At 38.2% G+C, this 144179-nt stretch overlaps 5 protein-coding genes across 8 annotated transcripts; 1 reads left to right on the forward strand and 4 right to left on the reverse strand.

Annotated features, from left to right (window-relative positions):
• Nucleotides 1-13592: 13592 nt before the first annotated feature.
• LOC139732181 (NAD-dependent protein deacylase-like) lies at nucleotides 13593-14387 on the reverse strand. The gene has a single exon (XM_071643054.1). The coding sequence runs from the start codon at nucleotides 14385-14387 to the stop codon at nucleotides 13593-13595; it is 795 nt and encodes a 264-aa protein (XP_071499155.1).
• An 8774-nt stretch (nucleotides 14388-23161) lies between these two features.
• Nucleotides 23162-40843, reverse strand: LOC139732172 (uncharacterized). 2 transcript variants are annotated; one of them, XM_071643042.1, is made up of 4 exons: nucleotides 40767-40843; nucleotides 27242-27550; nucleotides 26451-26869; nucleotides 23162-24678 (listed from the first exon to the last, which is right to left on the reverse strand). In XM_071643042.1, exons 1-4 carry the CDS (start codon nucleotides 40774-40776, stop codon nucleotides 24223-24225), a joined length of 1194 nt encoding a protein of 397 aa, XP_071499143.1. In that variant the 5' UTR covers nucleotides 40777-40843; the 3' UTR covers nucleotides 23162-24222. The 2 variants fall into 2 exon arrangements, with proteins under 2 accessions (XP_071499143.1, XP_071499144.1); XM_071643043.1 differs by lacking the exon at nucleotides 40767-40843 and adding an exon at nucleotides 28366-28483.
• Nucleotides 40844-53150: 12307 nt separating this feature from the next.
• LOC139732173 (serine/arginine-rich splicing factor 7-like) lies at nucleotides 53151-62567 on the reverse strand. 3 transcript variants are annotated; one of them, XM_071643044.1, is made up of 6 exons: nucleotides 62526-62567; nucleotides 60549-60634; nucleotides 59437-59682; nucleotides 57675-57887; nucleotides 54575-54676; nucleotides 53151-53485 (listed from the first exon to the last, which is right to left on the reverse strand). In XM_071643044.1, exons 3-6 carry the CDS (start codon nucleotides 59655-59657, stop codon nucleotides 53470-53472), a joined length of 552 nt encoding a protein of 183 aa, XP_071499145.1. In that variant the 5' UTR covers nucleotides 59658-59682; nucleotides 60549-60634; nucleotides 62526-62567; the 3' UTR covers nucleotides 53151-53469. The 3 variants fall into 3 exon arrangements, with proteins under 3 accessions (XP_071499145.1, XP_071499146.1, XP_071499147.1); XM_071643045.1 differs by having other exon boundaries at nucleotides 62531-62552; XM_071643046.1 differs by lacking the exons at nucleotides 53151-53485; nucleotides 54575-54676 and adding an exon at nucleotides 55695-56379.
• Nucleotides 62568-77107: 14540 nt separating this feature from the next.
• Nucleotides 77108-85686, forward strand: LOC139732174 (peroxisomal membrane protein 11C-like). The gene is made up of 4 exons (XM_071643047.1): nucleotides 77108-77353; nucleotides 79459-79637; nucleotides 80273-80335; nucleotides 82321-85686. Exons 1-4 carry the CDS (start codon nucleotides 77108-77110, stop codon nucleotides 82538-82540), a joined length of 708 nt encoding a protein of 235 aa, XP_071499148.1. The 3' UTR covers nucleotides 82541-85686.
• A 9943-nt stretch (nucleotides 85687-95629) lies between these two features.
• On the reverse strand, nucleotides 95630-119914 carry LOC139732187 (uncharacterized). The gene is made up of 6 exons (XM_071643061.1): nucleotides 119786-119914; nucleotides 119172-119242; nucleotides 116645-118012; nucleotides 115718-115871; nucleotides 98783-98862; nucleotides 95630-98018 (listed from the first exon to the last, which is right to left on the reverse strand). Exons 1-6 carry the CDS (start codon nucleotides 119857-119859, stop codon nucleotides 97063-97065), a joined length of 2703 nt encoding a protein of 900 aa, XP_071499162.1. The 5' UTR covers nucleotides 119860-119914; the 3' UTR covers nucleotides 95630-97062.
• Nucleotides 119915-144179: the final 24265 nt, after the last annotated feature.

Here is a 144179-nt window from a genome sequence, read left to right on the forward strand (position 1 = left end):
CTTAAAATATGTCGTAGCAAGTCAAGGGAATGTGCACTCTTTAAAAAAAAAAAGAAATTTTGTTGAATTCTCTTTATAATTTCCTTATATCATTCAATGCATGTGACATCATACACTGTAGTAGTCTTCTCATCAAGCAGTGACTGCATAGAAACTTTACAAATTCATAACTTTTAAACAATTTGTCCGATTTTCCTCAAACTTTCACTGATGTGTTCTACTGATATTGCAGCAGTCTCTCAATCTATATACATGAAGGTAACCTGTCCTTTAATGGCTGCTGGACGCTCCTCACATGTATGCTTCACCAAATGAAGGAATGGCCCTGGTTGCCATCCCTTGGAACATCTCCTTTCACTATCACCAAACACTAGATATCATTTTCACACTTCCCATGTGGCGGAAGCTAAAAACAGCCAACTTCTTCAAACTCAATTTACTCCACCAAATGCTGTCAAACACGGGAAAGAAACAAATCACACCATGTCGTTTTTTCCTTTCTTTCTTTAAATTATTTCATTTTAATACATCTCTCTGTTTCGGCGTACAATGCACTTTTTTTTTCAGAGTTTCAAGCAACCGAAGACAAACACACAAGTATCAAATGAACTTGAGGTATCTCTCAAAATTGAATGTGGAATAGGTAATTGCTCCCAGTGTTTACCAGAGAGGATGTTTCATGCACACATAATCAAGTTTCACACTTGCCAGTGCCCATAAGAAAATTGCTTCATGTGACAGCATTCTGTTCACATATACATGTATACATTACATTACATTACATATGTGAACATTGGTAAACCATATTATCTTCGAAATATTGTGGGAATGAACAGCACACTGAAAATTCGTTTGGACATGACTGCACACAGGAGATAAAAACAGATATAAGAGGTATACTGTAATTCTTTTGCTCTGGAACACATTGCATAAAATACATGGCTAGTAAAAAGACAGAACTAAGACAATTACCCTGTATCACCTTGCATGGCTCTTACAGCTTTGTGCGTTTTGACTGTGGGATATACACTGTAGTAACCATGTCAGCAACACCTTGAAAGATTCACTACAGACTTAAGATTTGCAACAAACATCTGCAACACAAAGAAACTAAACATTTGAACAATCACTTGCTATTTACATAAATGTGCTATTCTGTCAATGCAATGGAGTAAAGGTTTCCCAATTTGTGCAAGAGTGCAGTATGCACCATCCAAATCATTCACAATGCTGATGTCTTATTGAGAGAATCAGCCTGAAAATTCCATCAGTTCTGCTTGCTGGAGTCACTCAAGTCCATTCCTGTGTGAGGGGCATAGATCTGAAAGAGAGTACAGTCAAACAGCAAAGTTCAAATCACTGTGATATGTGCCATGGTTGATTGATATACAGGCTTCATATCATTTCTTCTGAGCCAGCAAATGGAGATCACGAGATCAAAGATTATAAGGCATAAGATAAGAGTAGACTTTGCCATTCACGATTACAGTGTACATGATCATACATATTGTTTTAACTTGACTTGTGTTTAATATACAATTGTAAGTGTACATGTACTGTATATATATTTGTACATGTAGAACAAAAGAACTGTCAAGCAATGATTATCTTGTCATGGACATAGCTCACGAAAGTAAGTTTGACAGCATATTATAAGGGATGCCAACCTCGTAAACAGCATTGAAGTATCCTGAGGGCTGAAAAGGTGTATTTTTTGTGGAATAACAGTATTTTTACTTTTCCTACAAAGGATACACATAGTGATACACTTTGGAAAAACATTTTTTTTTCCCCATGAAAACCCGCAGTTTTTTAAACAAAAGCCAGTACAAAATACATGTACATTGTACTGCCAAAAGTAACAGCTGGCATCTCTGTATATTGAGAGTGTATGTACACGTTGTATGTATGAAAAAGGTATGTGACGCAAGAATGATTTAAAGCAGTCTAATCATGTGCTTTACACATATGAACTTTCAAAATACCACACTTCTTTCTAACTTTTGAAGAGATGCCAACCTTTTGAAAAGCATGGCGGAATTCTGAGGCCCAAAGATATATTTTCAATGCAAAAACAACTTTTGCTACCTGGAGGTTCCCGCAGACGGCCCGCACCTGACAATACCTAGCACATAGTCACCCGTAGCTGCCTGGAGGTACGCACGCAAGTCCAATATACCCACAGCCAAGTTTTGAACATGCTCAAAACTTGTTCCCGGTGAGTCGCGGGGATTGCCAGCAGAGGTCCACACAGAATATGGTAGGAGGCCCGTAGCTGCCGCAAGTAACAGGCAGTTAACCCGCATAAAGTATTAGGTTGCCCGTGGATCTGTGCCTATGTGCTAGACATGCATTTAATCTGCAGGCATTCTACAAGCATAATACGAGTTTATTGACAAGGAACAGTGTTGATACTGCCAACAGCCGTGTGACTGGTCAGTTCTGCGGGTGTGGAGTATAAACAGCTCCAATGTAAGCAAATTGCATGCATGCATGCTGAGGGTCAGTTACTGCCTTCTGCTGGTTAGTCGAGAGTTGGCTACGGCAAAGATAATGACATTCTGTGGGACCTCTGCCAAATGAATAGTCCTTCAGAGGGATTCCTCCAAGGAGTTGCCAGCCCCTGAGATCCACCCACGCGCCTGACACGCAGGTCACAAAGAATGCACACATTTAAAACACAGTGGAAACTCGATATAACGAGATGGTCGGGACCGAGTCATTTTCCTCGTTATAGCCGATATCTCGTTATATCAGTAGGCATAAAAGAAGGCATAACATAAAGACATTAATTTGCACATGTGGGACTACCCATCATATTTCAATCAATACTGATAACTTGGTAGTGTGTGTGAGGGAATTACTCACCTTTATGGGTAAGAAGATGTTTTTCGCCAAGGAAATCCAATATCAAGAATGTGTTTCTTATTATTAATTGTAGATGTTGGAATTTGTAAATTTATATAGCTTGCGATTGTATCAAGATCGTCTGTGCATTGGTATGTGGTTATCGTATGGGTGTGTGTTGTATGGAAAGTTTGAATATGGTCTGCACAATGCTGTATGTATGTGACACATTCTCTTTGTACTTTATAACTGCGTGTGTGTGTGTGTGTGTGTGTGTGTGTGTGTAGATGGGGAATTCCCTACGTAGAAAGCCAATCACAGCATCAGATTTCCTCACACCTGCTAAACGTCATGATGATGTCATGTATACATATGGCCGTCCCACCCCATTTTCTGCATGTATCAGTGTGCGCGCGCACATACACTTACACGTACAACATGCAGTGCGAGCTGGAGTGCACTGAAGAAAATGATTATGTGTGTACAAGACAGTTTTTGGCGCATCAAGCTTTACAATCTCTGAAGATGATAGCACAGGCGAAGTAAAGCTTTACCGAAGGCATTTTGCTTTACCTCGCTATAACAGGTTTGATTGGCTGTGTTTTACTTTGTTTGGAAGTCACAAAATTTATCTCGTTATAGCAGTTATTTCGTTATAGCCGATCTCGCTATAAGAGTAGCATTTTACATAGACTTGTGTGGAAGTAAATTTGGGACCGGGAAAATGTCCTCGTTATAACCGATATCTCGTTATAGCAGTGTTCGTTATACCGAGTTTCCCCTGTATAAGTAGCACACTTCCAGCGGGTAAGACAGCAGGTAAAACTTGCCCGAATCCTCGTCCACCCATAGAAATTGTCCTCCATGCTGGAAAATCCCCTCGCGCAACAGCTTGCTTGCAAAGGAATGACAGGGCCTAAACTTGGCTTCAGGAAAATTGGACTCGCATGCGCACCTCCAGGCAACTACAGGCAAGATACCTGCTAGATACTGTCATGTGTGGGACATCTGTATGTGGGGACCTCCGGGTAGCCAAAATTATTCCCTGCAAGTACCATGTAAAGGTTGCTTGGAAAGGTGTGACAGGACCTTTACTTTCACAGGGAGGTACCTACAAACTTAAGTGTACATGATACAAAGATTTCACTGTAAAGACAAAGAATCTAAGAATGGGATTGAAAGTCGGGTTGTACTTGTTTGCAGGCATACAGTACACTTGTACTATGAAATTGTTCTCTCCAAACTTTAAATTTCAATACACTGTACATATCTATAGTATGGACATAAGAGACTGTTTGCATTGAAAGGCATGCCAGAAAACTTAATGTCTACGATATTTCTCCTTTCGCCTTTGTACCTAATGAACCAAAGTTCAGTGACCTTTGACTTCACAGGATTTTGCCCGAAAATCTACTTGAGGCATCTCCATCTCATGTAGCATAATCTGGCCAGATACCACAAACAACTACTTGGCATTCTTTCTTACATTGTCCGTCATGATAGTGACATATATGCCATGTACAAACAGACGGACAACCTGACACACAAATGGCTCTGGCAGCCTTCTGTTCACAGGCTTGACAAATAAAAGTCTCTAAGACCCTACCTCAAGTATTTGGAAGATCTACTTCTTCAGGAGCTGATGTCTGACAAGGATGAAAGGGGCTGCAAATCCAGATCCAAAGAACGCAGTCATGATGCCTAGAAGAAGCCACTTGTTTTTAGTAGGGAATGGCATGTTCTGCAAAAGTAAACATGTGGCAAAACGTGGTCAAAAAGCTTGCAAATACATCTACAATGAAAAATATGGAAGTACATGTATCTGTCGATAGAAAAACATAAGAGACTAGAGTTCTTGGGTGTCGATGACAAGATGTGTTAGTAATCATGGACATGCACATGGTATGATTATACTGTTCAACAGGTTTAAGGCCAGGCCAGGGGTCTAGTGGTAGTAATTTATAGAACTCTATATTGCATGGCATTGCTGCATTGCCCATTGCTGTCTGTTACAAATACACTCATGAACAGGCGCGCCGGAAGCAGTTTTGGATTGGGGGGGCAAATATTGGAGGGGGCTCACGATAGACCATACATATGTTACACAATACACACACACACACACACACACATATATATATATATATATATATATATATGTATATATATATAGTGTAATGATGCTGATATTCCTACCGCACGCCTCTGTCATCTTAAGTGAAATTATAGTTGAGACAACGTAGATAACAGAAGATGTCGCATGAAACTGGCAGAGTTGTGAAGCTTTCGACCGTGGTCTTCTTCAGCTTTAATATCTGTTTGTGAAACGATATTAAAGCTGAGGAAGACCACGGTCGAAAGCTTCACAACTCTGCCGGTTTCATGCGACATCTTCTGTTATCTACGTTGTCTCAACTATATATATATATATATATATATATATATATATATATATATATATATAAAATTATGTGTGTACAATGGCGTACCGTAAGTCGAGACATTGGGGGGGGGGGGGGCACCTTGTGGAAAAGTAATTTTGAGGGTGTGTATGCCTTTGCGTGTGTGCGTGCGCTGTCAGTCTGCAAACTTAATGGGACTACAATACATTACGGAATGTGATACATTCGACAACGCAGTCATTGAGCAACATTGTAAGTCTTCCTTACATGGATTATGGAATGACAGTGTGAAACGACAAGCACTGTCAGCAACATCAGGAGAATTGCATAACAATAAAATGCGAGTGAGCGGAGCGAGCGAGCTTGAAAATTTTGACATTTTACAGTCCAAAAACTGCCGTTTGTGGCTATATCTTTCGTTTTGGAAATTAAGGGGGGCGCACCGGGCGCATCTGCTGGCAGTTACTGGTAGCAACATTAGTAGAATGGCATAATGATTCAATGCGAGCGAACGTAGTGAGTGAGCTTGAAAATTTTGACATTCTACAGTCCCAAAACTGCCTTTTGCATGTTTTTGGCTTACCGGGCTACTGCTGGCAATTACTGGCAGCAACGTTAGGAGAATGGCATAACGATTAAATGCGAGCAAGCAAAGCGAGCGAGCTTGAAAATTTTGACATTTTACAGTCCCTTAACTGCCGTTTGTAGCTACATATTGTTTTTTTGCTTTGGAAATGAAGGGGGGAGGGCGGCCCAGATGCAACTGCTGGCAATTACTGGCAGTAACATTCTCTTTTACAATGGCATAACGATTAAATGCGAGCGAGCTTGAAAATTTTGACATTTTACAGTATAAAAACTGCCGTTTGTAGCTACACATATATTTTTTTTTCGCTTTGGAAATTAAAGGGGGGGGGGGAGACGCACCGGGCGCAACTGCTGGCAATTACTGGCAGCAACATCAGGAGAATGGCATAGCGATTGAATGCGAGCGAGCTTGAAAATTTTGACATTTTACAGTCCAAAAACTGCCGTTTGTAGCTATATTTTTTCGCTTTGGAAATTAAGAAGGGGGGGGGGGGTGGTGCATGCGGGGGTTAAAACTATTTTCCGGGAGCGCTACCTACGTCAGGTGTCACGTTAGTATACTAGCTGTGGAAGAGGGACGTATGGAAGATTTTTTTTTTCTCAAGGGGGGGGGGGGGGGGGCACACGTATAACAATTACAAAACAAAGAAGAATTTTTTAAAAGTTGCTTCAAAAGGAGGGTTGGCATGGGCCAGTTGTGCCCGCCTCTAAATCCGCCAGTGCTTAAAGCGAACATTTTTATATTTACACGATTTTCCATAGCCAAAGGCCTCTAAAAACTGCAACGGTTACCGTTGAATGCGGTTGAGATAATCTGCTCACACGCAACGAAAAATGAATGTCTAAACATTTATGAGAGTTAGAATTACTAGTCTTAGCTAATTAATTTCCCTATTTGTATTTCATTTATATAATATGTTTATTTTATTTCATTTATTTTTATCTATTTTTTATTCATTTATTTATTTTTTATTTTTATTTTTTTTGGGGGGGGCTTTTTTTTGGGGGGGGGGGGGGCAAAAATGCATTTTGCCCCCCCCCCCCCCACTTTTTGGATTGGGGGGGCGGCCGCCCCCCACTTCCGGCGCTGGCGCCTATGCTTATGAAGTCTCCAACCAATTGAATTCGCAGCTGGCAATATGCCCATTTAGTCAATATCTGATATATGATAAAAATTCACCGCTCCACTGCCACTGTCCAATCTCGACGTCTCTGTGCTGTGAGTGTGAGTGTGACTCCACTTCAACAAGCTTCCTGCCTCTAGTCTGGCTCTGCTGCTGGCCTGCTGCTGGCCTGCTGCTGGCTCTGCTCTGCTGCTTGACCGAAAGATCGGTCTGTACTTTAAAATTTGGAAAGAGTTCCTTTCTCTCCCCCCCCCCCCCCCCCCCCCCATGGCCCCACTATTAAATTACTGTTTTTTTAGTAATAATGAACTAAATAAAGGTTATGCCATGTATGGGAAGACTTCCTTTTGAGACATAACCCTAGCATAACCTTTATTTAGTTTATTATTAGTATCAAAAAATAGTAATTCATCTATTTTGTGCAAATGTATTAGTATAAAAAAAAAATAGTAATTCATTTATTTTAAGCGCAAATTAGTGGGGGGACATAGGGAACTCTTTCCTAAAATTTATCTGGTTGTCGGGGATATCACGTTCCGCGGAGACTGTGTCTGGCTTCACAGATCCCCTCCTGTCTCCGGAGGAGAGCGATAACGTCAAAAATAAAAGACTCCTCCGGACAAACGGATCTTTCTCTGTCTACTATGCGGCATGCATGCATGCTGCAGTGCAGTGCAGTGTGGGGACTATACACAGCCCAGTCGCTGTACATGTATGTAACGTGTTTGGTTACGCTGCGCTGCGTACGTACAGTAGGCCTTCCACCGTTACGTAAAATTTAGTAACTATCGTTAGAAATAAGCTCTAGAAACGCTTACCACGATGACGTTATACTCACAGTGCCTGGTCCTTCTCCATAATGAGCACCTTGCCGAACAATTGATGTCCCGAAAGACCTCCTTGAAACAACTGCAAGTCTTGAAAGGACCATCTTGTAAGATTTGATTTCAGTCGATGGACAGGGAGTGATTCAGTTTCTTTGGTACTACAGTATGCTATGCTACCGGTACCGATAATGATACGATACCGTGCGTGACGTCTACGTGTGCGTGGCGTACACAGTCTCGCCGTGTATGTTATGAGTCGTGTAGGGTATGTAGCATAACATATCGCATGCAAGGGATGCGTGCGTGAGTGAAATGTGCGTCAGTGTGTGCACGTCGGTCGGGAAAGAAAGTATGGTGTCTTTGTTGTCATAAAAATTTAGCACGATGCAGACTGGTAACAACCATAGAGCTGTAACCGACCTCTGAGATCTAGAACCTAATACCCCAAACGGAAAAGCACTGTATCTCAAGGCTGTATCTATAGTTGGAGTATGATGATAAATCTCAAGGTATACTTAATCATGCTTTGGAAAAGTAAGCTAGATTGTTGCATGGGAAGCATCAAGTCGAATCATAATCATGTCTGCCTTATGCGAGAAAATGGGCATCATGCAGTGATAAACGCTGACGACTTCATTGCACCTGCATGTCGTATAATATTTTTATAGGCACATCAGTGTAGGAACATAAACTCATTTCCATATAACTGATATAACTTCTTAGAATCACTATATATAAACTTCGAAGACAATCGAAAAGGATACTATGTCTTTAATATTATATAAAATATGTAGGTATCATCATCACTCGAACAAGGAAATGCTGGTTTTCCGTTTTTCATTTCAATTCAATTCCATATATACAAGTGATTTTATTTCTGCATAAATTAAGTCATACAAAACATACATATACATAACCAAACGCTTACATGAGTAGGGCCTTTTCTACATAATATTTTACTGAACTTTGAATCACATAAGATTCAATAAAACATGGATGCAATTATATGATATAAACCTTGTTTTGAGATAAATAAACAAGTAAGCTATACAATTTTATTTTGTAATGGAAAAGAGAGATCTTTCATTCGGAGTATACAATAGGCCCTATGTATACCACAAGGTTGCATGGGAACCAGTTATATAGTGCTTTGTATAAACAAAATAATAAGGCCCCTATTCCGGTGGACCCTTGGGTCGGGCCTTTGAAAGACCACTTTCATGCATTTTTGGCCAGCTCCTGCACTGATGGCCCGAGCCAAATCATATTTAGCCCGCGCCATACAAGCAGTAAAACATAATCGACAAGATCCCTCAGTAGTCCCCAAGATCAGATCCAAATGCAGTGTCTATGTGGAATGGCTCTAAAAACCCTTGAAAGATCATCAAAATACCAAAAAGTAGTTTTACAGCCAATTTCTCAGAGATCTCTGAGACTTTGAAGATTATCGAACGTTCTGAGGGAATATAATAAGAATGTATGATTTAATTAACAGATCAACCATAAGGTCTCTTGAATACTAGCCTGTTGCAATGATTTCTCAGGATTTCTAAAAAAAAAAAAGTTTCAGTGATCTTCTCCAAAAATGTAGCAATTCTTGAGAGACTGTTGAAGAATGATGGAAAGACTGCATAATAGTAAGACCTTTAGACATGTTAGAGCGCTCGTTGATAGATTGTTGAAACACTGCTGAAAGACCACTTAAAGACCATTTTTATGAAAGACGGCTGAAAGACTATTTTGAACCAATCCATTTTTTTTAAAGACCACGGAGACCATGAAATTCATTGAAAGATCACAGAGGAATCATGAAAGACCCTATAGGGAAATGACCTCGCGTATTGTATAGATCACTGAAAGTTCACTGTGAGAGATTTGTATTTTTTTTTCGATCTTTCAGTTGTCCAGTTGTCTTTTAGAGGTCTTCCCCTGTGTGGAATGATTGTGAAAAAGAATTATTTTGACTGGTGGTATCGATAGGCAACTCTTTGTTATATAGATTTTAGAGTTTGATGATATCCAAGGAGATATACCTCCTTCACTGCAAAAAGTCCGGTGTTAAATAGTGAACACCGAGCTGGTGTTAAATTTTCGGTGCTCATTTATGGTGTTGAATTAACACCTCCGGGTGTCATTTCCGAATTTTAAACTGTTTTTTGAAGAGTTCTTAGTAACTGCACTTCTTGTTGATTTTTGATTTAAACAAGACGATCAAGAATTTTACATTAAAATACTAGATTTTTGAAAAAATGTGAAAATAAATTTACACCAAAGTAACACAGCTGGTGTGGTCTCTTATTGAAGCTGGACGGGTGTTAAACCATTGATATTAACACCAACAAATATCAAATCAACACCATGTGGTGTCATTTTTTAATTAACACCAGTACAGTGTCAAAATAACACCAGGTACAGTGTCTAATTAACACCACGAAGTGTCAGGTGGACACTTTTCAACACCATCACAGTGCATTTTTAACACCTGTGGGTGTGGTCCTCTATTGAAGTTTGATCGGTGTTAGATTTAACACCCGTGGTGTTAAACCTAACACCGATGTTTTTACAGTGTTGATTTTACATTGTGTGTGTGTGTGTGTGTGTGTGTGTGTGTGTGTGTGTGTGTGTGTTTTCAGTCGTCTGGACTCACTATATTATGTCCAGATTAATTCAGTTCATTTCAATCAAAGGTTATTTTCAATTTAGGTAGATTACAATATCATGCATTCTCATCGTGACAAACAGAGTCATTCAATTTCAATTTCAATTTCAATTCTATTTTCGTATTTTCTCAATGAAAAATTATGTATGATATACTACTACTACTACTGATAATAACAATAATAATGATAATGACACCTTAGTGTAAGTTAAAGGAGAACAATGTTTTGCACTGTCCGAAAAAAAAAATGGACGGACCCTCTGAAACGGCAATGTTTACTGTTGATGTGAGCCCCTCTAGGTTGAAGAAGAAAGTCATTATAAATAGAAGTGGGGAAGCCCACCTTGGGAGACAAGACTGACATCACAACAGGATGATATCATAAGACAGGACTAACATGATAATGTGCATGGCTCAGATCAAGGGACCAAAAATGTTACATTTGACCTAAAAATGTGAAACTAACATACAGACTTCAGTAACATTATTTTTGTACTCTCCAAACACTGCAAAATATTTACTGTAAGTGCTAGAAACATTGTGTACAGCTGGCAATCAGCAAGCCATGTTTGGTGGTCAGAAAATGTAACGTACATAACTCGGTGTCCACTTTATGTTTTTATCTTGTTTTTAAATTCACTATTGCAAATACTACCGTACTTCAATGTGTAGTGAAACTTGCCCCCAAAAGAAACAAAACCAGTTAAAAAAAAATAAGATTTTTCGAACAAACATTGGAGGTATTTCCTGAAATATATATGGACACCGAATTATGTACATAACACTTTACATTCTACCATACAATCTTTCTTCTCATTTCTTAATTTGATACAAAAATTATAATATCATGCTGCTCAGTGAAGCAGTATATGCTCGCACAGAGGTTGATTATTTTCTATGAAAACTTCTGAACCAGCTATCAATAATAAAAAACGTTGTCCATTAAAAATGTTACATACATAACTCAGTGTCCTATGTTATGGTCTAATCTCCTAATGTACTTCGTTTCTGCCAAATACACCCAATCATAATTATCATGAGTGTTATCTATTATTTATGACATGGACACTTTTAAACAAATTGTAGATGCTTGTATAAGAGTCCAAATTTTACCATGTTACATGTACATAACTAGGACACCGGTGTCCATGTTATGTACGTTACATCATATTGGGTCAATTAGCTAAGATTGGAGTCTGCTTCTCACCAATTTACTCATATGTAAGTTTCATGATATAAAAACTTGTTTAGATGCAGAAAGTAGTTCATAATGTGTAATTTTCATAGTTAATTGCAAGGTGTGTTCCGTACATAACTGTCACGTACATAACTCAGTGTCCACTTTCAAGACCAACTTTGAAGGACACAATAGGTTTAGAATTTATAACTAATGTTTTAAGTGGTTTGCACTTGGCATTAGCTGCCTGGTATTTGCCTTTTGTAAGAAAATATGATTGTGTTGACATTGTCATGCACATAACCCTGGACACCAAAAAATTTAGTATGTCAATCTACTGTAAGAATATTGAAAAGTACACTTAATAATGCAGTGAATTCAGGTTGAAGTAAAGATACTACATGAATGTACATAAACATATGAATGGGAATATCATAAAGAATATGTGTACTGTTTTCCACAAGTTTTTTTCACTCAACAACTTCAAAGAATTGAAAAAATTCAGATGTGATGTAAAAAATCACCAGCATGAGAATTCCGTAATTTGATACCTAATTTTTATTGAAAGTTTGAAATCAGTTCATATTTCAAAATGTAAAAGTAAAAATTAAGGTGTCCAAAAGATATGTTCTGCATGTAACACAAAAAAAATCATGAAAAATGGGCATTTTTTAACTATAAAAATGCTGTAAAATACCTATATTCGAAGCAATGAACCTGAAACCTTGTCTGGAGCTACTATAATATATGCCTTCAAAAGTGAAAATGGTACTTCATGTCTCCTGGTCACATTGCATTAGTTTAATTTAGAATTTTCAGAAGCACACTTTTGCACATTGTGTAGTGTACCCTTGATCTGAGCCATGCACTCATACCTAATGCGAAAAAAGAAGATCTAATAGCTCATTTAACCATACATTTACCATGGCTCGACACTAACTTTTTTGTTTGGTGGCCCGATGGGGCCACCAAAATCGTAAATTTCAAATTTTTGGTGGCCCGAGAGAAAAATTTGGTGTCCCCCCCCCCAAAAAAAAAAAAAAAAAAAAAAACGATAAAAACCGGTAAAGGTCCTTTTTTTTATGAGTCAAATATTTAAGTTTATGATAGTAAGAATTAGAAGTTGGACATACTCATAAATAAACTTCAACAAACTTGCAACACTCACTCTCAGGCACTCATTCAGTCCTTTTCATCCATCCTTTAAACAAATTTAACTGCTAATTTCCGGCGCAAAAAGTTACGAATTTATTGACATACTTTTCAAAAAATTTTGGTGGCCCGAGTCGGGCCACCAAATTTGCCCTTTTTTGAAATCTGGTGGCCCGACTTTCATTTTTGGTGGCCCCGGGCCACCGGGCCACCGTTAGTGTCGAGCCCTGTATTTACTATTAGTAGGCCTATGCATATATTCTATCAATATGAATGGAGAAGACAAAATATAACCAAACCAGTGTGCAAAAATTATAGTAATGATGAAAGTTGTGAGTTGACGATATCATCACCATAAATATTAGCAAATTTGCACATGTGGATGAGACCGATTTCACTGCTTGATGAAAACATGTGAAACTTTGAAATCAAATAACTTTCTGATCCTTAGGTCTTATTTATACCATTCTGTTCTTCTTATTTTAGTGTATTCGTGTAAGCCAACTTTATCTTAATGAATTATGCTCATCGCAGATGTCATCATTTTTTATCTTTATGTTATAATTATGGTTTCCTTTATGGTTTCATTTAAAAAAAAGAACCACAAACTGCACTCCATCTTGCTGGAAGCGTATAACGTCTACTGTATGATAATTAATGAAATCATATTTTGAAGAAGAATTCATCTTGGAACCATATAAACAATTTTAATAATAATAATAATGATAATAACAATAATAAAAATAATGATAATAATAATAATAATGATAATAACAATATCAAAGAAGAGGTAGCTCATGTATATTGCGAGTGATTTCAAGAAGAAACGATAACGTCCATCCCGCACAGAGCGTCGAGGGCTGTCATGCCGAGTGCGATGTCGTCGGGATGTCGCGGCTCTGGCATCCTGAGATGGTTAGTAAGGGGGTTCACACGGACAAACACTGTCTCATGGTGAGCTCTCCTTAGACTGGACACAAGCCACTCCGATTTGTCCCGCACTTTTTGCATCTGAACACCGCATCCAATCTCTACAACCACGATGGAGCGGGACTGATCCAGATTTGTCAGGCAGTGATCCATCTCCCTCTCCCGCTGTTGGCTCAGCCTGTTGAGCCATCTCGTGTCCCTTGCCAGCTGCGTGCAGGGGCGAGCCACACCACCACAGCTCGGACATCGCGGCAATTCTCCGACAGCATGGAGGGTCCTTTCGTCGAACTCTACTTCGATGTCGCTACCGTCCCAAACTTCATCGCAGCATGGAACGGCACACTGGAGCTCGTAGAGGGAACGATGACACTCCACCACGCTTCCGGGAGAAAACCCTGCTCTCAAGAAGTGCCTGTCGATATTACTGGTGTAGACGAAAGAAAGGGACTTGGTCTTACACCAGTTCAGGAGATAAGTGTATCCGACATGGGGTGAGCAGCGACGATAATCTCGCATTCGCTTTCCAAAAATTCCCCAGGCAAATTGCGGGTTCTTGAGGAAAAGCTCGGAGTTCGATAATTCTCTGACTCCAAGACCAAGAAAGCTAACCTCAGGAAGAGCCTTCTTGATATCGACGAAGTCGGGTATGCCGCCGTCGACACTCATCCCCGCTCCCGCCATGATCACGAGGACATCACAAGCTCTAATCGAGCTCGCTGCTCTCTCGATTAAAGGATGTAAAGAATCGTTTGCTGGATTTTGATGAGCACCCACTGAGGAAGCCATGGTTACACTGTAAATCTTGCAAGTTTCCATGAAAGAAAAAGGTCATGATAGAACGTTCAGAGAGTATCAGTAATTCATTAACATCATGCATGTAATTCCTCGACTGTAACAATGGTGTTTGCAGATTGATGATTTAAGAGCTTATCACCTCACGGTATGACGAAGAAGAATTTGGTCAGTTATGTATGCTCATAATAAAATAGGTTTTCTAGAAGCAATGCTTCTATAGTGGAAGCTTTCTGTTCAATGTCGCTTTACACTTTGAACTTTGGACCTCGCACTTGTCCACACAAGTGTTGGGCATTATTTTGGAGGGTCCGCAATCACAACCATTGATCTAGTTGAAGATGTACGACCAGGGAGGTGGCCACCTCCCTGGTACGACAATGGCCAAGTCCTACTGTAGCGTCAGTTTGTGAAAGCGAACTGCAGAAATGACAAATTTACTTATTTTGCGCATAGTATGAAGATCTATGAATTGGCAACACTCGTTTATGGCCTAGACTGATAAAATGAATCTTTGATGTCACATATAATATTGTAGAACAGAATCATGTGGACTTACAAATCATATTGATTTTCTGAGGTACCAGGTGAGGAGAATGAGGAACATAATAACACAATTTTATTTTATTGAGTCTTCCATTACAAAACTCCCATATAGAAGTGTATACTAAAGGTATTTCTTTCGGTCATGCCCCTGAATATTCTAGAGAAGCAATAGGAAATAGTTCGTTTATGGAAGCAAATTTCATATTCTTGTTTCATGTCGTCAGAACCGGTATCACCAGTAGAGCTCTTTAATCATACCAAGGAGGTTTGAGAAATGGAGTAACAGCAGTCTCATTCCCTTTGATCCCATGTTTCATGCCGCCGCTCAGAAATATTTGAAGTATGTGCTAAACTGGAGCTGCCTCACAGATAGGAAGACAATTGATTCATGTGGCATTGCATCATGACTCGTCACTCTCAAAGGAAGATATGTCTTTATGATGATAATTGCTTTTCGCCGTCCCTTCTTAGAAAACAAGCGGCACATTAATAATACAGGCGAATAGAAATTGTACAAAAATTGATGAAATGAAAATCAAAATTATTCGTTTTTACATGACCTTACACTAAAACATATAAATGAATAAAGAACTATACTCGAAAATTATACCATATCAATTTCATTTGTCGGAAGCGATCGGAAAGATGATAAAATTGGATTTGTAGAGAGAGTACAGTTTCTAATATTTTCACGACATACAGCTCAGGTTATACATTTTTGCACATAATCTTGGACGGGATCTACTTTTGTTTCATATGCTTTATCATTAAGAGAACATTCATGCTATTTGACAAATAAACGAGCAGAATATAGACGATAATGATGTTAGAGTTTAAAATGAATCTTCAAATTGCTCAAAAAGACGGCGGTATGGAACCCTGATCATCAAAGGTACAAGTGCACCTGTGGAATTCTTTTGTGCATCAATAGAAATATGGCAGCTGTTTGAATAATTACAGCCAGTTGGAGCTCCATCTCTTAAACCTCCTTGATCATACGAAGTTCCTTCTCGGTGTTACACGCAGCCAATAATACTGACAACGCCATCTCTTGACAGGTGATGACATGCGGTGAGGGGAGCCGTACAGAGCGTATCAAAAAAAAAAAAAAAGGTAATCCAACTTTTGATGGCTATCATTTCTTAATTGTCAGCTATGAAGAGCACGATGTTTGCTGTAAGGAAAGGGGAACCCTTTCTCTTTCCATTGATACCTAATTATGTTGACAATTGTCATGCATGACTGAGCACATGGACTTTAAAGACAACAATGACAAATTGCACTTTTTCCAAGTGTGCGTGTTAATGTGAAGGAACAATGCATGTCTCACTGCATGAATGAGATCTGCCAATGAAAGTTGCCAAGTAGGCCAGCTTGTACGATTTGTGTTTAAGGTTTGTGTTTAGGTCTTCTCCTAACATTTTATTGTCCATAACCTTTAACATGGCCTTTCGTCCGATAACTTGGTCGCTCCCACAGAGGCCAACCCACACAATCCATTTTTTTCTCTGTTCAAATTCAACCCAGTGGCAAACCATGTCTTGAATATGAAGAGAGTATATGGATAATGGTTTCGCCATAATGGGAAGGAAAAAATATCGACAACGTGGCCATGTTCGTGGTTATGAACCATAAAACACAAATCTGCAGTCGTGCAGGCTGGCCTGATGACTTGACCACTTTCATTGACAGATTGTCATTCTTGTCTGTAAAGTCCATGTGCTCAGTCATGCATGACAATTGTCAACATAATTAGGTAACAATGGAAAGAGGAAGAGTTCCTCTTTCCCGGTAAATAACACTGTGCTCTTCATAACTGACGATTAAGAAATGGCAGCCCTCCAAAGTTGGATTACTCTTTAATAATAATAATAATAATAATAATAATAATAATAATAATAATAATAATAATAATAATAATAATAATAATAATAATAATAATAATATCATAATAATAATAATAATAATAATAATAATAATAATAATGATAATAATAATAATAATAATAATGATAATGATAATAATAATAATCATAAAAATAATAATAATAATAATAATAATAATGATAATAATAATAATGATAATAATAATAATACTCTAATAATGCGCCAATTCCGGAGTGAGAAAAGGTTCCCTCGATAAAAAAAAAAAAAAAAAAAAAAACCTCGATCACGCCGTAAAGTCACTTAGCCGCAGTGCCTGGAATTTCGCGAAGTTGCGGCCTGCCGCCAGTTGCAGTTGCAACAATACTACTACTACTGCTACTACTAATAATAATAATGATATAATAATGGTAATAATAATAATAATAATAATAATAATAATGATGATAATGATGATGATACAGACAATAATACAGGGTCCTTATAATGCGCCAATTCCGGAGTGAGAAAAAGTTCCCTCGATCAAAAAAAAAAAAAAAAAAACAACCCCCAAACCACACAAAAAAAAAACCACACCCTCGATCACGTCGTAAAGTTACTTAGCCGGAGTACCTGGAATTTCGCGAAGTTGCAACCTGCGAGTTGCAGTTGCAGCAATACTACTACTACTACTACCACTACTACTACTACTACTACTAATAATAATAATGATAATAATAATAATAATAATGATAATAATAATAATAATAATAATAATGATAATAATAATGATAATAATAATAATAATAATAATGATAATGATAATGATAATAATAATAATAATAATAATAATAACAATAATAATAATAATAATAATAATAATAATAATAATGATAATGATAATGATAATGATAATAATAATAATAATGATAATAATAATAATAATAATAATAATAATAATAATAACAACAACAATAATACAGGGTTCTTATAATGCGCCAATTCCGGAGTGAGAAAAAGTGAATTATAATATGAAATCTACATGTATAACCGCTATATTCTTTAGATAAATCATGTTCAGTAAATAAAAAATGCAGAATTCAATTTGTTTGAATAAAATAACCTCGTCCTCTTCCTTTGAATTTCAATTCTTGAAAATAAGGCAGGCTCCTTCGTGGCGGAGGGGACTACTATAGCTCCTGCCGAACCCTCCCCTACACTCCTTCGCTTGCTTGATTTTCCCAGAGGGAGATTATTCTTGCCCCCCCCCCCCCCCCCCCCTCGAAAACGTTGGACTGCCTATACTTTATACGACCACGCTCCTCCTATGTAACCCTTGCCCGTTCGGTCGCTTCACTCCCTCAGAAAGGTTCACTGTTTGTCTGTTTCCAATTTTGACCCCTCTTCCCCGCCCTCTATGGGCTTTCACACACTCACACAAATACACACACAGACAGACACACACACACACACACACATGTAAACTACAGGCATAAGATATGACACAAAACGCTTGCGATAGTTTCAGTGATAGAGTTTGCATAAAAAATACAATAACCATGTTTGTGCTTGTTCGTTCGTTTATGTTTGTTTGTTTGCTTGTTTGCTTTCTTGCTTGTTTGTACGCTTTTTAATGCGGATGCGCAAAAGAGTCCTGCTGTTCGCTGCATGTAAATAACAGAATGAATTTCAATGGCTCTGGGATTTTTATACATGGAGCTATACATACAGCGATATTGCAGCCTATGTCGTCATCCTTTTTCGAGGCTGTGAGAGAGGGGAAGTGGCAGCTAGAAGAGAAAGGGGCCATGATAGGTTGTTTGTCAAATTGATACCCTCGATCACTATAAAGTTATTTAGCCGCAGTACCTGGAATTTCATGAAGTTGCAGCCTGTTGCATCATCTCAGAAGTAAAGGGATGGCTTCGAAATGCATTGTGTGTGTGTGTGTGTGTGTGTGTGTGTGTGTGTGTGTGTGTGTGTGTGTGTGTGTGTGTGTGTGTGTGTGTGTGTGTGTTATATGTGGGTACTTTAAACTTCAAACTTTCTTTTGATTTTTTTTTTCTTGACGCGATTGGAGTACAAGCAAGTCATAAATGACATTACCTGCATGTAAGTTGTAACATACATTAAAGAAGGCCTAGATGACACTGGCATACAGCACTGATACAGGGGAGATAGTATACTAGTACACTGTACATGGGTCAGTGGTGTAGATCCATGCATGGAAATACATAATACATGTAATGTATAATGTAGCTGTAACAAAATGAACGATACAGTTTGTATAAAAGTGCTGTATTAATGTAGTCGGCAAATACGTGTGAGTGTGGCTCAACAGTATGTACTGTTGTTAAAGTGGTGTTCGTTTATCGGAATTGTTACAAAACAAACATACTAACGCATTTAAATGAGGTGGAAAACATACAACTAGTATGTCATACATTTTATATTCGTGGAGTCACAGTGTGGTCGCATGGAAATGGAAATGGTACATCAGTTATAGTATACCAAAAATGTCATGTCGATCCAACTAACGTGTATCAACGAACTATCATATCAAGGTCTGTCAGCCATCTATACCCTTATCTACTGGGCAGGCCATCTATACCCTTATCTACTGGGCAGGCCATATACGAAATGGGAATGAAAGGAAATCACCTTTGAAGCGAGTATATACACTGTACGTGTACAGTACTACAATAGCCGCGTGTCGTATCGGAGCTATTTGAGGTTCCATGGGTATACTAACACTGTATGCCGAGTTGATTGTGGCATATATACCTCCTTGATCAATCTGCAATGGAGTTGATAATGGTTTTGTCGGGCGAGGTTATGTTGTTTATGAGTTGGGGCAGGATTCTGGGTTAAACCGTTTTGATTTCAATAAACATGTAATCGTTAGTCGTGGAATAGTAATGTATATTGACATATTGTCAGAATAATGTTGGACGGAAGTGGGTGCGGTAAGTCATTTCTCATTTGCCAAAATTGGCATTTAGGCAAAGCTCCATAGAAGCAAGTCCCCATTCATATTATTTAGTTCAGTATGTATGAGCCCCGCAGGCTTTAAGGGACAAGTGGATTTGCAGCATAAAAAAGGGGGAGGGAGAGGATAGGGCGAGGGGAGATATACAAAACTGATAACACTTATACACTTATACAGTTGTGATATTGTACATCTCCTTCTAGATCTGGGGGCGTTTCATCAACGAGTTCGTCGGAGGTTTTCACCGACAAATTTGCTATCAGCCAATCAGACACAAGAATTTCAGTAGCTTTTAACAGTTGTCAGTGTAAATCACTGACAAAAAGTTTCATGAAACGGTCCCCTGCAGATGCTGGTGGCAAAAATACTAAAATAATCAATTTCATATAGGGTATTGCCATGATGAATATCGTGGTTAAGTCACAGCCATATAAACTTGCCGTTGTAGTGTTTCTTGCAACAACTGGCTATACGAGAACCTGGAGGATCCTATGTACATACTGTACGGAGATTCCAGAATGACGAAGTAAAGTGATTATATTGGATTAAAGTCCATCAAAGGTATTTTATAAAACAGTGTCAACTGTGCCTTTGTCGACTATATTGGAGCAAGCAGCATTTGATTACAGTACATGTGTAACACCGAGCCTTACACCTCTCCGTAAACGAAAAAAAAAAAAATGGAAAGATTAACACACACACACACACACACACACACACACACACACACAGTCACACACACACAAACACACACAGAATAGGGAGAACTGATCAGCACGCAAACACACCGAACGCGGTATCCCCCTAGCAACATCACCTAGCAACAACACCTACTTCCTGATCCAGTAAGCAATCATGACCTCGACAGCAATAAACCATAATGGTTGGTATACCGTTACAAAAACGAACATCAATCGCCAGTATGGAGGCCACAAATTTGCAAACAAAGTCAAGTCTGCCACAAAATTAAAAACATTAAAAAAAAACAGCAACTGTGAAGGTGATGTCATTTAACCACTATTCAGTAGCCCCAGCCTTTCAAAAGACCAAAATACATGTTCAAACCAATCTGATCTAAATTCCTTCTGTACATGTACATGTACCATCTTCTGCACTACCATTCTTCCCAGCATTACTTCAGAAAGGCATGCATACCAACATTGACACCATAATCACAACTATTCCACGCACTGTCTCCATCACCTCAGCACCAGTCAATCAAACCATACCATTATTGATCTAACCAATTACTCAACACCTCTTTCTCTCTTACGCACACATCAGTACTGATTTCTGAAAAGTAGGAGGCTATTTTTTGTATCTTTCTTAGATAACAAGTCCAGCTTTTATTCATTATTTTTGTAGATCTAATACAAAATCACGTTTTTATTACAATGGAAGAGGACCCCATTGTGAGGTATGCTACTGATCTATCCACTCTTTGTCACTTTGAATGGAGTACTAATAAAGTGAAATAAAGTCAAAATATGTTATTTACACATTAAAATAAGATATTTTCTTCCTTATCATCATCACAAAAAAAGAAGAAGGAAACACTCAATAGATATTCTTAATTTGCTTTCAGTATATACAGTTTGGGGACATGGTTTCCACGTACAGAATCAATTTTCTTACACAATTTCTTCAAACCACACTGCATTGAACGGTAAGTTACATTTTGACTGAATTCCTCAATGATAATATTTAGTCATTAAATGAACAAAGAGGAACAAAGAGGAATTTCAACAAAAATTTTTCTGTGACCTCACTAATCAATAACCATTTGTTGTCAACATCATAGATGCTGAAGTCAGAATACAGAGCAACACTACATCAACATTAATTACCATTAATTCATTCAGAAAGGACCATACTTTGTACTTTAATGTTTGTTTGTCGTAGCGACACATTTTCTTTGTCTTCTTTTTTTTTTGGGGGGGGGGGGGTCAGCAGCAAAGAGATGGTCATGTGCAAATGATATATACAATACAATGTACAAGTATGTACTCCTTTCATGTAGAGATGAAAGGACCTCTCATTCAAAGCAGCAAAAGATGTGAAGCACATATATACAAATAAGATCTGACAAAATTGGCTCATTCACAAAACATGATCAACCTTAAAAATCATTCCATCAAAGACGGTAAATGGTTCCCTGAGCAATCACAAATCAAAATGACCTGAATTATAGTCACACGTTTTAATGCCGTGAGATGTGTGCAAAGTGTATTATTGTTGCATTGGGAGCCTTGCAACAGTCTAAAGTTAGTCAAGGAGGTTAAGGGGGTAGCATTTAAACTTACTCACTGATTGACAATTGAAATAAATGAAACTCAGAGATTATACTCTGCGTTTTCTAAAAAGAAGTCATCAAATGACAGAAAAACAAACAAACATAACATTTGGTGTCTTAAATTGCTCCAGTTTAGGAGTAAAAGGAACTTCACTTGAATACAGTTTGCACATCAAGTGGAATTCTTCTCCTTCTCCCCTTCAATACATGTACACTTGTATTTGCATAAAATATTACTTGTGGTCTTGAAACCAGACACTGAGCAACATAAACAGAGAAATAAAATACAATAAAGATACAATACATCTACATGCAAGAAAGGAAATGAAAAAGCATTGTTTTACTCTTGCAGTTCATTAGGCAACCTCTTCAATCACCACAGAATTGAGACTACATATGGAAGTGATGAGCACATACATATTGTATTTTTCTTTGCATATCTGTGCATTTTTGCTATAACCAGTACACAGCTTTTAAATAATAGTGTATTTTGAAGTTTGTCAGTAACTAAATTTAGGGGAGGGGGTGGTTCAACATAAACATAAATGTATGTCCCTTTATATCTATGGAAGAATTCAAAATAAAAGTGGCAGATTGTGGGACAAGACCAAAGAATTTGGTACAATTTAGAAGCATAAAAAATTTGCCAGCTTAGCTTTGGTCTTTAACAGACAAAAGTGCTACATGGCAAACAGAACGTAGTGAATTGTCAAATTCCACATACATTTGTATCCTTCAGGCAAACCCTCTTTAATATGCAACATTGACATCATAAACCAAATCATGCTTTCTGTTGGGAACAAATTCTCTGATGAGCATTTTTGTTATCATTCTAGACTGCATTCTTGAAGTTATGACAAGTATGACATTGGAAGTCCATCACATGTGTACTGTTTTGCTAGTATGCCCCCCCCCCCCCCCCCCCCCCATGATCAGCTGCTTATTTTGTCTCTGACCATCGCCTGTTGCCAACTTCCCATGAAAATGTGTTTCCAGGCAGCATTTATTAAGGTGCAGAAACACCTCCTCACTCAACAGAGCAAAGCAGTTACACAGGGATACACACACTCGATCCCACAGTCAAGCACAAAGTGAGTGACAATATGAAACCCAACCAACACTTAGAAGCAAATGTAACAGTGTTGCTTGGGATGACCTTTTTTTTTTCCTCTGGTACAAAAAATCCAGTCATTTTGATAAATCTATTGCTTTAAGAGAGGTATCTCATGTGTAAATGAACCACTGTTTTCACAGTACTTCTGAGTCATTCACCTAAACAAAAACATACTAATAAAGCTTTTTAAAGCACTTTAGAGTTACAGTAAATGAAACAAAACTCGCAAATTCTCCAAACACAATAAGTAACTGCTGATATCTATATTATTTTGTTTCCATACACACATAAAAAAAAAAATTATGTTAATATTAACATAAAGATGTTTTTTTTTTGTTTTATTTTTAGATGTACCTAAATTATGTGCAACAAAATCTATACAAGAAACACAAATTGTACATAAGTCTTTATGACAAACACAACAAACATTGGATTTAGAAAGCTGCTAAAACCATCCAGACATGTCCATCTAACGATGAAGTCTGAGATCATGCAACTACTCCTGACACAATCCCTAGCTCTTGAAAACAATGACTAACACAGATATGGCTTCACATGCTTCTTTAACCCCATAAGACTATACTGGCAGCTTCTAAACAAAACACACAAGTGTTCTGCATTCTACATCCTCTCCCAAGTAAGCATCTGGTTCCAAGATGTCAGATTGGCCAAGTGGTTAGCATGTCAACAGCTCCAAGAAACCACCCTCGTGGCATGGGCTGGACGTGGGGCTAACCCTTTCGCCCATCTTGGATTGCTACTGTCTTGGGGATACATGACAACATCATAACGAGGCCGGGGTCTTTCCATGAGGTTCAGAAGCTGATGTGATGGCCAACTGAGTGCATCATTGCCACAAGCTAGCTACCTGTCCATTTGAGTTCCACTCACCGTGGGATCTGATGAAATCAAGATCCCCTTTACTTGGCCAGAACTTTGACCAGAGCGCGGCGGGAGAGCTCTGCGATCTCGGTGAGCTCTTCAATCTTTGCCCTCAGGACGGCGTTCTCGGCCTCGAGCTCGTTGGCGGTGACCGCCAGGTCGCTCTCGCGTTTCTTTCGGTTTTGCCTGGCACGCTTGCAGGCAAGGTTGTTCTTGATCCGTCGCTGTCTGTACACATCCACAGGACTTGAATTCGTTGAAGGGGCACGGCGTGACTTCTTGGCCACATGGCAAGCATTCTCCTCTCCCTCCTCCTCCTCTTCTTCTCCTTCAGATTTGATGCGCTTCTCGGCGCTGACTGCAGACAAAGCTAGAGAATCAGTGTCGACGGTAAGAACATTTGATAAGGATGATCCAGTATCGTTTGTCGGGGTATCAATCAGGCTTCGCACAGTGGCAGCATCGACAGTGGCTGTGGGACCAGTCTCTTCAGCCTGGATATTCAAAAAGGAAAAGGGAAATGACAATTTAATGAAAAGATGAAGTCCATTGCATACATGCAAAGTCCTACAAAACCACTGCATATCATTCAACTGTACAAACAAAACCCTGTAACTGTACAGTGCTTTGAAGTAAATATCAAAAGTGGACTTATGTACAGTATTTGAGCCAACCAAGACTCAACAAAATCAAACACACAAGAGGACATGAATTAGCAATAGGCTATTGTTTTAAAATATCAGTGGAAGCAAGTCTTTTATCACAATCCAAACATATGCTGAATTCAAGTGCTGCCAAGCTCAAAGTCCGATGCAAACAGCATGTGCGAAACAGCATTTACCATGGCTAGGAACCTCCTGAAGTGGATTAATCTCACCATCATTAGCAGATACACAATAAGACAAATCTTTACTTTCATCGCTGGATATGTCTCGCTTTATTCAAACCACCTTTCGAACAACATTTAAGTATTGCTAGCAATTACTGATGATGATAATCCAAAATAAACATTCCCTTTAAAGTAGCAATGGCCAGTGTTATGAAGAGTCACCGAGACTGACAGAAAGAGTCGCGAGGAGAAACTATTGAGAGCAATATATACCCCGAATACAAAACAACAGCGCGCCTGGAAAGGAGAGCGCTGTAAAATTTCAGCATGTTGTGCAATGACAGGGCTGACAGATTCATCAGGAAATTAGGAGCCCAGCAAGCCTATTTGTCAGGAAGGCACAAGGCCAACCAACATACACTGACTCACTGCTAGCACCCAGCCACAGCACCCATTCAGCCTTGTACGTTCATGCATGCAAGTATTGACTTGCCCGCAGATGAGGCAGTATTGCACCATCGCTTGTAACCTTAGCTCATCTCATTAATATTCATGAGTAAAGCTCCGCCCACAAAAGCCCTCTTGGGTTTGCGTATTTTTCCTCGGCACTGAAATTAACATTACAATGAATATGCACAGAGTGGTGACGTGGTTTCTGGTAGTTCCAAAGACTATTGTGCATGGTATTCTTGGTCTTGCTGTTCTAAAGTTTGATGTTTGGCGTAAACAGGGGGGTGGGAAGAAATAGAAGCAACTTACTCTGAATCTGTTATCAGAAATCCAAGACTAGAAATATATCTTTCAAACACTGCTTTCTAGAGTATTTTACCTGAATATTAATGTGCTGCATCATCCCTCTACCCACCCCCCCCCCCCATAAAAAAAAAGAACAAACTCAACACAGCAATGTCTTCACTTGGCATGTATTCCTTCACATGGTGCAGATAACATGCACAGGATTCCCAGGGACTTTCCTATTGCATCATCCATACATGGATCACCATACAAAGACTTTTGATTCAAATATACATGTACATGGTTCCAGGAACATGCTTCCCACATAACTTTTTCATCTGCCTTTTCTATTCTTTCCTTCCTCTTCTTCTTCTTCTTCTTCTTTTTTTTTTTTTTTTGTATCTTTCAGGCAAATATGGTTAGATGTAAACACTCAATGTCTTTGCTCCATGTTCTATATGAAGTCAAATTCATGATTTCATACCTTACAGCTTTTCTTTTCAGCAGCACCCTACATGTGATTCCATCATTTTTCTCTTTTAATGAAAGGGAATATTCATCTCTTTTCATTTATAATCAAAAGTAATGTATCCCACCACATGTTCCACATACTGCCCTCCCATTAAGTGCACAGGATCAAACAAAAAACAGAAAACAAAACCCCTCACAAATAAACTTGAATGAAATATTAGCTTGACTTACCGGGACATCGAGAAAGCCCTGGATATCTGTGAACGTGTTGAAGAAATTCTCCAACGTTGTGTCCACCTCCGCAGGGCTCAGCCCATCCTCGTAGTCGCTCATCTCGCTGCCAGAGGCGCAAGACGAGGTCGAGGGGAGCTGCCTCCTCAGACCATTCCCAACTGTTGCCTTGGTGACTGCTACATCGGGAGAGGCTGCCAGATGCACCTTCTTGAGCGCACCTGCCTCCTCCTCCTCCTCCTCCTCTAGCGCAGCCCCGAGTACAACCACCCCGGTGCCGCTGTCATCAAGGATGTCAGTAAGGTCTGGGAAGAGTTCAGCGAGGTCAACCGTGCTGGTCGCAGACGGGTCTACCATCAGCTTGGTGCTGTCGACGACACCTTCCACTGTGCTATTGCCTGGGTCCAGGTCCATGTCCACTGCACAGGTGGAAAATGGATTGATCCATACTTCTGTGTATACACACTTGCATAAGTTTAGCAAACATCCCTAACACATTATCAAATTTGTATGATGCTGAAGAGCATAGGGGCCATAATGGCAACTTTGTACACTTGTATGCCACTTTTCCTTATTGCAATTAAAATATATCTATATACATAGCAAGTGATCTTTCAATTCAAACACCACCTTCTGCTAATTGATAGCAAATGATCTTTACTGAAGTTATGCCGGGTTTCAATAAATAACATTCAAGCAAAAGCTTGAATTGTCAAAATTCTAGCAACATTCATGATGGAATGACAAAGTGTCTTCTCTGAAACACCTTTTCTTTCATAAGAATTACTTACGGTTAAAGAGGCCACTCGGCTCGTCGCCGATGCGTGGTGCAGTAACTGACGTCTCCCACGACTGTCCCACAAATAATGTCTCCTTCTCCTCCATCATCAGTTCTTCTTTGGGGACAAGGCCAGGGTAATGTACCCTGGCCTTGCCTACTGCTCCTGCATTTTCTATCGACGTCACCGGCGAGGTGCTTCGGAAAGAGTGATGATTCGTAACGGGCCATGATAATTCAAAGAATGTATCGTCTTCGTACGTAGCCACTGTAAAATCCAAAATCCCGACTGCTGGGAACTGTTGGGGGTTAATGTTGACCCCTGTGAGGAAAGAGGAAAGAAAAAGACAAATTTAACATGTTATCTCAGAAATCAGACATTTTTTCAGAATTTACTCCTGATCCTGGCTGCAGTACCACCGACTAACCTTTATAGTACAGCGAATGACATCGATGCGATGTTGATGAATGCTCTTTACACCACCTTTCGGCTTACACCACGTTAACTTGGTCAGAGAATTACAGCTTGGAAGATAAAATAAGTAGTTTCTATCCACTAAATATACGTGATACACCTGTGTTTTGTGGCCAGTTATGAGTAATTGTGTGGTGATGAGTGAGTGAGTGCAGAGTGGTCTCGTATGGGGTCTGAGCTGAGTGGAGTGCGTATAAAGAAGCCCAAACCTCGGACCAATCCCGTCAATAATGGCAAAGGCATTATCTCGATGCCGGGAGATACGTGGAAGGACGACACAATATCATAATTTATAAAAGAGTAAATATTAAAAATATAAACGTTTGGGCGGTTATCACTCCACCTCCTTTATGTCTAACGTGAATACGTTCGCCATCGTAAACGTATTCTCAACGTTTGGAAGCACAACAGAGCAGAGCTAGCGCAAGGCATGGTTGTAGAACAACTCAACTGCTGCACTATATACCGGTACTACAGCTACCAGCTCGTCAGCCTCATTACCCAGCTAACGTTAGGTTGAGAAGCACGGAGTGTAAGTACTGTAACGTCAGCTGTAAAGTTACAGCGCTATTATTTTACCATGTGAAATTTAGCTAGGCCTACACACGACTTCTGCCCTACATACATGCTCAGCATTGTTGTTAAAAGTGAGTTATGCATACCTTGTTAGCACTTCTCGCGAGAGAAACCGGTGTTTTTCGCCGGTAGGTCGCCTTTCGCTCTTTCGCGGAGTTTTCACCCGCGATGCCTTTCCCATGCGCTTGAAACGAACGAACGATATGAACTGACAATCGCCGACTGATTCACATTGCAATTTATGGTGAAATTCTAAGCTAAAAATAGGGATGAAGTACGTATTATTCGTGTCCAATGAAGACCAGTTTCTGTCATTACCTCATTTTTGACCAATCAGTGCTCAGCTACCAATGCAAAGCGCTTATAATGGAGGCGGAGCTTCAACATCGTGTTGTGATGACACACACTCGCCACCAAACAGCAAATCCACGAATATCTGACTAGACTGTAGTGCCGCTCGCTGAAAACACATGCGCAAAGTAAAGTTTATTACAATATGGAGATATGTAGTAAACATAATAGAAATCCACATTGATAATTTTAAGCTCTCCAATTTTGAAAAATTGTTTGGTTTATTATCAGATCAGTTTTTAACATACCTTGTATTAGTTGTAAAATATTGCCTTTATATTTGTAAATTTAGGAATGAAGTACCAACTGTTGATTTTTTTAAGAGTTTCATTAAGAAGCAAAAAGAAACAGAGTATTATTTAGCTAAGAAAAGAAATAAGCTTACTTTACATTTTAAAAAATGGAGATTTGATTTATGATATGTTTAAATGTTACTTTAAAATTGTTTCATACCCCTTGGATTAAGTTTATTTCATACTGTGTATTGGTATGCTGAATACTAACTTGTCATTGTATTTTGCTCATTGGAATCACCATGATCTGTCGCTGATACAAAGTACAACCATGTGTAGTACTACATTGTAGTTAGTGAATTTGCCGGCCCTCTGTCTGGCCTTTATGTTTTCTCCAGCTTTGTTGGCGCGCCTTGGATATGAATTATTTGCTCAATGGTTTTGGAATTTTTTGGGCTCTAATTTTTTTTTTAACAGTCTATAATGTAATCTTTTCCTGTCAGGGATCTCCAGGTCTGATTTAGGCTTTATGTAGTGGTTTGAATTACAATGCTAAAGATGTCTCGAGATGAGCTGAGAATGTGTAGTTTTGAGGGATGATTAGATGAGTAAATTTTGATTGTGTAGGATAAGGTGTGACTTTTGTCGTTGAGTAAGAGGGTATGGTCCTCTTTCAGACCTGGGGACCCCACTGGGGGAGCCATTCTCCCTGGGTGTGCTATGAGACGGGGGTCTTTGAGGAAACTTTGCCTTACTGTATACTTATTGATGAATCATGGTGGTTCTCTTTTTATATTATCTCTGAATTGCTCTTGTCACTTTTTTCTTTTTTTTTCTTTTTCTCGTGTTTGCTAATTGATGATTATTTGTAAATATTGTGATTTTATGTGATTTCGAAATAAAACATATAAATTAAAAAAAAGTTTATTACAATAGTTTTAGTAGTTGTTTTCATCCTTTTTGCTGAAAACATGGCAGTGTATACACTTGCAGATTCGACTAATGAAACCGTCACACAATTATAGCACCTATGGCTGTGATTGAAAACACAACTGCATGAAATTGGGAAAAGCAGTCGCAGCAGCAAGATCTATTTCTAAACATCATCTTCATCATCGTCACTATACCATAACTATAAGATCCGAAAATAATCTCTCTTTTCTAAAAGATACAAGTGAAGCAGAACTTTCTTGTGCTGCTAATTATCTGCTGTATACTCCAGCGTGACGTATGGGCTTTTTACAACCTCAGTTTCAGTTTCTAGAGAGATATAACGGTTGCAAATGAGATTTTCATATTCCGTGTATTATGACTTGATTACAGTATTACCCTTTGACGTCATAATCATCGTTTACTTTCACATTAGCTCGACTGCCATGTCACAAGGGTACCTTCCCAATGTCGCTGAAGAGGCGTTGGAAATCATGACAATTAATTGGTATTGCACTGTCGCCCTTTGGACCTTGGGCTCTCCCGCTTGCAGTAGCCTAGCCTGATAGGCCCTATAGATGAATGTAGACTTTCTGATTCTATCGCGTCCGTGCAGATAAAGCACAGCACATTGTAAAATATCACATGCCTTATCAATTAAGAATATGCACCCGATGAGACTAGTTGGTTACACAAAAGTATGACAGAGATTCAGAGTGGTTCGACTGCTATCCAAATACACCCTGTTGCGACTATAACCATTTAGGTAGCCTACATCAATACTTAGTATGTAGCCGATAATTCCTTGCTGATCATAAACGGTGAATGTGTATTCAAATGAGCATCCGGAGTTTGTCTCTTATATACCAAACTATGTACCTCAAGTCTATATACCATTGTACAGGAACAGACTATGGTGAAGATGAGGATTGAGCCTTTAACTTTTTCAAAGAGCAGATCGAGCATAATACCATTCCGAAGAGGAGTTCAAAGTTTATTTCATAAAAATCATTTTAAAATGGCTGAGATATATCCCCCTCCAAAAAAAAAAAATAAAATAAAAAAATAAATAAAAAAAAAAAACAGCGGGATCCTATAAAGAGGGTGGGTCCCACCTTTTATTAGGATATCTTTGTTTTGTATATCTCAGTCATACATTTAAAATTAATCTTCATTAACATTAAAGTTGAATTTTTCGTAGAATTACATGCTCTTTCGTATATGAGAGCTATAGGTTTCTCATTATCTCACGAAAAAAAGGTTAGAAATACGAAGCCAGGTCTCCACAAACAGTATCATAACGGTACCACCCCTTTACATTTCTCAATACTCATTTGTTTTCGTATAAAGTCAGGTATAGGACCGTCTCTAATTCTTACATCGATATTCAATGGATTTTGCCTGCTACGATATCTTTCTATCAACATGCAGTTTTGTTATCTTGATACTATATCATAGTGATGCCGCCTGAAAGCCACCGATCTTTACCTATCATTTTGCAGCTGGCATACACGCAGATCGGAGTCAGATACGCAGTGCCTATAATCATAAAGATAATGCTGAAGGATACGGAAGTATTTTTGGTAATAATAACATTTATGAACAACTGCAGATAGGGCCTAGCACTAACAACATCACAAGCGATTTTATGTAGCAATGTAGTTTCCATTAAAACACATTCTGTGGTTTAGTGATAATACTCTAGCGCTGTATTAGAATTAATGTTTACCATAATATTCATGGTAAAAGTGCGTCATATGATAGAATATTACCTGTAAAAAATTTCTTTCATCTTAGCCCTTTGTTTTTCATATAACTACATTCTTCTTCTTCCTATTCTCCGCCTTCTCTTTCTTCTTTGTTTGAGGGGAGGGGGGTTACCAGAACAAAATAAAATGATTAGAATGATAATGAGGATATTATGATGATGATACTACTAATAATGATGATAATAACAAATACTAGACATAAGACCGATTCTTGGTCATGGTTATTGAAAAGTTTCATCCTGCGAAAGGATATTAAAAACAAATTGTGTAAATTGGCCTGATTTGTACAGATTTTAATGGAGTTAACCAATTCCAATAAAGGATTCACAGCAAAGTTCGGAGCTGCCCATTTAATAAGTACAGTAACTATGATAATTTCGCAGCAAACTTGTCCCAGGACAGAAAACATGCTGCTACTCGTTCTGCAAAGTGCGCCATGCTTGTGCTATCTGCCGTACCCAAAACTTTACAAGAGTGTCGGTGTGACGTCGTCTCTGAGTGAGCTATTATACTACGTCATAAAAGAGGATGTACTTCGCTGCACTATGCGGAAACCACGGGCGGAAACTATACGGAGTGTCACAACTATTGCACTTTGAAGGTCGAAATCCTTCGTGCATGTCATCATCACACAACATTGACATTGAATTAGGGATTACGTCAATCTCATGAAGAATTTTGTCAAGCATGTAGGGCATAATTATAATTAGGCCTCTCATGACTTATCACGAGCCACCAACGCGCCGACTTTATACTTTCTCTCCCCTATAGGATGTGAAAGCTATATACGATCCTCAGTGACAAGACAAGGTAATCATGAAAATTAGACACTCGTAATGTAATACAGTTGTATATGATCATGATGTATACTGTAGTAGGCCTATGGATAAAACAAGAGCAAACAAATTCTGTGTCGTATATATTCCAGGCTAACAATGAATTGGACGTTTTCTGAACATTCTTGGAAACATTCCATAAAGTTCGTGAACAATAACCGAACGTTTTCTCAAAACGTTTTGACAACGTCTTTCTTTGGAAGGTTTTGGAAACGTTTCAAAATAATGGACTTAAAAAAAAACGATAAAAAACTTTCAAAATCTTTAAGGACCTGCTTAAAACATTTTGAAGGTTAAAGATGTCAGGAAACCTTTTAAGATTATTGAAAACGTCATGTGGACGTTTGGGGGGAGGCATGAAAAGTAAAGTTACGAGTTTATACTGGCACAATCTGGAATTGATGTACTCATTTTATACGTGATCGTATTCCAACCTCTTCCTATAATATCCTAACCGCCTAGACACCTTTATATTATATCCATAACATGCTATTCCCAGCTGATGTTTTTGTGATATATCACATCTTTTTATAAGCCGGCAAACATGTTAAATGTAATGCGGGAAGACATGGTTACTAATAAATGACACACATCTTGATTATAGGCATATTATGAAAATACCTCTCATAACACAATTTGAAATCGTGAATAACTGAACATTAACGTAAGTACAATTTTTAACATAGTTAGAAAGTTTGAACCCAGCGTAAAAACTTAAGATTTCAATGTTTTTTCAATGTTTTTTATCTATTTCCACTATTTCCCAAATTTAACTTAGATTTCATAAAATAATACGCATGAATATTCATGATATACACATAGATCAAACCGATGACGAAGACGTAGCAGACATAATAAAAACGTTTTGTGGACGTTCCTTAATGACGAAGACATAGCAGACATAATAAATACATTTTGTATGACGTCCATTGACGTTCTTAAAACGTTAAAAAAGCTTGTGCTTTGTGGTAAATGCTTTAAAGTCCAAACTTTGACGTTAATAATCATTATGCTCATTACGCTCATAATCATTATATATATATATTTTTTTTAAATCCGTTTTAGAGGAAGACGTACGGAACCTAAAAAAAAAAGTTGAGGAAACGTTCTGAAAACCATATGTGTTTGCTGAGTTTACATCAATACGGAAGGTGAGCACAAAAGCACTGCTTCTTACAGCTTCTTCCTTTGACAGTCAATCAGCAACTCGTCTTCTTTAACATTGTTTTCGTGATATTGTTCAAAATGTTAATTCGATAATATTATATTAAGTATACGATTTGCCATTTGCAAGGCATTGCGATAATCATGTAAGCGACTGATTGAAACATCAGTTAAAGTTTGAAATATTAGAGGACTTTAATCCACACCTTCATAAACAGGAGGATTGAGAGAATGCAGCAATATCGATCACAGAGCACGTGAAAGGTTGAGTATGTGGAATCGGACAATCCGTTCAAAGTTATGAAGGAATCTTTGAAGTTTCAGTTCCGTGATCGCATAATGTGAAGACTACTATACAGCTGTGACGTCATAATTTATGTAGAACAATACATAGACAATATATAAAGAAAATTTAGCATATCTTCACTTTTCTCGCATGATAAAAGAGCGAATGAATGACATCTTTCAGAATGCAGGAGGAGTACTATTACCCTCAACATAATGTCAGTTATACAGGTGAGGGCATGTCTGCGTAAATACTTTTTCTTTTCAAAAAATGAACTTTTGTGCAGTTCTCTTCTATACATTGTATTTTCCTTATATTGTTCTACCCATATATATGTTACATCATCAACTGCAGTAGTCTTCACATCCAGCAATGACTGCACAAAAACTTTTTAAAATTCATAACTTTAGATCGGATTGTCCAATTTTCCTCAAACTTTCACTGATGTGTTCATACTGTATTACTTCAATCAACATGATTGCATGAAGGTGAAGTTGTCCTATGCAAAACGTATTGCTTATCACGACTCCAGAGATAATAAACTCTTCGGCAGTTAAAGGGTGTTTACAGTTCTGGTTGAGGTGAGGATTTAGCTTTTAACATTTTGCAAGATATTCAGAAATCACTCGATGAGATGTCAAAAAGCATGCAATTCCATGGGGTATCAAAAGTTTATTCGATGAAAATCGGTTATGAAATGGCTGAGATATCCAAAAACAAGGAGAAACAAAGAGATCCTAATAAAGTTGTGGCATGTCGCCTTTTATTATTAACACTTTTTTTTAATATCTCAGCCATATGAAAACCAATTTTCATCAAATAAACGTTGAATCCTTCTTAAAATTACATGCTCTTTCATATTTCATAAGAGGTTTCTCATTATCTCACTTAGGAATGTGCAAAACATGAATCCCCACCTTAACCAGTACTGTACAGTCCCTTTAATTGCCTTTGCACGCTGCCCGACTTTTCACAGTGTTGTCGTGATTCATTCGATGACTGCTGCTTTCTATTATGTATAGTGCGTGAGCCGTTTGCGCCTGAATTTTTATACTAAATAGCAGGAAATTTCCTTCCGGATTGTGTGCCTCCTGTGGAACGTGACCGAATTTTGAGGTCACTGTTTGGCTTTTCATCAGTTCCCTGATGTATCATCTGCATGCATGTACTGGCATGATCAGCGAATAGGTCTGATCATCTCCCACGTATTTTGGCATTCTGATACAACGTATTCAGTAATTGGAATTGATGACGGGGCTTACACAGTTTGACCGCATTTTCTCGTGGACGTTTGGCAAAAAAACAAAAACAAAAAAAAAAACAAAAGCAAAACAAAATCCAAAACAAAAACAAACATAGGCCTACTGTGTGCATCTAAGCATGCAGCATCCATCATGCAAATTTGAATTTACAATGAAAAATTGGCATAAATCAACGGTATTTCGAAAACAAATGCTATATGATATAACTGCCAACTAACTGATTATACACATCCATGTATAACGTGAGAACATGACACTATGGGCCTGCATGTGATTGTAATCTGAATAATAACAATAGTATGAATAATTGGAATGGCAACAAGATCTACTTATACCCATATTTCTAAAAGAGATATATAGGCCTAACATTATCGATGCAGGTATCTAAGAAACCATCACAGTCTCCTTTTTGATAACAATCGCGTCATGACCTTAAAGTTGTCATAATATATAGGGGCCTACATGTCTATACGAACATAACATCACCATTATTTTAATCAGTAATAGTTCCTGGATCAGCGCGAGAGCATGCGTGGGAGGTGAACCTCCCTGGTAAGAGAAGAGCACAGGGAGAGATGACAATAAACTGTAGGCCTCTATTTTACTATCATACTTTTTACAATGTATGCTTCCTTCAAAACGAAATAAAGTCGTTCCTGACAACCAGTAATCTTGCTTGAGGCTTGCCCGACATGACAACACTTGAAATGCATGCATGCAAAGTACATTCCAACGAACGAAATGTATTGCTTTTCTGCCTATACACAAAATTGTGTAGATTAAATAGCTTGTTACTATAGATCCTTTGGAGAAAAATATCAATGAATCTGAAAATAGTAAATTTGCCTTAGAATCTCCCAAAATTATCATAAATCTTCAACAACAACAAAAACTACACTCGCGCACACACACACACACACACACACACACACAGTAGTCCAGTTCGTACACAGTTCGTACCACTGTCTAGCTATTTAGTTAATTATTCAAATTATTCGTCGTACAATGAAATTTAAGACTTTCTCCACCCTGGGATACTATTACATGTACCGTACATTGTATTACAAATATTCTTTACTCCCAGGAGGTGAAGACGAAAACCTCCCTGCTCCCTGTTATCTCTGTGCAGGGCCAAAACCATTAAAAATGTACAATTCAGGTTTTAAAATTTTGAAAAAATAAAGTTTTCTCAAAAACATTCCGACAACGAAAAATTGCTAGAGGATACACTGAATTTCAACTTAAACAAAAATGAGCAACAAATATTGCAAACTTTTTATGTTCTGAAATTTGAAGTTGAACATGAAAATTTCACCACTGTAACTTACGTTACTGCGCTTATTTTTCTTTGACCATATTCATTCTGTTTAGGGATGGACAATTTAACTATCCTTCTATTGGTGGATAGTTTCGAAGATATGACCATTCTTATTTCAATGTGCCTGCTATATTTTCCATTCATTTGATGAGTTGCTGTAACCGTGAATTAAGATATTGATAGATATGATGGAGGTTGTTTACTATGTAAAGTTAGATTGTTTCCTGTGGTTTTTTTATTCGTACACATAGAACTTGCAGAAAACTGCCAAATGATTTTAGATGGATTTGTCCTGCACATATTCTCAAACAATCTCAGTCACCATATGACAAATGAAAATGTGACTGTTTAAACCTTGGTAACGTTTGTTACGCATATGAGTCACGTATGTTACATGAATATATTAAACACTAAAAAAGAAGATAAATTTTAAGAGTTCTAATAAATATCAAAAGTACCAGCGTTGCAAGACCTTCAGTACTTCTGGAAGCAGATTTATTTAATTGTCGTCTGATTTTATCGTCCTGATAGTATACACATTTGGCCAAAAATGAAAAATTGGAATACAATATTTAGATTTCAAGAGTTTATTTTGTCTGAATATCATGAGTTTCACTGCAAAATTACCTGTTGAAGTGCCCTGTTTAAAACCAAAGGAATGCATTTATATAAGAGTCACAAAAGACATTGTCAAGAACCCCTAAAATGTATCAGTGTGTACTATAAACAATTGTAACGTATGTTTCAAATGTTTCCAGATTGAAATATTAATCACTCGAAAGTGGAGATGCATTGGAAAGTGCATTAAAAAGGAATGATGCATCGGTAAACAACATTGCACAGTGTGAGTACACAAACTGGTCAGCACTTAACTGTTTAGCATATTAAAGTTTACATCAATAAGATATATCAGGCATAAGAGTGAAAAATGTGAAATAAATCACATCGAGCCTATGAAGTTTAAAATGCAAACACCAGCACTGCTTTATGATTAATAATGCATGATTATCACAAGTTTCATTAATGAACAAACCATGCATTATTGTTGCTTAAAACGTACAGATTTCTTGGCACATTATTCAATAATGTGCTAAAAAATCTGTAAGTTTTAAGCAACAATAATGCATGGTTTGGGTAATAGTCACAAAAATACAGAATTATGAACAATTTAAGAGTGGTCACGTAAATAGACAGCTTTCTCACGGTTTTAGATTGAGAGTATAACTGACCTATGACACACTAGTCTATAAAGACAACAATGATAAACACAAAAAGGCGCACCTTTCATAATTTGGATACCCCCCCCCCTTTTTTTTGGGGGGGGGGGAGAGGCAATGGAAAAGGCATAGAAATGTCAGAAGAACAAATTGCAGTTCTTCTATTTCCATTACATAGAATAAAAGTTCGGTGACCTATAAAATGTTTTCAGTGGACATCATTATAAAAGACAACTGTAAACTCACAATCTAGTATTTTTCTGCAAAAGGCAACTTTCAATAAAAGGCATACTGGGTAAGAGCCAGTGTATAGGAGAGAATAATGCAAAAGTGGCGAGTTGTATTATAGTGAAATTATATAAAAGTTGGTATAAGAGCGTTAGTATGACGCTTTCGTCTATTTTCTTGGTTAAACTTCATATTTTCATTAATATCTCGGAATAGTTAGATTGGGTAGAAATTTTCATGGATGATTTTCGGTGCATAAACAAGGAAATTTACATATATTTCATCCTTTCAATTTGATATCTACAAGCCAACACTTTTATACAGTACCTTTCATTGTAAAGCATACATAAGTATACATCATTAGCAAATTTTTAAATTTGTGAATCAATTTCCTTGTCAATCCTTGTCAATCAAGTCGACATTATCACCTTCATTCACCCTTTGCTGAGATCGGTTTAAGTCTTCTTTTATTTTCTTGCCGAACGCTCTGTGCTTTTTAACTCTTTCATTTTTTTTTCTGCGCTCTTGTTTTTCCCAACTCTTAAGATTTTCCACAGGAACGTAATACTTTTTTACACATTGTTTCTCGGATTTACTCTCTAAAAAAAAATCGAGTGAAAGTATTCACTCTTAATGGGGTGAATAAAAAAAAAGAGTGAATTTAGAGTGAAAAAATGTTCATTTTCACTCTTTTTAGAGTGACCTCAGGGACCACTCCTAAATCTTCGAGTGATCCCTGAGGTCACCCCAAAATGAGTGAAAATGAACTTTTTTTCACTCAAAATTCATTCCAATTTTACTCTAAATTCACTCTTTTTTTGTATTCACTCCATGAAGAGTGAATATTTTCACTCAATTTTTTTTTAAGAGAGTACGGAAGGCTTCTTCTCCAATCTTTTCCTTTTTCCTTCTTCAGTAATCGGCCTGAATCTTGGCTCTTTATTTTCCCATTTTGACCTCTAGGAACCGAAGGAGTAATGATAAGATTCCAGAAAATCCATACTGCAAATCAGTAATAAGATATTCTTACATAATTACGTAACCTACGTTACCTCTAATTACAAGGAATGAAGTGTCACATAATGAATTTGGTAGACTACAGTCACTATAACTTTGAAGTAAATGATATGATAATTAAAATGAAAACCATTATTTTCATCATTCATATATCATTAACATACATATTGGATTGATTTTGATAGAGTGATTGAAACCTACGTTACCAGGGTATTCAGGGCCTCATTGACAATGATTATCGCCAAAAAGAATGGTTAGTGCAAGCGTAAAATTGAAATATGTTTTTCATCTGTTTATTTATGGATATTAGTCTTTTTTAGGATAAAGCTTTGGTGAAAAGCACGACAGTGTACATGCATATGTAAAATTGAAACCTACGTTACCTTAAGTGAAACCTACGTTACAATATTGACCCTATGTTTAAGTACCTTAATGTTGTATAAATATCTGAGTGTGATGTAAACTTATTATTCTCCTCGACAAAACAAACACCAAAGTACTTGCTTATAGTAAAAAAGTACCAATATTTGAATGTGATTACGCTAAACATGACTTTGAAAATATATATACCGTTCGCTCAGATACTGAGAAAGATCTCGTGCAGTCCATTTCCTGTGAGTCGTCAACGTGATGTGCCATTTTGTCGCAATGACTGTTTCTATGCAACTATGGAGTAAGATAGCTCTAGATAGCACTTGTTATCGATGAATGGTTGCAATGTTAGTGAATCTAATTAAGATTATTTTTTGGGGGGTAACGTATGTTTCGGTAACGTAAGTTACATCAGACCTTCGATGTGACTTTTTCAAGCGATTAGTAATGGCTCAAAACTGAAAACTCAGTGGAGAGATTGGGGTACCGTATGCCTATGTTTGGCATCTTCCTTGTAACATTTTCATTTTTAATTTTCCATAGCGGTGGTAACGTATGTTTCATTTCTTAACCATACGGTCTGACACATATTAGTGCTTGAAGCTTTTTCTCTGCAGCAGATAACCAGGTGGCACAACTATTGTTTACAGCATTGGACGAGACATTTTCTAAGTTTTTAGGACGGATAATTCACAATTTCAACCCCAGGGAATGTTTTAAAGGAAAACTTGAAATCATGGTAACGTATGTTTCACAGGCCTTTGCGACAAATTTGACTTGTAAAATAATTCAACTGAACAGTTTTCAATTATATTTCTTTTTATTCTAACGTGTAGGCAAATGGCTTAATTTGCCTTAGAACAAGTTTTAATGAAAAAAGATCATGCTTTCATTTGCATAATAGTAACATATCGGCAAAACTATTAATTTGCGACATGCTGTTTTTGGCGGGTTTACCATCTTTATGAATGCATAACTTCCGAAAGAATCATAACTGGATGTTCAAATTCTCGGCAGTTCTAGTTAACAATGTACTAACGGTAACTATTACCCGAAACTTATAACAATCGGTCGTTGCTTTATTTTCTCTTTGGTAAAACTATTGCGACAAGTATTTCACTAAATTGTACATATTTAGTGGTTTTGAACCTGCAGTGTGCAGTGTTTGGAAGCTCCTTGGAGTGCTACCAGGGAGGTGACAAGCGCGTGAACACGTCACACACACAAACACACACAAACAAACAAACAACACACACACACGCCATAATACTAGTACATCACGGATGCTCGCATCTTTCCATGCTCGCATCGACGCACAATAAAGACACACCTCCATTGCATTCCGAATGCTTCATATGGCTATATACCTGTCCAAAAATAAGATAAACAAAGGAGCCGTTCCTAAGCAGAAAAAAAAAAACACAATACAGAAATGCGCGACAAAATTCTAATTTTTTTCATCGATGGCAGTGTACCTTGATTTATATTTTTATAATTGCATTACCTTGAAGCATCGGACTGTGAGTAATTCCTGTGTTTGATCAGTCAAGTCCACGAGAGGAACACGTAGGTAGATCCAGGGAGACAGATCGATGATGAGAGATGAGTTTCCGTAAATTATGGCGCGAAAAAAGAAATCTATCTCGACGAGCACATAATCACCCAGAGTCGCGGAACCACTGAGACATGTAATGCTTGTTCCATTACACGATGAGCCAAAGATGATACATACGATAGATAAGATCAGGACCCCATTACATGAGACATCAAGACGGAGTCTGTCTCAAACTGGGTTCTCCTCTTGAAATATTGAGTTAGATGAATTTACTTTAAAGAAACTGTGCAAAGCACAATGCACATTCGTTTCACTCTCTCCGATGATCATCATTTACAAGCCAAAAGATGATCACTTCAGATCGAACAAACAGGTACAATCGATTCGCAAAGTGATACATATTTTATAAATTCTACATGCAGGTCTATATGTACAGCGTGTCATAACGCACGTGTGATCCTTTCTGCAGCTTGTTTTGAAGTGAACACTCCACAACATCACAATAGAAATCACATTCTGGTTGATATATAGGGGGGTGGTTTTGCATGTCTCTTTGTTTATACAGAATGTTAAAGCCTCCTGCCTATTGAACATGTTGAAAAGTCCGTGGAAGCAGACGGTCTCAGCGAAAACTTGCTGGAACGTGACCGTGTCTTTATGCTTTTCGGGAATATTCTACATGACCATGTTTGGAGATAATTTATTCACGGGGAATAGTCTGGAAGTTCTCCTTTCGTTTGTGTGTTGTGTCGCTATACCAGAAACCTGACAAACCTCCCCCTTGATGATTCACGACATCGCACACTGAACTTGTTGCGACGCGACTACTATACACCGTCCAGGGAGGGGAGGTGACACCTCCCTGCACAGTCTATGCATTGCTAGTACACAATGTACTACACGGCACGCGCCGATGCGATCTTTTTATGACATCACTGCTAACCAATCGGACGCGAAGCTACTTCCACGTGTACTAGGACAATCCCTGATTAGCGACGCAGGACACTCTCGCTCAAGGTATACAGCGTTCAATGTACGGTATTGTGCCTATTCTTATTGCGTGCGCTTCTATCTGATGGTCATAGCCCACTGACGCTGACGTGCAGTTGTGTGTAAAGATAATTTTTCGATTTATGTAGTTCCCTGAATAAAAATAAATAAATAAAAAAATAAATGGTATGGCTTGGCGGGACGCCTTACAGGAGAATGAAAACCTAATACCAGTAGATTACCGGATTGCATCAATGTCTATGGAACACATCAGCAAAGTTTGAGGAAAATCGGTCATTCTGTTTGGGTGCCGCCATCGCTGGATGAGAAGACTACAACACTTTAAAGGACAAGTTCACCTTCATAAACATAAGGATTGAGAGAATGTAGCAATATTAGTAGAACACATCATTGAAAGTTTGAGGAAAATCTAAGCAGACAATCCGTTCAAAAGTTATGAATTTTTGAAGTTTTTTTGCAGTACCCGCTGGATGAGAAGACTACTGCAGTGTATGAATAACTTAGATGTCACATGCGTACAACAATATAAGGAAAATATAAAGAGAATTTCACAAAATTCCATCTTTTGAAAAAAGTACACATTCCCCTGACTCGTTACCGATAAATGTTATGGGTAATATTACTCCCCCTGCCTTTAGAAAGAGGCAAGTCAATTGCTCTTTTATTATGCGAAAAAAGTGAAAATATGTTGAATTTTCTTTTATATTTTCTTTATACTGTTGTACGCATATGACTCACAAGCTGTAGTACTCTCCTCATCCAGCGGTTCCAACACAAAAACTTTAAAAAAATACATAACTTTTGCATCGATTGTCCAATTTTCCTCAAACTTTCACTGATGTGTTTTACTAATATTGTTGCATTTTCTCAATTCTTACGTTTATGAAGGTGAACTTGTCCTTTAATAGTGACGTCATGTACAGACGAAATAAGGAAAATACAGGTGTATAACGAAAAATATCATGTCTTTCACTTTACTTGCATTATGAAAGAGCACTTGATTTACCTCTTTCTGAATACAGTGGGAATAAAAGACTGTTAGTAACAATAAATCAAAATTAATGTGTACCGTCATGAAAAAGGACATTTAGTGGAATTCTCATTTTTCTTCACATCAAAGTTCTACAGTAACGTCACAAACTGTAGAATTCTTTTTATCCAGAGATGGTGGTCCTGAAAGAAAAAAAAATCCTTAATTTTTCAATGCAGATTGTCCAATTTTCCTCAAACTTCACGGACTTGTTCCACTCTACTAGTATTCTATCACTATACTCGATCGCGTTTATTTTGGATTCGTTCTCTGGGTTCGGTTGTCTTTGTGTCTTGTGTGTGTGCAACTGTCAGTGTGTTTGTGAGTCAAAGCTCAAAGGAGGGGCTGGTTTTCATTGTACATGTACAGTCCTATTTTGTCCTTTCATGCAATGGACTGGAATCAAAGTGGAACCTGGAAAGACATGGAGGCAACGCTGCTTTGCAGTCCTAACCTCAACATCTCCACCCCCCACCCCCCCCCCCCCCTGAACACCCCGGATGTGCGCAAGGACATAAACACTCACACACAATCATCCACGCACAGTCCCATTCATTATATGCAGCCATACACACATTGCTGTACTCTCACATTATCTGCATGACATTATGCTATTACAGGGGATGATACCGATATTGAACACTTGTCTGCCTTCTGATTTTCTGGAGTACTAGGGATTTTACGGAAGGCTTTGTTCATTTTGTATGTCAATGTGTTTGTATCATTACTGAAACAATTTTCCTGTGATGTATCACTTTTTTCATTTATTTGTCTGTCCGAGATTTGGCCTTCTCTTTTTGTTATTGTTTGTTTGTTGTTGTTTTTTGGAGGTCATCATCAGACTTTACCTACAATATGGGCCTACAGTATATGTATACATTACATGTTTGGATGTTTCGCTGTGATGTTACAGAAGATGAAATTGTGTTTTTAAGGTAAATGGCAATTCAAAAGCATTGTTTTCAACAGGCAAGATTTGTTCATCCAGTCTTCTATTTACTTATTTACAAAAACAAAAAAGGTCACCATAAACATTGTGTTGTAGAAATACAGGTGTAAAAAGGGGATGGCTAGTAACTGATCAGTGGGAATCAGTGGGAATGCTGAGGGATGATTGTTCCAATCCTTGTGGGATTCATTTAAGAGTACATTATATATCTACTGTTGTGTGAAAATTATTTGCTCCAGAACAGTCTCATATTCAAGTAATGTGCAGATTAATGCCCCGTCACTGACCAGGCACGCTAACCTGGAAACATTAAACTGCACATTACTCGAATATGAGACCGTTCTGAAGCAAATAATTTTCACACAACAGTAGATATACAATGTACTCTTAATGAATCCCACAAGGATTGGAACAATCATCCCTCAGCATTCCCACTGATTCCCACTGATCGGTTACTAGCCATCCCCTTTAAGCAGTCTATCAATCCCATTCACACTGTACATATCATGCCGATCATTCAATCTTCTACGAACAGAGCAATGAAATCAAATTAACGATTTTTCTCTCATTTTTTTTTTAAAGAAACAATCATTTATTACGACGATCACTCTTGCAAAGTACACTGTAGGTGAAACAAGGACTTTAATAATGCAAACATGAGAACATTAGAGGAATTAAAGTATGCTTCTTGGAATATAAGCAATGTGCATGCAAAAAACAACAAAATATCCACCAATTGTCTAAAATTACCAGGACAAATGAATGTTGTTATGTCCTGACCATCCCTGGGATAAACACTATAAAAGTACAAGATAACTCTTTTGAAGCAAGATGCTGAAAATTAACGACAGTACACATCACCTTAGCCTGACCCAATCTTGCGATTGCTTTCACTTGTTTCAAACAAGGTGATTTGTAAATGATGGTATTTGCATTTCATGGCAGTGTTTACTTCTCTGCAGTCTTCTGTGTCTGAACCTCAAAATGATGAAGCAAAGTAGGTGTGAGAGTGAGACACTAACATTGTCCACCACAAACATACATGTGTATTATTTAAAAAAAAAGAAGGAAAAAAGTAAATAAAAACAACACTGTGGGTGGAGGGAATGGGTTGAATAGATCGTGTTAGCACCTGTTGATTTGCTCAGGAGTCTACAAGTGCCATCTTTGCCACCAATCGTTCAGCAGAAAATCTATCACACTGTAGTGTTTGCTTTGACTGGATATAGCTTCAATTTCAAAGCACTATCCATTGATTCCTTCTCCACTCAACCAGGCTGCCCCCCCCCCCCCCCAAGAAAAAAGAAAATAAAGAAGACCTGCATGCTAGAGCCGTTTCTGTATTGTCCTGCAGTCAACCTGTATAAAGTAATGAACACAACAGTATTTACAAACCAAAATACATTGTACATAGGGGCAAAGTCTGATACAAATATATTGTACACGTGTCATTCACAAGTTAAGAATATTCTATTTGATTTATGCATCGTCAGCGTTATAGTCCAACCTGCTTGAAGGTACAAGTTCATGATACATGTTTTCTATGTGTTCGTTTGCTTGTTTGTTTGTTTGTCTTTTGGGAGGCTTCCTGTGCTTCTATATTACCACCATAGCACACATCAGCAGCTTACAAAGGTAGTTGTATGTGATACACATTTTTATTCTGACATCTTTGCCTAAAAAATCAAAGCAACGTGGGGAAGCTGTGATCATCAACACTATGAGACAACATTTTTATTGTGGAAAAAAAGTACCATACATTGATTACAGTAATAGGTTGCGCTAAATGTGGAGATGTAGTTGTGTTCTATGCCTAGTCATCAGTAACGACAGAACAAAAGGTTTATTCATGCCACAGAGCACCCAAAGGTGACCATAAAAGTATGTTCGCTCAGAGCAACAGTGCTTAAACTGTGTAAATTGTTAATGCTAGTACAGATCAACTCTCCTGATTTTAATAAGAAACAGTCTTTGAAGAAAATGTTAATTTCAAGAAAGAAGTTCACTGGCAACTTTTAGTAGCTTCCAACAACAGAAAGCAAATAAATGCACAAGTATGCAATGAAAAATGTTGATGAGAACAGTATGAAGTAGTATCCTCCAAGCTATAGTTACCATCAAGGACACAATTTAAATGACCAGTACATTTAAATGATAAGTACACTGTACAACTGACAGTTGTACTTGTATGTAGAAAGAAGCCGATATAACACATAAAAATCATTGCTCAGTCGGCACTACAGCGTGAGAACCACTGTAGCTCCTACACGCTCATCAATATACAAATGTAGCATGTATTGCATAATTAGCTGCATGTGTAGAACAAAACTGCAACAGGTTCAAGTCAGGCTCATGATAGGATGGCATATAATGCCATTTGTTGCAGTGCCACATGGACATTAATGTGACACAATGCCTCCTTGGGATAACAACAGGAGCTACCTACATAATGAGGATGAACCAAAATTCAAAAATCTTCCCAACTCTTCTACATCTTCTGCAGTTGTCGCAGAAGTAGATTGTCTAATAACGGCTTTCTTCTTTAGAGTACTCAACATGCTCTCAGACTTACCCAAGGGTCCTTTTAACTTTCATGGCTTATTCATAGGCTAGTTAATCATAATAGTTAGAGATAGAATGTAGCAATAATCATTGCTGTACTGCGAAACACATATGCATAAAAAAAATTGGCCTTTCACCAACTTCATGCGACATGCAACATAATGTTCCTACACACAGATGTGGAAAAAAAAAATGTTTAGTGAGTTTTAGGGTGTACAAAAACAGTGTGTCCTCCATAAGACAGAGAACACATTGTACTTTGAATTCTCATATAATGTCTATTGCATGGGGGAAAACGGGGAGAATATGTTGGACACTGTACATGATAATTAATCTTTTTCTGAGGTAATCAATACTAAACTACCACTGATATGCATAATCATCTTTGTATCATAAAAAAAAGTACAAGTCGGAGCTCGCATTGGACAAAGTGTACATATGAAGTACATGTCAGGTATATATGGCCTTTTTTACGATCAGTGGTGTAACTTTTGTACTCGGAGGGTCAAAATTTCAAACAAAATATTTTTTCATTATTCTGTTTGATTCCTGTTTGAAAGTATTCAAATTTTTGAAAAAATAACATTTCAGACCTTAAAGCTGAAGGGTTATTGGTGTAATTTAAGGAAAACCCTGGCACCTGAAGTAAATTTAAGCAAAATTTTGCTTTCATGAATTGCACCATATTGACAAAACTCTGTAGTCAAACTTCACCATGCAAAGTTTATATGGTTAACAACAATATATAGTTTGTGAATCAAAACTATTTGGGGGTTGAATATAAAGTGAATTTTTAAAAAAATACATCAGATTTATAAATTTTTGCTAAAAATACCAATTGACATGCAATTTTTAAGATTTTAACTATTTATTGGAGGGCAGGCCAGGTCAAACTCTTACTATAACAAGTCTTTAAGAAGGGCTACCTTCCTATGTAGGTTAAATAAAATTCCAATCATTTCTTTAAAACTTGGATTTTTCACACATGGATGTTTCGGAGGTGACAGTTAACATATTAGAATGTTTCGGAGGTGACATTAATATTAACACTCACTTTTTTTTTAGAATAAGTGACAATAACACAAAAACTTCTTCTTTTTATCAATGTTTTTAATAATTATAACTCGAGAACAAGAAATTAACTCCTGTTTCAAGCAGATAAACCACACAGAACAAGTGTTTTGTTACACTTCATTAATTAGCATGGGTACCGGTAGTGTGCCTTCCATTTGGGCGAAGGATGTAAGCTAAATATTGTAATCTGAAGAAACATGGCATTTCATTTTCTACCTTAACTTGAGATGAGGGTGTGAGATCATTTTAGTAATGTTTCTTTGCTCTCTGAACATTTTATTCCACAACACCAGGGAAGAATCACTTCGTTTCGGAGGTGACATTCAATGTTAACATTGTGTTAGAATATTAATTTACAGTAAGAATATGATGGACATAAGCTAGATATTGTAACCTGAAGAAACATGGCATTCCATGTTCTACCTTAAATTGAAATGAGGGTGTAAGATCATTTCAGTAATGTTTCTTTACTCTCAGAATATTCTATTCCACAACACCAGGGAAGAATAACTTTGTTTCGGAGGTGACATTCAATGTTAACATTGTGTTCATGTATTCATATACTATGTCCCCCCCCAAAAAAATTTACAATTAGACTTTTGCATTGATAGCACCCAATATGATTAAATCAACTAAATTCTACTTTGGGGTCTTAAATTATAACATCTTAGCTCTATTTTGCAGAAAGCCCCAGTCAATTTGGTTAAGTGATCTCAAAGAAATGTGGATTGTTATAAAGGATGTCAGGAGTCTGATTCTTCCAAGTTCAGCACTTGGATGCTCTTGGAACTGCATATTAATGTGTAAGCACAATATACAGAACTTGGAGGGAAGGGAATCCTCACATGCTCTACAAAAATCCTCAATTCTCTTTGACCTCTGAAGCAAAGTGAATGGGGTTTTCTGTAAGGCGTGGGCAATGAGTTATAGTTTCAATCCCTTACATTGTATTTTAGATTGATTCACTATCTTTAAAGTTATCGTTGCGGAGGGTACCACTGTAATTTTTTGGCGGGGACATACGGTATGAATACCAAAGGCAAAAATTCTTATTTGACTTGTGTACGTTTTTGTTTGCAGGTAGTTTTATAAATACATTAATTCAAGGATGTTCATGAATTCTTCATCATCCTTGATAGCCACCATACCAATGTTATGATACTGGTGAAAGGTGTTTGGTTCATCTGGGATAAATTTTCTATACACCAGATTCATTTAAACTGTTGACATTACTAAAATATATTGTACATTTTTTGAATTGATTGAAAATTACCTGCAAATCATGCATATTTAACAGTCACTTTTGAGAGTAAAAAGTATATGATAAGAAAAAACATTTTATTGTTTTTGAGGTGACACAACACAGAGACAACCCAACTTCTCAGGTGTTAAATATTTAGTGAACATTCATGTCTTTCCTCATAGCTTTAATTTTCAAATATAAGCTCTTTCTTTCAGTTTTTACTTGTTATTTTGTTTGGTTATTCTCTTTCATGATAATGGATACCAGCTCATATTTTGTTTGAGATTGTAATTCATACTAATCTTTAACAGGTTTTTACAGTTTGGTTAAGACAACAGTTTGTGTTTCCCAGCTGAAGAGAGCAGCATAATGCTTTTCTGTGAACTTGAGGGGAAAATTTGTTTTTGTTCAGTAATTTTCCCCATCAACTTCACAGAAGGTCCCGGACACAAACTGGTCTCAAATAAACCTATAAGGGACCGAAACTGGAAAAGGACAAGTTCACCTCAATAGACATAAGGGTTGAGTAAATATAGCAATATTAGTAAAACACATCAGTGAGAGTTTGAGGAAAGTAAGGCAATCCGTTCCAGAGTTATGGATTTTTGAAGTATCTGCTCAGTCAAAGCTGAATGAGAAGACTTCTATAGCTTGTGATGTCACATGTGCACAAAGATATAGAGAAAGTATCAAGAAAATTCAACATTCTGTATTTTCATTTTTCTTGCACAACAAAAGAACACATGACTTCTCTCTTTTGGAAGGCAGGGTGAATAATATTGCCCTAAAATACATCAGAAGCAAGTTCAAGAAATATGCACTTTTTTCAAAAAGTAAAGTTTTGTGAAATTCACTTATATTTTCCTTATATCGTTGTATGCATGTGACATCATACACTGTCGTAGTCGTCTCATCCAGCAGTGATTGCGCAGATACTTAAAAACCCATAACTTTTGAATGGATTGTCCAATTTCCCCCAAACTTTCAATGATATGTTTTACTGTTGAACATTTGCATTCACTCAATCCACATGTATATGAAAGTGGACTTGTCCTTTAAGAAACTATTTTCTTTTCCTTGAAATTCCAGTACTTAAAGCCAAATTCTAAGATAAAACATAATAACAAAACAAGGTAAACACCTCATCAAAAGTACTGAAATAGAACTACAAATTTTGTTTTTTTTTTTATCTTTCCCTTTCCAGTCCTGGGGACTTGTTCCTCTGTTCACTTTAGTTGTCACATAACTTCAATAATCTTAAAAAATACAATGTCATAAACAGTTGGTTCAACTTGGAAAATGTAATAGTTATTGTCATATTAAAAAAAAAAAGTCACATAATTTTGTTTATGATTACCACATTGTACATGGAAAAACAACAATTCAAGAACAAGTTGTGCACCAGCTATAGGCATGTGGCCTTTTTGTGGAGTTTGATGATTTGATGATTTTTTTTTTTTTTTACATTCTTTTTTTTAAAGATTGTGGACTAGGGCATGCATGAACTGCCACATGTATTACTTTGGTATCAAGGGAATTCTGGTGAGCTATGTATACAAAAGTCACTTCTGTTGTGATAATTTTGTAGTATATTAAATGTATTAGAAAATGTTAATAGATAGTGAAAAGGAACTGAAGTCTTGCCTTTCACTATCACATAACAATATGGTGTTAACAAACAATGTCACCTCCGAAACACAAGAAAAAGCAACCTACAAGGAAAGCTGTGATTGGTAAATCTTCACAACTAAATTGCTTGTTGGAAATCAAGCTTCTAAGATGAAAGCATCTATATGTTTACTTAACTAAAGCAGGAGAAATGATCTTGATTACAATATTATATATACAACAGATGGGTATATTTTGTGCATTCTCATTGTTAAAAAAAGTGAAAAAATGTAAATTTGCCCTAAAACGTACAGTCTAGTAATAAAAACAAGAGACCCGCGGGTCTAGCGCTCACCTGAGTATCGCAAGTTCACCTTTCACGCAGTCACTAATCTAAATTATTTACAGCTCCACCAAAATTTGACCAGGCATTCTCAAGTAGAAGATGAAAATGTACAATAAAGGCCCAATTTTTTAAGATTCCTTAATTTGGGGGGATTGGGGCCCCCTGGGGCCCTCTGGGTGGGGCATGGTGCCCATTTTGATAAATTGAGATCCTGACCCCCTAGGGATGCTACGTGCCAAGTTTGACAAAAATCCATCATGAGGTTTTCAGGAAGAAGATGAAAATGTACAATTCAGGCCCCCATTTGGACCCTTCCAACCACCCCCCCCCCCCCCCCCCCCCCCCCCACCCAAGAGAGGCACCCCTGGATCTCCTATGAACAAACTTGAAACTACAGTCATTAATGTACTCACTCATAGTATTATCTCAGCTCTATAACTTCTGATTCTAGAGAAGATTTATAAAGATTCCTTCATTTGGGGGGTTTGGGACCCCTGGGGGCCCCCTGGGTGGGGCATGGTGCCCATTTTAACAAATTGAGATCCTAACCCCCTAGGGATGCTACCTGCCAAGTTTGGTGAAAATGGGTCATGGGGTTCTCAAGACGACGATAAAAATGTACAATTTAGGCCCCATTAGGACCCCTCCTCACCCCCTCCCCTGGGTGGGCACCCCTGATTCTGCCATGAACAAACTTGAAACTACAGTCATCAATGTACTAACTCATAGTATTAACTAAGCACTATCACTTCTGGTTCTAGAGAAGAAGATTTTTGCAGAATCCTTAATTTTGGGGGGCTTGGGCCCCCTGAGGGCCCCCTGGGTGGGGCATGGTGCCCATTTTAACAAATTGAGTTCCTAACCCCCTAGGGATGCTACCTGCCAAGTTTGGTGAAAATGGGTCATGGGGTTCTCAAGAAGAAGATGAAAATGTACAATTTAGGCCCCATTAGAACCCTTCCCCACCCCCCTCCCCTGGGTCCCAAGGGGGGCACCCCTGATTCTGCCATGAACAAACTTGAAACTACAGTCATCAATGTACTAACTCATAGTATTAACTTAGCTCTATCACTTCTGGTTCTAGAGAAGAAGATTTTTACAGATTCCTTAATTTTGGGGGGTTTGGGCCCCCCTGGGGGCCCCCTGGGCGGGGCATGGTGCCCATTTTAAGAAATTGAGTTCCTAACCCCCTAGGGATGCTACCTGCCAAGTTTGATGAAAATCGGTCTTGGGGTTTTCAAGAAGAAGATGAAAATGTAAAAAGTTTACGCACGACGCACGACGGACGACGCACGACGGACGACGGACGACGGACGACGGACGACGGACGACGCACGACGCACGACGCACGACGGACGCCGGACGAAGGGCGATCGCAATAGCTCACTTGAGCCTTTGGCTCAGGTGAGCTAAAAAGAGTGAGAGTGTGGTAGTTGATTTCTCCACTTTCAGACTTATGTTACTAAAATAAATGAAACCATTGGAGTACATGATATGGTTTCTCTTCAACAGAAATGAACAAAAAATCTTGTTAACAGTGTTTTGTCACCTCCGAAACAGTAATTTTTAGCTTTTATTGAATCTTTTATTAATCCCTAGAAAATTCTCACTTCCTGTTGCCATATTACTATTGTCATCCAAAAGAGATTCCTGTCAATTGGACAGAATCAAACAAAATTGCTTTGTCTTCGAGAAATTATCAAATATAATATGCCTGTTGTTTCGGAGGTGACAATTGTTTCGGAGGTGACAAGTGTTAACGGAAAATTGTAAATTGCTCCGAAATGAAAACAACAGGCTATATTTCTACTACCTTCCTTCAGAGATAATGTGAGGGGAAATGTTACATTTTTGCAAATGTAATGTATAACTGATGTCAAGAATAAAAAAATTAAATACATAAATCTGTTGTCTCGGAGGTGACAGAAATGTTAACGGAAAAGTTACATAAATTTATAAATGCTCACCAAAATATGATAAGTTATTTGAATTAAATAATCTTTGGATCAAAGTTAACTCAGATTGATTACTATTCTGTTTTGATGGAAATTAGCAAAGTTGAATTTCAGAATTGTGAACAAGAGCTAACTCAAAAGAGGGGTTAATTGTTAACGGAAAATGTCACCTCCGAAACATAAAGTTTGGACAATTTCAGTATTTAAAGAAGACAAAGCAGAACCTGGTAAACATAATAGGTCTTAATGTTGGATACCTGTCTATCACAACAGCAACAAAAATAATGAAAAGGAATAAACAATTTAATTTGCTAGCTCTGACAAAAATACTATGTCAGAGTGAGTACACCAAAAGTGTTGGATTTCAAGCATGTAAGTGCCTGCCACATCTGAAAGAAAAAGAGAGGAAAGTTCATTAAGGTACCCAAGGTAGACACTGTGGGTGGTAAGTTTATGAGAAAAAATAATGCATATCTGTCAGTGTATAAGAAAGTTATACACCAATTAGTGTCAATACTGCATTTTACACCACTGATTGTAAAAATGGCCATATACAGTGTATCACACTTCTGGTATCTGATGTCAGAATCCAGTGAGATGGGTACAAATACGTACGTGCAAACATTACCAGATTACTGCATTTGTTACAATAAACAAGGAGTAAACATTCACAAAAGAAATCTTGGTGCAATGAGGATATATGTTATCCAAACCTAATTTGCATTTTGGCATAAATTGAACAGATATTAAAACTTTGTACATCAAGACTGCTTCCTAAATTGAGAGAACATAAAATGCACCACCACATCTGCTGGTGAGGTTCATCTGGGGACTTCACTCCAAAGTATGTACAACCCTGCAAACGTGAAGTTCACTAGGATCTGGAGCGGCTGCAAAGAGAAAAGGCGGGAGAAAATGAACAATGAGGTTAGAGCATTTTCATTACATATGTTCACTCCAAAAACATGATCAAAGGTCATATCCTTCACTTGTCCATGCCATTAAAACACAGTTGTGAAACTATTTCCAAGAAAGCAAACTATGTATCATTTACACAACAAATACCCACGAGAACTCCCAAAATGTGTAATGCAATGCACTCTGACTGCATGCTGGAAATGACTGCAGATTACCCAATGAAAGTGATTTTCTTTAAATATTTACAATTATTCACTTGTGAGCTATGTGCAATAGTGACAGCCATGCAAAACACAGGAGAAAAAAAAATCCGAAGGCTACTAACCAAATAAGTTACTCAAACTATGACTGATCAGGTCCCATGTAGATATGATCATCATTACATAGCTCACTAAGTTGTACACAAAGAAAACGTCTCAAGTTTACGATATTCAGAGAGAAAATAACTGACCTACATTAACAACAGCTCACATTAAAAAAATATAGGAAGGCAAACTAAAGAAAAAAAAAATGGATATAATAACAAAGATAAAGTTAATCTGGGGCCTTTTGCATAAAACTTTTACCTGAGAAAAACTCAGGTTGATATTTAACAGAAAATTTTCCAGTGTTAAAGTCAATGGCAGCATCATACTTATCCAAGTCTTCATTTCTTACCAGAATTTTTCTCAGGATAAGCGGTTTATGCAACAGGCCCCTGGTGTAAGAGCACTATATGCTGGTTAATAGGCAGCTAAATGGCAGCATGAAAGGCCCAAATGTGTCATCGGCAACTGATGTTCAATTCACTTTACCAAAATGTGAATATTCCAGAAGACAAACCCAATTTTTAAAGTGCCACCTCATTTATCTTATTCTTTACAAATACTGCTGGAATCTGGTCAGTAGGTCACAATGGTTATTTCCATACGCTATTTTCGTGCTTGTCCAGTATGACTGAAATGAAGCCAGAATAACCGGATTCTATTGACAGTGGGCACATTGCGCATGGATTGAGAGGCTATGCATTTCTGACTTCGTCTCTTATCCTCACAACACTGGTGGCAGAAAAGAGACCATACCTCCTGCTACGGCTCCTGCTTGGGCTTCTGTACCGGAAGGGACTCCTTCGTGGACTGCGGCGGCGTGGGCTGCGTGATCGAGACCTGGATCGAGACCTGGATCTGAAGAAAAAGAGACATATGGGCAATGTCATCTCAATTCCCTATCTCAAAAATCCAAAACAAAACAAAACAAAGCAAAAAAAAAATCTTAAATCAAATGTCAGACTATCCTCTCCGAACTCAGCCCTGGTAAGTGAGTTCACGGTTAAATGTGAAGAAGATCCAAATTACTTCAGCACAACCTGGTGAGCACATGTTGACAGGAATGACTACACATGTATCTGAACGGTTTTGCGTATGTCACTTCTGTTTGTTTCATATCAAAAGAGACATGTGCATTCCCTCAAAACACATATAAGGATCGAGTATTTGAATCAACCTCATGTAGCTGAGAATTGAGAACATATTACTAGCCACAATTTAAAATACCTCGATAATAAACCTTCAATGTGAGCCATCTCATATACAGCTTTATTAACTCAAATGTTCGCAAAAGCACAAAAAAAAATAATAATAATTTTACTTCTGGTTCCTGGCTCTCAACTACAACTAACATTCTTCAGGATGGTTCACAATCATTGATGTTCTCTGCATGCTTAAAGTTGCTTACTCCTGCATCAATTAAGACATGCAATATATTTTTCCTGATTATTTCACGAATGATAATTCTTCAAAATGATGTAGCAGATTTTTCCATGCCTTTTTTGCTATACATATAAAAGATCTGTGAATTGAACTGCACTGTAAAATAAATTCCCTCCAAAGAATTATGACCTGAATAAGAAAAATTCCCTCAGCTTTAAATCTGAAACTTTTAATTTTGTTTTTTTACTTTTAAATTAGGCGATATGAAAAATATGAAAACAAAAATTCTGCATGCAGGCCAAATGAGTATACCTGTGTATAACTACACTCTGCATCGACTAAAAAGATTATTAGGAAATTCATACAATTTTACACTAAGTAAAAAATTTCTTCAAATACCAATGAATGAAATTAAGAAAAGGAGTACATGTACAATACTTTTATGATTGAAGCACAAAGCCTAAGTACACATAAGTTACAACTCCAAGATACTACCTGCATATTTCAAGAGCTGCAAAAAAGGTGACATTGATGAATTGGATGTGAGTGTTGACATGAGGAAAAAGAAGAACCATCATTACAGGTGTGCAGGGAAGACAAAAACAGATTGACGCGCTGGGGGAACTCTTAACTACTCTGCAGCCTCGATGACACAACTAAAGGCCGACTGATGGATGCCACACTGGTGGGTCGGCTGCCTTTATTCTACGGCCACTGACAAACCCTACAAGTCCATGTGGTGATGGAGAACGAAGTGTGCCTCTCCTTTCTTGTATACGATTTGACCGACATGGGGGCATTGTGGGCTGACTTGGCTTAGTGGCCGAGATGCCCAGTGATGCCGGAGTCGCAAAAAAGCCTTTGTCGCGACATTACTTTTTACAGGCCCCGGGCCGGTTGAGAATATTTGCCGGCTTTAGATTTTGCATGTGGCGGGCTGTGATGTGCAGCTTTAAGAAGTAAGCGACGAAGCTTGTGAGAGGGTGGGAGGAGGTGCGAAAGCTGACCCACTGGCGGGGAACCTAATCATGTGACGCTCACGCATGTTGCTATCATCGGTGAGCCGAAAGTTGGAAGAGCGCATGGTGCTACATTGATGCTACTTTGTTGTTTTGCACATGAAGGATTTTCAAGGCGGAAGCAATGAGGGCTGTCAAGAGGCGCGAACAAGGAGAATCCTGGAGAAGTTAAGCATGAAGTTGTTTGTTCAATAACGATTTCCTTGATATGACAGCCCTACTCACAAATGCAGATTGTCAATGAAAGAAGTATCACACCTAACACCTTCCCTTTCAGAAATTAATAATATAAATTTATGGAACTACACTATTCATTGACATCACACTTTGCACTTGCAAAAAGTTACATTGTGAAGCAAAGTGGCTGCATTTCACCAAATACCACTAGCTTGTTTATCCTTCATTATTGGGACATTTTGATTAATCCTATGAGGAATGGTCACAAGATTACAATGAATTATTCTTTTTTTTCTGTACTGCTAAAAAGAAAAATCAAACATTGAAATGAAAATCACTGCTTACTGCTACACATAATCTGTATCAAAGTTAACTGAAAAATCATACAGAATTTGAAAACGTAAATCAAATGCAAAAGGAGATAGAAAAACACCGCATTTCTTAATTTCAAACTTGTAATGCACGGTATGTGATAGTTACATCAACTCTTACTATAAATAATGGAATGTACAACAGATTAGTCAATCACAAGTATTTCATAAAATACCTACATTCAATAAATGCTGAACCCAAGCTGTATTAAGACACAGATCATTGTTAGTTTCATTTAATAACTAGTACAAAAGTAAACTTTGATCTTAATAAAAGGAACAGCTGACACGTTTGTGATGAAATGTTTGTAGTGTACAAATTCATGACTGCATGTTAAAAGGACGGTATAGTATTGGTTGAAGCGAGAATTCAGCTTTAACCAAAACCGCTTCATGAAATTCTAAAGAGCATACAATTCTAAGAGGAATTCAAAGTTTATTTGATGAAAATCAGTTTTGAAATAGCCGAGATATACAAAAACGAAGTAAAACAAAGCAATCCCAATAAAAAGTGGGTCCTACTGTTTATTAGGATCACTTTGTTTGGATATCTCAGCCAGTTAAAAACCAATTTTCATCAAATAAACTTTGAATTCCTCTTAGAATTGTATGCTCTTTCATTAGTCCATAAGAGGTTTCTTGTCATCTCAAGAAATCATTATAAAAAATTTTTAAAAAGCTGGAAACCTCAAGCCCCATCTCAACGGAAACTGTACCATCCCTTTAACTTTCACTCATATAAGGTGAGATTTCTATATATAGTAGTGATGTCATTATCAACACAAAATACAAGGCGAATCTTTCACAAGGAAATTCAATCCTTTCTGTTTTGAAAATAGTTAATTCTAAAATACCATCACATGGAGTAGCTGTATACATGCATCTGTTGCAAACATGTGTACTTACTCAGAATAACGTCTCCGGCCACCACCACCACCACCACCTCTTCTGCGACAATCCCGGGCAAAATGTCCTCTCTCTCCACACTCATAGCATCGCTCATTTTCCCTTAAAGGACCCCTGCGGCCGCCGTAAGAGCTGCCACGGAACCCACGGTCACGGGACCTCCGTGGCTCTCCACTGGACATCTCCACCCTGAGCCTTACACCACAGACAGTTCTGTATAAAAGACAGTCCAGATAACCACAAAATTAAAGCAGGGAACAGTTTTTTAGGACATGCTTATAGTGCACTGCAGGAACAAGCATACATAGGTAAAGATGAAATCAGTGAAGTTAAATGGATCTTCAAAATTTTGAATGTCGATACATGCTGTGTTGTTGTTGTTGTGTGTGTGTGTGTGTTTTTTTTTGTTTTTTTTTTTTTTTTTGGGGGGGGGCTCTTTTTTATTTTTGCATTTACAAGCTACATAATAATACAATTATGAACAGCCAACAAAATTCTGTTGCTTTCTAGTTATTGATGGTAATTACTTTTCGGCATCCCTACTTATACAATGTAAAAGATAGGTGATATAATAATCATTATAATGGTAGAGACACAGGGATGTACGAATAGAAATTGCGCAAAAAATGATGAAATAAAAATGATAATGACTCGACTGGCCATGCCTGGCTGCTAATGTGATATATCTACTAATAAAGAATTATACTTATAAGATTATTCCATTTCAGTTTCATTTTTGTCGGAATTAAGTGGAAAAGTGATAAAACTGGCTTTCCAGGGGGGTACAGTTTTAAACATTTTCACAAGATACAGCTCTGATATACACTTTTGAACATACAGTGTATTTCTGGACGGGATTGACTTCTGTTTTATATGATTTCATTTCATTTAATGAATGAACGAGCAAAATATAGCCAACGTTATGTCAATGCTCAAAATGAATCTTCAGATTGCTCAGCAAGACAGCAGCATCAAACCCGGCAATCAAAGGCACAAGTGCATCTGTGGAATTCTTTTTTACAGCAATAGAAAACTGACAAGTTCTGTTTAGATAATTATAGCCAGTTGGAACTCCATCTCTTAAACCTCCTTGATGCTAGACACAATCTGTCACAAGCCATGTTCAGACGTATTTCTAGTAAAATTTTATGGCGCAGCAATTAGGATCCAAATTTATGCTCATCTTACCACGACTCTGTGTCCACACGACGGTCGTGGGAAGAAACTCCAAGCAATTTACCACGGCCTTTGTGGGGATCACCGTGGAGGGTCGGTGTAGCTTCCAGAAGTGGTAGCGCCGCGCGCGTCAACCATACCATTGTTTTTTACCAGCAGCATTCATCTTCTCCATTCTTGTTGATGAGAATTTCTGAGTGCTAGCTTCTCCATCGCGATAGACTAGGCTAGAATTGTACTGCACGCGCACGTGTACTCGCATTTGACTCCAGAGATTTACCTAGGTCATATAAGGTTTGTAAGGTCATAGACACTCCAAGGGCTTGTCCGCATGGGCAATTTACTCCGACCAGCTAAACGTGCTAGCAAGATACTCTTGGAAAAAAAAACAACTCGGGAGTATATTGGTCGGAGGAAGAGGTCATGGTAAGTTCCCCCGACCAAGGGAAGTTACCACGACCTTGTTCAGATGGGCACTACTCCGACCTTCCTCCGACAAAGTTTCCTCCGAAGTTACTCCGACCAAAAACTGCCTCCGTCTGCACGCAGCTACACTCGCACAAAAACTGTTGCTCACTTTCCTCACCTGTCATCTAGGCCCTTGCAGGCATCGAGTGCATCTCTGGAATCTTCAAACATTACGAACGCAAAGCCAGGGGGGTTTCTGGCCACCCAAACGTTCTTGACATGCCCATAGTAGCTGAATGCTTCTTCCAGTTCTGTCCGGCTTGCACCAGATGGCAGGTTGCCAACATACACCTTGCACTCCAGAGGACCAGGCGAAGCACCCCTTTGGTATCTAGACATAGTTCCTAGTCCTGCAGTATACTCACTGTTATGGCAGAGATGGAAAGTAAAGGATTATTGCACCACTCAAAAGACTGTTCAGTCCATATTGTCCCTTTGAAATTGTTCCATGACTGCAGCACCATCAATTCACTTAACAAATACAGTCTGAGCAAGGATTAATAGTTCATGGTGTGTTGTAGTGCTTGTGAGCTCTTCTTCCTGAAGAAAAATGTACAATCGTATGCGTCTATTCTATGATTGAAGGCATTTGTTGAAATTGCAGTAGAAAATGTCAAGATGGAACAATACATCTAAAATAGAGAAGCACGAACAACAGGAGACACTACATGTACAACGTACATCGAGAGGAGAGTGGTCCTTTGTTCCTATTGATCAGTAGGTAACAAACAAAACAGCACTGCTATCAACATGCAAAAATCCATTCTGCAAAATTGTGTAAATATGAAAAGATATAGCACACACCATGTTGGGTGTCAAATACTTCTATAATAAAGAGAAAAGGAAGTTGATACATACACATACCTATGGTACCTGTCGGGACTTCACATGTAATCTACATTCAATTGACCAATATCAAAAGAGTGTGACATTTTTGACGATGGCAGATTGAAAGGAGGCGAGAAATACATTGCTGTTTCTTTTTGTCGTTGTTACAGCTTTTCTATTTTTTTCTTTCTCTTTTTGTATGTGGAGGAAACATACACACATTTGTACAAGAAATTAAATCTCTGATAAAAACCAAGAAGTTTTCCTTGCAGTATCTCATCTCTCCTCCCCTTTAGCCCTCATCTATTTTGTCCTATCCATTTCTCCTCTCCTCTCTCTTACTACCCGAGTCTGCTCAATCACACTCATAACAAACATATCTACATTACATTTGTCGCTTACCTTAACTAGACTGAACACCAGATGTTTGGACCTCTCAGTGTTTGGATCTTGGGTTCTTCTCTGTCTGGTGGTCTACCAGTATGTGCCTGCCAAAGAAAGTTGATGATGCACATTTATTTACCTAGAAATATTTTTGTTCTGTGGAATAAATTTATTATTATTTTTTTTCCTTGCAAACTACCCCCTACTAGCTACTTGGAGGGTCGCTGGCAGTGGTAGTAACAAATGAAGCACTTACTTGCCAAAATGCACACATATTACCAAGATTCATTTTAACCGTTCAGTGAAGTGGCATCTCATTGTTCTAGTGTAATGATCCAGTGCAGTTGGTTTATGACTAGAATAGAAACAGCATGGTATGGTGGGGTGGCAGCACCATTTACAGTGTATTGTTTAAAACGGCACAAGTGTCAAATGATCACCTTTCTGCAAGTCTTGACATTGTCATTGAACAGAGCTTGTAAGACGAGCGCATAACCAGCAATCTTGCACTTATCAGGCATCAGGCATCGTGGTTTCGACAGCGTACCTTCCAATACTGTGTGCGTGTGTGTGGGATTTCGTGTTGGGATGCAGTGTGTGTTTGTGTCAGTCAGTGTGCAGTGTGTATATGTGCGCATTAATGATAGCACTATGAATAAATGATAAGATGCCACACCGTTGCTCCATGCATGCTCTTCCCTGCGTGGCATGATTGAGCAGGAACAACTAGATCTACAGACACATATATCCGGCAGGGTGCTGCGAATGATGGCACACTAAGCAACGCAACAGTGCGAAAAATTTTGTCCTTCATTTGTGATTTTGACTTGATAAATGAATGGATACTGCATTAAGCCATTTCATATCTCAAGCACGGTCAGGCCTCAGGGATCACTAATTTAATTTAGCAGCTGCAGAGGGCATAAGTCTATGTTATCTACAATATTTTTTGTACTTCTTGTCCTCGGGCAAAATTATTCTGTGAAATACGTTAACAGGGGGAATCCACAAAGATCTTATTCCACTCAGCTCCGTCAGTCTGTTACAACGTACTGTCTGCGTCTACACAACTAGAGTAAATTTATATCTATTGATTAACGGGTAGTGGTAACTGCGACCAGCCCAAACACGAAGCCACTTCATGCACACACAAGCCTCGCCTGCGCGGATGGGTACGCAAATTGCGATGCGGTGGTGGCATGGTGGCAGCGGATGGATTCGGAAGGAGGCGTAAAAAGTACTAAAAATCAATGACAATGACGTCAATGTGATTGTTGTCAGTTGTGGCTAGCTAGGATGCTCAAAAATGGAAGCTAAAGTATCGACATAAATTTTACATTTATTGTGTAACACTCACAGTTAACCGTTAGAATCTATAGCAGACTTCTTCACGCTTTGGCAGCAGAATTCAGAATCCAGAGAGCTTGAGCCCGGTTGAGTGTGAACCTAACGTTAGTTCGCTGACATAGACTAAAGTTTACTCCTAAAGTCGCAAAGAAAGCCTTTAATTTTTAAAATTTACGTTAGTGCTTAGGCCTATCAAAATTAGCCTGCACCTGCGGATGCGGCTTGCCTCTCATCAGACAAAACAACTAGACTAGATAAAGTTTACTCTAGTCCGCTACATTGGCTTAATAGTAACTTATTGGCTTATAGTACAATGTACCTTGTTGGGCAGCGTTGGCTTGCCTTCACTAAAGCTTCAGAGCTAATACACTTTCAATAGAGCCAAGTTATGCTGCAGTTCCATATATAATTCCACTCGCACTTGACTCGCTTTCTTTGGCTTGGCCTTATCTATATAGACTAGTAATCATGTTGGGTTGAGACACATTTTGGTTATCTTTGGAGTTCCTTCTCAGCGATATTCAACGTACTATACACTTCTACACCACACTTCATATGATCTAAAGAACATTAAATAAATATGAAGAGATTTTAAGTATAAATATTATAAGCAAAATTTATGTTTCACAGAAAAAATGTCCTACTTACCTTACCTTTTCACACGACCACGCTGCACCACACAGGATATATCTACGCATGTACCATAGCGCTATGGGATCCGGATTAGGTTCACGTTCGCGCTATGTGCTAGCTGTATACACCAGCGCTGTGTAAGTTCCTCACTACTAACGCACGTTGTGCACGCTTATAATCAGACACCCGTATGTAGGGCATGCACGCTGGGAACGTAAGCTATCCCAGAATGCCTTTGAACTTATATCCGTCAGTCAAGGCCAAAGAGAATTTTCCCCAGTCGAAGAATCTCTTTGGTCAAGGCGCACCCTTGTGGTCTATGTATATTTCTGTTGTTGTTATTTTGATTTTTTTAAGGCGTATGTCATTCAATAGTGAATATTTACGCCTAATACGTAATTTCGTTTTCATTAAAAAAAAACCGAATTCAAATCAATAAAAGGAGAAAAAATACGTTGCATGATTGTCGCAATATTTTGGAGATTCTGAACAGATCGACTGCATCATCATACGTCATTTTTTTATCATCATTTATTATTATTAGTATTTTTATTATCTCGAATTTTGTTGTGATGTTTTTGTAATCCTGTTAATTTGATCAATAAAAACTCAATGAAAAAAAAAAACAAGTCATAGACCTTTTTTTAGACTGTGGTCTATAATTCACTGAACTTTACACAGAAAATAATGTTGTATCTGATGATTTGCATTATTTTTGAACAGAATTGTCGTGATTCAGTTTACTCACAACTATTCAGCCAAATGTAATGTATTCAGTAACATTAGGCCTATCGCACTGTTATTATTTATAGAAATGGTGTTTAAATAGATCATTTACTCAACATTATAGATGAAGCTATACTGGTATAATCATAATATGCCAGTCACAAAATGAGGAGAAGTCTATTCAGTAGTTGGGTAGATCGAGTCCGTAGACTTATATTGGGCATGCTTGGTTCATGAACCTACTATACACATGGACATTCATCATTGCCTCTGTTTGTGTCAATTGTCAAGTGTAGCAACAACAACAAAAAAAAAAGCTGCTGAAAACTGCTTATCTAATAAAGGCAAGCCAATGGAGTAAAATGGAGTCAAAAGGAGCCTGAGCTTTCGATCCTAGCAGAATCTTCGTCAGAGAAAAAATGACAAACAAACAAAAAAAAAGCAGGGAAAGCAATCACATGTGGACTTCACACAACAAGAACAGTCAGGGACAGGCTGGGTACACATAACAAAGAAAACAAAGGAGAGGGTGGGAGGTCACGGGCAAAGAGCCCAACAGGTAAAGGGAGGGGGATTAGAGCAGGAGGGTGGACAGACAAAAGGCAGGACAAAAGGCAGAGAAGGGTCAGTAATGATGGGGGAAACCATTGAAGGGAAAGGATGAATCCGTCGACAGTGTCACACGAACATTTTATTAAAAGGGGTCGTATAGTTTTGGGTGAGACCTAATTTCAGGTTTGTAACATTTTTTGGAGAGATAATGAGAAACCTCTTATGAAATATGAAAGAACATGTAATTCTATATGAGGAATTCAACGTTTGTTTGATGAAAGTTGGTTTTGAAATGGCTGAGATATCCAAAAAAAAGAGCGATTCTAATAAAGTGTGGGACCCACACTTTATTACGATCGTTTTGTTTTACTTTGTTTTTGGATGTTTCAGTCATTCCAAACCCGATTTCATCAAATAAACTTTGAATTCCTCTTAAAATGGTATACGCTCTGTACTATATCATAAGTGTTTCCTTGGTATCTCGCAAAAAATTTAAGACCAATTCTCATATCCACCATTTAATACTGTACCATCCCTTTAAACATTCTTCCCTGCTTTGATCTCTGCATGATCTCCGCTGCCGGCAAGCCGCAGAGCTGCAAAACACTATATACGCAGCTTTGCAAATTATAAAACAATTTATTAATGTCACTGAATGTGCAGAAGAAAATGACTGTCTTAATCAAGCAAAATGCATGTGCAGTTGTGGTATGTATCACTATATCAGATAACTTCATTAATTAGCAATATGTAGATACTTCTAAGAGAGAAAGCTAAAACATTTTTAGCTACTTGATTATAATTTGTAATCTCATTTTCCATCCTTTCCGATTATTTTTTCCAGAGTGAAAAGAGACAGCAAGAGAGCGGACATGATGTCTCACTATTAGGTCGTTATGTGAGCGATAATAGCGAGCGAGTCCGTTATTTCCAAGCAAAATATACACGAAATTAGTGGTGTTCTGACGTTTGCTGCTTCTCGATTGGCGCTCATTCAAAGACTTCCGCCTGCGAATGAAAAGGCCCACCAGCCAAATAAGACAGGTATTAGGGAAACAGTTCCTTTGTCATTGACGATGCATATCCATGATCGGTTGAGAATGATAAGGGCGTTGAGTGACCACAAAACCCATAGTGTTCGGGAAGACTTAAAGCCCTTCTCATTCTCAACAGACTTGTGCAATCATCATTTTCGAGACACCTGTATGTACTCATTGAGATGCGCATTGTCATCAGGTGGCGACGGATCTCGTACTTCAAAGTGGTTGGATTCGTTGAGTAGAATAATGTTCTAACAACAATGATCTAACGTTGTTCATTACGTCTTTCACGGCGTTTCCTCAAAGGGAAATCCAGTCCAAATATAACTTAGTCTGCAAATGATAAGAAAGAGTAAAATATCACGAGTTCAACAGTAAAATTTTGATCAAAATCGGGTGAAAAATAAGGAAGCTTTGACAATTTGAAGTTTCGCTAATTTTTCAGGAAACAGTTCTTGAACAGGTAATATGAATATGCAAATGTCAAAGTGAGCATGTCATCCCCTCACAACTTGCCATATAGTTTGTACATAAAATTTTGAAATTTCCAATTTTCATTCACACGCAATTTTGCCCGAGGCTCAAATCCTGATATCTAACTGATATTACTATATGAAGTTATTCAACCAGGAATAACATCATGTTTCAGACTTCAATGACAGAAACATTTTTTTTTTTTGGTACACGATCAATGGAAAGGTGTGGGTATGACATGGTCAGCTCACTCATTTGCATATTCATATCCACTGTACAAGAACTGTTTTGCAAAAATCAGCAAAACTTAAAATTTCATAACTTTCTTAGTTTCCTCTGATTTCAGTCAAATTTTTACAATGAAATTCGTAAGATTTTACTCTTTTTTTATCAGACTAACTTATTTTTCGACTGGATTTTCTCCTTTAATTTTTATACTATAGGTCTATGTTGTGAACAAAATTGTCTTGTTAGACTCAGAGTATAAAAACCATATATATGCTATTTATGTCCTAATAAAATACAACGGGACCTTCCGCATGATAACTTTAAAAAAGTGAATCAATCCAAATACAATATGGTATGACACTATAACTCATTGCCCACATCTTACAGAAAACCTCATCCTATTTGCTTCAGTGGTCAGAGAGAAGTGAGGAGTTTGTAGAGCATGTCAGGAAGCCATTCCCTCCAAGCTCTTTCCATTGTGTTCACATCACATTAATTTGCAGTTCCACATTAGTAATAGCATCCAAATGCTAAACTTGGAAGAATCAGACCCATGGCATGCTTTACAGCAATCCACATTTTTTTTCTCTATGACCATGTTAACTAAATTGAATGGGGTTTTATGCAAATAGAACTATGTTAACAGACTAAAATACTACTGTTACTGTTTGTGATGTCACAATATGTAGTATTTGCTGACGTATATGTTAAGGGTAATTTATTTCATAATTATCATATCATTCCCCCTCCTCCTGAAAGAGGAAAGTCAGCTAGGTGTTCTGTTATTGGCGAGGAAGTTAATGAAAATATGTTGTTGTTTTTTTTTTTAATTCTTTTCATACTGTTCTACGCTTGTGCCATCACAAACCATTAGTATACCTCTCAATCTATGTTTGACCCAAACATATATCCCAAGTTGCGATTGACCTATGACAAAAACAACTACAAGAACCCTTGGAAGAACACTGTATAATAGCAGGCCCGTAGCCAGGATTTTTCAAGGGGGGGGGGGTGCGGTCACTAAAAAAACGGACCTTCGGTACCAATACCAATGATGACACACACACACACACACACACACACACACAATTATATATATATATATATATATATATATATTCTTTGGACGACCAAACTACAAAAGTTGTATAAGAATTTGCGCGCGAAGCGCGCCGCAAATTGTGAATTTTGACTGTTTTAATGACGTTTTAAAGTCTCGAGGAAATTTGTATTTTTTTCTGTTGCATGCAATCGCGTTACGGTATTTCATCTAGGAAATAGTAAAAACTCATTTTGCCAGGAAGTTGCAAAGTTTAATTGTGTTCGAGACTCTGCGCGCGTAGCGCGCCGCAAAATTGAGAATAGTGATTTTCCTGGTGTTGTTTTAACTTTTATTTTTTTCTATTGTATACCCGCGTTAGCAGGCCTGAAGCCAGGATTTTTTAAGGAAGGGGGGATTGCGTTAATTAACAAAACGGTCCTTTGATACTGTCCCGGGAGGGGTAGCGACAATTAAAAGGTGGACACCACACACAGAGAAATTAGGGTTCTATTAGGGTTCTTATTTTCACCCTACGAGCAAATCGAACTACGTGGCACCTTATAGGGTTCGGGATGGATGTAGGGGTGCAAATCCGAACCCTAAAGGGAGCCAAGTCTTAAGGGTTCGAATTTGGAACCATTCCATAGTCTTTCCCGAAAGCTGACATGTGGGTGTTGAATGGTGTTTGCTTAAAATGCCACACTATTTTTGGATATTATCGTATATTTTTATTTGAAAATATAACCACACGTTGTTAAAGAGTAACAGTGTCATCAGTAATACTGTACTCAAAAAATTACTACTTGAATTAAACATTTGTTTTTTCTTCTCGCACCGGGATCAAGAATATCATTTCAATGACGTTATCATAGAGAGAAAGCAAACGAGTACAAGTACACGTATTATGCGTGCACGCGTGGACCGTTGAGCACTTGGTCAACGGCAAAGCTAAAATTACATGCGCACGCCACGCCGTAGGTCGCGCGGTATACGTACGTGCATACTACTGAAGTTCCTCGTTTGGAATGGACAGACGACCGTGAGGTTGGGGTGATGAATTAATCTTTTTGATGAGCCAAACGTTGTGAGTAGATAATTGTACTGTAATTCCGTTGAAAATATTTCACAGTAATCGATGATGATATGTGTGAATTATGCTCATAGAATGCTGAGTGGTGAAAACTGATGCGAAAGAGTTGTATCGAGGTACATGTGTACTAACATGTCGGAAGTGCGATCATACCTACACTGCTACAGTAAAGCATAGCGAATAAGTCAATGAAAGTGCACGGTAATACGGAAAGCCTCAACCAAGGTACTAACACCAACAGCCCCATACGCATAGCGTAATTACGCTATGCGTATGGGGCTGCTGGACGCAGTTACCAAGGTATGTACGTAAATAGGTGACCGGATATAGTCGCATCATTTTCGTTAATGGGAATTATTACGTTTGAGCCGAGTTGAGGCTCAGTTGGATATTGGTTTCTGTGAAGTTGACAGAAAGAACGATGTATGCATGTATGATGTGGCTAATGAAGAAAAATAGTGTTCCTGGTTCATTTAGGAGAATTTAAGACATGTATGAAGATTGAAGTCAGAAAATTTAGGTTGGCCTTAACTCCTTGTTGTCTATCAATGAAACTAGAATGTGTGTTATAGATTAGCAATGCCATAGTCACAGAGCATAAGCAATGATACACGATATGTGAATTTAGATAATATCCACTGGAGAAGTTGCATGTGCTAGACATGACATACGTCACACAAACAAGGTATGTAATGTAAACGGTAAATCACTTCAGAAGTACAACCACTTGATCCCATACTTTAGCAGGTAGATACATGTAGGCCTATTCCAATATTGATTGTATGTTGAACTTTTTTTCATTCAATTACAGGTTGAACCTTGCTGATCCATGCTGATGCATGGTGTTAGCTTGGTCTCATACTGGGCCAAAGGGACCTGTGTTTGATTGATTATTTATCATCGAGTTCACTATGCATCAAGTTCAATAATGGTCTTCAGGATGAGTGATGCAGGTCAACCTCGAGAGACTGGTGAGCCATATAGGATGCCAGAGCTGGAGATGGAAGATGTTCAGGATGTCAATCCTGGTTCCTCGTTGAGTCAGTGTGGAAGCCATGCCAGTTCTTCTGAGAGTGATGGCCTGAAGGGCATACTATTTGGCAGCTGAAGCAGCTGCTATAGAAACGCATCAAAAACTAGAGCTCGAGGAGTTTCGACTTATGCAGCGTAAGATGAGATTAGCTATGAGACCAAGCTGCAGGTTGCTGAAGCAGAGGAGCAGATATACCTTGACTACGAGAACAAGAAGTTGGGAGTCGGCTTTCCTGTGAAAGCAGAGGATGAAACCTTGCTGTACCCAACTGAATGCGCCAACCAACCAGTACACACGAGTACACCGATTTCCCTGACTAGAGAAGTAGCAAAAAAGTTATTTTCAAATTTTCTTTGACTTTTAGCAGATATAGTCCAAAAGCCAATAAGATCATCAGCATCATGTAGTATCCCTGAACCAGGTTTGATGAAAGCCCATCAATTTTTCCGTAGATACATCCGTACAGACCGGGAGACAGACAGGCAACCTGAAAACATATGCCTCCGGCACCATTCAGGGTGGAGGCATAATAATGAGACTCCTATAATATGTCATGTATGTTTAAACCATATAAAATTTGAGACGGGTCACATTGAATCTCCCCCCTCCCCCCCCCCCCTCCCCAATTAGAATTGCTAAACGCCACGGCTCTAGAAACATCTTTCCATTTTAATCCAGAAAGTAATCAACTCCCTGTTTTTAGCCGAGGGTGAGCATGAAGGCATTCCATGAAATGAAGATTACCATTTTTTCTTTTGCAAAATATATGTGAAAATGTTTAATTTCATAGATAATGATAACTATTTATTCTGTCTTTTAAACTGTTGTCAGGTTATTCCCTTTCTTAGAATGCACTGGCCTTGAATATTTACAAGAATACTCTAAAGAAATATATAATAGAAAAATACAAGAGAACGAACTTAAGAGAACTTGACTTCTATTCACTTTTATCTTCTTCTTTTTTTTGGGGGGGGGAGGGTGGATTATGGATGAAAATATGAATCTGCTAATGGATATAAAATACTCAAAGTATGCTTTCCATTATATTTCATACTATACAACATGGGGTTAGTTTGTATTGTTCATATTTTAGATATTTCTTCACCATCGATAGCCTCAGTGCTTCAACAACACCTGCACACTTTGAATTGATTGTTTAAGTAGAGAACAAAAAAAAAAAGTCGCCTGATGTTTTTTGTAGTAGACAGCCACACAATGTATGTCAATTTTGGGCAATCTCTGGCAATGCAATGTCATAAGTGGAGTAGCTTTGTGACACTTGACAGAAGCATGATTTTCTCACAAACCCTTTATGTATAATATAAGGATTGAAAAATAGAGTTTGTTCCGAAACCTGAGAAAACTCAACATATCATATCTACTTTTTTGCATATAAAAGAACACTGGACTTCACTCTTTAAGAAGGCAGAAACTATTATCATTGCCCTTACGTCAGTGACTTGTCGAGGAAATGTGCATGTTTTTCCTAAGAGAAAAGAAATGTGAAATTCTCTTTAGGTTTTCCTTGAATTGTTCTACGCATGCGACTGCACAAATGATTTAAAGATTATTAACTTTTGAATTGAATGTCCGCTTTTCAATTTTTTTACTGATGTGTTCTTATCGTATAAGCCAGTTCAGGGTACCAGTTTGAGCATGTGCGAAAAAAAGGTTATTTGTACCGAAAGACAGGTTGTTTTTTTAATTTCACTGAGATAAGCATCTGTAATGCTAGGATTATTCATGGAATCCTTATAAATGGTGCCTGCCAGTACATCCACTTGACAGCAAGCCTGGTATTTGGCAATGTTAACACACAAAAAAAGTTTGTTAACATATTCAAAACAGCACTTGATAAAATAAATGATTCCCTAAGTGTTGATTGACGAACCATACTGGTCACTTCATCTACACTGGTTAGGTTCATTTTTTCTTTGAATATGAGTTCCATAAATGGCTATGGTGGGCAAGCTGCTGCATTATGTCACTTTGAGTTGAGAGAAGTGCCTAACCAACTGAGAAAAATGAAAGGTCATTTGTACCTTTGTGCACATGAGCTATCTCCGGACTGGCTTATTGCAACGCATTCACTCAATCCACATGTAGGTCTATATGAAGGTGGACTTGCCCTCTAACTCTGATTATAATTTTAAGCTTTCTTTAAGTAGGTTGTATAAAGTGCTGATATATTTGTGTAAGGTTTGGTGAAAATTAAGTGTTAAAATGATTGGAAGAGTTGTGAGACTGTATACATCAACACTTGAGGTATTTCTCATGCATGATCATAAATCTGTAAAATATTAATGGTAATAGTAATAATGATAATAATGATGATAATAATAATAGTAATAATAATATATTTTGCTCCTGATCATTATGCTTGTGATGGTGCCAATACCAATACCTGCTTTATGAATGTGAAAAATCGACTGCTCTTTACAATATTTTGAATGTTGGGGCTAAACTGCATACATTTTGTAATTATATTTATGGTCTACTGAGTACAATGTGCTTCTTGTTTCCATCGCTTGAAAAAAAAACCACCACAATGTATCAAAAAATTTGTTTTTAAACTTGTCTCACAAGACATATTCCTTCCTCTTTATGTCCAGTTTGTAATACCACTGATTGGTTAACCTTATTTTCCCTTTCTGAGTTAACATTTTCTGTGGAATTGTTAATGTTAATTTGATGCAATGAAAAGTGTTTTCAGATGTGCTATTCTGCCCAAGATTTATAACTGGGACATATCTTTAGCTGTGTGCATAAAAAAGTAACCAAATTTAGATGTGCATTCTTCATTTTTTTATTTTTTTTCACCTTTCTTATCATTGGTGTAATTATATATGAAAAACAAAATGTGAAGTATACTAATTGTATAATGGGGCACATTTGGAAGCTCTCAATCTTGGAATTGGATGGAATATGTCAGTACAAGTAGTGAGTTTCAAATATATATGACAGAACTTTGCCATACCCTTCATTGTTTTGGCAATAACTTGTGTACCAGAAATCAGAGTTGACATATCGCTGTTAATGTCTAAGAGCGTCATAAAGGTGCTTTTGATTACCGTAAGATGTACCGGTAAATTCAAGGTGCATATCTATGATCCATTCTAGAAGTAGAAGGACAATTTGTAAGATATTGGTCACATAGTTTACTATTACTCTGCGCAAGCTTCAGTGATTTTTTGAATAAAAAGAATTAGTGCTTTTTGTCAATGTGGTAACTTCCTTTAAAAGAAGAAAAGGTAATCATGTGATGGAAAGAACGAATATTATTTTTCTTATTCAATGCACTGACCAAATTTCATACATTTTTGATTTACATTGCCCTTTTTATGACAAAATATGCATCTCGTATTAGAATTTGTAGAAATACAATGTATATTTCATGTTCACTTTAAAGTAAACCATGAAAACGAAAATCGCTGTAAACTTGTCCCTCTTCCATGAGACATATATTAAAATGTTAATAATCTATATGTAAGTATGCACTGTATTCATCATGTTTATGTTCTATTTGTTGTTGAATTGAAGTCTCTGACTTCAGTTTTCGAAAGATTGTGGATTTAATTGACTGAGAAACTGTGTGTAAATCTACTGTATGCATGCTATTTTGCTTCATGTCTGGAGTGTTACCTTAGTTAATTGTGAAGTCAGTGAAGGCATCCAGTAGACCTTAGGTAATTGTTTGTGAAGTTAGTGAAGGCATCCAGTATATAATTATTTTGGTTTAAAAAAAAAAGGTTATAATTTTCACCATATGGGGTGCAGAAAGGTAACCCTATATAGAGACGTGTGCAAATTGTATTGCATCCTATATTGCGGTGACTTTATCACCCTATAGGGTGCAAAATTACAACAATAACAATATGAACCATAATGGGTGCAGGTATGAGGTGCAGAAGAGGAACCCTGTATAGAGGTCTATATTTGCACCTTTTTGGGTGTTGAATATAGGGTGCTAAATAAGAACCCCCCAAAATAGAACCCTAAATGGAGCCGCTGGTGTTACAACGATATGAACCAGAAAGGGTGCAAATTTGCACCTGAATTTTTGTTCACCCTATGGGGTGCAGAAAGGGAACCCAATGGAGGGGTGCAAATATGCACCCCAAAAAATAGAACCCTAAATGGAGCCGCTGGTGTTACAACGATATGAACCCTATTGGGTGCAGAAAGGGAACCCAATGGAGGGGTGCAAATATGCACCATATATGGTGTTAAACATAGGGTGCTAAATAAGCACCCCCAAAAATAGAACCCTAAATGGAGCCGCTGGTGTTACAACGATATGCACCCTCTAGGGTGCAAATTAGAACCGTAATTTCTCTGTGTGCATGCTCATACATGGACTTTCAAAATGGCCCCTAAACGAGTAATGATCATATGATTTTTTTCGGGCCTTAAAAACAAGTATTCCTTAAATGTTTCCTGCACCCTAAAGAAGTACTTCATCATGATTGAACAATATACCATTTTCCCAAATTTCGGCCTTTTTGATACCCTTTGATTATATACGCTCGTACATCACACTTTCCATTTAATCCGTGAGAAAAAACGACCCCTATTACGCGTTTTCTTTAGCGAGTATGGTCACGGTGTCCACCTTTCAGTTGGAGTTTTCCATCCCATTGGATGCTGTTTGGAAGATGAAACATTCACTTTACTATACAGTATATCAGCCGTTGGTATGCGAGTTTGTCAAAAACGAAAATAAATAAGAAAATTTTTAAAACAAAATGAATTGTAAATGTGAACCATTTATATTTTGCCTCCTTGTGGTAGGATATTACCAGCATTTCCGAACTTTCAAATAATCATTTTAGATTTAATGATATTAAAGGTAGTAGATCCGATTCGCAAACATCTCCAATATCAGTCAAATGTCATATTAACCATCACGCTAAGACGGTTTTCTTTGTGATATTTGGAGGTCAGTGAAATTCAAAAATTAAACATCCGTTAGCCATTGGAAGAAGTTGAGTGCAAATTCAGACCTCAGGCTTAGTGCTCAGATGTTTTCCTATTTGATTTGATCTGTCTTACTGTGCACACTAAGATACATACTGGAATGGTTATTTCGTATTTATTAGATTATAGTAGCATATTTGGTTACTAGCTGTCTCTAGGCATTTTCGAATTTGGGCTGCAAAGAGATCCACTATCTTTAAGTTAGAAGAGAGATAAGTAAATAATGATAAAATAAACAAACAAAAAAGAATGAGTTTCTTTTGTAATACTATCTGACAAACATTTTACTTCATAGCTCAGCACTTTCCATTCTCTCTCATACCCTCTTACCCATTACATTTAAATGAAATACAACTAAAATGAGTTTGCGTGCCTGCATAATACTCTTTGGAAATTATAAGTGAAAATGTTCTTAGGTTTTGGCTCACTTTAAAATGAGGACCAATAGAACTGTCACAACATGAGAAAATGTATACGTAATAATCAACACTACATTTCCGAATTTGGCCTGCAAAGAAATCCGCTACCTGTAAGTTAGAAAAGAGATTAGTAAATAATGATAAAATAAACAACAAAAAAGAATGAGTTTCTACCGCCGTATCCAGAACAGAGCCTGAAACGGTGCAAGCTCAAGAAATCGTTTGTATACTATAATACGTCTTGAAGTACTGTGTGATACTTTGGTCGTTTTTGCTCCCAAACCTAACAGTTATGTTGTCAATAAGGCTGCTAACACGAATCTAGATAATGTCTCACACACAACTGTATCTGGATATTTCGTTGAAAATGATATTTGGCGAGAAACAAAAGCTTGAAATCACAGGAATTCACACTGCTGACAACGGCAGACAGTGAAGGTCAACGGCTCAAATTTTCGTTGGTAGTCTCGTCACGTGATAGTTCTGTATGGATTGTACACGTTCCCTATGACAGCAATTGTGAATGGGTACTGTACCTAGTCTAGCTTTACTGCAAATTTGCGTCAGGACTGCTCAACCAATGGACAAGATTCTTATGTCACAAAAATGGGCAGAACCTCTACTTTCTGAAGCCGTGCGCCCAAAGTTTGTGCGATCTTCCGTTCTCGAGATATCCCGTCTGGAAGAATTGCAAGACGGCAAAATATGCTCAAATTCGTCAAATTTGGACTGTTCGCCATAGACAATTCTACTCATAAGGTACTTTTCTGATCTAATTTGCGTCACTGCTACAAATGTTACAATAAAGATATATACACATAAATAATCCCTAAAGTGTCCACTTTCAGAATCCGGGCGCCCCAAGTTTGCTTCTTAAACACTTTAAAAGTTATGGCAGATTTTGTGGAAAAATGCGTCGATTTTTGACCCGTTTTACGTGTTGTCTTAGCGTTCGCGCGGAAGCGCGGCTTCGCAGATGACCGAAAGTTTTCAATATGTAATAGCTCGCACAAATTGATACATAACATTTGTGTTTGTGTGCATGGGGACGATCCGATGGTTCATACAACAAAAGGGTTTCGTACAATTATTTTCAACATTCTAACGTACTCTTCCACATTTACGTAGCATATAATGTGTCTTTATATTTATTTGGATTGTTATCTTGAGAATTGCTAAAAACCGTTATTATGAAAAAGTGGACCTTTCAGAATTTGGGGGGGGGGGGGTGCGTACGCACCCGGCGCACCCCCCCCCCCCCCCCCCCCTGGCTACGGGCCTGTAATAGAGAGCTACTCCGTTAAAGAGGAAATCCGCCCCAAAGTAAATAAACTTCTAAGAGAGAGAGAGAGAGAGAGAGATGGAAAGAGAAAAGAATTTCCATACGAAACAATACAAAAATTATTAAAGTCGCATAAGAAATAATGAAGATATGACATTTTGAACACATTTTTCGGAAAAAAATTACTTGACGAGTCCTTATAAATATTCAAATAAGCAAGTTGACAATGTCATGCTCTCACAATTTCTTATTTATTTCATATAGGCCTACAGAAATGACAAAAATCTTACATTTCATCAGTATGAATATAAAACTTGCCTTGAAACCACTCAATATTAGAAAGAACAAAAATGATAACTCTGATATATTTTGGTATGAGAACAGGTTTTTACTTGTACAAAAAATTTCCCGAATTTCATTTTACTATAACATAGCCCTACATGAAAAATTGTGAGGGTATAACATTATCAACTCTCTCATTTAAACATTCATAAGGACTGGTCAAAAAAATGTTTTCCGAAAAAATGCGAAATTCCAAAATGTCATAATTATTTCCTTATTTCTTGTCCGATTTTTTTTTCATTTTTGTATCGTTTTGTAGGGATTAATATTTTTCTCTTTCTTTTGAAGTTTATTCATTTTTTGTATTGATTTCCTCTTAAGATAAGGGTGTCTCTTTTTAGGCGCACATAGCTCTTTGTAGACTTTGTTTTTCATCTGAACACTGTCACTGATGGAAGTTGTACATATGCCTACACAGCACTAAGAAGAACTTTTCGCACTGAATCAATCGCAAATCTAAAATATAGATAGATATGATAATGGCAATAATGATAATAATAATAATAATAATAATAATGATAATAATAATAATAATAATAATAGCAATAATAATGATAATCATAATATTAATGCTGATGATAGCAATACTGCTACTACTAGTACTAATACTACATGTACTACTAATAATAACAATTTAATTATTTTAAAAATGCGATTGAGTAAATATCAATCGAAAGATATGAGAAAAATGCATTATATGGAATTTGCAATTGATCAGTCATTATTGTCATTAAGATTGTAAATAGGGCGACATTAGATAGAGGAGATATGACTCTTTACTATTAACTATTATGAAAGTAATTTCAAGTCACTATAAAGGAAATTGATTTAAAATATGAAGATATAGTGCCAAAGTTGTATCCTTTTTGTGTCTGCGTAATGAAATGAATACAACTCAAACAGATAAATCGCAGTTTGAGTTTGATCCTCATTTCAAGACGGTGCTTGCAATTTACCACAAGTTGAAACAAATCGCCACTTTTACTATTATATACTATCAGTATATACTGTATATGATTTATATGATTTAATATCTTTTATGCCTACTTAGTACACTGTACATTCGTTTTTGCGACTCGTCTTCGCGCCTCGAAACAATTGAGGGCGCAATTCAAATTGGTACAAACGAAAGAGTTTAGTTCTGTGGCCACACGTTTCTGTGGCCACACCAATGGGCCACACGTACCGTAGTGCACCCGGTACCCAGGCCCAGTAAGAGTTCTGTGGGCCCAGGCCGCATCCCCGCTCCGCTTGCATTTGCATTGTAGAGCCTAGCTAGCTCTGTTTATGTTGTGATTCCGGTTCCGTGTGCAGCAAAGGCTGTTTGGTGTGCAGTACAGTCGAGTCAGTGTGGGTACATTACTAGTACTTAGTATTCCTTCTCGAGAAACCATGGCCGCCTCAAAACACGCTGTCTATGCTACAGCCAAGTTCCTTCAGGGGTACTCAGAGAGGGACAAGGTCATGAGAACTCTTTCCTTTGCCTCTCTACTCATTGCTGGACTCTCTAAGAGACCTTCGACCGCACGGAAATTCTCAACGATCACTGGCCAATTAAGTTTGTGTCGCACGATTCTGCGACTTTTCGATGACATCCCTATGCTGGCCCATACTCTTTCATACGGATGGGGACGGCAGGTTTGTACTTAATAATACAAAACTACCTTCTTCTGTTCCTCCCTCTGTTTACATTGTATGTTGGAGATTGGCGAGAGAGGATTGATTGGAGATCTTCCCAAGATAATCAGATACTAGATCAGGGGGGCGTTTCATTTCATCAACGAGTTCGTCGGACTCGGAGGTCTTCACCGACAAATTTGCTATCAGCCAATCAGACGAAAGGATTTCAGTAGCTTTTAACAGTTGTCGGTGTAAATCACAGACAAAAAGTTTCATGAAACGTCCCCCTGATCTACTACAGCTAGTAGACTAGTTCAAGTTCAAGCGGGTACTAGTAATGTGGAGTTTAAAGATAAAATAGAGGGAGCACATCAGGATGTTGTCATTGGCAGACCGAGGTTTTGAGGGAGGTTAGGGTCATATGGTAGCCTGACCAGACCGCTGTGCGAAGTCACGACAGCGGCTGCGTGTAGTTGGGTCATATGGTAGACTGGCATAAGTGCCTAACTGAAATGCGGTTAGGTGCAATAGCATTGCCCATTGCTTGGGACAGGAGGAATAGGAGGGATGGTCCAGCAGGCACTTTCTGTTCGATCCATTCGACAAACTCTTGGTGGATTCCAGAGATGGAGCTACAGCGTACAGGTGGCAAGAAAATGTATTTCTACTAACCTTGTTATGACATAATCTTCCGCTTTGCAGCGGCCAGAGTAGGCAAGTGGGGTCTTACTATAACCTCCACTCCTCGGCCTTCTTCATCTGATGGAGTAGAGTGTCTGGTCTGTAGTAGCAGGTATAACTGTACACAAGCTGGGCTCTTACAGTCTTGCTAACTGCGACCAGCCCCATCAGCCCCATCAGCCCCAACTCGTAGCATGATGGGGCTGTGCACTGTAGCATTCAGGATCATGACAGAAATAGTATCGTATATAAATAGTTATAAATAGTATAAATAGCAACATAAAATCGAAAAATTTCTTCAATTTGAAGACTTACAGGTGAAGTTGAAGTGTTGACAACAGGTAACTTGCAACGTTTGTTTTTTTCCAATAGTCCCTTTCTGTTCGAATTAATGACTTAATGTGACTCGGTCGAGAGGAACCTGGGAGAGCTACACTGAACTGACGGCCAGCGCATGCGCACAAATTTCAAATCCATTGACCAGATAAGCATATAAGATGTTGTTCTCCCAGGTTCCTCCCTGTCATGATCCTGAATGCTACAGTGCGCAGCCCCATCACGCTACGCGTTGGGGCTGGTCGCAGTTAGGCTCTTGCTATGTATCAACAAGGCCTGATGCCATGGATGATATGGGATGGAGGGTTCAAGGAGTAGAAGAACACCTCTAGAGTATTTTTTAGGTTGCTGTGGCTCCAATGTATCCAGAGTGCGAGTGAGGGCTTATGAGTGATCATTTCTGTGAGGTTCTTTTTTGTCGCTGTTGTGATGGTGTTCTTAATGAGGCCGCGTGTACCTATTGTTCTAAAATTCAATATTTTACTGATCTGACTTTTTATCTAGCACATTGAAAATTCAGTCATTTTTTTCCAGTGGTTTTATTGTTCAAATGTATGTGTAATCTTCATTTGTTGATGACAAGGTATTAAGAAAATGTAGCCATTGACATCACCAGATGCAGCACAGATTTTGTGAGTATTAGAGTGTAAAGATACATTCTGCAGCTCACAGGCAGTGAAAACAGAAGGGGAGCATGAGGAAAACTTTTTGTTTTCTTGTTTGATTTTGTTTTGATGAGAAACCTGAGTTTTAAGTAGTGCTGCAACTACAGTAGTAACCCCGGGCGCTCCTTGTACACAGTTATACTGGGCGCGTTTGGCGTTCGGGCTGTGTTTCGCAGTTATGCTGCAACGGTGGACATGGACAGATAACACATCAGATAGAATCATTAGTCCTCATCCTACAAGAGGACATGTATTTACCATGTTACTGTGAGTACCTGTTATTGTGGAGATTACCATCAGAAAAATTGCAAAGTTTTTGTATTTGATTGAGGACCTTTCCTCAGTAGGTGATACATGTACAATTATTGTTTTCCTCTTAGTGATATTCCTAGGTGTTCTCATTTTCAAAATCAAACTTCACTTTCATTTTCTATGGTTCAGGAAAGGAGCTCACTGATGCAAGTGATCGGCGTTCTGCAGAATATCGTCAACCAGCTGTTCTTTCCCGTAGAGCACATAGCCTGGGCAGCAGACAACAAGCTCATTGACATTCCCCCCGGGAGGTGGTGGACTCTCTCGGTCACAGCATGGCTAACGGCCCTCTGTCTAGGAATCATCAAGTAAGACTGACCCCCAGGCCTTCATCCTCAAAGACCTGGTAGCATGGGGATTCATGGAGTAAGAGGGCTGGCCTGGTTCGGATATATTTGAGAATCCCCGTAATGAATTATGAGTTGCTTTATCACAAATCAAAGCTTCTATGCACATACAAGGTGTGTCAGAAAAGTTCCGGGACTGCCGACATAGAAGATTTATTTCAAACATGAACTTCAAATTTAGAGGTTTCACCTTCAAAGTAATTTATCTGGAGTATGTAACTGTAATCTGAGCTCTGTACACCTGAGTAATCAGATTTGTTTTTTTTTTCTACTTAATTTTATATACACATCCTCTGTCTCAGGTTGTTCAGCAATGAGCACAGAACAATAAACAAACTTGAAGTTTTTGGTACGGTTGGGGAAAACTCCATCAGAAGTGCTGAGATTGCTGCAGTAATCTTCCACGTCCTCTCATCCTTCTTTAAACTTTTTGCATCATTCAAAAAACACATGTGCATGACACCGTCTCAATCCGCACACTTGCTGAAGCAATCTCGGCGCTTCTGAAAGAGTGTCTATAATACTTGAATGTATTAATGTTTGATTGCTTTGCCTTTGTAATATTCTGTATTTTCTGTGCACTTTTACATGCATAGATCAAGTGGGACACTACTGGAACTGCAGGAGCAGAAGAGAATGGTTTTCAAACAAGAGAAAAGGTGAGCAGAAAGAAAGTGTGAATATGAGTGGACCAAAAATGAACGGAGGGATACATCTCTTGATTGACTTGTAGTTTAATTCTACTTTCTCTGGCAAGAAGTTAGAATAGGGAGAATAAGAAAGAGGGCTCTTTCTCATTCTCTTCCTCTATCTGACCATCTCTCTTTCTCAGTCTGTCAGTTTGATTCTCTTTTGGTGATCAATATAACTACAAATTACTCCAAATGGTTTGTTTTCTAGGAACATGCATTTCAGTAGAGGCTGTTCAATTTGAGGAAATCATCACTTTGCTCATATTGACTTAAAACATACTATTAAGTCATCTGAACTGCTGTATTTTCATTAAAATCTGAAATCAACATCTACAAAGTAAGATGATGTACACAATGGAATGAAGTAATTATGTCATTGCCCCACATTCATCCCATTGGTTTACAAGAAAATATAGTTAATATTATGTTTTTAGTCAGTGATTTTATAACTCTATCCCCAACTATATAATAGTTGTTGTTTATATATTGCAACTTCACAATCCCTTGATTTGATTGATATCACTGATTCTTTGATTTATCAAGAAATTTTGTTAAGATAGGCATGGAGGTCACATGGAATTTCTATGCTGTGTTGGTGACATTGCCACTTTATCATAGGTGGATATTGGTTGTGAACATCAGAGGTTAAAGGGACAATATAGTTTTGGATGAGACCTAACTTTTAACATTTTGGGGGGAGATAATGAGAAACCGCTATGAAATATGAAAGAGCATGTAATTCCAAGAGGAATTCAACGTTTATTTGATGAAGATTGGTTATGAAATGGCTGAGATACCCAAAACAGAGCAATACTAATAAAATGTGGGACCCACATTTTATTACGATCGCTTTGTTTTACTTTGTTTTGGATGTCTCAGCCATTCCAAAACTGATTTTCATCAAATAAACTTTGAATTCCTCTTAGAATGGCATGCTCTATACCATTTCATAAGTGGTTTCTTGGTATCTCACAAAAAGTTAAAAGCCAAATCCTCAGCTCCACCGTACCATCCCTTTAATTGATGCCTTTACCATTTCAATTCTCTTGATATTCCTTTATTTGTTCAAGTCAACTTACAAATAGGATGTAGGGAGTTTTACTGTAGTCAATTTGACTAGTTTGCTTTGTATAATAGTATATCTTGATTACAGGTACAATGGACTCCCATTATAACAAAGTCCTTGGGACAGGCAGTTTTCTTTTGTTACACCATATCAAAATTTCGTTATTACTGAACAAATAAACGATATAAATACATGGAGTGGCTAATGTTGAATTTTTACTTCGTTGTAACCGGAATTTGTTATAACCGTGTTCGTTATAACAGGAGTGCACTGTATATGGCATTGCTATATTGAGCGCATAGGGACATATGCACAATGTGTCATGCGCTATATATGCACTGTTCATTACCTCTGCCAAGGGAGGAGGTTATGTTTTCGTTACCGTTGGTTTGTTAGTTAGGTAGTTAGTTAGTTTGTCCGTGTGCAAAATAACTCAAAAAGTAATTAACGGATTGGGATGAAACTTGCAGGAAAGGTTGAGGATGACACAAGTAACAAACGATTAACTTTTGGTAGTGATCCAAGAATTTGGGGGGAATTTATGAAGGATTTTTGATATTTTGGCAGGTAGGGTCAATGAACTTGGGAGTTCAGGCTGCGCATATTTGAGGTTTGCATGCGCGCACTAAAGTGCGTGCTCTAGTTTCTGCTAGGGCGAGGTGCGCCATGCAGCTGAGGGTTTATGACGTAACAAAGGCTTCTATATTCGGAAATCGGGCGACTTTCAGCACACAATGCTATAAGTACAATGTACGTATGAGTGGAAATCACTGATATCTCTATGGAAGAACAAGATCTGTGGTGGAAATGAGCTGCATGCTTGGCGGAGGTCTGCGCTCTAAGAGTGCTTCTCTATTGTAATTATTATTTTTTTCAACTTGTGCAGCTTACATGGTGGCCATAGTCAGGAAGCCATACAGCTGGCCAAGCAGCAGACCGTGGTCCTCCTGAGGATACTGGCCGATGCCAGCGACCTCTGCAACGCCGTCAACTGGATGCCGGAGGGCTTCCTGTGGGCCAACAAGCTGCCAAACCACTGGATTGGGCTCTTTGGCACCATCTCCTCCCTCATCAAACTCGGCCTGGTTGTGCAGAGCAAGAGATGATGGAGCCCAGGTGATTTGGAGCGGCAGCGGGCTGAGTCACCGCAGAGAGAAGTAATAGAAAGGACGAGAAGAAAGCATCAACAATTCCGCCTCAACCCTGCCCTGCTCATACGTGCCTGGTATGATTTGCTGTGAGAAGCATACTCAGTACATTGCCAAGTTATATTTTTTGTACGTATGCAATACTTACTTTCAATTAATTCTTCCTCTGTCCAGAGGGTGCATTTTCAAATTCATATTGAGATATTCATCTTGCGTTCAACCATTTTTTTACTTATTAACCCAAATATGAGGTATTGTGCTAATGATAAATTGTCTTTCATCGCCTGAGATTTTGACATTGAAGAAAATCAAGAGGAAACAGGTTTCTCCCAAAGGGGAAGAGACAAATTTCCAGCCATCCATCTTGTGATGATCAAAAATATTATGTGTGATTTGTCTAATACACTCACTCTTTTTGCTGCATGATATTTGATGTAATGCAAATGACTTTGAACTGAAATATCTGGAGTGTCAACTCATGGCATTCAAGCTGTCGAAAGAGAAGACATAATGTTGAACTCTTTCTACTCTGTCATCGGAAACATGTTTCCTGTCTTAAAGGAAACTTACTGAGGGAAATGCATGTCTATTGACATGTGGTATTGTTTTCGGGGTGTCAGAAGTAAAGAGCAGTCCTAAGTGACTGGTAATTTATGACATGCACAAAGCTGTGATGTAGGGTAGCTTTGTATACTGTATACGCTGTATCATTTTGTGAGGTTTTCATTTTAGTGAATTGCGCAAATCGGGTGCAATTTGCAAATTTAACAGCACACAGAAATACTGATCCCGACATGAATGAGACATGCGTGCATTGATGTTCTCGTACTCAGTACATGGTACATTAACAAGGTGCATGATAATACACTTCGGTAGTCCTAAGTCTTGGGGTGCCCACTGCTAAAATGGATGGGCACACTTCCCAATTTTCTCTCCATTGCTTTACTCCACCGTCCCAAATTTAACCGTTCGCAAAATTGTCGGGAGCCCCGAATGGTGAGAAATTAGACTCACTAAACATATGGCGTGTACAGTGATAAGATTGGGTACATTGGGTGCACAAGGCCCAAACTCATGCTGTGTTTGATGAGGGGTAGTGATTTGTTGATAGGGCTTCCACAGAAAACTGTTGAAGATTGAGGTATGCATACTCACAGTACTAATCCTCTAGATCATTTTAGTTGTCGTAAATATCCCCGAATGTTACAACCTCAGTTTTGACATGGTATTTCAGGGAGGGCACAAGTTTCACAACAGAAGACTATCTTTGTTGTTGGGAATGTATACTTGTAACAATAGAAGATTGGGTATACTCAGCACTCAAGGCCTAAACTTGTGCTGTGTGTTGATGAGGGATAGTGATTCTGTGGTAGTGGCTTTCACAGCAAAATTCAAGATGGAGGTATGCATTCTCACAGTACTTTCACTCCAGTTTCGTCCATCTGATAAGTAACATGTAGCTATGTCTTGTTTTAAAAGTGGATTCGTGTTACAGCTCAGGAGGTGACTGGTACATATTCACTCTATTGGCTACGCAGAGCATTTGTCGTCAAAGTCTGTGTTGAATACGATTGCTACTGGCACCACTGGTTGATAGTTTATGGGTCAGTCAAGTACTAATCTGCTGTGGAGATAGCACGATAAAATAATAGTGGACTGTTTATTCCATTTGCCCGTAGGCAGGAAGTTCTTCCTTTGGAAAACAAATTCATGTGAGCATCATGTGTGGGAGAAACACCAGATGGTTAAACAATGACATATTTAGCACTGTCAGTTAGATTAATGCACATATGTTCTCTACAGTAGAGAGGACTGACTGACTGTCAATTCATGACATGCACAAAAATGTGGTATAAAGTAGCTTTGTATAACTTAGACTGGATACACATTCAGCACACAGAGGCCAAAACTTGTGTGTGCTGAGGTATTTGATTCTATGTTATGATACACTCCCGTCATATTAAACATGGTTATGCCCCAGTCACATAGACATCTCAGGTGATCCAATCCTGGGTGATCCGGGGAGAGATCCATGCTGACGCCTTGGAAATCCTTGGACATCCGTGTATGTCTGCGTAGATCCGCGGACATCCGGGAGTCAAACACGGTAACTTTTGGACGTCAAATACATCCAGCGTCATCCGGGGATTGCCATGTTGGCAGAGCAATCCGGGATGGTCCGTGTGGCTGCTGTATAGATGCCGTGTTTATCCGTGTAGACGCCGCGCTCTTCCGGTCTTACTGTCATATCAACGCTCGTCGACACTTCATCGAGGTCGAAACTATCCCGGACCTTCCTGGATCTTCCCAGATCTCCCCGGATCACCGTGAGATCCTTTAGGATCCATGTTTGTATGTGACTGGGGCCTTAAAACAAAACTCTTATTTCCATGAAGTGAAAAGTCAGATAGCAAAATTATTGTTTATATATCTTGTTATACAACACCTTAGAATGATGTCAAATTGTGATTGGCCAAGAACATGTCACATGACATTCATTAGAAAATACCTATCAAACTCATTGAGAGTGACAGCCGTGCATTAGGCCCCTGGCGTTGGCCTAATGCACGGCTCGAAGGTACTATTGCACGGCTCTGCAGGTACTAATGCACGGCCGCTCGACTTCACTAGCAGAGCCCCAGCAAACTACATGCTGGCTAGCTGCATGCGCTGGTAAGTTCATTCACAGGCCAGGTGCTGCGTGGTACTGCAACGTTATGTTGCGCGCAACTATAGTTGCATGTATTGCGTATGCTGGCCTTTTTACGGCTGTGTTTTTAGTTTTGACTCGGATCTGCTACGTCGACCACAGTGATCTCAAAATCAAGACTTCAATTAAAGTTGAGAAACCGTAATTTGATTATTTTTCTGCTTTTTATGCAAAATTATTGTCGGAAATAGACATAGTCTAGACCTACTAGTGTTAGATCTACCGACATCTCAGATCGGCCTAAGGTAGGCCTAACATTAGAACGTTCTCGATCTAACGTTACTGTAGAATGGGTATAGACTACAGAGTTTGCGATTCCTGTGACTGTGTGGTTTTATCATGGCGAGTGTTTTAATACACTGGGTGGTTTAGAATTCTCGGCCTAATTGTTACATTTTTTTTGGGGCCTTCCCAAGTTGCCGGTCACTGATTTAGTATTGTGATTATGGACAAGGTGTTGTATAAAAAGAATGATTTATGATTTTGTTCGTGCATTGGGGCACGTAATATCGCACTTGGCGCGAGATTCGCCACTGGTCTATTCAACGCGGCGCTATGCGCCTTGTTTAATAGACCAGTGGCTCATCTCGCGCTTCGTGCGATATTCGTGCCCAATGCACTCACAACTCATAAATTATTTGTGTAATATACTTTATTGTTCGGCTATAATGACATTTTGATAGAACAAAAGAAAACTGCCAGTCTTGACTATTCCATTATAGCGGGAGTCGCCTGTAGTGGCTTCGACAGAAAATTCAATATTAGGGGACAAGTCCACCTTCATAGACACATGGATTGTGGATAGCATAAATAAGCAATATTGGTAGAACACATCAGTGAGAATTTGAGGAAAATCAGACAATCCATTCAAAAATTAGGATTTTTTTCAAGTTTCTGCTCAGTCACTGCTGGATGAGACGACAACTACAGCTTGTGATGTCACATGTGTATAACAATGTAAAGAAAATATAAAGAAAATTCAACATGTTTTCACTTCTCTCGCATAATAAAGAATACCTGACTTGCCTCTTTCAGAAGGCAGGGGGAATAATATCACCCATAACATATGTCAGTGACAAATCAAGGAAATGTGTTTTTTTTTTTCCAAAAAAGAATAAAATTTTGTGAAATTCTCTTTATATTTCCCTTATATCATTCTACTCATGTGACATCATCACTGTAGTAGACTTCTCATCCAGCAATGAGTGTGCAGACACTTGAAAAAAATCATAACTTTTGAACGGATTGTCAGATTTTGCCCAAACTTTCACTGATGTATTCTACTTATATTGTTGCATTCACTCAATCCACGTGTTAATGAAGGTGGGGAGGTACAATTGTATGCATACTTACAGTACAATTGCACTTCTCCTCAAAATCACTCTTGCTGTCGGGAATACATACTAAATGTTACAACTTTCAGATTTGACATGCCACAATATATCAGGGAGTGACAAGTTTCACAACAGAAGATTATCTTTTTTGTCGGAAATATACTTGTAACAATAGACGATTGGGTATACTCAGTACTCAAGGCTTAAAGGGACTGTACAGTACTGGTTGAGGTAAGGGATTCATGTTTTGAACATTCCTAAGTGAGATAATGAGAAACCTCTTGTGAAATATGAAAGAGCATGTAATTTTAAGAAGGATTCAATGTTTATTTGATGAAAATTGGTTTTCAAATGGCTGAGATATCCAAAAAAGTGATAATAATAAAAGGCGACATGCCACAACTTTGTTAGGATCTCTTTGTTTCACATTGTTTTTGGATATCTCAGCCATTTCAATACCGATTTTCATCGAATAAACTTTTGATACCCCTTAGAATCGCATGCTCTTTGGCATCTCATAGAGTGGTTTCTGAATATCTCGCAAAACGTTAAAAGCTAAATCCTCACCTCGACCAGAACTGTACACACCCTTTAAACTTGTGCCGAGTGTTGCTGAGGGGTTATGATTCTATGATAGTGGCTTCCACAGAACATTTGAGATAGAACATGTTTGCATTCTCACAGTACTTATCATTCTTGTTGTTGTGAATATACTGAAATGTGACAATCTTCTGTTTTGGTATGTTATTTCAAAGAGGGGACAAGTTTTACAACCTTATGTCTGGACTTACAACTTCCCTCGTTCCGCTTATCCAATACTTGCATGTCATGGTTCTGAATTCATATTTTCTGTGTCTGATAATAGACAGTATGCATTGAAAAGCAATACCAGCATGTTAAACTGCATGTTTACCTTATTTGTAATAAAACAAGGACAGCATATACTCTTTTTTTTTTTTCTTCTTTTTTGAGATTTGTGGTCACAGTTATTGGAAAAGTTGTGATGGGGTGGTCTGTGTCTAATTGCAGCAAGCATGTGTGATGTTTTGTTTGTAAAATTGCCTCAGTAAAGAACTTTAGGACACGCTGTTGTCAGAAAGTAATACACCTTATGTCTTTTTCATATTATTCTGTATTATCTAGTAGCAGTCATTTGAGGAATAACAATATATTAAGCTTTGGGTCAAGAGGTCCACTAATTTCTGGTGCTTTATACTTCACATCTCCACAGGGGAACCTTGTTACAACAAGGATCTAAAATAATGACTGTCACTGTGTTATGTGAGGTATCTCACCATATCAAGGTACAACAGCTGCAAAATCGCCTTGTTATAAGAGGCTTTTTTAATGTACATGATCTCTTTATAGCAAGGTTCCACTGTTGTATCTATTGTTTTGCTTTTGCAAGGAGGGCATCAATAAAGTATTGTGTAGTGAGATGTTCATTATTTGTTGTGTGATTCACGCTAAAAATGTTGATATTTTATATACGTATATACTACTAATGTGAAGCCAAGTGCAATTTCTAAATCACTGCCCAAATATGTCCTCCGCTGTCCCTTTTTATTTTCTTTTATTATCTTATTCAAATTATATCATTGTCATCATTGTTGAATACATGCAACCCATTGATATCAGAGTGAGGGTGCATTTTAGTGTCAAATATTTTTGAAAGCAAGAGTTAGTAATACATAAGGGTATTAAGATATACTGTACAATCTATTTGTAACTCTTGAAGGTGTATGCTTATAATGGCTGTATGGCCGTTGATATATGGTTTTGCTTATTACCTCAGCTTTCATGGTAACAACAGCAGGTGTTGTAGAACATGGGTAAAATCAAGAAGTGCACTGAGAAATATTACGATATGTGATGGATGAGACCTGTACTGAACTTGTGTGTAGCACGAAATGTAATTTTTCTAATTTGTTTGTGGTTAAATTTTTGTATTGAATGGCAATATATTGAAATATATTTTCTATTAATAAACATGAAGACATTGCACATAGCAGATCATGCACACCTTGTAGTCTTTCCTACATGTGGATACAGATTGCTTTATGCTTTTATGACGTTGTGTGTGGTAAAGTTCAAGTGTCTTTCACAGGTGCCATTGGTGATAATCAGAGCTGATATTCTGGGGAAACTTACTCAGGTGTATTTACAAATGCTGTCTGCACTTGATTGTAAAGATGTGCAATAAAAGCAGCAAGTGTGTATCTCAATAAGTTAGAGAGTAAACACAGCGATATTAGGAATTAACAATATCTTTACTTTGATGTATAGGGAAATAAAAGTGGCCTTAATACAGGGGGAACACATGTATTAGAGAGGTGAGTTGGTGATGACCATGTTTCATATTGCTAATACAAATGTATTCAAATAGTGCACACTGTGCAGTCTATGCATATTACCCATCTGTTTTATCACTACAGTTCATCATAATTTTGAATGTCACACATAGACCAGGCATACTAGCAGAACTTTAAATACAAGTATACATAAACTAATGATGCGCAGGTACATCAACACGCCTGCGCATATTTATGGGGGCAGATGTCATGTTGCACACGAGAAAGGATACAGCCCTGCGTCAGAAAAAAAATTCTCTCAGACCAGCTCAGAGGTAAATCTGATCTACACTATTAAGAGCGCCCCCTATTGACATGATCTTCTCTTCGCACTGCATCCCCTGTATCCATGTGCTTTGATTGTAAGCTGTGTATGAGGTACTGTAAAGCAATATATTTGAAATTTTTTGCGAAATGCAGCCGATGGCCTTTTTCACGGCACAAAATTTTCGCAAATTGTCATCGGCATTCAATGCACATAGTGTAGACAAGAACTTTCGCGTGCATTTTAATTTTGCGAATCTTGGCTCTCGCTAAATTTTTTAAATTAAAAAGCATGCGAAAGTTCCTCGTTTTACAGAAGATGAAGAACAAAAATGTTACAATGAGTGTGTGTATGTGCACATCTTTTCGCCTCAGGAGATTTTCTTTCTTTTTTCTGTGACTTGAATCATTTCATGGAAAGATGCAAGTTTTCGTGTAGACGGCGACACAAAAAGTGAATGTATGACCCAAGCGGAATGAGTGTACAGATTCCCATATAAATACAACACATCTATATTATCAAGTGCTTGTTGCTGGTTGGGGTCCAAATAGAGTTTGACACTCTGGCCAACTACACTTTCTAGGACACATTCCCTGGAACATTCATCTTCTATAGGGACTCTGAACACATTACCTTTCCTGTTCTCTTCTCTCTTTCATTTTAGTTTTCTAATGTGAGCCCGAGCCCACTTTCCAAATCCAGTTCGGCCTTGGCATCAATAGTGTCCCTGTGTCATACCCACATGGTAGACCACTCAAAGAGTGACAGACAGAATTGGTCTTCATTGACCTCTATTACAGGAATGAACACAACAACAACATTATCTCCCTCGCTCCCTCAAGCGGCTCTCCTCTATACCGGGCATCATGAGAGTTCAGACATAAACCCATTACTTTGGAAGAGTTGAAGCCAAGCTCACTCTTCTTCGAAGCTGCAAACATACAGACAGGTTTGGAAATCAAATGATTAAAGGGAACTCTTGGCTAGAAAAGATTTTTGTTTACAAGTATCATTTTTGCCACCTGGTCGCCACTTAGTCTCCAACTCCATAAGATACCCACTTAAATGTATTCATTACTTTTATCTGAGGTTAAGTGGAAGATGCAACAGTAGTTTTTTCTTTTTAATTCAAGAGGATATTGTCACACAAAATGAAAGAGGAAATTGCTGTGTGATGTTTGAGGGAATTGGTGTATACAACTTCTCCCCTCCGTGCCAACCAAATTGGCAGTTTGTGCTGCCTTAGTAAAAAAAAAGTTTTTCAAATTAGCACATTTTGATAAAACTTAATGGACTGTGTGGGGGAAAGGGGGGGGGGGGGGTGGCAAACTTGTACACATATAAGGAAGGAGTTCTCTGCTTTATATCAACCCCATCACAAATTTGATAGTGTAAACAGTCCTATTTCTGTTCCATTCACAGCGGTGACACATCACAGAATAAAATCTGTTTTGGTTTGCTGCTCAATTCATATCAGACACAATACACTCACTTACGAGGAAAATGCCCCAAAGGATGTATATATATATATATATATATATATATATATATATATATATATATATATCACATCGCATCCTGGTCGCTGATGAAGAATGCGATGACTAACCTGTTTGGTGTCTTGTTTCTAAAACATGCACTTTCCTCGCCAGGATAGAGTGTTTTATAAATGCCATTTTAGGTTTTTATCACATATATATATATATATATATATATATATATATATACACTATGTATATACTACATAATGACAGTGGAGGAAAATTATACAAGCTAAATCAGACACTTTCACTTCATGAATTAAATCAACATAAATAAGAGACATCCTTTATGAGAAAAGTTGATTACAAGAGAAAAAATAATAAAACAGTGTAATTTCCTCCTTTTTAAATAGGCTACATTTGAAAGTTTATATATGCAGTTGACACCAGGGTCGCAATTGCCCCCCGCAAAAAATTAAAAAAAAATAAAAATAAAGTCCCAATGGATTATATCCAAGAAAAGCTACGCTTATTCACATTGTCACTATTTGATAATTTCTAAATGAAAGAGACATGTTTGCCATTTTTGTTATTTAATTAGATTCACCTCAGGAAAAGGAGCTTGAACACATTACAAAAAATCTTTTTGCTTACAAAGTTTATGTAAGTCAATAGACTTTACAGTAGGCCTACAAAATGAAAAAAGAGACAATTAACAAGATAATCATGACAGAAGTATTAATGTCTTTTTCCTTTTAATTTCTCAAAAACACATTTGAGAATACTTAGTTCATCTTGCGAGCTATAAACATATACAGTTGTTCAAAAAATGCAAATATTCAATAAAAAGACAAAATACATTATCAAGGCACATTTTGCTTTGTCTTTTACCAATACAGCAATGCATAACATATGATGCAACAAATATGAACGCAGGAGAACAACAAATAAGTGTTAGCAAGTAAGTATAAATCAAGGGCATAACACACTACCTCGGCACAATCATGCTGTATGGTCTCGTACATAACTCCACATAAATGTGGATTGTATAAGTTAAATTAAGAGAATCAATGTGCTGTTTTAAGTTATAAAGAATCTATTCTTAGATAAAGATCAACTGACTATAATACTTGTACAAATAAAGTTATCTCCACAAGATACAGCTTTACACAATTCAATATCTTGATGATGTATAGCACTATAGAACTATACTCTTGTAACACATATATTCTGCACAAATGGCAAGGGAAAAGGAACTTGTACAAATGTATGGTCTTCTGTGTTATGTGTAACTGGGCCCTTGTCTACCCATTAACATAGCATGCAAGGAAATAGATAACCCCCTTGAAACAGTGGGTCTCACAATGTAAGTACTACTGTACAGGATATACCAACCTTTGGCCACCACAGCTTCATAGCAACTCAAAACTTTATCTAAAAACCTTGCACAACTTAAATTTGCCTTCTAAATCCTTCCCAAAGTTTGCCTATTTCAAGATGAAAATGCTTTGTTTTGTTCCAGACACCACTGGCAAAAGAACTTTAGAATGAAAAGACAGTAAATTACAGCTAAAATGTTTAGAACATATCTCATTTGGCTTTCTAAACACAAATCAAAGACCTTACAACACAGTCATTAGAAAATGTGTCTGACATACTGTAGCTCTTTGGTCAGTATAAAACAGAATCTGTAAATGAAATATGTTTGAATGTTCCCACTGCCTTATCGTATACATTGATTATTGCTTCATATCAGGCTGTTTACACAGTCACAAAAAGATTTGGTCAGGTTTACAAAGCGCTAAATTTACTTTTCAATATATATCATGGCATAATATGTTGAAAACAACATCACTGCAAATGACCAGTACCTATTACGCACCCCTTCTCTGTTCTCTCAAAAGAATCCCCATGTTCTTCAACAACATCTACACATTCTTGGGTAATCCTTTTGCACAGGTTTTAGTGCCACTATGTGCCATAGTTTCCTTATGGTCCTACAGCAATAAAATTCTTAATGCTGTCCAGATTTCATTTTCAAACACTTCTGCTAAACAACGGATGTCACAGAGGCCTTCTGCCTCATCTCTTCACCAGCATACACATCAAAGATACTAACCACATGTTCATGACTAGTTAGTGCCCCGGGGTTACAAAGATACCTAGTATCAGAACTTAAAGATCTCAAGACTGTTTTTCACTGCACCAGTCGATGAAACACTGTTGAAAGAATGTTAACTGCCCCAGCTGACTGCCTGTACAAGTAGAACTGTTTCACCGAATCACCACTCTGCAATGTATAACAGCTAGTTTACTTTCACAATACTGTGACAGATACACATAAGATTTCGAGCTACTCTTGCATCACTACGCACATTGAGCAAGCCTTTGTTTTTCTCTAAGAATTTAAGCAGTAACTCTTAAGACAAAATAGTTGGATTGACTTTTGATAGAAAATGCACAATTACAAAAGTAAAATTATCGAAACTTTCAGCACCAATATCAAGCAAAATATTTGTGTGCAACCAATGAAAATCACCGAGAGAACAAACTTTTGCACTCCAGTCGGTCAAATGATACAGCAACTCATCATTTGATTTAACAATGTTCCTCAAAGAAAACAGTACTAACTATCCTTTAACTGCAATCATCCATCACCGATCACCTATTCTCATGCATGAGAACTTCATGGTCTTGGAATCAGGTTAAAAACAAACAATGATGAAAAGCGATATCTTCAGAACCAGAAAGGCCCTATCACAATCTAAGATTTTAGCGCAAATAAAACTGAAACAATAAATTTACATGAAATAAAAAGTTTATTTAATCAAAAGCGGGTAAAAGCATTGTTCCAAACATTGGCTACAATAGCACCCTTGTGGTTTTGATTTTTGAACATTTTACTGAAAATGAAAATAATTCAAAATTGACACCATAATGTACCAATTACTCAATTTGCCCCAAAATTGTGATAATGCTCTTCTAGTTCTCAGTTGATGATATATGGGTTATGTCTCCCATAATCAATCAAAAACATGTATTGTAACATCAAAGCATTACTGACATGTATTTGAGGTTACACCAAGATGAATTCCACAAATGTTAACAGCTGCTGGATGCTACATCTTGACAGTCTTTGTGAGTAGTAGTTTGGTCATCGGTTGAAGTCCTGTGTTCTAGTTGTTGCTACGTTAGGCAAGCCTGTAACAAGCTCCGCAGCTGTTACAGATGACCTCTATTGTGAAAATAGGCACAACACTTAAAAATAGAAAGTAAGCCACTTACAAGAACATTTTAACGGCATAACCTCACACTGTGCATGGATTTCTAGGAAGGATCATTTTGGTCTTCTTTCCTGAGGAATGTTGTTTACTTTGTTTAATGAGGAAAATTTGGTCATAATGGATATTAAAAATACATTTCAAATGTCTCCTTTAGCTTATTTCATGAAAAATAGGAACCCTAGCAAGTAGCCCCTTCCCCCTCAGAGAAAAAGACAATAATCAACATATTAAGACATAAGATTTCTCATCAAAGGGTGTTTGTAAATCTATAGTAATCGAGCAGCCATTCTGAAAATGAATTAATGTGCTGTGCACTTTCCACTGTGAAAGGTATCCATGAAGACTTCAAGGCTTGTCTTAAATTTGCCTGAGATTTTCCTTGCCAAGCGCATGCGCGCTGAATTGTTCATACAGATTCCTGCATCCCAGACTAATTTCACGGTTGAAATGGAATGGACCACAATGGAATGATCACGGCACCCACTCATCACAGGTGCATGATGGGAACAGCCCACTACTAGCTTTCATATTGGGGTTACAAACATCAATAAGAATGGAATATGTCACAAAGCCAGCACTTGAACAGCTACAACTGCTTCTAGAACTGCTTCTAAATGCTCTGATGCATATCAGAAAGATTTTTTTTTTCTTTTTTTTTTAAAGAAACTTCAACCTTCTCTGGCAAACATTATATAATGCTGGAGAACAATACAAATGAATAGCTGGATTTGATTCAATATTCACATATCACACATCAAACTTTTTTTTTTTTTCTCAGAATAAAATATCACCAAGAACATACTCATTGACAGCACCATGTGCCTAACAATAGAATTTCATGGGTACAAATCTTTAATCAGAATTGTTCTGATTTAATGTCTTTTCTGACAAATTTCAGTCATTGCAGATGTTTTCCATGTGCATAAAATTAACAACAACAAAAAAGAAATCACAAAGAAAAGAATATTTGAATATCTTTGTAGTAAAATACCTTACTCAATGTTCATCTAAACCCCATTTTGGGCTCAGAGAATATTCTTTAAACAAAAACAACAGCAGTTGACACAACTTCATGTAGAACTTCTGGATGGTGATCAAACTGGTCAAGAGTATTTGCAGATAAAACCTATAGTAAAATTGAGCACCATTATATCAAAAAATGAGTCATTCTAAGCATTCTTCAAATTATGAATGTTGCCATGTCAACTAGGAACTGAAGCAACAACCAATAAAATCTGCAGTTGTATGTGCAGAGATTTCAACCTCAGAAGGCCATGTCTGAGATCAAGTCCCATTAGAGAACGTTGGGTTCCACCATCTTCTACAAAAAAATAAATTTCTTGGCTTTCCTGTGACATTAAAGTATTCTTTTTGCTTGTTTTTAAGTAAGGTCGTGTAAATTTGTAGAAATAAACTATATGAACATCATAACAGCAATAAAAATTACAAAATGGAAACAAGGTAAAATATCTTTGGGCTCACAATTGGCCACATATATTTTTTCTTCTTTTCCTTGTTAATTATTCAAACCTGAAGTTGTTTCATCTTCTTTGATTTTTGGTATGTTTTGTAATGACTACCCCCTCCCCCCCCCCCCCAAAAAAAAAAAAAAAAATGTCCATGACATTTCCACCTATCCTACAACTATAGAAACTGTGTGGACATATCGTTTACTGCAAAACTCACATCACTCTACAACTCATGATCTTAAACTGTTGAGAAAACAACATACTACCTCAACACAGGCAATAAAGGAAGACAATGTATGTTCACAATTATGCTCAGATGAGGAAAAAAAAATCCTACAATGTTTAAATCTTATAAAACTAACTTTGTTACACATTTCAGGCACATCTGGTAATATTTTTTTCCACTCACTTGACCTATTAAAGTTGACTTCCATTCTGACAGATATGCCAAACATTGTAAGTACAAGTCACTGGTTCCAAACACGATCAATTATCTTATATTAAAAAAGAAAATTCTCATGTATCAAAGCAATCCCTAGGTTAGAAAAAACAGGTTTTGGACATGGATGATTTAACTTTCCACAAAGCAACAGCACGAGAGAGAGAGAAAAAAAAAGAAAAAAAAAATCATCTCTGTGGATGGGTTCAATGAGTAAATCAACTGGAGAGAGAAAAAGCCAGAAAAGTTTCAGGGTGGAAAAGTTGCTTCATTTGATGAATTTTCTTTGATAGATTTACTGATCCATTAATAAACACACTTACAACATTCTCATTTCTCAAGAGCTTTTGGAACTGAAATGTATTTTTACATAAAACATCCAAATTTATTGCCAGCAACTGATCACAAAATGAGCAGACTCATTCACATTGAATTAAAACATGATGGACCATTTATAATTAGCATTTAAATACACAAAAAAAGGAACAATAACAAACCTACCCTGCTAAAGACCATAATTCAACAAGCTACTAGCACCAATTATGGATGACTGCTTTTTTTAATGCAAGTTCTATAAAAATCTATGGAATATAATACATCATTTTTTTCCAGCAATACTATTTGGTATTGTACAGATGCACAAATTGTATCTGTCACAATATTACCATAACACATATAAACACATACAATGTCTTTGTTTGCAACCGCTGTGAATAACAAGGACAAGTCTTTATGTGAGTTTGTTTCTTTTCACTATATGCAGAGAACCATTAATAAGGTTGTGTTAATCTACATACATCTTTACATGCTAGTTTCAGTACAAGAACACGTCTTTGCGGAGAAGCAAGGTGACAACAACATATACACTGACAGACATTGTCTTGAATGAGATGCGATTCCCAGCAAAATATAGCATCTTTTCTATATATGCAATTTTTCTACAGCTTGATAAAACTTGATTTTGAAAACACAAGTACACAAGATTTTTTACAGCAGACAAGCTCAAAATAATGGAAAAAAAAATGACACCATCACCAATGTATCCAGTTCTAAAATGAACTTCATTGTTTCTTAAATAAGAGAATATAAAAGACATTTAAGGCATTTTTTCATCACTGGTTATCAAAGGAAGTGGTGTGTGATTTATCTAATCACTTTGACTGTCATCGCTCCTGCTTCCTTGAAGCCGTCCATATGGGTTATCACTGTATACATCCATATCGAGAGCCTTCCTTTGCCTCCGTGGACTAAACTCCAGCCTGTTGTATCCTTTTCCCGACTGTCCACGAGAAAGATGGGCGTACACACCGGAGTCCCGTTCGTCGTCGCTGCGCTCTGACTTTGACTGCGTCGGCGACCGCTGCTGCACCAAGTCGAAAGGTCTCTCCAGCTGCTCGTAGTGGGGCGAGAGAATGGGGGCGGCTGCCTGTTCGATGCCGCTGTCGGCACTCACCCTCGGGTTAGTCCCCTGACTCAACCTGTCCTCTTGGAATGCTTTGCTGGGGTCTGTCTCAACCTCACTGGAGTGACCGCTACCACCCCAAGTGGAGGTCGGCTCCAGCAAGTAGTACTCGCCGCTCATGCGGGGGTTGCGGATCTCCGTCGGGTCGCGGGCTCCGAGGTTTGGGAGGATGACCTCCTCATATACGCGACCATCGGCGCTCTTAGGTCTGATTGGCGTCGACGTGGCACCTGGTCCCGGCATAGAATCTATCCCACCACACGCTCCAAGCATGTCCTCCCCATCCCCATCTCCTCCCTCACACCCCTTTTTGCTGCTGCCACAGTCATCCTGCCCAGCTGCGCTGGAGCCAGGCTTGCAGATCGCATCAGGGTCATTGTTGTTTGGCTTTGCCACATCTGTGCCAGCGACATCACTGAATTTATCCTTGCTGCCTGGGATCTCGTTGAAGACGTTTGGGTTGGGAACCTTGTTGGCTGCCATGGCATTGGGGACCTTGACAAAGAAAGCTAGGTCTCCAGATATCCTGCTGAGTCGCTGGACCTGCTCCTCAGAGAGGGAACGTCGGTTATCACACGCACCATCCACTGGCTCCTCTCCATCAGCTAGCAGAGGGTGAACTGAATCCATGTAGATATTACCTGCAACAAAATTTGGGGATCACCATGTGTAGAGATTAAAGTTATTGAGTAGTTATACTTTTAACAGAATATTACTGAACTCCTCTGCAAAGACCCACACACCATTTACAGCATGTACTTTTGCACTACTGAAAAAGTGGAAATTTGTATGTATTTTGCGCGACATGAAACTAGCATGAAAATAAATGCATACCTATTTGTTGTTTGTTGTATGTAATACTATTATATATTTTGATTCTGCATAATCAAAACCATGCAAACTTCATCTTATCTGACCTAGCACACACACACACACAAATGATAATAACTCAGGCAAAAATTTCCAATTTTACAGCACTAACCCATTTTTTCTACTGGTCCGACCTGTCTGTAGGACCAGTAGATACCCCGGGTTTCCATTTTTTACTGGTTCATTCCTGAAAAAGTTACTGGTCCGTCAGTGAATTTTACAGGTCAGAGACAATTGGACCAATGCCAGTGTGCAGCGCTGTTTACAGTATTGACCCAGTGATATCTTAATACATTTTTATCACGGATATATAATTCTGTGCCATGCCCTTATATACCAGTTGTTAAAACAGAAATGTATGCGAGTGAAGTTCAGTATCCTAATCACTTATGAATCAATATATAGATTATTAACTTATTGTTCACAAATTAGTTCTCTCCATATCAAAAGCTTTGCCCTTGTTTAGCCACCATATGACAAGTATTAAAGTTAGCATCAATCACAAGGGGTATCTCAAAAAACTAAATGTACTCACTAGATCTGTTATTCTCAAGGTTGTTGGTCACTGTGTTGTTCAGGGGGAATTCCTCTGGTCCATTGTCAGGAAGCTGACGTCTAAAGCAAAGAAGATAAAATAGAAGCGAATAAATATGTTAAGCTGTATCAAATTTGAAGTAGAAAAGAGAAATACAAAACACTCAGCACTAACATGGTGCAGTGATGAATGAGATGTTGAGGTAAGATAGTAACCTCTTAAATGAATGTCTGAAGTTCTATGAATAGTTCAAAATGTACTGTTTGCTTTCATGTACCTGCTTTCGTATACAAACTTGCTTTTACTCACAATATCTTTTTCTTGGACAAATTCACATTCACTCACAAACACACACACATATGCACAAATAAAACCTAAATCAACTTAGACAACAGCCAAATCAAGGTAGCTGAAATCACTGGTTAATGTCTCATCACATGAGAAGTTGTTGTAGAAATGTTCTCAGCTGCCACAAAATTTTTGTGTTGAAAACATGTTTTTCTTCCAACTTGAAATTCATGTGGAATATCATGATCTGACTGCTGTTCAATAGTAGTGCAAAGATGAGCCTCAAATGAATTGGCAGTGCTGATGACAAGAAGGGGTAGGTTGATGTCAGCATAAATTCTCATACATGCACAAACTGCTCCTGAAACCCAAACAGAGCAGAAGCAATAATACATCACAAAAGAAGAGAATGGCTCAGACTGTATGCTACAAGTCTATGATGGTTTTATATCAATTACAAAAGAACCTGTTTGAAATCATAATTCTGAAACACATCAACATGCATTTCAAGGAATTAGCATATGCATAGCAGATATTATAAAGTTAAAGGGAAATTCCATCCTGATATTATGTTGCTCTGTATGAAATCAGATAAAATAGAGAAGTAGATCAGTTCAAAATTCTGGGGGAAAATCAGACACAATAAAAGAGTTAACAAATTGTAAAATTGTGAAAAGTAAGAAAAATTGGCAACTCCAGGTGACATGGGTGTTGATTTTTTTTTTTTTTTTGATTTGAATACAAAAATTATCTTATTTTGATTTTTCTCAAATATTTATGCACAGACAGAACTTATCCACTGAGGAGAATACGCAAAACACATGTTACTCTAATAAAATATCAAGAACAGGTCTGAAGATGATTTTTAATTTTAAGGAGGGGGAAAATGAAAATTTTTTTGTACTAAAAATGGAATGGAGAGCTGCACAACATTCAACTGGCAAAATTTTGTATTTCAGATAAACTAATTAAAGTTTGCTCCCAGACTTACTAAATATTATGATTTAGGATAAAACATATTCCTAAAAATATGTCTCTAGACACGTGTCCATAAGCAAGTATCTTTAAAGCTTGGAACCCCTTCTAAGGCCATGAGAACATCAGGCGGATGGAAGTCATCAGACAAGGGGGTCTCCAGTGAGACGAGGGGGTCTCAAGTTTGAGTTCCACCAGGCAGGTGTGTGGAGGAGTGCAGCTTGGTATCAGGGGCTACATCCCAGCAGGGATCTCAAGCTGTGCCTTGTTATTGACATACCTGTCTCCTAACACTCTCCCCCCCCCCTCTTCTTTCTCCTCCTTCCAGTCACAAAACTTGACCCCGACTTCATGTTTCTTTGTCTCCTTAAAAGGAGAAGAAAAAAAAAAACATGTTCCTCATTGGTTCCCTCTACTGTTGATGCTTACCACGTGTAATTTGGTACTGCTACATTCTTTCCTTTCCTGCCTTTTCTTTTTTTTTTCCTGCTTTGTCTTTTTTCTTTTTCCTTGTCTTCACCTTCCTCCTTCCTTCATTAACTTGACTTTCAAAATCCTCATCTCACTAAAAAGCATTTTCAAACCATATTAATCTCTCTTATATTTGTTCTCAATGTCAATTTTGTTTTCAGTCACACATTTCTACAACTCCATGCATGCACAAAGTAGAAACCTTCAAAACCCTCGATCTCTAGATCTTGTGGACATATCCCCTTTTTCTATTTCCAACCTTACATATCTATATATGTGACCCGTTACAACAAAATGATCCTAAAGTCGGGTGAGGTCGATTATTTGAAAATTGCATGACAAAATTTCCTAATCTTTCTGCTTTAAATTGATATATAACACATCTTACGAAAATAATTGGCTGCGGAGATATCGATGTTTAAAAGAGAGCATGTCGAGACGTATGGGAAATCACTGTTTCGAGAAAAGCGCCCTAAAAGTTTTCCTTGCGACGCAATCGCGATCAAGGAACACGCAAGTCAGTTTTCACCTCCGGACAATAGAAGGTAAACCCTAGCAACCCCCGAAATGCTCATTCAAGCACAGCGTCGGCGGTCTCCTCACCGACCAGTCAGTGACCAGGATGCCAGGAGAAGCGGCTGGGCATAGCGCACCCCGCCCGCACGCACCAGTCGATTTGGCAGTGTGCGAGCTTCACGCTTCGGTTAGCGGCAAGCAGCAAACTGACCAATGAGATCACTCCGGTGGTTGTTAGGGGCGGAGCCTATCTGTGGCGCTCAATCCAAATTTTCGAACCGGTTTCTGCTTGGTTGAAATGCCAAAAACATGGCCGAGAAAAACGCTATTTTTGGGTCTTTCCTTTCATCATTTTGCTTCGAAATTTCAACAGATGATAGAAGACATATCAGACTCCAATAACATGTCAAAATCAGAAAATCATAATTTTTGACCAATTACGATGCTCTCACTTCAAACTCGATTTTCACGGCTTCGACCGTGCGCGACTTTAGGACCTTTTTGTTGTAGCGGGTCACATATTTATCCATCTACATACTTACAGTGTGTGGGCCTATAATATATAGGAAACTTGCTGTCTTTCAAAGCCTATCTGTAGGCCTTATCTTTTATCTTTATTTATGCAAGTAATGAAAACGAAAGTCTAAGTATTTTTATGAGAAAGGGATAGAAGCAGAAATAACTTCCCCAATACATCGCATTTGCACTAGATTGCCTCTATCAAATTCGGAGATCAGTGGAGATTTGGACCGAAAAGTCAGCATGTGCCACACTTACAAAAATACCCAGGATTACTTATACAGGGCTATGACACAACTACAGAGGCAATGGCTTTGATACTGCTCTGTTTTGTAATCCAGCCATTATACACACAATAATACACTCTCCTAGCTTGGAGTCAACAATTGTGAAAGGATCCATGCTCCAGTGGAAAAGCCACGTGATCTTTGTATAATATCAATGGCTCTCCCCATCAATCAAACATTGGTGGGGTGGGGTGGGGGATGGAGCAGAACGAGGGGGGGGGGGGGGCAAGTAACAGCACGAGCAAATTATGTAGACCTTGACATCATATCTCTCTGGCTGGCTTTCCCATTCCCAGTTCAAGCTTGATAACTTGTCAAAAGGGCTGACCAGGGCAAGTTTTCATACACATACCAGAGAGTGGATTGGTATAAGGAATGAGTCATTTTCAAATGTCTGGGAAATGACGGACTTCTCCGAAGTGAAAAGAAGAGATCTGTTTTTCATATCATTTTCAGCAATAGAACAAGGACATACACCATTATACACAAAAGCTTGGCCCATGTATTCAAGTAAGGTTGTTGTTACTGTGAATCTATTTCTTGAAATAAGAAATATGCATAAATGATACATGATTGAGTCACATTAGTGAATATCTGCATACATGCATCCACACACATCAATTACATACTTATCAATACTCAAACTAAACTACTCATTAATACATGTGGAACAAAAATCATTCATTAAGATAAGCATGATTTCAAGAGAATAGCAACGCAATCTGACACAGCCATACAAAGCATATCCATCCTCAAATATCTTGCTACAGCTCATATACCTCAATAACCACTTTTTGTTTCGCCTACCTTCCACCAAAAAAATTCTTTGCATTTATCACTGCCTACACAAGCTATCAAATAAAAGCAACTGCTCCTCAAAAAGAAGAAAAAGATGCTTTACACGAGTTGTAATGACTGCAAATAGCTGAAGTCTTAAATATGAACATTTGTTCAAAACTTCTACTCTCTCTCTCTCTCTCTACGTTTTTGTGAGGGAGAAAAGAACATTAATGTGTGATTATATAGGTCTACAATGCATAGGCCTATATGTATGCATGTACGTGTGTGTGTGTGTGTATCTATAGGCCTACAACTATATCTCAAATACAGACATGATACATGTCGGCCCTAATTAGACCTGTACGTTCTCTGCACCATCACTTCAAGTGATACAGATGCAATACAGACACATGTGCACAGAAAACACTGTAACTTTTCATAGGGGAATGCCCTTTCATTTTTTATAATAGTTGGCTGTGGTTACTCTGCATGCCAAATGGTTTTATTGTTTCCTGCATGGTTGACAGTGTCAGTCATCTCACAATAGTTTGGCATTTCTAAAGAGCCATCAACCGAAATACTTCCTCTGATAGGACCATTGTTCTATATTCAGTGCAAAATCAGACAGCCAGGCATTTAAAGGGATTGTATAGTTTTAGTTGAGACCTACCTTCAGGTTTCTAACATTTTTTTGGGGGGGTGAGATAATGAGATACCTCATATGAAATAATATATAAAAGAGCATGTAATCCCAAGAGGGATTCAATGTTTATTCGATGAAAATTGGTTTTACAATGGCTTAGATATCCAAAACAGAGCAATCCTAATAAAAGGTAGGACCCACCTTTCATTAGGATCCCTTTGTTTTTCTTTGTTTTTGGATGTCTCAGCCATTACAAAACCAATTTTGATTTGATAAACTTTGAATTCCTCTTAAAATGGTATGCTCTGTATTATTTAATACATGGTTTCTTGGTGTCTCACAAAAAGTTAAAAGCCCAATCCTCAGCATCTCCACCAATACTATAGGCCTACCATCTCTTTGAAGGTGAAAAAGGAGCTTTGAAGAAAGACCACACAACATATAAAACCTGCAAGACTTTTTGTAATACATGTTAACATGAAAATATTTAGTTTTCTCACACAAATAACAACCATTAGTCCCATTTATTCATATCCCACTTGGTCACATTCAGCATGTGTATGTGTATGCATATAAAGGAGGCACACATAAATTTATGTACATTTAGCTTATTAGTAGGCCCTAACATGCATGATGGGGTATAGTTAACACATTACTTGCACGAAAGATTACTTTACATATAAAAATGCATACCATACAATGTATGGAAAGACAGACATACATAGATACCCGGATCTACATACAAACAGAAATATATGTATGAGGACAATGAGGACGTAGGGCCTATCGGTATCATCTGCCTATGAGAAAGGCTGGCACATAATGTTCCTGAGGAGACCATGAAAAATGTATTTTTCAGCTCTATGCATGACCTCTGACCCTCGTGCTTAAATCATCTTGGCCTACACTGTCATTTCACTCCCCCCCCCCCTATTTTTTTCTTAGAAAACTATGATTCATCACATGCTGTTAGGATCAAACGGCCAAGATTTGAAAACATGATGGCGTCCCCTTTCCATAATTTTGCTCTGATGCAGAAGCATTTGAGTGCCATAATGAGAAGACATGACCACTTTACTGAATATGAGAAGGCAAAAAGGTGCATATGAAAAAGTTTAACCCTATTTAAAACACTATGCAGAAAGTAATACACACACTGAGTACAGAGGTTGAGTGCATTCGTGCGTGCATTAATGATACATTCTCTCTGATTCATAGGAGCAGATGAAGCATGCAACTTTTTCATATGGATCCGAGATTTTGTCTCTTTGACTTCTATGGTCCACGAGTGTGAAAAGGAGAGATGGGAGATTTCATCTTCTAGACTCTTTAGGTCTGAGAAGACCAAAACGCAAGATGTACAAGACCTCATCTTCTTAGGGCCGGAAAAAAAGGGGGGAAGCGGGTTGTACGATCTCGTCTTAACTTCTGGCATCCAAGAAGGTGGAAAGGCAAGATATTCATATTTCAGACTTTCATCTGAGGGGGGCAGTTTCTTTTCCAGAACAAAATACGCATAGGGTCGATGTACACAGTTAAGAAGGAGGTAAGTAGAATTATACCCTGCGAGACCACAAAACTGAGAGATAATTTAATTGTGCTAGCTGTCTGGAGTAAGGCAGCTCACTAGTTGACAGCTTGACTGGTTCCCTTTAGCCCCTTTAGACTGACAAAAGATCTTGTTTGAGAACATATTTACAGACACAATTTCTGCCAGTTGCATAATATTTGTAGGTCTGTAAACACACTTCCAGCATTTTTCTCCCAATCATATTTGTCAGACCATATCTAGCCCATTGAGCTAAAACAGTGATCTCCAGTCAAGACTTGCTCTACTCAGGGTAGACATTTGTAAACTGACAACAGGTCTGACCTCTCAAACATGTTTGAAGACTTTCAACTCTGCTTGGTCCTGAAGCATGTCTGCCAATACAATGATACAAACAATGTTTACATGTTTACTCATGCAAGCACGTGTACTAGGAGTTGCATGTTTAATTAAGAGGCTGTGGAATTTGCAACATAAGGTTAGATGTTGCATGGAAATTGGAATGCCATTTGCCTAGAGCCAATGACAAAAAGATAGATTCCTTTCACTGCCTATAAAAAACAGGTTATACTTTAAAACATAATTAGAATGGCACTGAAAATCATGCTGTCGATGCCGTAACAAATAAGAGATTTGTGTAGTCTGAAACACCCTTTTGACCCTATAGTTGAAAATCCCTGAACCCAGGGCTCAGCAGAAACAAGCTTGCTAGTCTATATCACATAGACATGTTTCTATTAACAGCTGTATCAAGCTCTCTCCTTTCACTAGTTTATACCAAGGAGGTGGGAAGGATCTCTTCCCACCTTCCTGTTTATACATTCAACACTAAGCACTGCACACAAGGAAACACACAAATATAGTGGATGTGATATAGGCCTAATATGTATCATCCTGACTCTTAACATTGTTTAGTTTTTTTTTTGTGTGATCAGTAGTAACAAGATTTAGCTCTAAGAGCATTTGTCCCCATATTACACTCTCAGAACAATTATCTATACCCATCAATGGGTATAGGACCTACATCTCTTTGACAAACAATTCTTTAATCATGCTCCTGGGGCCTAAATCCTACCCCCCCCCCCCCCAAAAAAAAAAAAAAAAAAAAAAAAAAAAAAAACACACACACACACACACAAAACAAAACAAAACAAAACAAAACATGTACAGGAAGTTAATATCAAATATAAACTTAAAAAAGAAAACCAAAGCAAAAAAAAAAAATTATACAGCACCTTTCAAAATAATTTCAAGGAATTGTTTTGAAACGTCTTGCACTATGAGCCATCATTCTCCCACGATGCTTTGCAAACTAGGAATACTTCCATTCCCTGACTGACAAAGATTTTCCCCATCATGGTGGGGGGGGGGGGGGGGGGGAAGGAAGGGGAGGAGGGGCCAGAATCAGCATAACAAGACAAATACACACACATACACACTCACACACTCAAACACAAACACAGTCTCAGTATACAGGAGAAACATTTCCTAACAGCTGTCGCATTGACAATGATGTTATTGAGGAACCCCAAGGGCAATGTTGAAAATGTCCTGTGCCAGTAGCATTGTGCAGCACATCTTTTATACACATCCTGAGTTAAAGGAAAACTCTACTCCATGGTAAAGTTAAAGGGACTGTACAGTACTGGTTGAGGTGAGGATTCAGGTTTACAAAATTTTTTGGTGAGATAATGGGAAACCTCTTATGAAATATGAAAGAGCATGTAATTTCAAAAACAATTCAATATTTATTTGCTGAAAATTGGCCTTTAAATGGCTGAGATATATCCAAAAAAGCAATCCTAATAAAATTGATAGGTCACAACTGTTAGTAGGATCTGTTTGTTTTTCCTTGTTTTTAGATATATCAGTCATTTCAAAACCGATTTTCATCAAATAAACTTTTGATTCCCCTTAGAATTGTATGCTCTTTAACATTTCATTGAGTGGTTTCTAAATATCTTGCAAAACGTTACAAGCTGAATCTTCACCTCAACCATTATTGTACAGTTCCTTTAACCTTGCTGAAAGCAGCAATGTTACAGAAAAGCAGACATAGTTTCATTAAGATCAAACATAATTGGAAATTTCACATTTACACAGTTCTGAGTTGCAGTGATAGTGGGCCTATACCAAAAGTCAGTGCATTACAACTCTTGCACTGGTCTATTTAACTCTTTATGTGCCACGTTCGCACGTCCGACTCAGTCGACGGCGTGCCAACTTCGCATATTCTGCTCAAACACACAAAGCCGCCGAAACCGATCGATAAATCGCCTAATCCCGTGGCACAATGAAAGCGTTTCGCGCCCTTTTGTTCCTCTCACATACGGCTTGCATTCTATGTGGTGATTGACTATCAAGCGGTGTTCCCAACTAGATTTGCGTGTTCATTCTAAGTTTCTGTAACGGTTTTGTGCTAAAGTTTTGCCTTTACAGTAATGTTGCAACTGGTCATTCAAAAGACAAATTAAAAATAGGTTTGTCATACGATTTATATCAAAGCAAAGGTTGGCATTCCTCTTGAACTTTGCTCACTATGTGTCCAACTTAACAGAAATTTGTAGAAGTTATGCAAATTGGAAAAACAAAATTCTTTCTCAAAGCATGGCTACCTTCGTCTGTCAGAATAACGTGGCACACAAGGGGTTTCCACCATGGCACATAAAGAGTTAAACATGGCACAACTTGCAATACTAGACTACTACAGCAGTGCAGGGAGGTGGGAAGAGAACACCTCCCTGAGCAGTGTAACAACCTCTGGGTCTTGTCAATCAAGCACACAATTCTCTACAAACTTTCATGCGAGAATAAGTATGTATATCAAATGCATGCATCATGGGCCTGGTAGAAAAAAAAACACAGGGTCAAGCTAAGCTGAGCTGTATATTAGGGAGCAACAGGATGAGTGTTTGCTCACAGACTTAACAAAAATAAAAATATTACTAAAAATGTAAATAGTACTTAACTTGTTTTATTACAAGCATTTATCAAACCACATTCATAAACCATTCCTTTAGCAATAAGAAAAGGGTATTGTAAATATTCATTAGCATTATCTCTGTGTGTAAAAATCATCACTAAAAGCAAGAATATGCAAAAGTTCTGCACAATATCCAATACAGTACATTCATAAATGACACTCAAATAAGAACTCAGTGCCCTTTGCCTGATATTACCGGTACATTGACACTGGGAACCCCATTCAGCAGAATGGGCCATTACCCTAATATTTTTTTTTGGGCCATTACCCTAATATTTTTTTTTCTCCCATTATCATGAAGTAGAAAAGTACATCAGACTCTGGCAAAGTGAGCAAAATATGAGCACCTGAAGTGCAAATCTAAGTCACGCCAAGGACATCTAAATTGAGCCAGAGTCTGGAGCAGTGCCAGAATTTACTGGTGCCCTAACAACTCTAGTCACCAGTTTTTGGTATCAACCCCTAAAAGAGACGAATGATTTGCATAGGCAATTTCATCAGAATCATTTTGTCCTTGTGTGAAGTATGACTCAGCACTGACAATCAATTTCAATGCAGGAATAAAACTTCAAATGCCGGGGGAAAAAATGCCAATGCTACCTTGAAGGTGTTACATTTATTTTTTCCCCTCTTTAAAGAAACATATGGTTGGGGACCCATATACCCACATCTCTGATTTCTATCTGATCCATCCTTAGCAAACACATCAGCACTCGATCCTTGCATTTACATCTCATCTTGATACTCAGTTTTTTTGTTTTTTTTATTCATGTTCCATATTCCACATTTCATACAAGTTTTATATTCCATTTGATTTTGAAAAAGAAAAGTTTTCAACACAAAGGTCAGTTTGAACCAAAATTGCACAAATGTATAAGGACGTATAATTGACGTGTAATATGAGGAACCCACTAAAAAGCAAAGCTTGTAGGATGTGGGTTCCAAAAATATAACATAGGCTTTCAGTACAGTACATCAATGTCAAAAGTGACGTAACATGCAAAAATACAAGATATCGAGAATATTATTAAGTTTACGGAATGTACAAAGTATAGTATAATGTTTATAAACAATAGCTAGATTTTCTTTCATTGCTTCAAAGAGGCTCAATTACAAGAAGGAATTCCTGTCAATAATCTACTTGTGCAGGACACTATACCAGCAGACATTGCTTCTTAAATGCAGGAGAAGTGTCCATTATAAATGAAGGGTGACTTGTTACAAATTTGAAGACTCCTCAGCGAAGAAAAAAAAATCCTGTCCACTAATGGAGGAAATTGTTTGAGGATGGGTGCACGTGGAGCACATGAATCACTCATCAGAGAATATAATGCCCGAAGGAATAAGCCACAAATGAGTTCCTTATTAGCCACCATAATGGGCACCACATGGTGGCAAAGCTTAACCCCATCAAAGCCAGACAATGGCAAGCATATCATGCATGCACACAATCATCTGCAATTTTAGTCAGTGGTCTTGACAGGCCTGAAGAACAGGAGAAAGTGAGGGAGGGTGGGTATAATTGCACAAGCAGACTAACTTCGGGGAGGGGTGTGAGGGCAAGGGGAACAGGCAGAAGAAAGGGGAAAAAAATAGGCACAGAAGTAGATAGATGGATCAGGTACCGAAGCTTATAAGTGCTCCCGAGAAGACGTGATAATTTCTCGCCTTCTTGACCTTTTTGGGTTCGAGAAGGGAGGTGTCAGATCTTCCTTTCTCGGAGTTTGTGGGTCTGAGAAGGTAAGACGATGAGAGCTCATTGTCATATTGCACCTTCTTCCTCCACAACAATGAGATTACAAGATCTTGGACCTCGCTGTCTCGACTAATAGGACCCAAAAGGTGAGAAAGCAAGATCTCATATCTTACTTTCTTGCCTTTTCAGACCCGTGATGTCAAAAAGACGAGACCTCACAACTCGCCTACTTGCCTTCTTGGACCCCAAGAAGTTGAGATGACAAGATCTCATATCTCGCCTTCTTGCATTCTTGGACCCAACAATTCTAGAAGGTGAGGTATTATGCAGAGACTCCAACTCTCCCGTTTTCGACGGGAGATCTCCCGCCGAAAGCCCATTTTTGCAAAATCTCCGGTTCTCCCGTTTGAGATTTGATTTCTCCCGCCCTGGCTCTGTGTCTCCCGGTGGACAGGATTTCTTACTTATTGCTATCGTATGTTGAAAAAATAAGCCTTAGATAGCACCAGAGAACATCTAAAACCCTAGGAACTTCGTGCTTCGCACACATCAACTTGGAGTCACCCGTTTGCTAGGGGTTTCGGGCAGGAGAATCTCCAGATCAGAAGGTGCTTGGGGTTGGAGTCTCTGTATTATGTCTATTTCTCAGTGGCATAAGATTACAACCTTCTGTACAACAGCAGCAAGGGTGAGAGAGATAGAGAGAGGTATATCTCTCTCTATCTCTCTTATCCTCGCTGCTGTTGTACAGAATGGGAGATATGAAACACTGGTTCACAGGGGGTAGTCATGTGATGATACTAGACTGTGTCTCCTCTCCTAAATCAGATTCTGTTTTGTATTTTTCACACTACAGTTCGACCTGATTATCCAGCCTCCTTTTATCCAGAAATCTCTATTATCCGGACACATTCACGCAGTGAAGGACTTTTTTTTTCATCCAAAAATTGAGAAAAAACAGTGACTTTAAACTCAATTAAAATATCTACAAAACGCACGATTTACCTTCAATACTCCCGCCAGAACTAACATAAATTCACACTACATTATCATCGTAAAAGTAAGCAGTCATGATCTATAAGATTCACCATAAGAACATGGATGGAAAACTTGTCAGTAAATCATGGTGCAGTCGAGGCCATATCGCGATCGGTCATTGAGAAAGCTAACAGAAAAATTAGGAGCGCAGACACAACACACAGCATTGTCACGTCATACACCTTGCCAGTGCATGTGACCTGCAGGCTAGCATGGATTACACCACCGTTGCGGGGTACGCTACCTGCCTAGCTGCCAGTGCACTGGGACAGCTTGGACGGCAGCTATATACATTAACATTGTGTCTCCCATATTCGGCCAATTCGCTTATCCGGATGAGCGCCGGTCCCGACATGGCCGGATAATCGAGGTCGAACTGTATTCGTAAGTCACAGTCATTCTCCTCTCGAGGCTTTCAATTTCTGTTATGCTCTCTCACCTAACTTTCAGATATACTCATGAAATACAGTGATTATTAATGTGATAACATTTTAAATATGCATATTCTCAATTTATTTTATTTCTTTTATATTTCTCCTTCCGTTGACAGGTGTAAATAACAGCTATTCATGATCATGATGATACTTCTAATTGACATCTTCTTCATCATTATCTTGGTCAGGGCTCCACACTAAACAATTTTCTCTGGTGGCCCGTTTGGGCCACTGAAATCTTTGAATCTGAAATTTTGGTAGCCCTACAAAGAAATGTAGTGGCTCAAACTAAATGGAAACATAACAATCTATTTTGAACCTCAGGGGTGTGATCAGGCTACCAGTACCAAAGATAGCCTTTTTGGAAACTTGGTGGTCCAACATCAATTCTTCCTGGCAGCGGACCACCAAGCCACTGCTAATGTCGAGCCCTGCCTTTGTCATCATTACCGCCTTTGTCATCAACTTTGACATCATTACCTTTGTCATCATCACCCTTGACCTTATTAGTGGGGTGGCTTAGTGAAATTATCGTGACACGGCGGACAAAAGCATGATTTTTTCACCAAAGGTACTTCATGATGTACCTTCTCAAAAAATAGGGTGCTCCAAGAAAATTGATGCTGGGAAGGAGGTTAGAGGTCAAAGGTCAATGACCTTTATTTGTGAAATAGGTTTTTTGGCTATTTCTCAGGTCAGGAATATCCAATCTGGATAAAACTTGGCAGGAAGAATATTGAGAACAAGTAAAATATTTTGATTGAATTTGGGGTGAAATTTCCAAAGGTCAAAGGTCAAAGGTCAATGAACTTTTTCTAAAAATCATGTTTTTGTTTATTTCTCCAGGTAGGAAGATTCAATTTTCACAAAATTTGATATGAACGTTGTATAGAAGGTACCAAGAGTATAAACCAGGGGTCAAATATAATTGTTGATTTGTGCGTTGCCATGGCAACCCAAAACTAGGGTTTTTAATTGAAGTTAGTTACAGGAGGCTATTTTCCAGTTTGGAAGAGATTCCATTTGAATAGGTACAACTGATCAACGGGATGTATAGAGGTTTGAAATACTTTTCATTAGTGTTAAGTGGTATGTTGCCATGGCAACTACATATATAGATTTTGGTTAAACTTAAAGGAGACTTCAGAACTTATGAATTTGAAGAGATTTCCATCAGGGTTGGTATTATTGATCAACAAAAAAGTCGCCAGACAAAGATTTGTCACCTTTATAGCATGTGGGTTGAGTGAATGCAGCAACAATAGTAGAACACATCAGTGAGAGTTTGAGGAAAATTGGACAATCCGTTCTAAAGTTATGAATTTTTGAAGTTTCTGCTCATGCAGTCGAGGCTGGATGAGAAGACTACTATACCTTGTGATATCACATGTGTACAACGATATAAAGAATGAATAAAGAAAATTCAACATAAATTATTTTCGCTTACAAAAGGATACTCGACTTCTCTTTCAGAAGGCAGGGGGAATAATATTACCCTTGACATACGTCACTAGCAAGTCAAAGAAACTATGTGAACTTTATTCAAAAAGTATGGTTTTGTGAAATTCTCATTTCATTTTCCTTAGAATGTGCGCATGTGACATCATACACTGTGGTAGTCTTTTCATCCAGCCGCGACTGTGCAGATACCTTGAAAAATCATAACTTTTGAACGGATTGTACGATTTTTTCCAAGCTTTCTGTGATGTGTCCTACTAATATTGTTGTATTCACTGAATCCACGTGCGCATGAAGGTGGACTTGTCCTTTAAGGACAGATTCTGAAAGAGCAGACTGTAAGCTTTAAAATGATGTATCACACAATTCAAAGGGATTCCCCTAACCTATCTAAATAATAATACCGGTACTGGAAAGAAAGCACACACTCTGGATAAGTATGAACTGAGAAAAGAGGCTGCATTGTCTATTTTAGCGTTTAATCTTTACCAAGCTGTCTCATGTCATTATGTTCATCTTTTCTTCCCCCCTCCAATTTTCATTTGAGTTTGTCATTATTAATTTTTGATGATAAGAACGATGCCACAAGGCATTGTTTCTTAAAAATGCTTCAACTGCTCCTTCAGGTCCAAAATCTACATCATATATTATTTTCCTGATCTCCTCAACATTTTCCAAAAATAAAGCATACACCTTTTATGCATTGAGTCCTCCTTTTTGTGGATAATTAAAGGCAAAAACCCAAAATTAGTGCTTGAAAATTATTCTTAAGTGTGAGTTACGGATAGAAAGAACCTCTGTAAAAAAAAAAAATGAATCTGTATAATCAATGTTAAGTATTGTTAATAACACAAAATGTGAACAATATTTCTATGATAACATGTTTCCAGACTAAACCGTCCGCATTTATGCTTTAATGAGAAAAATACTGATATCTCTTTATATGTTTGCTTTGATTGCAAAAACTGTATATGGTAGGATGTCTTGTGATACAACAGGGGGCATTTCATGAAGCAGTTTGGTCAGATATTTTTCTGACAAACTGTTACAAACTACAGAAATCCTTGCATCTGATTGGCAGAGAGCAAATTTGTCCGACAACTTGTCGGACAAAATGCTTCATGAAATGCCCCCAGACCTACACATATTATGCATAAAATGTGATATCCTGAACATTTTTTTCAAGTCACTCTCCCAAAAGTGTATATATAGGACCTTTAAGTTTTTCTTGTGTTTGTTCCTGGCAGATTACTAGTACACAAATGCTCCAATCCATGATGACCTAACGGAAATTAAGGAAATTAAAATTAAAACTACAGATACTAATAACTTACTTCATTCTTCTCTCCCCACCCCACCCCTTCTTTTTGGTTTCTTGATATACTAGTAGATCTACCTGACTTTGATAATTGTCATTATGTAACATCATCTTCAATTGACAAGGCGATAAAACTTAACAATCATTTCATTATGCTGCTGGACTAATGGGGTTAGTTGAACTATATTGTTTTTAATGTGCTATACTTTTTCCTCCTATCAATCACATGTATTTTTGGGTGGAATGTATTTTGACATAAAGCATCATAGAATCAACCGCCTTTGGGGTCGGGAATTTTGTCATATCATATTGTGATTTAGATTCTGCTCTATGCCGATTTTGTTTTATTTCTATCAACTTTTTAAACTTCCCCATAGACTTTGTTCACCAGCCAACTACATCCCACCCTCTTTGGATAATGTGAACCAATCAAACATTGCTTTTACTTTTTAATAACATGTCTATACATAGCTATCAGACCAAAAATATTCAAACCGCTTTAAGTCTTTATGAGTGAAATTACAAATATCAATATATCTTTAAAAATATTCAAATTGTCTAAATTCAACTTTATCTATGAAAGCAGACTTTTAACTTTTTTAAACATTTGAATAACCCCCATAAGAAATAAGAAACATATAAAGAGGGGAGGTGCGGACTATAAAAATTGCTTACGGGAACCAGGTAATCCCTGCGCTAAACCTATGGAATTCACACAATCTTGGAGGAAACGGGTTAAATTTGTTAGGAAATATGTAGGGCAATACCCAAAACCTTAAGTTCTCAATGGAATATGCAGCTCTTCTACTGGTAAACTAGTAGTTCTGGGAGAAAAAATGAACTGTGACATAGTCCTACACCTGGCTCAGTCATTGCCCAAGATTTAAAGTATCTGAGCCAGAGTCACATGTCACTCTTTGCCATTTCTCTACAGGAGGTAGACAGTACTAAAAAAATCCTTTACCAGAAATTATATGAAATTATTCAATGAAAAGGTGCTTAAGAAAACTGGACTATTCCAACACACCTCCCTCAGGTCTGCAACACAGACTAACCACCTGTTACCATAGGAAAACCAGTAAAAATGGTGTATTACTGTAAACATGCACATAATATGTCGTATTATGGGTCTGAATTTTAAGACTAGCAACCATGTACATTGCATTGCATTGTACAGAAACCTGGCGAATGCCCTGTGTATAGTCTTTGAATTCAGACATTATTGTTATGTACAAATTAAGGGCATTTTCTCATTTTTTCTGTTAGCGGATTTCTTGGAGCACCCCCTAATTTTGATCCTCATATATATACCAATGTCTGAGGAAAAAATGACACTTTTGTCCGGCGTGTCACGATTATCAGTATATTTGTCACTAAGCCACCCCACTATATTATCCCCTTTGTCATAATCAATTTTGACATCATCCTTATCCTTGTCCTCATAATCATCTCTGTCATCATCAACCCTGACATCATCACCCCTATCATCATTATCACCTTTGTCATCAACTTGACATCACCCTTGGTCTCATTATCTTTGTCGTCATCAACTTTGACACCATCGCCCTTGTCATCATTAACACCAGTGTCATCATCAACTATGACATCATCATCACCCTTTTCATCATTATCATCTTTGTCATCACCAACTTGACATCATCACCCTTGTCATCATAATCACCTTTGTCATTAATATCACCTTTGTAATCACACCTTTGTCATCATCATCATCACCTTTGTCATCAAATTTGTCAACACCATCATCATCATCATGACATTCAGCAGCCAAAGCGACAGTGGCAGCATACTAATGACAGCACCGCACATTTCATCTTTTACAAACATTCATATGACTGAACTTACATGTCCAGGAGTACTGAAACATATTAACTTGCAGGGAAAAAAGGTCTTAAGTGACATGATGAAAATAAAAGAGTGAGAGAGACAGAGACAGAATCAAAACAAACAATAAATGCTTACTTTCTTTTCCTGCGGTCCTTCACCAAGTAAAGGATGAGTAGACAAAGGAGGATGATGAGGATGATGGTGCTGACGACGATGGCGATGACGTAGGAGGAGGGAAAGTTCTGCCGGCTCTCAAGGATTAGTCCTGGTCCCAGGCTGGCAATTTCTTCTGCAACACATCAAACAGGTTTGGATGAAAACAGTCACATGCCAACACTCTCTTCAATAATATACATGCCTTGTTCATGTTGCTATTGTAGTGACAATTATTGCATCTTCCATATATGATAGTGAATCACTTTGTAAAACAACTCTTGTTTGTGAAATATCACACTTATTGGCTTAACTTTGTGATCTTGAGATAAATACAAAATGATTGTGTATTCAAGAATCTAAATTTCATTTTTCTTTTTAGCATAAAAAAGGCATGGAAAATAATATCAGCCTCAACACACCAATGTAACACATTCAGGGAATGTGTACTTTTCATAAAAAATACATTTGTGAAGTTCTCCTATTACTTTCTTCACACGGTTATGCTTTACAGATTAAGTAAATTGTAAAGAGGGACCAAGAATATGACAACTGGGATATAAATCTTTGAAGAAATCTGGGAACAGGCAAGAGTCAACTACAAGAATTGTACAACTCTTGTGTCACAATAGCATACTGTCTTTAGCTTTTCCATAAATACTACCCTAGCACATCAGGGCTCCATTGCATATAAAAGATATGGTAACTGTACAATTCATGATAACTCTCCACAATGGTAAGTGCCGTAGCCACACTATTCCACAGACAATCTGAGCCAAGAAATCACTGATGGCTAACATCAATTGATGAGTTACAATTAACTGTAAAGTGACCATAGTTTTAATGCAAAGGGGTCCTGGTGAAGAAGCATGAACAGAATGGGTGGAGCAATTCTAGTCACTATATTACCTGGACTCTGTTGGGTGCGAACCATTCCAGCGCCAGCGCTGGTGGTTGTCCCTTCTTTGCCTTCTGTAGAGGAAACATCAACGACATTGGCAGGTTCAGCAGTCGGTAAACTAGTTGTGACACTTGCGGTTGTGGTAGCCACAGGAGTTGTCGTGATCGGCCTTGTGGTTGCTGCTACTGTTGTGGCAACAGTTGTGATGATTTGAGAGGCGGTAGTTGGTAGTGTTGTAGTTGTAGGGACAGGCGTTGTGGTTTGGATGAGGCATGCACCGGTACGAACATCACACGGGTGGTTGCCACAGTCACAGGGTTGGCACCCTTGCCCAAAGGTTCCTACAGGGCATGGGTCTGAGCAGGCCACGCCTTGCCACCCAGCTGTGCAGGAGCACTCCCCTGTGATAGTGTTACATGTGGCTTTATTCTCACAGGGAGGGCAATGGTCTGTGCAGTTCCTTGCCTGCTGCCATGGGATGCAGACACTACAGTCATGCTGGATGTATCCAATGGGGCAGATGCAGAAACCCAGGCTGGAGAGGCAGTCACCACCATTCCGGCAAGTTGGATTGCAATGATTTAAGCAAGCCTCGCTGTGCAGTGACGGGCGACACAGCTCACAATTGTATGTCACTTCGTACCCTGGTTGGCACAGGCATAGTCCGGTTAACACATCACAGTAACCATTATTGTGGCAATGCATGGAGCAGTGGTCCGAGCAACCCGTTGGGTGCACACGGGGATCGCACAGCCGGCAGTCATCGCCGATATACCCATCCTTGCACATGCAGCGCTCTTGCTCTACGTTGCACAGCCCACCGGCCCGGCAAATGGTCCTGCAAAAGCGCATGCAGCCATCACTCACCCTGGTGGGGTCGCACAAGCTGCAGTTCTTCGTCATGTCAAATCCACGCGGGCACTCGCAGGCCCCAGTGTGTGTGTTGCAGTACGAATTGACACACGTCAGGTCACAGTGCTCTCCGCATCCTGTCGGGTGAAGCGATGGATAGCAGAGGGAGCAGTAGCTTCCCTGGTATCCATCTTCACAGGCACACCCACCTCGCCAAAGGTCGCACTTCCCATTGTTCTCACACGTCTGATGCGGACACAGCGTGCAGTTTGGCCAGACATTGTGGTCACACAGGTGACAGTATTTCCCCGTGTATCCATCCTTGCAGAGACACACTCCACTGTCTTGCTGGTAGGACGGGAGATTTTGGTAGAATGGACCGTCCGTACAGCTGGTCAGACATTGGTTGTTCCTGTCGTACGGACATGAGCGCTCACAGTTGGGACCCGTATAACCAGGCAGGCAACGACAGGCATTTGTACCCAGGGAGCACTCAGCGTTTGGAATGCAGTGACATTCAAATCCTAGAAGAAAAACATTGTGTATAAGTTTATGCAAGTATATCCAATCATGCTCTGGAATGGCATTCAAATGTTGATGAATAAATTCCATAATATCAAAGTGGCAAATCAGATGGATTTTGAGAGACATTAAACAAAAGGATACTGTAAAAGTGGATATTTTTGCAATATACTAGTAATTTTTGGCATTTGGCTGGATAAGATGAGTTTCACATGCTTTTAATTCTACAGAATCAAGACATGAACTACTGGAACATATAGCAAGCAAAAATATTTGCATCCTTTTATTTTTGCGCCATTTTCTGGTTGTGCGAAATGCCCTAAATTTTCAACACCGCAAAAATTACCATTTTAACAACAGATCATAAAATTTCCAATTTCACAGATCTTGAAAAACAAATCTATGTCACATCATCAGGACATTTTGTCTGGCTTCAGGGACATTTCTTTGAGGACATGTCCAAGGGTTTAACAAAACTTATTACCATTTGTAATATCACTCATTATATCTACTTTATGACTAGATGATATGTTTTCTTGCAGTCATTGTGCCATCATATGTTCAACTCCTTTGTTTGTAATTTCAAAATAATAAATTATTACATGTTTAAAGTGCCTGAGAACATCTTTTGCTGAAAGAATATATGCATGAGAAAATGTGACTAATAAGAATTACTCACATGACATTACAAACCAAAGCCAGTTTTACTTTCCAGCTGAATGTACAACAGCCAGTTTAGAGTTTCACTTATCTAAAAACATTTGTTAAATGTCTGATTAACTCAAACCTTTTGATTTATTTTTCAAGTATGTTTCTTACACAAACATCTCTTTCCGGAAATGAATTTTTTAAACTAATCAGAAATACATTAAAAAGGAAAGATTAGGTTTATAATTGACAAGCATACTTGTCATCACCAAAACTCACTCTCAAGCACTTGTTTGCCAAATGTATTGAATCGCCAACTGCGGAAGGGGATTCCCCAGACCAAAAGAACAATAAAAACTAAACAAAATATCAAAACAAAACACAACAACAACAAACATACAATTCTTCACACAAACAGATATATACTGCATAATATAAATGGGTAACCAAAACTTTACGCACATACCAATGCCGGCAAAATATTTGCATTGGCATATGTGTGTGGTTTCTCACCTTCGTCTGGCCATCTGCACCTATGCCCTGCCCTGACGATACTGTGGCATTCCATGGTGGCTGCTTGTACTCTGCAGGAATATATTCACGAAATGAAAAATCAGCACAGTAACATGCATAAAGACATATCTCATTTTCTCTGGTCTAACAGTGATCACACATATGGTAAAACTATGAATACTGTAAAGTTTCATGTCTAAGGTGCATTTGTGTAAAGGTATCTCCTTACATGATCTGGGAAAGAAGGCAAAAAAAGCTACAAAATAGATGGATGTTTGATTATGATAAAAGGTTGACATTTGAATTGTTTCTCTGAGTTCTTATCCCCCTCCCCCATTTTACCCCTTTTCCTTGTTGTCCTTTTGTGTATTTGCTACACTTCTTTGCCTGTATCAATTAATTATCATTTAGTATTCATCCATTCATGTAATCCCAATCTCTGCAATTCAATTTCCAAAACCACGCCTCCACAAACACATGACCACATTGTTTGATAAAACCCAAAGCAAGCAAATGCTCGGAAAGTTACTACTTCCTTCCACGTGGTCAACACACTCTCGGCAAAAGCTCAGAACAACCTTTCAGGTAGGTGCTTAAAGGGTATCATCACTCACACATAGGATGTGGTGCAGACGATGACGAAGGCCAGCAGAGTGCACTGCCAGGGGCTCCTCACCAACCCAGCCATGATTCCAGTCTCAGCCCTTTCTTTCCTCTTTCCCTTTAGCCTGGCCGCGTCATCATTTCAACGGGGGTGTGCGTCTGCGAGCAGACAAAACAAAGATAAACACATGAATGCTCCACATTCCACATACAGACTGCAAAATGTTATTCATGACTGCAGTTTTAATGTTTCACAGGAGACTTCAAGTAACTCAAGAAAGTATGTTTTCTGACAAAGATGCTGATGGTTGGAAACTTTTGTGATAAAGTAACTCAAATATTAATTATCTTTTGTCGTACATCATCCTAAACACCTTTACAAGTGTTTTGGGTTTTTTTCTTGGTTATTGCTCTCTACTTGTATGTTGCTATTATATGACTGGTCTATGATATCCAAGAAAACAACAGATTAGATATTTGCTGCATAGTAAACATCAATGAACACAGTTGTTATTTTCTAAAAGATTAAATGTTAGAGAATGAATCAGTACAATATTTTCATATGAGAATTTTAGAAATCCAAAATACACTTGGGTTTTTGACTTGATATTCTTATTTTGGGATTTGATCTGTGCTATCTCAACTGAACAATGTGTTCAGAATACAAGATCCAAAATGAACACATATGCCTCTTTCAAGTCCTGGTGTTCACATGGAAACCACTGAAAAAAAACTTTTGTCATAAAATAACTAGGAATACTGCTTTGCTATAACTTCAGCAACCTGGAATTTAAAGGAATAATGTAAAGATTCAACAGGCACATGCGAATCAAACTATCTAATTTCCTGTACATAGAATTTTGGGGGGTTTTGACAACAAAGTAATAATGTTAAAGGAATGAGGTAATCTCTTCATTTCTCCATACTACCTAAAAATTTGATCATATGCAATTTGAATCAACATTTCCCCTATGTTCCCCTCATAACACTTGTCAACTTTCAAGAAAATTTGAGGGAAACTTTAATGATGGTAAAAAAATAGGGGGGATAAAACCTTTATGACAGCAAAGGGCAGACAAGTGACTACTCCCTCATTACTACTAGTATCACTGTCACATATAATGTCAGTGGTATTTTTGAGCATTGGTCCTGAGAGGGTTAAAATACAACTCATACAAGTTACAAGCCTTTTCCTATCTGAAGGATTTGCAATGAATCAAAAGCACAGACTCCAACTCTCTCTGGAGCTTTCAGTGAGAAATTTCCCTCCTTGAGGCCATTTTCTCAAAATTTTATACTAAATGTAGCAAAAAAAGCTGCTGAAAACAGCTATGGTACCAGGAGAATTCAACAAGCCATCAACAAAGTTCGTTCTCTCCCAAGATCTGAAGTTCTCAAACCGAAAACCAACAAGCAGGACATCACTGACAGAATACCCCTTGTGACCACTTTCCATCCCAATCTACCCTCTCTCCACAATATCCTTCGTGATAATCACCATATCCTTCACACCTCTGATCGTCTCTTACAGGCCGTCCCAGATACTCCCATCCTGGCATACCGACGCCCCCACAACCTTAAGGATCTCATCGTCCGTGCTGAAGTACCCTCCCTCACTGACAATTCTTCTCCTTTACAGCATGGCACATTCAAATGTTCAGCCAGTAGGTGCATCATTTGTAGCATACACATCCATGAGAGTGACTCTTTCACCAGCAACTCTACCGGCCTCTCTCACCACACAAAGGGAAACATCACTTGTACTACCACTAATGTTGTGTATCTCATCACTTGCAGAGTTTGTAGAATCCAGTATGTTGGGGAAACCAAGACTACACTCAAAAGACGCTTCTATGGACACAGATCTACTGTCAACACAGCCAAGCTCGACACTCCAGTGGGCCACCATTTCAATCTACCCGATCATTCCATCACTGATATGACTCTACAGGGCATTGAATCTTTAGGCACTCGTCCAGACACAGTCAGAACCAGCAGAGAGAAGCTCTGGATGAGACGACTTCACACCATCCAACCCTATGGCCTCAACATCCAGGAGGGAAATGACTAACCACCTTTATTTTTTATTTTTTCATTATTATTACCACCATTATTATTTTTCTCTTTTTCATTTTTTAATTTCATTTTGTTCTTTCTTTGCGCTTTTTTCATTTGCAGATCCTTTTTTCCCCAATTTATTCCTTCCTATAGCCCGAATCTTTTTTATACAGCCTTTTCCGCCTACACATACACACACTAGGTTTGTTTGTTTATACATACTTGTGCTTATTTTGCCCTGCCTGCTTATCTACATACATGTATACAATTTTCTCTCCCCTAGTTTTCACATGTGCTTTATTTTATTTCTTTTATCTATCTGTATATATATATATATATATATATATATATATATATATTAATTATTTTTATTTTTTTCATTACTGTTATTCCATTGTCACTTTTGCCATTACTATATGTGTATATACTTTGATATGTTTGATTACTTCCTTTTGTTGCCTCCTCCTGGTACACCTTTAGGGCTCCCTGTTTGTTCAGCCCCCCCCCCCCCCCCCCTTCCCTTGCTGTTGCTTTTTTCACTCTTTCCCTTCCCATATCATTCTGGTGTTCCTTATTTTCTTTGATGTTGCCTCCCTATTCATCCTTTCCTTCAATGGTTGCCTCCTTGATCCTCATGATCATTACTGACCCTCCTTCGCCTTTTGTCTGTCCGCTCTCCTCTGCCTTTTGTCTGTCCACCCTCCTGCTCGCTCCAATCCCCTCCCTTTACCTGTTGGGCTCCTTGCCCATGACTTCCCACCCTCTCCTTTGTTTTCTTTGTTTTGTGTACCCAGCCTGTCCCTGTCTGTTCTTGTTGTGTGAAGTCCTTATATGTGATTGCTTTCCCTGCCTGTTTGTCATTTTGCCTCTGACGAAGATTCTGCTAGGATCGAAAGCTCAGGCCCCTTTTGACTCCAAAATTTTATACTCTCCACATTTGAGCAAAATTTCTCCTGCTCTAGCTGTGTGTTTCTTGCTTAGGATGAATTTTCTTCCCCAGAAAATACAGCTTTCTACCACCAATTCTAGATTTGTCATACATGTTCATAAATCAAAACAGTGAAAAGTCCATACTGACCAATTAGCTAAGTTACATCTAACTATTGCCAGATAGCTAACCTTGCGTTTACATGCATGTCCCTTAAAGGTACAATCAAGTTGATGATTTTAGCAGGCAGAGTTCAAAGCAGGTTTTAATTTGATGTCAACTTTGTTTCATGTACAGTCCAACCTCAGTTTATCTGAACATCACTCGATGTGATCTCTGGATCATTGGGGCATGGGCTGATACATGATTATCATTGCATTTTCATTGGTTTTTCATTGGCTTTCAGTCATTGGAAACTATACTAGAATCAATTACAAAACAGCAATTGTTTAGCAAATGACAAGACCTAAGACAGTTGGGGCATAAAAAGCGATCACTATGACAAAATGACATCAACCAAAACGCTGTTACTGGAAGGAAAAGTATACAACTTGGCTGAAGGTTTGATGAGAAAGATGGAAGAGAAAAAGAGAGACCTCCAAAGTTTGATTATCTTTGCTTAAAACCAGCAAACTCAAAGAAGCAGACACACAGGAAAAGGTATTTTACTCATATCACAGTCTATTTCCATATCATTCAAATAATGTGACATGAAAATATCATTCAAATCATCACAGTATAAATGGTAAAGTTGCAACACCTTGTGTACATGCTCAACACAACTTGCTAGAAAGTATTGTGCTTGAGCATATCTCACTTATCCAGTAATATAACATATCAGGATGGCTGTCATGCAGTCCTAACATGGCCTGATAATTGACTGTAATGCTTGTCCACAAGATCAAAAACATAATGCCATTCAAAAGATCATCTCTTGCGCTACAGAACCTATACACTTTGTTTTAAACAATGTATCACAATTGAAACTATGTTTGGTCTTCAACAACAGTGTACTTCACCTTGAAACTCTATTCACTCCTCTTTAGGGTTGCTCCTGTCATCATCAGAAGTATGAAAAAGCCATCCATATTGATCCCGAGCATTGATCAGAATATTCATGCACCCTCAAAAACTTGTGCCAACATGCTCCACCTGACTCTGTGCAATTATGGCAGCAATCTTGCCCTGTATATGCACAGGCTCTTGCAATGCATGGTGCTGAAATATAACAAAGGTCTCAAACACGATCAAAAGTCAATATTTATTCAGCAGGGTTTTCTTGTAAATCGCATACTGAGTCATTCCCCTTCCTTCATCCAATCAGCACAAAATACCACATCCTAATGACGGAAATCTTGTCTTATTACACAAGTCTTTCCTGTTTTCAAAGTCTATCAGAGACATTAATAGCTGGCTAACATAATATTGGTCCTTTAGAATTATCTTATGTTTCAGGACAAAGAAAAGACACTTGTCACTCTGGCAATTGAAAGCAACATGAGTGTCCTTAAAAAGCTATAAACATTTTAAAAAGAACAACTTTGCAGTTTGTGCATTCTTTTCCATCTGGGATTTTCTCCAAAGACACAAATCTTAATGTACATGATTTTTTTTCTTTTTTTCTTTTTTGCAATGAAATAATCTGTTCATATCTTTTATATCAAGTTACAAGTGCTTTCATAAAATATCTAGAAATTATGGAATTAAGAGTTTAAGGGGGAAGTGGTAGTAGTTGCTAAATTATCAACCAAAATCATGATTCTTGAGATAATGTCATGAACAAGGCAAATTGGAGGGTTGTGAGCCTGTAACATCATTGCTTCATCTATCATACAAATTATGTTATTTGGCCAATATCATCATCAAGAACAAATTAACATGAAACTTGAGAACTCAAAAACTTTCTCCTTTGAGCCAAATTCTGACTTACTATTTTGAATTCTTGATTTTCCTCTATTTACTGAAGCAAACTTGCACAGGTATGCAATTCACATTAAGACAAAAATTGTTGATGGCCACCATGGAAACCCTTCAGGAGAATAGAGGCTAGGGTACTTGGGAGCAAAGGAAGGAGGAGAATATACCACAACCTGCTCCAGACCAAAGGGCATCGCTGAGGGAAACAATTCAATGTCTTGCTGGGTTGCACTTTGTCCTTTTCCCATCATGCTCTCTCTATACAACTCTCCCGAGCTATCAATAATGGGGTAGAAAGAATGTTTTGATGGGCCATACTGCAAGCAGGCTCGGCTAAAAAACAACCAGATCCTTGGGACACCAATCTCTCCCTATCATTGGTCCTCATTGTCACATTAAGGAGGTCTGAGTAGATTCTTGAAGCAGAGCACGCATTTTACAGCTGAGTGTGTAGGCCCTGACACATTAGTCATTGCTGATATGCAATGGTAAACTTTTAAAATGCATGTGGAATAAGATTCCTGGTATTCAATGCTAACACTGTCATTTCGTGATGGAGAGGCTATGGAAAAGAAATCACTTCTCAGACTGAAGTTAACTTCACAAAAGGTATCCCATATTCTTCAGCTTGTCCACAGAACAGCTCAATGAGTGACTATCAGTCTGAACACATTCGGGTCATACATTTTAACAACCGTGTCAAAATATTCAATTAAAACATTTACAAATCTCAGTTACTGTACTCACACATTTCCAATAATTATTAATCACTTCTGTACTCTGTTAGGTCTAAATTTTGAGGCTCAGTTTTGAGGCCAATAACTTTTACTATCCACGAGAACTCATGCTAACGATTCCTGAGAAACAGTCTAATTACATAGAATCTCATGAAACATTACAACACTGCCTTTGCTCTGACCTGTCCTCCCAGTTCACGACAGAATGACAGCACATATCAAAATGACATTCCATCACGACTCGCTATGTAAATCTGATTGTACAATGTCACCAGAGACAGTGTGTTACTGAGCCATCATGCACGCATACCTTCACTGAGACAAGATTCACAGATAGAGAACCTTCATGCTCCAGGTAATATCATTCCTGCAGAAATCAGGCAGCCCTTTTATGTGCGTCATGTCATGTACGAGAGAGGATGTGTCCAAGTCTAAACAAGGTCACACTTCAACATTTGATCCAGACCTCCAGACCTCAAATGATACAATAAAGGCCTCCTCTCTTTCAACACAAATTAAAAATAAAAACAAACAATCTGCTTTTATATTAAATTCAAAGACACCTGAAGGTATATATCAACAATAATGGTATTACATCCTTCCTGCTCTGGCACTATACTTAGCTGGCTATCACCACCATTGACAATGGGAAGATATCTGTTCCGTCTCATTGGGTAACATGTTTGTTTTCCTTTGTCTACAGAACGAGGAACTTGGAGAAGGGCTCCAGTCATTATTATGCCCTGTGGTTGAACTCTTCCCACACAAAAAGACAAACTTTCTCACAGACTTTCGATATTAGCAATGGAAGAATTAAAGCAATGTCCATCCCCAAACTATTCTACTGTTCTGTGACTCCATGTCAAATATATGACAAAGGAATTGGGACATTACCGGTATGTAATGTAGACAGGGGAGTGTTATCTAATACACACTAATAAAATTAATTATGTACACTACTACACATATATGACCATTTACACATTCAGGATGCATACTTTTCATTCTTGTGGAGGAAGTTTCTTTATAAATAAGAATCAAATGACCTGCATGCACACTAAAAAAACAAAAAAAATAAAAAAATAAATTCATGTTTCATTAATTCCTCTTCCAATGTTGAACAGTGTTTGTTGTGACCAATTGCACTGCATGTATAAGTCAGAACTATCCAATGATGATATAGGTTTTAAAGATAATAAAAAGTTTTGGTACCTCAAAAGTTTCCTTCAATTTCCTTGTCTTAGTTTGTGTTTCAGGTTAACGTACCTTTCATATAACTAACACTGTGAGACTTACTCGCCCCAAAGTGCTCTCATGTCTTAGTAATCATGCAATTAACTGCAACCAGCAGCCCCATACACATAGCGACCAGCAGTCCCATACACATAGCGTAATCGGGCTTCGCATTGTAGCATTCAGGATCATGACAGATTTAGTATAGCAGGATAAACGTTAACTTAAAATCCCAAAAATTCTTCAATTTGAAGACTTACCAATTAAGGTGAAGTATTGAAAACAGGCTTCGGACAACGTTTGGTTCTGCCTATAGTCCCTTTCTGTTCGAATTGATGACTGAATGTGACTCGGCCGAGAGGACCTTGGGAGAGCTACATACACTGAATACTACAGCCAGTGCATGCGAACACATCACATGCACACAAATTTCAAAGCCATCAACGGATAAGATGTTTATGTGCACATGCGCTGACCGTGGTAGTCAGTATATGTAGCTCTCCCAAGGTCCTCTTGACCGAGTCACATTCAGTCATCAATTTGAAAAGAAAGGGACTATTGGCAGAACCAAACGTTGTTTGAAGCCTGTTTTCAATACTTCAACTTAATTGGTAAGTCTTCAAATCGAAGAAATTTTTGGATTTTAAGTTGACATTTACCCGCGATACTAATTCTGTCATGATCCTGAATGCTACAATGCGAAGCCCCATTACGCTATGCGTATGGGGCTGCTGGTCGCAGTTAGCTATGCGTACAATGGGCTGCACGCTGCTGGTCGCAGTCAGTGGTTTCGTACAATATTTATCAACGCTGTACGGCGACGGCTCTGGTACGAAACCATTATTGCATGATTACTAAGACATGAGAGCACTTTGGGGCGAGTAATTCTCACAGACAACGTACTTTAACGTGAAACACAAACCAAGACAAGGAAATTCAGGGAAACTTTTGAGGTACCAAAACTTTTTATTATCTTTAAGATGACCGTTCCCATCAGAATCTAAATCTGAGGATACTCCGGACTATCTTGAAGAGTTGACAAGACTCTGGTGGCTTACTTGCCAACCAGGTTGTCCAGAGCAGGCTACCTAATAAATCTAAAATGTTATTTTAAAAAAAAAAGATATATGGAATACAGATTCACTTCTGAAGTTATCATTGCATTAGAACCAGATGTACATGCTTAATAAACAAACAGACATACATTTCTACCCTTTGTTTCTCAAACTGCCTCTTATCTGTCTAACTCACTCATGGCAACTTTAGAACATTTGTGAGGATTACATGAGTTTATGAGAAAAAAAACAATGAGAAAGAGAAAGTAGTAATATTACCAACACTGCAATGCCCTCATCACTCTAGCAATTGAGTAGCATGTTTTTTGAGACACATGACATATTTCACGCATGGCAGAATTTGTCTTCCTTGTTTTTTTTTTCTTCCTGTCTTTTGATAGGAGTGAAATTGGTAGGTGTTTTTAGATATAGTTCATATTGGTATGTTGCTTGACCTTCTTGAAATTAATGCTCCATTTTGTTCCCTTGTTTCTAACTTTGTGTTATTTCTGCTTGTAACATAATCCTGTTGAAATCAAAATGCATGAATAGGATTCAGCACTCTGCTACACAATTCTACACCCATCAATCCCTCAATCCAAGGGATATTGGCTGTAGTGGAGGTTGGCAGAGAGTATATAAACATGAATCTGTTGTGGTTTGCTCCCTATTGAATTGTACTCTTACTCTTCAATGAAGCCAAAAGACCTCATTAAATATTCAGGGCTGAACCAGGTCACTGAACGTCCTGCTCTAGGGACACTGACCACCAACTATCCTGGGAACAGAGACAGATGCCATACAGCTAGCCCTCCAATGGGCCAGACCAGTAGGGAGCACAGGTCAAGCTTCATTGCTTTGGAGTTACTCAGAGAAGGTATCAAAATCAGGTCTTTTGTCTTTCCACCACGAAAAAACACAGACACCAATAGGGTTTATATGTGATCGAACTGCTTCAAAGGTTTGTTTTATGTGTATCTCCTACAGAAATACGCTCATTTGTAGAGAACTAAAGTAATGTCACAGTATGTCTGACACAACATTCACCGCAAGGTCACAACATAGCAATTAAATCACATAACAAAAGTAACAGTTCCACATAGAAGTAACAATGGGGAAAAAATCCTTCTTCTGTGGCATTCCTGTTGGTGGATCAGCCATGAAATAAAGAAGAGAACACTTCACTAAAGATCTTCTAATCTACACAAAATAGAACAAAAGAGCCTGTGACACAATGTCTTTCACATGGGACACAGATGTAGTTCCCACTGTGATCTAAAAATTACATCCAGGCTTATAATGCACCATTTACTTCATATAAGGTTGATACATACCTGACTTGACTAATAACAATAGTGTAAACAAACAGAAGCATTCCTTTTAACAAAAACTTTTACCCATGAGAAAATGCACAAAATGCTTCCTCCATTTGATGTTTCAAGTATTAACGGTAGCTCAGACCACAAGAATGCATGCTGTTACCATGTGGGCTCCATGAAAATGCTTTGGTTCTTTGAACAAGCTGGCAACTGCAGTCATGCAGTCATTCCCATAAGAGTGTGAATCCAGCATCATATCACAATCCCCTGTTGATCATTGCAAGCAGTGGAAATCCATCCCCTATTTAGCACAATATTCTTCCTACCCTTAGGAACAGCTCCCCGCCTGGAATGCTACACCTGATCAATGACTTTATTTACTCTGTAATGTACCAGGAATCAGCATGTTGCACACAGACTGCTAAGTCGTAGGTGACATGTATTGTTGTCTGCACCACAAGAGCACTTTGCAATAGTTTCTCTACTCTTACCTGCGTTGGTTAGATGGAACATTGCTCAATGACCTCCCCCTCTATTTTTCCCCTCTTTTTTTGTTCCCCCACCCCTCTCTATCTATCCATCTCTCTTTCCCCCCCCCCCCCCATTTCTACTTGAGCCTTTGTTTGGCATAAGACACAAACAGGGCAATGCTATCCATTGAAAGCACTCAATCAGTACCTGCATGGAGTAGGGCAACCATGAACGAATTCTTGCACCCCTTCCCTACACCCTTGCTCCTTTCCTATGGGAAGATAATAGGGTTTAGGAGGGAGTAGTGATGGTGAGGGAGAAGTCCAGGGAATGTTGGGGGAGGGGATGAAAGAGGAAAGGAATCCACGTTTCCAGCATTGTGACAGGCCAGAGGGTTACCTTTCTATAAGAGTTCAACCTCACTCTCTGCTGGTTTCAATGGGCGATTTTCAAACTGGATGTGGAGTGGGGCCAAGGTGAGGACAGAGTCAATCACCCCATTCAGTGGCATGTAACAGCTAATTGGTGGGTACACCTGCAGACATAATTATTGCCTACCACCCCCCCCCCCCCAATATACCACACCACCACCAAACTGACAGCAAAGGAAGGAAAGGGGGGGGGGGTGAGTCAGGTAGACTGTTATCAAGAAGCAGATATTTGCATAAGAAAGGAAAACTGAAACTTCTTATTGAAAAATTATTGCAATAAAAATGTTTGATCTTTCTGGTCACATAACAATGAAAGATCATGAACATTGTGTCCTAACATACAATAATTTTTCGGAAGTTCTGGCCCGAGTGTGTGCATTGCTCACGTTCGGTAGCATGTCTAATACCATTTCTAATATTTTACTACACACACGTATGGACTGTAGACAATGATAGGAAATATGGGTATTTATTTCATCAACAAATTGTCGACAGAATCGGATTGTATTGTAGTGAGCTCTTCATGCATCTTCATGCATGTCTGTGTACGTACAGTAAAGTAATGTACCAACCGACAGGGAGCACTACGGATTAACACCAGCAGATTGTACATTGCGTAGCGCAGTAATCAAAATGTCGGCTGGTCTGGTGCGCGCATTTTCACATGAACCAAAAAGGCAATGGAAATGATATCATTTAAATGGGTATGTGATTTGCATTTACGCTTCCCCTGTAAACGTGATAAGTCAGAAACGCCGGTATATGCACATATTTGTGCGTTTGGAAACAACGTTTGGAAACATCAAAGTGAGAAAGGACGCAACCATGTTTTGAACTAAACATGTATCAAAACGCTGATTTTGTCCCGAAAAGGGGAAGTATAAACACAGCCTAAAAGTTTGAACAGACCTAGAAAGTCTTTAAAAGTAAACGAAAAGATAAAAATAAAAAAAAGAACGATATTTTCCTTTCAGACATCCCTCCACTCCTTGTCTAATAGGATTATCCCAGCAGCTTTATTCCTTTCAGGGTTAATTCCTTGTGTCACTGCCCAGGAGAACGCTGAAATAAGGTTAGCCACCGCATAGGGCCAGTGAAGTAATGCAATTTCTTACGTTAATCACATAAGAGGTTTCTAGGTAATGCATTATATCTCATAAAGCGCAGGGAGAGCTGCCTTATAGTATTACAGCACTTCATCTCTGCTCAGATGGCATCAAGAAAAGTGTGACACATACACCAAGAGAGAGCATCGAGACAAGCATATAGGCCTAATGTGATACCTTTCTAATGTAAGAAAAAGAATGGCAGACAAACGCCATAGGTAATATAGGGGAGACATAGGAATCATACACACACATCATAACCAATAATGTCATGATAACATAACACAATGTGAACTTATCTTCAATTATCTTCAATACTGCATCAATCCACATTTACATAAAAAACAACAATATTTGATTGATGCTATCTTTGGTTTCATCAATATTACCAGTAATTTCACATCTTTCAAAGAGATGCAAGTCTATATGCCAACATGTCTGAGTATTATATTGACATATCCTCATATAGTCAACTGTAAAGCAAGACTGTCTCAAATTCAAAGTGAAAATTTGCTCCACTCTCAAGTTGACCTTGACTGTAAACTAAAGTCAAACAAAACAGTGTTAGACAGGTATGAGGTTTTATTATGTGTCATCTTTTCCCAGTTCAGTCATATGGAAATTAGATGAGACCATACATCTCTAATCCAAGTAAACACAAATCTTGGCTAACTTTCATTTTTGACATGAAGTCAAGAGGAAATCATATTCTTCACATCAAACTGAAAGATGACTTTTTAACCTGATGAGGACGGATTGATTTTGATACAACACACATTTTTGCCCGAGTATACTCTGGACTCGTCATCAACGGGTTAAAGGGGAAGGGGTTATACTAGTCAGGGATCTCGCCAGCGTATATCACGCTTGTCGGCGCCGACAAGCGTGCAGTTTGAAGAAACAATTGCCGACAAGGGTAAAACTTGCCGACAAGGGTAACACCACGCGTGAACTTGCCAACAAGGGTAACACCACGCGTGAACTTGCTTGACGAGCTAAGTTCGGACCAATTTCTCGCCTTTTTTACTCTTTATTATCTGGCTAGAAAAGAAGCTAGATGTTGAAAGGAGCAGCAGTATACAAGCGCAAAAAGTTACGCACCGATCACAACAACGCGGCTCAGCACTGCAACGTACATGTACTAGCTGCACTTACACACCACATCGATATATATCACACACTTGCTCACTCACATGCGCTCTGATTCGGGATCCACACACACATGCACTAACCATAGGGAGGTCCACCTCCCTGTCTGGTGCATGCACCCAGCCGGTGTGTGTACGACGGTATTGTGAGAGGGAGAGAGAGGACGGAAAGAGGGTCGGAGACCGAGCCGAGGGAGGCTGAGGAAGGCTGACACGTGCTCGCTTGTTGTCACGCTTGTTGTCGGGTAACGCAAAAACAAACGATACGAAATGCATGCCCCCTCCGCCAAAGGTTGTATTTTTTTTTTTTTTTTTGCTGCTTTGGTTTATTTGTTCGTTGATCTGCCTGTCTGTCTCTCTATTAGCAAAATAAGTGAACATTTGGGAACAGATTAGGATGAAATTTTCAGGAACAGTTGGTAGGTAAAATGGCGCAAGGAACAGATGATTCAATTTTGATAGTGAGCAGGTTTTATAATACCACCGGAATTCACCACCAGGATCCAAGATTTTTAGACTTTGTTTCGTATATTTGAAAGGATTCGTATCAATTCTTTAGGAAGCTGGCCATGGCGGCAATGACGAAAATTAGATGCGTTCAAAGCATTGCCGCAGAGAGAAAATTGACTCCATCTTTCGTTTAAAAAAAATGGAAAAAAGAACGTGCGATGGAGTAAGCAAATGCAAATTGTTTTTTTTTTTTTTGGTAGTTTCAGCGGGTTATTTTTTATTATTATTACTTAAAAGGCCATGCGTTCCATTTGAGCCTTTTCATTTTCCATGGATTTGTAAACATCATTCGTGAATATTCCATTTTCCTCCTCCGGGCCAACATTTATAGTAATTCTGTCATAATGGTCTTTCAAGTTCAACGTACGTAATGCTCCACGTGTTTCTGGCTTGGTTTGTTAACAGGTGGGTTAGGGGGCCTTCATGGGCAGAAAATAAATGGATAATCATTCATCAATAGGCGTTTTCACATCAGCCCGATGTTTTGAAATAGCGCGCTATTTTCTGACATGGAAAGATAAAAAATATCTCGAGCTTGGATTTTTATCGGGCTGATGGGAAAACGCCTAGTGTTCCCTGTTGGTTTACATGCTATTTACACGCTGTTTACGACTACTGAAGCAAGGTGGCAGTACGCGCGGCATTCCTTTATCTGACACCTGGCTTTCGTGGAAATTTCGCGGAAATTTCCACAAGCCATGATATCAAGCTTCCCCACTGCCTGTGGTCGTGTTTTTTTTATTCTTCATTACGAACATTAATTTGTTCAACTTGATAAATGTAGATAATTTGCTTCGAGCACGTGTCTCTTTCTTTTTTTTTATTACAGCGTCAGTAATATTTTGTTTTGTTCATCGTCTGTGCATGGCAGGGGTTCATGGGAGGAGAACGATAGGAATGACTGGGGAGAAAATAAACTGAAAGAAGGAAGCATCTTTTGAGCAAGCTGTCTTTGTTTTTCTCTACACCAGCATCAGTGTGTGTCTGTGTTTATTCATTCTTTTTTTTAATCATGCATGCTCTTGCTTCAAGGAGCTATACGCTTTTCCCACGTAAAATTAATAATGGATACCGCACGCAGAGGCCCACGTTTTGACATGAAGAACCATACATTCTTTATCTATTTATAATAACTTTTTTTCTTTTAATTTAAAATAAAGAATGTTTGGTTGTTCAAGTAATGTAAAAAATATTATTTTGACATTTCATGCGCTTAACTGCCGAGCATTTTCTTTTTTTTTGTCTTTTACGGGAGAGAGCGAAATGTTCTCTTTAGCAATGACGGCCTACATTAGGCATATATACATATCATCGTGACGCAGTTTTGATTTTCGTGAACACGTGAATTGCTCTCTTTCCAGATCAGTTCTTAATTTAGTGAAAGTTAACAGTGTTTTTCACATTCACAAAAGCAGTTTGGTTAGTCGTGTTCAGTTCGCTGCCAATTAAATTTCTAAATAAAACGATGCCCCAAACGGGTTTACTCTGAGAGTTTGTTCCGAAATAATAATAGAATAATACTGCATTCCTTATTATTCTGAAGGTTCGTTAATCGGACAATGATAAAGAAACAATGTCCGTTAATTTCCAAACAAAATCAGTTTTGTTGTTTCGAACGTTCTGCCAGTGAAATTTCGGAATGAAACAGTAACAGTTTTCTTACTCTGAGGGTTCGTTACCCCGACAGAAAAAAAAATAGTAATGAAATAGTACTAGATTCTATATTCTGAAGGTTCGTTAACCGAAAGATAATAAAGAAAAAAATATGTCCGTAAATTTCAAAACGGAATCAGTTGTCATTTCGAACGTTCTGCCAGTGAAATTTCGGAATAAAATGACGGCACAAAATAGCGTGTTTTCGTACTTAAGGGTCTGGTAATCCGACAGAAATAGTAATGATGAAATAATACATTGTAGATTCTTTATTCTGAAGGTTCGTTAACCGAAGATTAAATAAAAAAAATGTCCATAAATTTCGAAACGAAATCAGTTTTGTTATTTCGAACGTTCTGTCAGTGAAATTTCTGAATACTCAAAACGACGGCACAAACACAAAACAGCGTGTTTTCGTACTCTAAGGGTCTATTACTCCAACAGAAATAGCAATGATAAAATATACATTGTAGATTCTTTATTCTGATGTTTCGTTAACCGAAAATTAAATAAAGAAAAATGTCCGTAAATTTCAAAACGAAATCAGTGCTTCATTTCGAATGTTTTGCCAGTGAAATTTCGGAATAAAACGACTGCCCAAAAACAGTTGCACCTTTCTTACTCTGAAGGTTCGTTACTCTGACAGATTAATGATAAAATGATGCTAGATTCTTTATTCTGAAGGTTTGGTAATCCAAATATGATTAAGAAAAATGTCCGTTCATTTCATAACGAAATCGGTTTTGTTATTTCGAACGTTCTGCCAGTGAAATTTAGTCGGAATAAAATGACGGCCCCAAAACGGTTACAGTTTTCTTTTACTCTGAAGGTTCGTTACTCCGAAAGAATAATAATGATAAAATACTTTAGATTATTAATTCTGAACGATCGTTAATCGGAAAACGATAAAGAAGAAATGTTCGTTTATTTCCAAACGAAATCAGTTTTGTTATTTCGAACGTTCTGCCAGTATAATTATGGAATAAAACGTCGAATCTATGATCGGAAAATAATTAAGAAAAACATATTTGTTAATCTCCGAACGAAATCAGTTTTGTTTATTTTGAACATTCATCTGTAGTACTGACCTTTGGTGGTGTTGCTGTTTTCGATTACAAACCTTCGAAGTACTCAGTAATGAATCGTTTCATTTTATGATTAAACAAACCTTCGGAATAATGACCATCATTACATTTTTGTATGATATCTCTTTGATGTCACGGCCAAACTACCGCAGTATACCCAGAAAGGAAAGTGCAACGATGTCCCAAAAGTTCTCAATCGCTTCTCGCGCATCTGCATGCAATAGGCCTACCACGTGGTCGAGCAGACGGCGAGAAAGCAAAAACACTACGGAAGTATACACGGCGCGCGTTGTTGCGATGCAGAGACGGCTAATTATTGCAACAGTGAAACAGGAAAGGCCTAAAAGAAATCGGAACTTTCACCATCGGCACCTACTTCTCTTTCATTTATTATTTAGGAACTGCCGCCAACAAAAGGTATGGAGTTTCTGCATTGTTTCTGTGAGAATATGCCCCTCACAACGTTCATTACATCTCTGTGAAAGTGTGGCATTTTAGCGGCGATTTATCTGTGTTGTATTGAGCATTAGCGAAGGCTTCCGCGTGAGGGGGAACCCACCCCGTACCCACCCCCAGAACAGCGTGAATTAGTGCCGACAAGCGTGAAGAAATTCCTGGCGAGAACCCTGCTAGTAGTTGCTGAAACAGTGACCAAAAAATATCAGTTTATGCTATTAAACAAAGAAACCAATAGGAGAGTTTTGAGGCAATGTGATTACAGCTAATATCATTGATCAATGATATGGACAATAAATGATTGAAATGAAATGAAATGAAATGAAATGAAATTGCTTTTGAAAAAATGTAGAAAACTTTCTCTCTTTTTTTTTGCAATTTTCAAATATTTGTCCAATTTCAATGAAAACATTTGATACCTGCTGGACCTATTAACTCTTTCCTGAATTTTCTTTCAGCATACAGTGGAGATTTCTTTCTAAGTATTTTTCTAAGTAATTGAACAAAATTAGACTACATATTTTTATATTTTAAAGACTCTGACAGAAAGAAATTTAAAGATGTAACTGTCATGAAAGTATCTTTTCTTCAAAGGAAAGGACTTCCATAACTTTTTGTTCCATCATGCAAAATGGATTGGTCCTACCTCCGATATTTTATCTTCAAGTGGCAGGAACTCATATTCACAATATTTACATTCTGAGTAAACTTTGTCTGCTGGTAACCTTCTACATGATACTCATAGTAATTCTTTCCCAATGCTGAAGTCCCTTTCCATCCACTTACCCCACATATCTTCTCACATTCTCCGCCCAGCAATTGTTTTTGGCCTGGAGGGATTCAATATCTCATGCCTGTGAACCTGGTTGGGGGGGGGGGGGAGGGAAGGTCTGACCCCTAGGCCATAGCTTTATTGTCCCAACAAATACTCTTTTGACCTCTTTATCGGAACAGAGTGGTGTAGGGTACAAACGTTCCAGAGCGTGGAGCGATGTAGGAGCACGTCAGCCCAGCGGTACTGCCTCTCAACCCTCCATGCTCCCTTCACGGAGACATACTGTCCTAATAACAAACCACAGCAGGCAAGTTGTTGACCACATTTGTGGATTCCTTAACTTCGCTGATACCCCTTTAACAAATGCATGTACCCTATCATTCACATAGAAATGATGCAAACAATTGAATTAAAAAAAAAATGTTCATAGACTCTGAAAATAATCGCCACTTTTCTTAACAAGGGTATGTTAAAAAAAACCTGGAAAAGATGGATCCATAATCATAATGGCAACTGCACATGTCCCTCCAATAATGTGATGCTTAAAAGCATTTTGGGGATTATGTCATACGAAGAAGGAGACATTGGTTTGACATTAGCAGTGGCCCAGTGGCCTGAGGCACCAAAATACCATAAAGGCTATCTTTTGGTTGGCCAAATCAGGCAGCTAAATTCAAAATAGTTTTGTCTATTAGCTTATACTTCGGGCCACTACATTTCTTTTTCAGGCCACCAAAATTTCAAAATCAAAGATTTTAGTAGCCCAAATGGGCCACCAAGAAAATAAGTAGTGTTGAGCTCTAATAATCAGATACACTATATATCACACATGTATCTCCAAGATCCAAAAATATCACTAAAAATTAACAGAATCACATGTAACACTTACAACAGTTCAAGCATGACTCGCCGATGCAATATCTGCCTCTGTTGACCTCCCAAGACCATGTCACCAAACATAAACACAAGCAACAAGGAAGGAAGGAAATGTTTGAAACTTCTCTAAACTTTATTCACCTGCCAACAAGAATGAGAAAATATTTGATATCATTTCCTCTCAAACCGAACTCATGGGAACTGTGAGACAGAAAAAGTACACAGCAAGAGTATGACAGAAATGCTAACAACCAATATTTAGTTTCCATGTGGTACAATATTTTTTAAATCCAAACTGTCATATTTCTCCCAAGTCCCAAAATCCACCATACTCCCTGCCCCTCCCCCCTCCCAAAAAAAAGAAACAAATGAAGCATCTAAAAGATCAGAAAATCTCAGACCCATCACATGCCCTGCAGCTATTTCTAGACTTGGTCACTCTCACAACCGAAAGTTGGACAGGACATGCTCATTGGTGATCTAATTGTTATCATGTGACACTTGTCATCCTCCGTGTTCGTCAACAATGACAGATTGGCAGATATCAACACCTCATCTCCTGGGAGAACCAGCACATATTGTGTAGTCCCAAGTGTACTCTTCGTCCTTACTTTGAATAGTAAATGCTGTGATTCTTTGAATTGATACAGAATTTTAACCCATTCCATACTGAATTCTGACATCCTCACAGACTTAAAGGACAAGTTCACCTTCATGAACATAAGGATTGAGAAAATGTAGCAATATTAGTAGAATACATCATTGAAGGTTTGAGGAAATCGGACAATCCGTTCAAAAGTTATGAATTTTTGAAGTTTTTGTGCAGTAACCGCTGGATGAGAAGACTACTGCAGAGTACGATGTCACATGCGTACAACAATATAAGGAAAATATAAAGAGAATTTCACAAAATTTCATCTTTTGAAAAAAGTACACATTCCCTTGACTCGTTACCGACATGTGTTATGGGTAATATTATCCCCCCTGCCTTTATAAAGAGGCAAGTCAAATGCTCTTTTATTGTGTGAAAAAAAGTGAAAATATGTTGAATTTTCTTTACATTTTCTTTATACTGTTGTACTCATATGACATCACAATCTGTAGTAGTCTCCTCGTCCAGCAGTTCCAACACAAAAATTTCAAAATTTCACAACTTTTGCATCGATTGTCCAATTTCCGTCAAACTTTCACTGATGTGTTCTACTAATATTGCTGCATTCTCTCAATCCTTATGTTTATGAAGGTGAACTTGTCCTTTAATACACAGGCCATCCAGGTTCCCGTATGGAACGGGTTAAATGGATAAATTTGTCTCGCACTCTGGTTATTTGAAAAGAATGCACTTCCAGAGTCAAAATAATTGGTTCTTAAAGTTGACGGTCCTCTTTAAAGCTACTCATATCATCAATTACAATCATCTCATATTTCAGAGAGTAGTATATTGGCTTATCAGATTCTGAAAATGAAATAGGGGTTCATTTTTCCAATGATTCATTAATCTAAAAATGAAGTAAGTTTCGTTATTACTAAGGTTTGCTCATCCAAAATGAAATAAGGTTCGTTTTCCGAAGGTTCATTAATAAAAAAATGTAAAGATGGTGCAAACACTATAACCAACTTTCAGAATTACAAATTTCATTTTCAGACTAACACACTTTTGGAATAACAAACCACATACGTTTTTTTTGTTTTGTTTTTTTTTTCCATTTTCAAAGAAATAAGCCTTCACAATAATGAACCTGATTTCATTTTCGGGATTAACAAACCTTAATTTTTTTAATTTAATTTTCTGATTAAGAGGCCTTCAGAATAACAAGCTGGAACTGTGTAGACATCTTTCTGGTTCTCATCAATGATTTGTATTATCTCACTCTCTCTTTTCAAAATTGTTAAATCTGAATTCAAAGTACTGCATTATGCAATGAAAGCACACAGTAAATCAGATAATTTCTCAAATCTTGACCTTTAGATCCTGATGTTCAGGATATGCTGTGGGTGTCCTTCACATCCACAGGAGAAAGACTGATAAATGACTGATACTGCCTTTAAAAAAAAGAAACAGATAAAAAGAAAGACAAAAAAATGCATTACTCCCACTGATTCGTTACAGCCATAAAAATAATGCATACTGTGGCCTACTGTCAGATTACTAGCTATTTACAATTTTTATCACAATGAAGACATCTGCACTAAAGTGTCACATACAAGGAAAACAGCAACTATCAATGAAGTTACAAGTATACCCGTTTGACTGTTTGTTCAGGATTTTAAATCTCATCAATAAGACTATACAGTTTACAGATGAATGATACACGAAAAGAAAGCACCAAGTAATTAGAGAAGGTTTTCCCACCTTGAACTGATTATCTAGGATCTCAGAGGATGACTTCCCGGAAATTCTTTGGGTTTCCTTTAAAAACAAACCCAAAATATCTTTGGCACTGAGTCACCCGACTTTTCCAAGTCCATCAGGTCAAGCACATCAGCTTCCCACCGGGCAGGCAAAATGTTCACTTTCTTGACAGCATTGTGTTTCAAGCTGTCATGGCAATTTGAAGGCCATGACTATCAGCTGACATGGCAGTCTCTACTAGGTTTTTTTTTAATTTATTTTCCCCATTTCCTTACAAAGTTCCTCTCTCTCTCTCTTTTTCTTCTCACATTCTTCTTCTCTATTTCTTTCATTCTCTCTGCAACAACTTCCATTTCTACGTCACATCCTCTTAGACAATGTTTAAGCTTCAGTGAAGTCGGAAAGGTGTGAGAAACTGTAATAAAAGATATGATCTGTTAATATAATGATGTCAAAATACAATTTTTGTGAGTTAATGTTACTCTATTTCTACAAGTGTTACTCTAACTTCTACAAAATAGTGTAGGGCACTATATGCGAAGTATACAAGCGTCTCACCCCCTGTTCAGATGCAAGCCAGTTTATACCAAAAATCAATAAAGAAACGATGTGTAAACAATCATCGTATAGCTGACAGGCTGGAAAACGTTGTATAGAACCGCACATTCCTACTGCACATGTTGTTATGGTCATGATGTCATCGCTAGTGAGAGGATTCATAGGGTCACCTTTTGTGTGCGCTCGCCCGTAGTACTGCTCTATGGTGGGCATATGTTCAGACGCATATGGACATGACGGAATGCTGATTCGTTATCGAGATCTAATTTGAAACGATGCTCTGACCATCATTTTGGTACGTCATTTTGTTATACGTTGTTTCGTCTGCTAGCATTCAGACGTATTCATCATACAGCTATACCATTATCTAGGATAAATTTTTTGTGTCTAACACCCTGGCAGATAGACTTTTTTGTTTCCATTCACAATCATTTTTTAAGTTAGTGAATACAATGATGTAAAGCTGTCACATTTGAGTTATTTTGTTTTCAATCTGCCATTATAATAGAGTACTCTAGCCCAGTGCTGTACAAAAAAAAAAGATATCTGTATTGAAAGATATGATAAGGATAATAAGGACATATTCTGTGAATGTATTTACAACAGTGAAAAGGAGTTGACTACCAAATTTAAGCAAAAGCAGTCAAAGAACTACAGGTCTTCTCAGTATAAGGTAACACCAAACATATAATGAATGAAATTATAAATGCTGCAGGCTCTGGTGTATAAAGGACAAATGCTGGGAAAAATAACTGCCCTCGTCAAACATTTTCCAATGCAAGGTTAAAGTGTAAATGGCACCCTGATGGGGCAAAAGCAAGTGTATGAACACGTGAGTCCACTGAAACCTGGCCACAGTAAACACTGTCAATTTAAAGGTGTTCTGTATTTTGTTAGTCAGGGCTCAACACTAACTTTTTTCTCTGGTGGGCCGTTTGGGCCATTTAAATCTTTAAATCTGAAATTTTGGTGGCCTGAAAAAGAAATGCAGTGTCCCAAAATAAATAGAAACAAAGCAATCTATTTTGAATCATAAGTGCCCAATTGGGCCACTAAAAATAAGATTTCTGGGTATTTGGTGGCTCGACATCAATGTTTAGTGCCCAGGGCCAACGGGCCACCAGATAACTGCTAATGTTGAGCCCTGGTTAGCTAAGAAAAGTTAGTGGAATAAAATTTAAACATTCAAACCATTAGTTCATTATTTGCATTTACTTCTACATTAAAATATATACATATATCTACATAGCACATGAACATGTACAAGTAGCCTGAAGGGCATTATTACTTGCACTAATTAGTTGAGCATTAATTACAGAATGCTTCTAAGCTATAGGTCTAAACAGCCACTTTTTTGATATCCTGTGGCATCATGCAATATAAAGCAAATGATACTGAAATGAGAGGGGAAAAACAACCCAACAGATACTTGGAAGTCAGTAAACACTCTCTAATCAACTCTTAATGCTTTGGTTTACTGCCATAAAAAAGTTGTTGCTCTCATACTAAAATGCTCTTCTTAACTATTTAAAACAACAAACTTACAAATGATGCCTCTTACCTCCCAGTATTCTTCTCACAAGTTTCAAATTTGCACACTCAAACCAGCCAGCAAAGTCGGTAGTTCAAGCCCAAACAAGACAGTACATCCATTACATAGGAGTCAAATCCTTGTGGATAAACACCTTCCACTCCTGTGACCATGTGAAAAATGGTCTGTGATCACCAGAAAACAATCCAAGGCTAAATTGTGATAAGCATGTAACGTAAACGGATAATCGTCACATGATACGGCCGTGGATTATGTCTCCCAAGCTGAATAGGGATAGTTTCCACTCTGATGCCTCACCATTATTGTCATAAATGTGATACTCTACCCACTCTGTAAATAAAAACTCTCCTTCGCTCTGTTTCAACTGTCAACCATCATATCCTGTCATTTGGCTCCCAAACTTACCACAAAATCTCGTTATCGGAATGCTGTACGGAGTTCCTCTCTTTGTTTTCGACTGCTGGAATTTCTGAAACCCCCGCTTGAACACAACTTGGTGGGCACAAACATGCAACCTTGATACCTGTTTGCTAGTGTCGCTACTTGGATGTTATTTCAGGATGTCTCAAATTGCTGCAATGTGATTTGTGACACGAGTAGACTGCAGAAATTTGGATCTCAAAATAAAACTTTAAAAGATTACAGAGGATTTAATTCCACATGTTGTGGATATATAATATCGTATTTAATATAGGACCTACAGTATATAAAGTGTGTTCCTGGCATCTTAATGGTGCAACATCCAATGTAACAAATATTTCTACAATGTCCCAAAAGGCAACATGTCATACAGTCAGTTTGATTGTATGTCTGGTAGTCCTAGACAAGTGAAAAGTCATCCCATGTTTACACAAACTTGGGCCTAGGAGCACTCCTAAAGCGCTTTACAACCAGAAATGTTGGTGTGCATTTTAATTTCACTAATTTCATGAGAGCCAAGATTCGTGAAATTAAAAAGCACGCGAAAGTTCTTGTTTACACTATAATGCACTGGATGCCAGTGGCAATTCACCAAAATGTTATTCTCTGAACATGGTCATCACCTCCAATTCACAAAAAATTTCATGCCAAAAACATTTTTTGCTTTACAGTATGCCCCTCTGAGTCCGTTCATACACCCCGCGTTCACATTGGTCCCCGCGAGCGGGGACAGCCACGAGAGATCTTATCTTTTTTATGACTGACCGTTCACACTGGTATCTCATCTGTCCCCGAGCTGTGGGGGCATTTTGGGGCTTGGAACGAGCTCTGCCACTTGAAACCAGGCATAGCGCATGCGCACATTTGATGACCACAGCTGGACGCTATCAATTTCGCCCCAAGTTCACTCTCCCCTCCAAATTTTGTCCCTGTACCCGACTTGCTTGGCTGGGATGAGAGGACAAGTCCCAGCGAGCGTTCACATTATGGTTTTGGAGGAGAAAGTCCCACAGCTCGGGACTTTCCCCGCGTCGCGGGGACCAATGTGAACGCGGGGACAGAGAATAACAGCTTGCTGAGACTGCATGCAAAGTGGCCGAGAGGGCCATTCTAACTGTCATGGTGACCTTCGAGTGCACGCGGGAACTTCTAATTCATACAAACTGTATGCACAGTGCACATTGCATTCCACTTCTGGAGTGCTTTAAACGCTGATGACCATTTAAAATCAAATAAAGAATTTAAAGCGCTTCAAAGGACTGCTCCTGAGCCTATGCTGGAGAGGGGCATACTAGACATTTTCACATGTACAGGGGAAACTCGGTATAACGAACACTGCTATAACGAGATATCGGTTATAACGAGGAAATTTTCCCGGTCCCAAATTTCCTTCCACACAAGTCTATGTAAAATGCTACTCTTATAGCGAGATCGGCTATAACGAAATAACTGCTATAACGAGATAAATTTTGTGACTTCCAAACAAAGAAAAACATAGTTAATCAAACCTGCTAGATAGCGAGGTAAAGCAAAATGCCTTCGGTAAGGCTTTACTTCGCCTGTGCTATCATCTTCCGAGATTGTAAAGCTTGTGTGCGCCAAAAACTGTCTTGTACACACATAATCATTTTCTTCAGTGCACTCCAGCTAGCACTGCATGTTGTACGTGTAAGTGTGTGTGTGCGTGCACACTGATACATGCAGAAAATGTTGTGGGACGGCCATAATCGTGACGTTTAGCAGGTGTGAGGCAATCTGATGCTG

The sequence above is a fragment of the Diadema antillarum genome, unplaced genomic scaffold (genome assembly GCF_040938485.1).
Source record: "Diadema antillarum isolate AM-2024a unplaced genomic scaffold, OU_Dant_1.0 seq00000403_RagTag, whole genome shotgun sequence".
NCBI classification, from domain to species: domain Eukaryota; kingdom Metazoa; phylum Echinodermata; class Echinoidea; order Diadematoida; family Diadematidae; genus Diadema; species Diadema antillarum.

Bases quoted from the DNA above. Each gene is read 5' to 3' on its own strand.
- LOC139732174 (XM_071643047.1), top strand. From the start codon at position 77,108: ATGGCCGCCTCAAAACACGCTGTCTATGCTACAGCCAAGTTCCTTCAG. The intron at 77,354-79,458 runs GTTTGTACTTAA...TCTATGGTTCAG, and splicing joins CATACGGATGGGGACGGCAG to GAAAGGAGCTCACTGATGCA. The intron at 79,638-80,272 runs GTAAGACTGACC...TTACATGCATAG, and splicing joins CTCTGTCTAGGAATCATCAA to ATCAAGTGGGACACTACTGG.
- LOC139732187 (XM_071643061.1), bottom strand. From the start codon at position 119,859: ATGGCTGGGTTGGTGAGGAGCCCCTGGCAGTGCACTCTGCTGGCCTTC. The intron at 118,013-119,171 runs GTGAGAAACCAC...TTTTTCTTCTAG, and splicing joins GTGCAGATGGCCAGACGAAG to GATTTGAATGTCACTGCATT. The intron at 98,019-98,782 runs GTGAGTACATTT...ATTTTGTTGCAG, and splicing joins CCTTGAGAATAACAGATCTA to GTAATATCTACATGGATTCA.
- LOC139732172 (XM_071643042.1), bottom strand. The intron at 26,870-27,241 runs GTAAGTAATTCT...CCACCTGTGCAG, and splicing joins GCCGAGTGGCCTCTTTAACC to TGGACATGGACCTGGACCCA. The intron at 24,679-26,450 runs GTAAGTCAAGCT...TTGAATATCCAG, and splicing joins AGGGCTTTCTCGATGTCCCG to GCTGAAGAGACTGGTCCCAC.
- LOC139732181 (XM_071643054.1), bottom strand. From the start codon at position 14,387: ATGGCGGGAGCGGGGATGAGTGTCGACGGCGGCATACCCGACTTCGTC.
- LOC139732173 (XM_071643044.1), bottom strand. From the start codon at position 59,657: ATGTCTAGATACCAAAGGGGTGCTTCGCCTGGTCCTCTGGAGTGCAAG. The intron at 57,888-59,436 runs GTGAGGAAAGTG...TCTTTTATACAG, and splicing joins TGCAAGGGCCTAGATGACAG to AACTGTCTGTGGTGTAAGGC. The intron at 54,677-57,674 runs GTAAGTACACAT...CTTTTTCTTCAG, and splicing joins GGCCGGAGACGTTATTCTGA to ATCCAGGTCTCGATCCAGGT.